The sequence below is a fragment of the Cinclus cinclus genome, chromosome 2 (genome assembly GCF_963662255.1).
Source record: "Cinclus cinclus chromosome 2, bCinCin1.1, whole genome shotgun sequence".
Lineage (NCBI taxonomy): Eukaryota > Metazoa > Chordata > Aves > Passeriformes > Cinclidae > Cinclus > Cinclus cinclus.
In genome coordinates, this window is record NC_085047.1 from 32877079 (window position 1) to 32988559 (window position 111481).

General features: G+C 41.1%; 4 protein-coding genes and 1 long non-coding RNA gene across 20 annotated transcripts; 3 read left to right on the forward strand and 2 right to left on the reverse strand.

Moving 5' to 3' along the window:
• Positions 1 to 2484: 2484 nt before the first annotated feature.
• AQP11 (aquaporin 11) lies at positions 2485 to 15869 on the forward strand. 3 transcript variants are annotated; one of them, XM_062487462.1, is made up of 3 exons: positions 2485 to 3514; positions 7533 to 7649; positions 14488 to 15869. In XM_062487462.1, exons 1-3 carry the CDS (start codon positions 2920 to 2922, stop codon positions 14538 to 14540), a joined length of 765 nt encoding a protein of 254 aa, XP_062343446.1. In that variant the 5' UTR covers positions 2485 to 2919; the 3' UTR covers positions 14541 to 15869. The 3 variants fall into 3 exon arrangements, with proteins under 3 accessions (XP_062343446.1, XP_062343445.1, XP_062343444.1); XM_062487461.1 differs by lacking the exon at positions 14488 to 15869 and having other exon boundaries at positions 2485 to 2764; positions 2870 to 3514; positions 7533 to 8908; XM_062487460.1 differs by lacking the exon at positions 14488 to 15869 and having other exon boundaries at positions 7533 to 8908.
• Positions 15870 to 17765: 1896 nt separating this feature from the next.
• LOC134041151 (uncharacterized) lies at positions 17766 to 21898 on the forward strand. Its single transcript, XR_009932950.1, has 2 exons — positions 17766 to 17942; positions 20486 to 21898. It is a non-coding gene; the product is annotated as an uncharacterized LOC134041151 (long non-coding RNA).
• On the reverse strand, positions 18808 to 30546 carry CLNS1A (chloride nucleotide-sensitive channel 1A). 3 transcript variants are annotated; one of them, XM_062487464.1, is made up of 7 exons: positions 30398 to 30546; positions 27671 to 27807; positions 25371 to 25478; positions 24525 to 24635; positions 23909 to 24082; positions 21423 to 21499; positions 18808 to 18869 (listed from the first exon to the last, which is right to left on the reverse strand). In XM_062487464.1, the coding sequence occupies exons 1-6, from the start codon at positions 30544 to 30546 to the stop codon at positions 21432 to 21434; spliced, it is 747 nt and encodes a 248-aa protein (XP_062343448.1). In that variant the 3' UTR covers positions 18808 to 18869; positions 21423 to 21431. The 3 variants fall into 3 exon arrangements, with proteins under 3 accessions (XP_062343448.1, XP_062343447.1, XP_062343449.1); XM_062487463.1 differs by having other exon boundaries at positions 18816 to 18869; positions 21415 to 21499; XM_062487465.1 differs by lacking the exons at positions 18808 to 18869; positions 23909 to 24082 and having other exon boundaries at positions 21432 to 21499; positions 30398 to 30516.
• An 8958-nt stretch (positions 30547 to 39504) lies between these two features.
• RSF1 (remodeling and spacing factor 1) lies at positions 39505 to 101265 on the reverse strand. 8 transcript variants are annotated; one of them, XM_062487469.1, is made up of 17 exons: positions 100967 to 101049; positions 76876 to 76953; positions 76354 to 76445; positions 71987 to 72079; positions 71140 to 71345; positions 69043 to 69200; positions 63485 to 65217; positions 60892 to 61089; positions 59582 to 59686; positions 58147 to 58226; positions 53421 to 53475; positions 51974 to 52080; positions 48530 to 48597; positions 47229 to 47436; positions 45304 to 45527; positions 43176 to 43367; positions 39505 to 42064 (listed from the first exon to the last, which is right to left on the reverse strand). In XM_062487469.1, exons 3-17 carry the CDS (start codon positions 76408 to 76410, stop codon positions 41490 to 41492), a joined length of 4059 nt encoding a protein of 1352 aa, XP_062343453.1. In that variant the 5' UTR covers positions 76411 to 76445; positions 76876 to 76953; positions 100967 to 101049; the 3' UTR covers positions 39505 to 41489. The 8 variants fall into 8 exon arrangements, with proteins under 8 accessions (XP_062343453.1, XP_062343452.1, XP_062343451.1 ...); XM_062487468.1 differs by lacking the exon at positions 76876 to 76953 and having other exon boundaries at positions 63476 to 65217; positions 100967 to 101265; XM_062487467.1 differs by lacking the exon at positions 76876 to 76953 and having other exon boundaries at positions 100967 to 101264.
• A 201-nt stretch (positions 101266 to 101466) lies between these two features.
• On the forward strand, positions 101467 to 110600 carry AAMDC (adipogenesis associated Mth938 domain containing). 5 transcript variants are annotated; one of them, XM_062487476.1, is made up of 6 exons: positions 101507 to 101525; positions 102674 to 102741; positions 103929 to 104090; positions 105021 to 105171; positions 109400 to 109495; positions 110241 to 110600. In XM_062487476.1, the coding sequence occupies exons 4-6, from the start codon at positions 105040 to 105042 to the stop codon at positions 110379 to 110381; spliced, it is 369 nt and encodes a 122-aa protein (XP_062343460.1). In that variant the 5' UTR covers positions 101507 to 101525; positions 102674 to 102741; positions 103929 to 104090; positions 105021 to 105039; the 3' UTR covers positions 110382 to 110600. The 5 variants fall into 5 exon arrangements, with proteins under 5 accessions (XP_062343461.1, XP_062343460.1, XP_062343462.1 ...); XM_062487478.1 differs by lacking the exon at positions 101507 to 101525 and adding an exon at positions 101627 to 101845; XM_062487477.1 differs by lacking the exon at positions 102674 to 102741 and having other exon boundaries at positions 101467 to 101525.
• Positions 110601 to 111481: the final 881 nt, after the last annotated feature.

Consider the following 111481-nt stretch of genomic DNA (forward strand, 5'->3'; position numbering starts at 1 on the left):
GAGACTTGTGTAATGGCTTAACACAGTCGTGTCTCCTGTGTTGCCTTACTCAGGCTTCTTGACATGTAAACTTATACAAACAGTAAAAGTAAAATACTAATTGCTCTGTCATTTTCTGCTTTCCCCTGTTTATATCATCACTGTTCAACTGCTGTTTTTCTCCTCTCCTGTTAGAAGCAAGCCTATTTCTCAAAGCCAAATGCACCTTCCAAATACTCTTTTATCCTCAGACTTCTTAAGCCCCTATGTCTCAATGGTCCTACATTTCTGGGAATGAGGAAGAGCTTGTCATGTCACTCCCTTCTAGGGAAACAATTCTGTATATTTCAACTTGGATCTTTATGGTAGGTAGGTTGACCTTCAACTAAAAGCTTGTTGTTGCCACTTGTAAGTAATATTTTATCTGTGTATTGCCTCCTTGCAAGAAACACTCTGTGTGGACCTTGATCGGGCAAAAGTAATTCCTGCGAGATCTGACAAACTGTCATTAATGCCACCTTGTGGCAAAACTGTTTGGATATTGGAATTCTGGAAAAACATTCAGCATTTGCCCCTCCTTGCAGGTGCATTGAGCTGCACCACAGTGGTTACTGCTGCTTCAGTAGCACTTCAGTTGTAGAGTTCATCAAATCAGTATCTGGACGCCCCTAAAAACACATCACCAGTCAGTGACAGAGAGGAGGAGAAGCACCACAAACCACATTTGTTCTTGTTTTATTAGGTTGAAAACTAAATCGGTATATCCAACGATACATGGAACAACCATTCATGTGGTAAGAGCTTGGGCATTTTTTTCTTTTCCCACCAGAAAAACAGTCTGGCAAGAGGAACAGCCCATTCCAAATACTGCGAAATAGCACTGCAGGGAGAGACTGAAGGAAACCTCAGTCCCAGCCAAACAGGACAGGAAGCATTTCCCAGCTACCTCACGCTGGGCTCACCCTTCTCAGTTACCTGACCCAAAGAATTATCCTAAAGGAGCCCATGCCTATTTTTTCAGGACAGTCCTGATGCCATTTGGGCCCTGCTATGAATGCCAACATTACCACATAAAGCAGAATGAGGTTAATGCCTATTTTTAGCATTGCTTCCACTGGAGAAGCCCAAGAATCACCACCTGCTTCCTCTGGGCGCTTTGTCAAACACCCTTCTCCCAGCAACCGAGTGGGAGGAACAGGCTGAATCAATCTGCACACCTGTGTTTTGCACCACCAGGTTCCCAAAAACACAGGAAATAAACCCCTCTTGTTATAAAATGTGGTAAATGTAAAAATTTTCTTAAGGAAGGATGTTCTCTAATGTTTGATCTTTGTATATTTCAAGCCTGATCAATGGCAAAGGAGGTTTTATCCATGAAACAGAGCAGCCAACAGGCTCTAAGTGATGTCACAAATTAATTTTCAGTAGAATTGCCTTGTAAAGGTTTTGAGTTCGACATGTTTCCATGACCTCAGACCTAGGGGGAACTTGGGAAGAAGGATGCACCGCAGACAGTGGACGCAACACAGAATTTACAGGCCACGAAGACATTGGGCAGAACTCACAAGATAAAGAAGAAACTAATAAAGACAACACAGCAATTGTGCTGAATCAGTTCCAGCTGGGTAAAAGGTAATTCTGACAGGGTGAGATCCTGACCACCAACTCATGCACCCCTGACCCAAGAAATTCAAAAAAGATAAACATTGAGCATGCAGACTAATCAGCCTGAGAAGTGAGAGAATCATTTACCAACAGAAGATAGCGTACTAACTAATAACACAACTATGTAACTTCTAGTCGGTAAACAAATCCTGTGAGAAGTTTCTGGAGGTGCCTGGTCTGGAGGAGGTGCAGGGGGGACCTTATCTCTCAACAGCTCCCTGGAAGGAGGCTGTAGCCAGGCAGGAATCGGTCTCTTCTTCCAGCTAACAAGTGAGAGGATGAGAGGGAATAGTCTTGAGCTGTATCAAGGGAGATTGTGTCAAAGATCTGTCCAGGGAGGTGGTGGAGTCACCGTTCCTGCAGGTGCTTAAGGAAAGGCTGGATGTGGCACTCAGCGTCATGGTCTATTGCCATGGTGCGTTCAGTCACAGGGTGGACTTCATGTCATGTTAGAGGTCTAATTGTTCCTGTGATTCTGTAATACCTGCTACAATGTTTAAACAGCAAAAAAGTTCAGATAGTTGGCGTGCTCCTTTTGCCGAACACCACCGAGCACGCAGGCTTGCGCAACTCTAAATAAATACCGGTGTGTCTCTCTCTCTCTCCCTCTCTGTCTCTCGAGCTGACTGCAGACCACGGGGCGAGGGCCGTGTCCGGCGGTGCCGGTGCCGGTGCCGGTGCCGGTGCCGGTGCCGGGGTCGGCCCGCTCACCGCCCGCGCCCTCACGCCCCGCCCGCATGCGCGGTGCCGCAGCGCCCGCCGGAGGGGGCGGCGCGGCCGAGCCCGTGCCCGGCTCCGCGCTGGGGCTGGAAGCGTTCCCGCAGTCGCGGACGCACCGCAACGCCGATCCCGCCGGGCAGATCGGCTCCCCTCCTGCACCCCCGCGGCCGGGAGCCGAGGCCCTCCCTCCCCTCCCTGTCCTCCGGCAGGTTGAGGGGACGAGGGAGCCCGGTCCGTGCCGCGGCGGAGGGGCTGAGGGGACAGCAGAGCCCCCTTGCCCCCGCTGCCCTCCCCGTGCTTTTCCACCGCGGGGAGAGAACTTCCCTGTCCTAACCCGTGCCCTGGCAGGAAGCGGGATCCCCCTGCCCTCGCCCCTGCCCTTTGCTCCGCCGGGCGGAGGGTGAGTCAGGCTCCTCGCCTGAGTTCGGGAACAGAGGCTGGTTCCTGCCGCCAAGGGGAAGCGGGGGCATTTTCCCTCCCTCTCCTGCTTTCTTTCTCCCCGCAGGTGGTGGGGCAGGACCCTCGGCGAGCCCTCGGGCCTGTGAAGCTCCGGGCATGGCTGTCGGTGGGGTCGGGAGCTCCCTGCTGCTGATGTCCGGCGTCGTGGTGACCGTGGGGCTGTGCCGGAGGCTGGCCCGGCGCCGGCTGCGCTCCCGCCCGCTCCTCTTCGCTTTCTTTGTGGAGATGTTCAGCACCTTCCAGATCTGCGCCTGCACGAACGAGCTCAGCCTGCTCGGCAACGTGGAGCCGAAGCCGCACACCGCCCTCACCCTCACCTACGGCTTCACCGTCCTGCACGGCCTGACCCTCGCCGGCAGCGCATGCAATCCCTGCGGGACCCTGCAGCCCATGTGGGGCGGCGGGACATCGCTCAGGATGGGGGGACTCAAGATCGCCGCTCAGTTCGTGGCTGCACTGCTCGCCAGAGCGTTCATGCACTTTATCTGGAGTCTGGAGATGGTAGAGCCACATCTCGGAGCGCTCTCACAGGGCTGCAGCAGCCCCATGCAGACTACAGAGATGCAGGCGTTCTGCATAGAACTGCTCTTTTCTGTCGTTTTCCAGCTGGCCGTCCTGCGAGCCGAAAGTGTTAATCCCAAATACAGAGTGCATTTGATTGCTCTTCTCATCACCATGCTGGTGTATGCAGGTTAGTCTTTTTTTAATTCTTCTGTTCCTGCAATGAAGTTGTAATGGAAGAGGTTTTTAACTGTTTTCTTATAAGTGTTAAGATGCAAAATACTTTTTCTTAAGCTACACTTTCCTTGATGATTTCTTTATGTATCGTCCTACGTATGCAAAGTTCATTTGGCGTTTATATAAAGTTTGCCTGGTTGCATTCCAGGCAGGTAGGGGGTTAAGAGTGAAATGAGTTACGCAGTTAAAGTGATGTCAGGTCTGCAAGTACATATGGCTAAGTGTTAAATATCTCAGTGAAGAATTGTTTCATAATCCAACTATTTATACAGCGTGAGAGATTTCATACTATGTGCTCTGATTACTAAATGACATTGGGAGATTCTGGCTGCATCAGGAGAAAGTGCTGATTGTGCAGCAGCAGGGTACAGACTAGTAATATGGAAGCTCTGCATTTAAATACTGCATAATTCATATCAGTGCAGTTTATTTAACTAGTTCCTTAAATCAGAAGCGGGAATAGTTATTTGTGGAATGCATACAGAAATAATACCTCATGAGACCAAATGTAAAAATGGGGGGAAAAAAATAGGTGCCTGTTTTACTAGAACCTCCCTCGTCTGTAATACCTTGAGTGTCTGTATCCCTGCCTTTCGCTACCTGATTGTCACCTGTGCATCCTCTCTGGACGAGTGGGAAGGGAGAGGTGAGGGGAGTCAGTCTGAACTTCTTTCTTCTGACTGTTGATGTTCCCTTTTTTCCCCACCGAAGTGGGGACAAAAGCCCTGCAGGGAGTCCTTCTCCTACTGGCAAGATTAGGTAGCTTGGAGAGGTGAAAAATATGATTACAGAACTCTTGCTGTTGCTACTGCTCCCACCACAGAAAAAGTAATCTAGGGAATTAGCAAATCCCTTTGAGAGAGGGAGATCTCTTACCTGCAAACATCCGGGATGTTGTCATTGATGCCTTGTCCTAAAGGTTTAGCTGTATTAATGCTATTTAACATAATAGCACCTAGAACAGTATACAGTCACATTTTCAGATGTAGCAGTGTAAAAATCTTTACTCAATAACTTTAGCTGAAATTAGCTAATACCTAAAAGATAAAAGTCAACGGAGAATTTTGAGAATCAATTTAGCAATCTGAACTACTTTCTAAAAGCAGAAGCAAGGTGTCAGTGCATTTGAGGACATGAAATATATTTCTGAGCTGCTTGGTGGAAGTGTAGCCAAATATCCTCCTCCCTCTTCTACAAGCACAGAAATCTGGATTCCTGATTCCTAACATTCTTCTCCTGCTTAGCAAACAGTCATATAAAATAATACGTGTCACATTGTCTTTCTTTTAGCTAATCCATACAAAGAAATCCCCCCCCCCCCCAGTGTCACTGGCCAGGTTCCTATCTTTTTCTAGCAGGAAAAGGCTGTGTGCCACATGAAGGCTGAGTGTACCAAGTGCCCTTCTGTGCCATAAAGTTTGGCTTGCTGGGACTCTCCAGTGCAATCAATCTGCACATACTTCTAGGGAAACTCAGGCCTCTTTTGTGTCGTGTGCACAACACTGTGTGCTGCCTGGACATTATTCTTTGCATTTCTTTTAAACTACAGTCTACTTGTTTACTATAAAAATATATAGGTATTCAGATCCTGTCATAGCTGAGGCAGTAACGAGGAGCCTGGTAAGTGGCCATGGACAGATGATGTCTGCTGCACATATCCCATATATCCTGTGGATCTCCTGGCATAGCCCTAACCGTGTCTGTCCCACCTCTGCTTCTTACAGGCAGTAGGGAGAGTCACTTGTAAGTCAGGTGTCACAAATAGTGGCCTCCAGCAGGGTGAGTTCTCATCTGCAGGATGTGATGACAGACAGATGCATAATTTAGCTGGCCTGGATCATTCTCAGGAAATCTTCTGCACCTCTTTGTTTACTGTTTATAGGTCTGCCATGCACCTTTCTCCAACAAATAACATCAGCTTATACAGTATTTTCAAAATTACAAGCTGTTACTTTCGTTTTTCTTATACTTTTTCATATTTAAAAATATTTGGATTGCTTTTTACATTTAGCCCTACACAAACCAATTTTTTATAGTAGTGCTGTACTGTACACAAAAGCTCCAATACTGCTTCACTCTTTTTTCTACTAAATAAAGACCAGAAAAACCCCAACACTATGTCTTTACATATTAACCTTAAAAATGATTCATTAGCTAAGTATGCAGACCATGTACGAGATGGTAAAGAATATTTTTGTATAATACCTTTGGGAAACTACTTATTTAGGGGTTAAAAATACACCTTCTCAGGGCTTTTTCATTTACAGACAAGTTAAGTCAGACTCATATGAAATTGGTTAGATTTTTCTGAGCCTAACAAGGTACAAAGGACATACATATTTTTAATTCTCAAGTTTCTTCCTAATTTTGGTTTTGCCTGTAATAAAGGCAAAAAGGTAAAATTTCTCATGCACTGTGTCACATTACTTCCCCTTTTAAAGTTTTGTGCACGCTCCATCAGAGATTACACTTCTTCTGCCATAAAATAATTTGTCTTTTCTGGTACACAGACTGAGGTGTTAAATAAATAATTTTAAGATTATAGTAGTGCCCCTGGTCTATGGTTGATATTCCAGTAGTTATTAGTAATGAATATTGAAGAAATACAGCAGTCAAAACTCTGTCTAATGCTTAATGTTCATCAACTGCATCCTGAGAGTGGAATTCTACTTTCAACTGTGTGCTTGTGGATATAAAAGCAGAAGCAGTGGAGTCATAAATAGATTAAAGCAAAATAAATTATTGTAGCTGGGCTTCCTGGCAACCGTGGACATTGCTAATATGTCAGTGTGCAGAAAAACAGACTGCACAGTAAATCTGACTTATTCTTGAGAACAAGTGTAAAACCACAGTAAACTGAGTAGGCAAACAAATATTAAAATTTTCTTAAACTGTAGTAACAGTAGAAGAAATAAGAAGGAGAATATAGGAAGAGAAATACAGAAGAAGAGAATGACAAAGACTTTACTAAAACTTTGGATAAATGATGGCACTGTCAAAGCAAATGAGGATTACAGCAGCAGGGTATTTGTACAAAGGGTGGGTTCAAAGCTCACACCAGCTTATTTGGGGAGAAGTCAAGAATAATCTGTAAGGAGTTCTACAGATGCAATTATAGAATATTTTATGGGAATGGGTTAATAGATGAAACAGGTATGGGGTAGTAAGCAACTGAAAGTACAGGAAGGAATATAGGTAATTTAGCTATGAGTAATGCTTTTTCTGCAGAATTGCAATGAGAGGAAAAACATATGTCAGAACTAAACACACTTAGCTCCAGGTTCATCTGCAGTGTAATTACAATTTTAGTCCCCAGTGTAATGTGTTTGAATCTTGTTATTTGGAAAATGTTTAGGCAACTTCATTTACATCTGAAATCAGAGGCAAGGAAAGATGTTTGGCTTCCTTCTACAAGGCAGTGGAGTGGCACTTGCTTTCATTATCTTTGAACAACATACAGAGTTTTCCCACAGTTCTTACACCATGTGAAAATCTTAGCATTCTGTACCTTGGTATAATAATATCAGTATTCTTATAAGAAAGTATAGAGGTCAGCTTGGCAAAACACTACTTGACAGTTTTTTTATCTTGCATATATATTTCACAAGGCTGTAATGTAATGACTTATGTAATTTCTGTCTCCTCTAAAATCATGATACTGAAATAGCTTCTAGCTTTATCAATAGAAACATTCAGCATTAGCCAGACCTATCTCTTTAAAGAATATTTGCTCGAAAGAGATAAAGGAAGTTGTAGCTCATCCTTCACACATTCTACAGCCTTTGAGAAAACAGTTAAACTGTTTACTGTGTCATCTGGTGAATAACTTCAGAAGAGTTTTACCTGTTCAAACTGTTTTTGCTAATACATTTTATTGCAGGGTGTAGATTTCTTGTAGTATGGTGCATTTGAATTTAAAGTGAATATTAAGAAATATAGTTTGATTTCATGCTGTTTACATCTTATTGCAGGTGGAAACCTCACAGGAGCAATATTTAACCCGGCACTGGCTTTTTCATTACATGCAGATTGTTTCTATGACAAATTTTTGAGTTACTCACTAGTATATTGGATAGCACCATGCTTAGGTAAGTTCTTGATACTTTATGTGTTTGAGAAAGTGTTATTTAGTACATGGTTCATAAATCAGGAAATAAATGTTCTTTATTTGAGAGTGCTTGATTTTTGGGTTCCGTAAATCCAGAAAATAGTAAATTATAATGTATGTGTTGAAGTAATTCAGAATTATGGTTTCATTTTGCAAATGCAGGCTGCGTATTTTAAACTTTTTTTGTAATGCTCTGTGTAGAGTCCCTGCAGCACTATTTAGTGAATTATAGAATCATTTGGATTGGGAAGGATCTTAAAAGATCATGTGGTCTTTACCTGAAATTAAATACCAGTCAGATTAACTTAAAAAAGAGAAGCATACTGGTTACCACACAGTGCCTGTCTTGTTTTGTGACAGTTTACAAAAACACAGGGATGAGAATTTTTTTTTTTTTAAACCTACCCACAGGTATTGGGACAAGTGCCTTAAATATGCTTTCTCAATTACCACTTTTATGATATCAAATCTTTTATCCCCATAGTGTCTAAACTTTGCAGTTCTCATTCTGTGTTTTCCCCCTAGTCACTGTTGGACATGGTCTGCTCTTAGTTTAAGAATAAGAAGTGTTAGCAACTAGTTTTTTTCCTAACTTAAATTATGGTGTTAATTTGGAAGGTATTGACTTTGACTGCTAGCTGTGTGCAGATAAAAATGCTCCATGTGATACTTGTGTTGTTTGTTTACAGTCAGACCCTACAAATCTTGAGCTTTCTGCTTAGGGTATATAAAGAAGCAGTCTGCTAATCCTGAGTTCTTTCATGACTGTTAATCCTGTTAGAAGATACAACCATGATGAAGGCACAACAGGATGTAAAATATACACAGGAAACACTGGAAAGGGCTCCTGTTATGACCAAAAACTTCCTTTTTTTGAGTTCATGTTTGTGCATGTTCTACTTGCCTTGGCTCTCAGTCAGCTGAAAACAAAGACAGCACTTTAACCCTAACTAAAATTCACTTTAATCTTGTTGAAATTAGATCTCTAAACAGGATGACTAAACAATAGAGTAAGCTTGATAACTGTTCAAAGAGTAGTTAGTAAAATGTTAATACAATGTAGGCAAAGCTGATCAGCATTGGTCAGGTTCTGACAGACCACATCATATTTCTTACAGTTCAGCTTTAGCTTTCATTAACTGATTTCAACCTCATAACCATTTAAAGACTTTCCAGGCTGTAAGTATGTGGGATTTAATCCTTTGGCAAATGACTGAAAGAAATGAGAGGCATTCTGAAGCCCCATGTTCTACTTATATGCCAAGATGTGTCCTGCAGAAGAGCTCTGCAGAAAACCTCCAGCTGATTTTTGATGTAAAAAAATCAACATTTTTAATTGAAACGGACCCATGACTTGAGGAACTTAGAATGTGATTAGGGAGCAGTGTTACATTTTTATGAAAATTCATAAACAGTGGTTTGTCATTAGTTAACATCTAGAATATACATACAGAATACACTGAATGCTGTCTCTTGATTTACGAGGGAAAGGAACTCCTCCAGACTGAGCAGTTGCAAAGGTGTGAATACTCAGGACACATCACTGTGTCACTACTGTAGCCAACATTTAGTGACAGATCTCAGCTCTGTGGATCACCTGTAGGACTGAGTAATCTATTGGTGATAAAAATATCTCATTACAGAACCAGGATCTTTCATGTATACATTTAAGAGACTTTATAAATTAAGAATTCTAAACAAATACAGTGTCTGAGGCTGAAGTATAGAGGAGATTGCTGTATTTGAAAACTGAATTGATGAATACACAAGTGCAGATCTACAAATCTTAACATGAAGTGATTTTTTTCTGACTCTTTTGAAAATAAGATAATAATAATAGGAATACAAATTTTTTCTTTCATGATTGGACAAAATTATGAGGCATCTAGGAAAATGACCTGTTATGATGATAAATTCTTGTGGAAAGAACCTCTAAGGAGAATCATGAAAGATGGTGAAGGCAGGGATATTTTAAATTCAATTGTAAAAATTACTTTCAGAATCCACATGTCAGCAGAAATGCTGTTTCAGACTTCCTAGAAACTGGCAGAGTCACAGTGATATGTTAATCTGATGTCTTACTTCTTCTAGCATCAGCCTCTAGATGGTTAAATTACTTTGTTCTTACTCTGGGAAACCCTTTCAGAAGGGTTTTCTTGTGTTTTGCTGTAATAACTACCTCACAGTTGAGCCATGGACCAACATATCATGAAACTTAAAATTGCCAGTACAAAGTGCAATATATTCTCATTTATGGCTGTAGCAAAAATCCATGAGGGCAAGGATATGGACAGTGTTCAGTATATAACTGAGTCCTGATCTGGCTGTACACACATTGTTCACAATGTTGTTAGAAAGGGTACTTGGAAGAAAAAGAAGATTGATTATCACCTTTACAAGACAAGGATGAAATGGAAGTTTTCTTTTAAGATCAGCAAATTTACTGGTGGTTTATGGTCTTTCAGAAATTTAATCTTGAAACTGTAGTTAATTACTCATTTGTCAAAATGGCTTCACCGATGTTCTGTGAAGGTTATTCTCCAGCAGCATTAAACTCTGGATTCCTGCAATAATCATAGATGCCAGCAAGTGTTTGTAACTTAGCACAGGCAGGCTTAAGTTCTGCACTGTGAACATAGACTCAGTAAGCACCAGTGGAACAAAGATGGTTTCTGTTTTACTGCCAAAGGAATTCATGTTAGTTGTCCAGGCATGATTATACCATCAGTAATGATGGGGACTGAGATAATGCTGCTCTTTCAGTTACCAGGGTGATGGCAGCTACAAATGGAAGAGTTGGTGACAAGATACTCATGAGGTCAATAGAATTAAATGCTCTTTCCTGGACAGGTGCTACCTCAGCATATCATAGAATTGTATTGCAGAGTGAAGGACATTAAAGACCATCCAGTTCCAACCCCCCTGCTAGGGGCAGGGACACATTCCAGTAGACCAAAATGCTTAAAGCCATCCACCCTGGCCTAGCCTCCTGCTACGTTTCTGACATCATAAAACTAGAATCGAGGCCCCTTCCTTTAGATCCATTTTACTAGAAAGACTAATACTATTCCTTAGAAAATAAGTGCCACAACAGCCACTTAGCAGTAGATGTAAATGGAGGAGGTAAGCAAGGGAGAAGGCAACAGGTGAGACTTTGACCTTTCTGCTCGGAGGAGAGGCTATTCTGAGGCTGTCAGCAAGTTCAGAACACTTAAGCAAAGAAACAAGAATTCCAAGTCCATGTGCAGTGAAGTGTTCAGTATCTCAGGGACTTCCAAGCAAAGGGGGTTTTCAACAAACAACTGGAAAACAAACCTCTCCTATTCCCAGACCCCAGTCCTCATAGGGGTTTTCAGCTCTACAGACATCACCTGACAGAGTGAAAACTCTTATGCAATGAGTGGGTGCAATCCATGAAGTTCCTAGTAACTGTCAGTAATTGTGTCTAATCCAAATACTAAAGGGCCAGTGAGGGGCGATGCTGAACAGGACCTGCCTACAGAGAAGAATGGGTCCTGAGAATGTGGCCACTTGGGTTGTAGTTCTCACAAGAGTTCAGGATGCAGAGGAAGACTGGGAAGGTAAATAGCAAAGCTGTCCAGACTTTGGACTCAAAACAAAATTCTGCTTATTTAAGGAACTGCTGTCAGTAGTAATTCCTTTGGAAGCTGCTATAAATGGGAAAAGGTGATTTTTAGAAAAAGCTCATGAGAGCTCAGTAATAGATTTAGATTTGCAGAAGGAATCTGTCATATAGTGTTAGACTGGGAATTTCGACAAAAAGGCCTTTCCTTGCTGGCTAGACAAAGAACTTCCCTACAACAAAGGAGAACGTGTAAGAAGTTGAAACTGGGACAGGCAGCAAAGGAGGAGTATAAGAGCTTTGTACAGGCACTTGGAAACAAAGTCAGGAAGGTTAGAGCTCAGCTGGAACTAAGAGCAGGGACATGCAGAGTTACAAATATACTAATTACAAAAATAGTCCAGAGAAAATGCAGGTCAGTCGATGGAGGGGGGATACAACCTAGTGATGGAAGGCATGGAAAAGCCTGAGGTACCACTCAGTCTTCCCAAGCAAAATTTGCTCCCAAACCTCTGTGTAAATCAGCAAGGTTTTGGAAAGGAAGCAATAAATAAGGAACAATAAATAGGAACAATATATGTGATTGTGAATCCATAGACTCTAGTGGGATTCACCTAGAAATGGAGTTGGCCAGTGTTGGAATCATCCTTCATTTATGAGAAGTTACAGCAACTGGAGGAGGTTCCTGCTGATGGGAAATGTGCTAATGCCATGCCTGCTTTTGAGAAGGAGAGAAGCCAGGGAACTATAAGCCAGTTGTTCTCACTTCAGTCAGTGGGAAGATGGTGCAGTCTTGGAATCCATTTCCAACCATGTAAACAACACAGAGATAAACACAGGAACAGTCAGCACAGGCTTGGTGAGGGTAATCCACGCTTGACCAGCTTGGTTGCCTTCTGCAATGAATGCATATGGGAATGAGGAAGGAGCAAGGATGTAGTGTACCATCACTTCAGTAAGGCTTTTGGTATCAGCTCCCACAGCATTCTTGCTTCAAAGTGGGGATGCACAAAAAGACTGTTAGATGGAATAAAGACTGGCTAAAGCATTGACCTCAAACTGTCACAATCAATGGGTTGACATCTGGCTGGTGGCCAATACCATGCAGAGTATGCTGGTGTCAGTACTGAGTTCATACTCCCCAGTATGTTTACCAGTGAATTGAAGTTTGTTCACAACAGTTTGGTCCCTCTGCTTGACAAAGCACATGATTCAGCAGTTTGGGATTCAGCAGCACATCTGCAGAGGAATTTCCACAGGCTGCAGAGGTGGGCTGAGACCAACAACATGAGGTTCAACAAAACTAAGTGTTGGGTCCTACGCTTTGGCCACAACAACCCCATGCAGGGCTGCAGGCTGGGGTCAGAGTGGTTTGAAAGTGGCCCTGCAGAAAAGGACCTAGGGGCACTGGTTGACAGCAGCTGAACTTAAGCCAGTTATGCCTAGGTGGCCAGGAAGGTCAGTGGCACCTGATCTGTATCAACAGTAGTGTGGCCAGCAGGACCAGGGCAGGGACTGTACTCAGCTGTACTCAGCACTGGTGAGGCCACACCTCAAATGCTGTGTCCAGTTCTGGACCCCTCAGTTCAGCAAGGACACTGAGGTGCTAGAGCACATCCAGAGAAGGCCAACAGAGCTGGTGAAGGGTCTGGACCACAAGTCCTGTGAGGAGTGGCTGAGGGAGCTGGGGTTGTTTAACCTGGAGAAGAGGCTCAAGGGAGGACTCTGTTACTCTCCACAAATGCCTGAAGAGAGGCTGCAGCTGGGGTAGAGGAGGTGTCAGTCTCTTCTCCCAGGCAGCCAGAGATGGGATGAGAAGACACAGGCATAAGCTGTGCCAGGGGAAGGTTAGGCTGGACATTAGGAAGAATTTTTTCATCGAAAGCATGATTAGATATTGGAAGGATCTGCCCAGGGAGATGGTGGAGTCACTGTTCCTGGAGGTGTTTAGGGAAAGACTCTATGTGGCACTCAGCGTCACAATCTATTGCCATGGTGGTGTTCGGTCACAGGTTGGACTCAGTGACCTCAGAGGTGTATTCCAAATAAATTGATTCTGTGATTATTGCCTCCTTCTACTCAATGCCTGTGAGGTGACATCTGGAACATGGGTGGTTTGGAGTCCCCCAGTTGAAGAGCAATGTGTCAAAAAAGAGGATCCAGGCAGTGGAGGACCACAAAGACAATGAAGGGTCCAGAGTACCTGATCTAAGAGGGCAAGCTGAGGGAACCAGACTTATTTAGGCTGCAAAAATAAGATGAAAGAGTGTTTTAAGCATGTTTAAGTGTTTCAAGCAGTATTTCAAGAGTAGTTACAAGAGATTGACCATTCTTTTTGGCAACAAGTAACAGCAAGGCCACAAACGGGGGCATGGGAAGTTCAGCTTAGGCTACTGGAAAACATTCAGGAGGAAGGGTGCAGCAATATTGAAATTAGTTTCCTGGAGAAATGCTAATCTCCAGCATGAGGGTTTTTGGGACTCAGCCAGGGATAGTCTCACTGACCCATCCAGCATAGGCAAAGTCCTGCACTGAGTGGCAGACTGGACTAAACAGAATCCCTTTCAATAAGCTTTTTTTTTTGTGATCTAAGAAGTTTCATAAATACAGTCTTACATGTGGGCAGCACCATCAAGCTGGATCCTCTTCATCTCTGAAAGAATAACCTTTTTTTCCTGCAGTAAAAAAGGTTGTAATAAGCTGTATTTGGATGTCCTTTGGATTTAGGGTCCCCTTTCAACTTGAGATAGAAGTTTATGAGAGTCATACACTATTTCTAACATTACCATAATAAACCCTATATGAGAATGATCTTCAAAAAAAGCCCACTGTCCTATACCCACTTGGCAGCACCTAAAAATCACGCGGTTATCAAAACAGATACAGTTTACAAACTCAGGTGAGGGATGGAAGTTAAGATGCTGGTTCAGTCATTTATACATTTAGCTACAAAGAAAGGAGCCCTGATCAGGAAGGTGCTGGTGTTGGATTCAGCTAGCCAAACTCTGCCTCTGGCTCAGCTTACATAGATCAAAGCATTAACCACACTAAGGAAAACAAGACTATTAACTCACAAGGAGCACTTGCATGGCCTGTTGAAGCTTCCTTTGCAAAATGTACTGCTGTATTGTGTTAGACACTCAGATATTTAAACATACTGTTTATTTTCCATAGCAGCACTGTGTCTTCTCAAACACATTTAAATAAAGGTCCTTTCTGTAACTTCTCATTTCAGGTACAATACTTGTGGCTTTTATATGGGACGAACTCTTTCCTCGGTTGTCTTGAGACATCAAATCCTGAAATTTGGAAGCACTACATTAAAAAATATTTTCAACATCTGCAGACATAAAGCTTTCAGAGAACTGCTGACAGACTTCCGTGCCACCTTTATGCTGTATTTTCAGATTTCACGTTTGAAATACTTGACTCACCACTTTGTATTAAGATAATTATTTTGTAAATGTATATTGGGGTTTTGGGAATATCTGCCACCATTTTCAGTTAAGCCATAGGAATGTGAAGGACTGTTAAAACACAAACTTTGTCACTTTAGCCGTAAGTGCCATTTGCTGACCTTTATTAGCATGCAAAACTAATTTCAGAGAAATACCCCATCCTTTCAAGGTTTGATTTTATTGGATTTCTTCCCACTGAAGGCACCTGCAAAAAGGGAGCTCAAGTTTTCTTATATTGACATCATCATATTCCTACTTGCCATATACCTACCTCTGAGAGGAAGAAAGGCTACACTTCACCCTAGAAGAGTCCCCACAGCTCTCTTCTAGAGGCATCCTACACCAAAATTAAAATGATTACAATGTATGACCAACAATTTTAATAATACCTGAGTGCAGGTAAGTAACCCCTCACTTCCTTCCAGGAAGGCTCTGTTCCATCCTGTCCCATTGGAGATTATTGAATGTTTACCTTGGTTGGAAAAAGCAGTAATAAAATACCATAAAATTCTGTAGACACACACACCAAATGGCATTTTAGGCAAAACCCTCTACTTTTTATCAGCAATTACTTCTGCCTCTTCACATAGACACAGTATATAGGGATGAATCATGCAGTACTCCAGTTTGTCCTTGATTTTATGTAGCTCTTCTTTAAAAAAAACAAATCAATCTGCAATGCAGGAGAATAAATAACAGAGATAAAACCTAGAGGAAAGCTACATACACAAGCATAACCTTTTATAGCCTCAGCTGAGGCAAATACCACTGATGGATACTACCCTCTGAAGCTCTGTTTCTAGCACAAGGTTTCTTCTAGCTGCAGCATAATTTTTAAACATGCCAAAATATACTTCTCAAATTTAAGAGTAAATTCAGTTTTTCTTTTTATCATTACTTGGTTTGAAAGGAGAGATGTTTAACAAATTCTACAAAGATCTCAGTATAATATTAATATCCCTTGCTTCATCATCCAAGTTACCTTACCAACCACATTTTGAGAGAAAGGGAATCAGATGGGGGGGGTTTTCACAGTAAACTGATGAAGTCTTTAACAACTACTATTGTCAACTATTTTCTGCAAGAGTTTGGGAAGCAAGTATTTCCATGTAATTTCTTCCTAGTTGCAATAAAATCTTTTCTCGTTTTATTTTCCCAAGGTACCTGTAAGATTATACTGCAAAATTAAATCAACTGTATGAATGTGATTTACATACAAGAGTCCTATCCATGACCCTGTTACTAATAATAAAAAAATTAGCCTGCTAATATGCTGAGGAGAACTAGAACTTCTGGGTTATCATTCAGCAGCTCTTCGACCGTAGGGTGAGTAGATCTACCCAAGGAAACTTGTCCTTGTTAAAACTCTCCATGGCAAGGACCACACACCAGCACACTGAGCCTGAAAAGATGTGATCCTCTGATAAAAATACGTATTTTTATACCTTGTTCTGCTTCTAAAACAGATCCTTTTGGGGGTTTCTACCTCCTTTTCTTGCTTTACTGCTTTCTATCTCTCTTACCTCCTTTTGAAGTGATCCATACCTAATAACTTTCCCCTCCACTTTTCCACCTCATTTCTTACAGAAACAAGTCTTTCAAAATCTGCATGATTTGATGTCTCCTCTGAAGCCATGGAGCCCACAGGATAAAGGTCTCAAAAACAAACCTCAAAGAGCATAAAAGTGGACAAAGAAAAGAGAAAACAGATATACAAACCTACAGGCAGCCAAGATTTGTTAGATTAGAGACCCTACTTCGACATCATTTTTCATGGCCTGCAAAAGAAAAGTCCATAAAGTGAAGAGGTCAGATCAGATCTGACTTCTCCATGTCTGCCTTGTTTATTTTGGCACAACATATAGTTTAAAAGAATTGGTACAAATCTAGATGACTAACAAGTAGCTGCTGTATTTTTAGGCACTAGAATATATATATTTTTAAATCACTAGGAATTAGACAAGCCTGAAATTGACTAAATTAATGGAAAAGAAAAGAAAAAAAAAACAGAAGTAGCAGAAATAATAAAAACTAAACATAAGCTAGGAACTGGAGAATTTAACTGGTTTTGGTAGTGCAGACAAAAAGGAGTATTTTACATTTGAGGTAACGAATGCTCATGAAGTCCAGAACACTTGTACACAGCCTAAATACAAAGTTTTACTGAAAATAAAACTTGTCAATCCACACAAGACACTTCTCAATGCTACCTTCAGCATTTGTTTCCACCTCACCTCAAGGAATCTTGCTGCATTGATTTTACTGGAAGCATTACTAGATAATTGCTGCTGGAGCTCCACATTAGTACAACACAAATTCTGGATCTAGTGAGAGTCCCAAGAGGAACTGTGAACAGTCCACCTGCCCTGGAGTTAACTGCCCATCTGCCAGGGTATGTTTAATGTGGAAAACAACAGAAACACCACATTCCAACCCAGATTTATACACACTAAGAAAACCCCACCAGTCTGCTTCAACAGTGAATAGTGACTTCGAATTCAATGAGCCTTTTGCCTCAGTTGTGGTGCCAGTAAGAGTTTTACCTGTTCCAAAATCTCACCACACCAAGATTTTCCAAACACCAGTGCAAAAAGCAACTCTGTATCTTTTGTAACTCTGAATCCCTAACAAAAACAGGCACACACTCACATGAATACATTAGTATGTATACAAAGGGGCTGGTGAAGGTATTCCTGTAGAATGTCTTGTTGCATAACATGCTGAATTACCTCATTTATTCAGCTACATCAATAGTTTACAGCACTGTTAAAACATCCCTAATTTGACTGGCATTCCTAACAAATATTCAACGAAGAGTGGTTATAATTATCACGTACCTTGGAACCAAATCACATCCTAACGTGTAAGCAGAGTGTAGGACCAGTAAACAGTTCATAAACCAACATCTCCCATCCTCCCTCTCCCCTTCCATATTTCCCCCCCCCCCCCCCCCCCCCCCCAAAAATCACATGTCAACTTCAAAGCAAAAGAAAATGGAGGAAGTTTGGTCCAGACTTTCATTTCAGTACTAGGGGAAGAGAACAACAACCTGAATTTGCTGATGTTTCCCAATAGTAAAATCACCACCCAGCAGAGAGATGAAAACAGAAAAGCTCCAGCAGGACCAACATCTTGGCAATCTAAAGCTGGGTTCCTAAGTCTGGGATGTGTCTGACTAAGTCTGTCACAGGCAGACTCTGCAAATGCTCTGCCCTTTTATCTTCACATCCAGGTAAATGATGAAAATGGCTTTGGTTTCACTAAAGATTTTTTTGTTAGAGAGTTCTGAAACTCAAGGGCTCAAGCTGCTTGCTGAAGTAAAGGAGGGAGAACTGCAACAGTGAGCTGGTTGTGAGATACAAAAATCTTAGTTTATTTAACAATGTTAACATTTAATACAAAGACACAAACCAGTTCTCTTTGACCGGGCCTTACAGACTTCATTCCATCTCCTCTGCCACCCAAGCTCAGCTCTCAGAGAAATGAAAGGGATAGCACTGAAATGATAAAGCCAGTTACATGAGGGGGTTTTAATTTAGCTTTTCTTTTAATCCTTGGCCAACCCTATTTCCTTTTAGTTGTAACATTTCTATTCCCATTTCTCCTTCCCATTTCTCTCTTCACCCAATGACAGGTAAAAAAATATGGAAAATTCTAGGACAATCTAAAATACTGTTCCACTCACAGTTTTATTTCTGAAGTCCTAGAATCCCTACAAAGGCTTCTTTAAAAGGCTAGAGAGTTAGGTCAGAGAGACTGTGGCTGCCCCATCCCTGGAAGTGTTCACAGCCAGGTTAGGATGGGGTCCTGAGCAACCTGATCTACTCAATGGCACCCATGCCCATGGCAGGTGGGGTTGGAACCAGATGATCTTTAAGGTCTGTTCCAACACAAATCATTCTGTGATTCTATGAAATGACCCCTGATTAGCCCCATTCAAGCGTTGGATGCAAGAGGTTTTGTTGTTTTTGTTTATTTTGTTGTTTTATTTAAATAACCCCATAGTGGTCACAAATGTCAAACCCTGTTTTAAACATCTCTACAAGCATTTATAGACCTAGATGTCTAAAGTCAGGTCATTAAAAGAAAGGTTAACTCCCGATAGTCACTGCAATGCCTTCGGTTTTACAGCTTAATCTGGAAGTGCCACAAGAGGAATCTGAAAGACACAAGACACCCAAGTTTACATAATTGGCATCAAAATAAGAGGTTATTAAGGGTCACAGAGTAGCAGCTATCTGTTGGTTGCAGTCAGAGGACAGCACTTTACTACAAGCCCATGAATGTTCAGAAGGGCTGAGCCTCTTTGCCTTTGGCAGCAGCTCTAACTCGGGTCAGCTAAGGACTGCATGTGCTCACAGCAGGCACCAGGATGCCCTGGCAGACCCTGCTGCACCCACACGCAGACATACCAGTTGCTTCAGAACAATTGCTGCAGCCTCGTGATGCCACAGACAAAACACCACTGATTACAGGAACACCGGAAATGTCCTGCACTTGCTGTCCTGCCAGCAAGTCTTCCAGGAGCTTCAGCAGGAGACTGTCACATCTCATTTGTGTGGCACACAACATGAGCATCACACAAGGGCATTGTTTGGGAGGCAGAACAGCACACTGTTCTCCAAGGGATCACCAATGAGATGTTCCTGTAGATCATTTTGCAGTTCAGGAGGTCCAAAGGGACAAGCTGCTCCATGGAATACCACAAGACCACAGAAGCTCCCTCTCCACCCCTACATACAGAGTGTAGAGCCAAGCCACCCTCTGAGCAAGGTGATCAGCACAGACCTCCAAGAGCTGTCCATGTCACTTTCTGCCTTCAAATCCTTGTCGCTGCCTTAGATCCTGGATTCCTAAACATCCTTAAATTACATCCACACACTCAGGCTGGCGGTTACTCTAAAAAGGGCCATCCCAAACTGGTACCTGGAGTGATGTCACTTCAGCACCTGACACTGCATATGCAGGTCACTTGATCTGCTCTGACACGGATTGCTGTGATCAGCACAAGCAGAAGCACAGGAAGAAATCCTCTCCAGTCACCTCTCATGACTTTCATCTCCCACAGCCACATGCTGTACCATGGAAGGCAGAGTAATAATTCCACTAACCAATGCTACTTCTTACTCGGTGTATTTTGCCCTTTTCTACAAGAATAGTCTACAACACTTCCACCAGCAATTTCAGACTTCTTAGAGATCTGCTATCAGCTACTAACTCTCCTTAATCCAGTTAAATTTTAACCAGGATAATAGATAAAGCAGTCAAATTTGAATATTTCAACAGCATGACTTTTTTTTAATAAACCATTGACCAAAGTAATCTTGGAGATGGAGTCATCAGAGCCTAAATTTACATTCACTCACTAAGAGGCAGCTGATCTACAGCTAAAGGCTTTTCTCTGATTTTTAAGTGTGTTCTTTACCAAACTGGAGGACCATCCAATGGCAGGACAACCAGTATCTAGATTTTGGATTTTTTAAGAACTCTTCTGTTCTGTGAAGTGTTTCCCAGGGTAGAAATGCAACTACAGAAGTCTGAGCTCTTACACCAGACAATAAATACCAATTCAGGAGCAGTGGCAGTGGTGGAGGTCAGTAAGAGAATACAAGACTACTCTGAGACTTTCAGAACTGCAGCAGCAAAGAAAAATAAGCAACAGAGGAGGAATGCAGCTGTGGAGCACCCTTCCACAACAGCCCTCCTCAGGGACTGCAGCCTCTTTCTTTGTGACACTCTAATCCCTAATCAACTACTTTCCCACTTTTCTTTCAGTGAGTCACACTCCTTTTTGTGTCCCTTTCCTCCTTCCTCCCCTGAGCTTTTGGCTGCCTGCTCCACAGCTGCTCTCTCTGGCATTTCAAGTGGGATAGCTGGACATTCACTTTAAGGTAAGAGCTGTCAGTCTCCCTTCTGAGATAGGCAGAAGAACTGGGACAACACAGCACCCCTTGAGCAGCACATACAAACTGAGCACTGCTGAAGCAAGGGTGGCATCACAACCCCACTGTGCCTGTGCATTTCTAAAAATAGTCCCAGAAAAAGCTGTTCTTCCTCTCCCTCCCAGCACCAGCGAGGAACCACTGGCACATCCTGTAATGCTACTAAGAGGAGAAAAGCAACAGGTGATGGAAGAAAAGGGATTGCTCTGGCACAACCTCCTGAGCAGGGTGTTCTCTCTAAGTTGTTCACTCCCGAGAGCAATCCCATCTGGACAGCTCAGAAACTTTACCAGGAACTGTTCCTGCTCTGCTTATAAAGAAGGAAGAGCCGGACTTGCAGTGCTGTGAAGTGTCCTGCCCCCCTGAACAGCCAGGGAAATCCTACACACAAAGGTCAAAACAACAGATACTAAAGACAGTAACTTCCCAGGGATGCCTCCAGTGTTCATGTGTCAGCATCTAAGAACCTCTGAGATCAGACAATTCATAAACCAACTAAAAGGCTGACCTATCTTCCAGACAGGCACATCCACGCTGATTGCCTCTGCAGGGTAATAGTTTATATCAACAGGCATTTTGGCACAGATCATTAAACATCTTTCTACATTTGTGGCAACTACAGCTCCCTTTTCCTTCTTCTATATCACCATCATCCTGATATCATGAGACACTTCCTGTAGAATCACACAAATACACAAATTACAGAGAGGGAAGGCTCTGCAGGACTGAAAAGCATTGATGTGAGAAGTCAGAAGAACTTACAGCAGTACCTGTCCTCCTCAGTGATCAACTTCGGCGTCTTCAAACTGCCCTGCAACTACTGGTGCTACATCCACCTCCATCCCATCTGAAAAAAACAGACAGTGCTCCATAAACAAGCGGATGAGGGATGACGTTTTCACGGGAAAGAGAGCAGATGCCCTCTGCTGACAAGAGGTGGCCAGGACAGAAAACCCCTTCACTGAACTTCGGAAAGCAGCCTAAGGAAACACTGGTGAGCTCACAAGTTTCTCGGTTTGCTCCAGCTCTGTCAGTCACTTAGAGATGTCACCAGTTCCTACAACCTCATCTCACCCTGCCTTATTAAAAGACTTCAACACTGGATTTTAACTATTTCATGTTTTAAATGAAGTTTTGGTGCAACAAATGGCATGATTCCTTTGAATAACTTTACTTGAGCAGAAAGAAGCTGTATCCTGTTCTGAAACAATCACTGAAAATAAAGAAAAATTGCCCTATGCCACAATATATATAAAAATATAAAAAATAAGTTAACTCAAAAAATAATTGAATCTGAGCACCCCTGGAGATATTTATAATTCCAGCAAACCAAGGAGCAGTACTGTAGCAAATAAGATTAGGAAAGTAAACGAAACTGATGAAGATGGCTCTGAGACACATGACATACTTGCTGTTCAATTTATATTCATTTCTGGAATTTTGGGATTCAGAAACCTAACTAAATTTTCAAACAAAGGGCACAGCTGAAACAGGAGCCCATCACCTATTGTTGTCTTTACATAAATTTATTCAAAATTGCAGAACAAAGACAGCCTGAAAACAACTGACAAAACAAGTAAGATTAAAAACCTCTCCCTGTGGATGAGAACAAATTAGTTATTTTCTAGAAATCCACAACTGCTGCATCATTTTCAATCTTTCAAAAGCGTAAGGGCATATAAAAATCACTGCAATTTATATATATAAAAAAGAAGCAATGCTACTAAACTACTTCCTTGTTCTTCTCTCAGATAATACATTGGTCTAATGAAAACAGTACACAGAAAAGACAGAGTCTGCGAAATTAGATGATTTTCCCTGAACAGAAAAGAAATTTTACTCCTTAAATACATATTTGAACAATCAACAGAATTAAGAGACAGCATCCTTCAGAAAAATAGATCTTTTATAATAAATCTGTTTCAGTGTGTTTAACTATTCAGAATTCACCCTGAACTCTGTTAAGATAATTGTTAATTTGTAACCTAGAGTATCAGGAAAAAAAACAAAATCAAAACCCAAATAAAAACTACAACTCATTTAAAGTAGAAACTGCTTCCTAACCCTGGTGTAGACTGGTAAATTTCATTTTTTTAAAATCCTAAGTCAACTTCACTTCACCACTGTTCCAGAAAATCATACCAGGAAGAATCAAGTGTTCTTAACACTGAAGTGCTCACTCTTTAACAGAGCACAGCAGCCAACACGGTGCCCATAGGGCCAAAGGCATGTGGGTGATCCCTGACCTTCTGCAGTGAGGTATCACCCACAGCATTGCACTCGCTCGGTCCTGGTTTATGGATTAGCCAAACTGGAGAACCACCACTTCCATATCACAGAACCATAGAATGGTTTGGGTTGGAAGGGCCCTTGCAGCCATGGACAGGGACACCTTCCACTAGAACACTTTGATCAAAGCCCCATCCAGCCTGGTCTTGAACACTTCCAGGGATGGGGCATCCACAGCTTCTCTGGACAAGTGGCTCACCATCCCCATGGTAAAAAATCTCTCCTTTTATCATGCGAGTCTCACCTCCTTTGATTTGAAACCATTCCCCCTTGTCCTACAGCAAGTGGCCTTACCAAAAAATCTGTCCCCATCTTTAAGTACTGAAAGGCCTCAGTTAAATCTCCCCAGAGCCTTGTTTTTTCTAGGCTGAACAACCCCAATTCTCTCAGCCTGTTTCCACAGCAGAGGTGCTCCAGACTCCTGATCATCTTCATGACCTACTCTGGACTCATTCCAGTAGGTCCATATCCCATTATGAGGACCCCAGAGCTGGATGCAGCACTCCAGGTGGGGCCTCACCAGAGTGGAGCAGAGGGGCAGATTCCTCTCCCTCACCATGCTGGCCACGCTCCTTTGGATACAGCCTAGGACATGGTTGGTGTTCTGGGCTGCGAGTGCACACTGGTGCACCCCAAGGTTATGTCCAACTTTTCATCCACCAGCACCCCCAGGTCCTTTTTGGCAGGGCTGCTCTTTAATCCCTTCCTCTCCCAGTCTGTGTTGATACTGGGAGTTGCCCCAACACAGGTGCAGCACCTTGCACTTGGCCTTGTTGAACCTCATGAAGTTCCCATGGACCCAACCCTCAAGTTTGTCCAGGACCCTCTGGATAGCATCCCCATCCTTCTGGAGTGTCAAGCACACCTCTCAGCTTGGTGTCTGCAAACTTGCTGAGGGTGCACTCAATCCCACTGGCTGTGTCATTGATGAAGACATATTGTTTAGTGAAACAAAAGCATGTCTTACCTTCAAACTCCCTTATAGAGTCCTCTGTTCTCACTCCAGCCATGTTGTACTGGGTACTGACAGACTGGGCTAACATGCCTTCTAACCTCTCCAGCGTGGCCTGGCCTTCTGCAGTTAAATGTGACAATCCCTCTTCATATGTGTAAAAGCTCGGGATGTCACCTTGTTCTAGCTCTGCAAAAACAAGTTTATGTTTATCAGACCTAAATTTAGGAGCCAGAAACATGCAGAGGTTGAGGAACAGGGGAGCAGCTGGACAAATTATGCTCAGATTAAGTAACTGAGATTAAAAAGTTGCTTGCATCAGGTACAGGATACACACAGCAATGTGAACTGACCACACAGCAGCACGGGCACTGAACCTGGGCTAGCACAGCCACTGGGAACGGGAAAGGCTGCCCTTTGTGTCTGTGAACTTTGGAGAACCAAAACAATGCTTTTGCTGAATGCCTGTCATTTGTGACAGCTAAACTACAGGTTTTTTGCAGATTTATGAATTTCTGTACTGAGCCTGTGACAAAAGGGATGCTTAGGCAAGATGAGTAATAAACAATTATGACAAATACCAGGTATCCAAGTGCTGGCAGGTATTTCAAAAGAAGCAACTGTTACCAACCACGGGCTTCAACATCGTACTCGTCCCCTTCGTAGTCGTTGTCTGAGTCCTCATCCTCCGGGTCTGGGTGCAGGGCCTGGCACTCACACATCGCTGAGAACATGGCTTCCACTGCAGGAACACAAGTGAACACAAACCTCCACCAACAGCCCAAAGCAATGGGCAAGAAACCTGACTCCAAGTGATCAGAGGGAGTCAGAATACTCCTTTAGCAGAACCACTAGTGAATTCATATTTGAAGACATCATCCAACAAGCCACAAGCCGTGTAAGAAACACACCAGGTTTCAGAGATCCAGCCTGGTACTTTAGCCTCTTAATAGCACTTTTGCATTATTTCATTGATGATACAGGTTTATCTCTGGTTATCTACTGTGGTTACCTACTGCACGAATCCTTGCAGCATCTCATCCATCAGATTCCTAAAACTTGAATCCAACTGTAAGCTCTACACTGCACAGGATATGACAGCTTTCCAGTGCAGTGTCAGGGAATTAGGATGTTTCTAATGAAATTGTCACTGACACAAGTATTGCTGAATTCCTAATTAAAAATACATTTCCCATATATATTCCCTTCAAACATATATAAGCGAGATTATCCACATTGTGTATTTATACTCAAAAGTATCTGGTTTAAAGCACTGGAACTTCCCTTGAGAAGCAGCTGCTTGAAAGAGTCATTCTTCAAGCCAGATAAAACAATTTGCTTTGTTCTTTCTAGCGCACAGGAATCAAGTCACTAGAGAAGGACACTGAAGGATCACAGTATTTCCATCTCTACATCCAAATGTCTTCCACATATAACGAGGACTTCAAAGTAAAACACAATTCCCATTCACACTTACAGGCTGATTTGTCGCTAGGTACGAATCTGAATTCCGCAATTGGTTCAACATCATCATCGCTGTCATCCTCCTCCCCCCCTTCAGTCATGGGAGCCTCTTTTGTCTCCTCTTTAAAGAAATCAAAGAAATTGAAACATTTAGAAGAAACATGCTTATTTTGCTTGAAAAAAATCACATTTCTTTATTCTTTCAGGAACACAGACATAATCAAATCAGGAACAACCTAAGAGAGGTACAAAACCTCCACTCTGGTCTCCCAAAAAAGCCCTATGAGACTCCAAGACCCAGATGGATGTATGAGGCCCTCTCATAGCACCTCAACAACACTCACAATACATGTGAAAACTTCTGCTTATAACTGCTTATAACTTAAGGAGTAAAGATTTCTGTACTGGTCACGCAATGTATTAAAGTATTCCAGGAAAATGGCCTGATTCTTATTAAAAACCACAGTGCTCTAAACCCCCCAATTCAGAATTGTTATCATTTTTTAAATCACATGGATTTTTCTATTACTGTCACACATTACTGTCACGAAATCAGCTAGCTTCCAGTGTGGCCCCTCAGAGGGGACTCTGCCATGTGCACAGGATCTCTGCTCCATTTCCAACATTCCTGGTCAGCCAGCAAGATGTCAGAAGCACAAACTGCATCCAGAGCCAGTGACAACTGCAGTGCTTCCTGACTTCTGTAGCCATGTACATGAATAAATAAGCATCAGTGTGGTGTTTTACTTTCTATGAATAAAACCCCACAAAAATGGCTGCAGTTCCTTGCTTCGGGGCTGGGGACACTGCACTGACAGCCTCAAAAGTGCACAATTACTTTCTACAGGAGAAGAGGCTGTGCCACTGAGAGTGGTTTTTAATCACACACAAAACTGGCACCACCAAGAATATGAAGATGCCAAGAAGCTGCCAGCCAGCTGCCCCAAAAATGAAGTGTGCAGGGAAGCTACCCAGTTCTTTTCCAACTGACACCCGCAGGCACTGCTTGTTACTGCTGAATCCAGCTCTTTGTTTTCAATGCAGTCAATCTCTGAGTGCTTTTTTCTGAAAAAGGGGTGAGGACAAGGCACGAATACGTAGAGAGCACACACAAAACTTTCAGAGGAAGAACACAATGTACCCTGCACAACTGAGAATGAAGACTCCTGAAGCCAACTAAGTGGAAAGGTTTAACACTATGCAGCAGTTAAAATTGTAGGCCAGGGCTAGACTTTGAGGAGTAAAACCTCCCTGCTGTGGAAGACTTACTGTAGGCAGAGTTAATATACTAAAAAAAAAAAATACCAACAAAAAATACCCATTAAAAAAATCAGTCTATTCAGGATTTCTAGATAAAGGTTTTCACAGGATATCTGTATTTTCAAATGCTATAACCAGAATTAATTTAAAAGCTACAAAGTATCTTTCTTCAGATGAGGGTCTTTTTTACTTCAAAATAACCACAGTTACAGGAAAATGAGGAAGAAGAACCAAGAGGTGTATGGAAATGTTCTCTTATTGTTTGTAGTGACAGACTGTCAGAGAATATTAGTAACATAAGAGAAAGAAATAATGAAGAACACTAATAGCTTAAAAGCATCTCCAGCTCCTCAGAGTCTTGTCATTACTTTCTGGATACATTAAAAAAAAAATTAAATGCCAGATTTCAACCTTTAGCTGTGATGACCAGTAGGCATGAAGAGGAAAAGGAGATCAGCTCAACACCTAACACTCATGCAATGCAGTTTTTGACACATTTCAAATATTAACAGGTCTGCCAGGAGAAAAAAAAAATAGATACATACAATCTTCATACAAACAAGGAAACAGGAATCTTGCTTTCTCTACATCAAAGCAAGAATGATCAAAAAGGTGGGTTTTAAAGCCTGGTAGCATGACCTATTGTCTTTTCTTGTTTGTATTTAACCAAGCTGTGGGAGAAAATGAATGAAAAGCTCCCTGGCTGTGAAACAACAGGAATTCATCGAGCCTGAAGAGGGCAGCAACATTAACATAAACTCAATAAAGAAAAAAAACTTACTCAGGATGGAATCACAGGGAGACTGGCAGAGGAACTAAATTGTTTAAAACAGTGTAAGAGGGCAGAGATGTGATTCTCAGCACCACAAGCTGGGAGCAGAACTGTAAAGAAGTGACTCTGAACAAATGCAAAGCTGTGTCTCTAAAACAACTATCCTTCAGGAAAATAAAAAAAGAATATACAAGCAATTACTTAAAATCAACCTTTCCTCCTTCTGAGGAGGAAATCCTGTCACTCAGGACCGCATGGCAGCAGCAAGCAACACTCCTCACCTTCGAACTTGGCGTTCACCATAATGTACAAGTGCTCCCTTGGGTAGGCACTCAGGTCCCTGGAGACGGCATGTAAACTTATGGTGGGGTAATCCAAGGAGAAGCCAACTCCAGAGTTTTCCAGCCAAGACAGGCGACTAACAAGGGAGGAACAAAAAGAAGAGACAAGTTAGAAACTAACAGAGGAATCCAAAGTGTCTGATTCACGCCAACCAACCCCAAAAGGTGAATAACTGTGGCCAAGGCACTTAGCCCACCCTGCGGGCATACACAGCCCTGGACCTGCCTGAACAGAACTTTGCAGCAGCATTAACTGATAGCTGAGGTAAAAGACACCTTTCCCTAAAGAATGTGAAGCTAAGAACCCTATGTATATCACAGCTTTATCACATCTGCACTAAATGCTGCATTTTCCTCTCCATTTTCTCCTCCCTGCAGATATCTATCATTCCAAAGACAACTACAGAGGTTCCAGAGTGTGATTTGTAACTTAAGCTATTAAATGTGGTTCTCCAAGACAAAGAGGACACTGAAAAGCAAGTCAGTGTCATAATTCCTAGAGGATTATAGACCTGATGTGGGTATAGCCTGTAAGCAGAAAAACAGACAGTAGAATTAAGTAGAAGAACAGCCAGTTCTGTGATCAGCAGAGCCAGGTTATAATTATTCCTCCACCCACAACTTATGTGCTACAGCCTCTGCTTTCCCCACTTTCACTGTCATCCCTAAGCACAGCAAAAGACAGCACAGGTTGTCATCACCAGGATGCTGCCTCCTTCATATCAGAACAATCAACATCTTTCTAGACACTGAGAAATCAAACTCCAGCTAGATTTGGGCGCCTATAATCAATGATGTCACAGAGTGAACAGAAATACTCAGGGCCAGAAAGTGAGACTTCCACCATTTGCAAAACTCAGCATTCACAAGCTTTTGTGGTGGGACAAAACCAATGGAAAGGTCACAGAAGACTCCTTGGTTTGGAAAATCTGGCTGAGAGCAAGACCTAGTGCAGTGGGAGCAAGAAATTAGTTTCCTAGCCTCAACTGTCCAGTCCTCAATGTTTACAGCTGCTAGTGGAGAGTCAGTACATGGATCAAGAGCCTCACTGTGCTCCTGGATGCCCCATTCTCCCACGACACTCCTGCAAACACTGGTGTTTTCTGTTCATCCCAACAAGTGACTCTGGTGAAAGCTCTGTGATGAAACACATGAAGAAGAAGAAGCTGGCAGACTGTAGGTGCCTCACACAAAAGTCTACTGAAAGCAACCTACAAAGAAAGTCAGCATTACATGTCCTCAGAGCAGGTACCCCACAAACAGAAGTCCTGGTAGCTGTAACCAAACTAAATAAAACAGTAAACAAAATTCCAGAGATTCCTCTCCAACACACCACTAACAAGCTCAGGTGGAGCAAAAGCTCCTCCAACAGTATTGGCCATTTCATAAAAGCTTCCTAGTCTGAGATTTTAAAAGACAATTCACTCTTCAGTGCACATTTTAAATTGTTTTCGTTCCAACAATGCTCTTCTGTTGCAGAATATATTATGAGTACCTTTCCATGGTTAAAGAAAATTACATTGTTTTAATCATCAAGCTGTCTCCCTGAGCTATACAATGCAGGGAAAACTGAAAGGAGACCATAAAGAGCTCAGATAACATCTTCCAGAATAACCAGACTGATTTCTGCCAAGTAAGAACAGTTTCCACGTGATTAATGCAACAGGAAAGACTTCACAGAACCAGAGTAGTTATTAACAGCAGAAACCCAACAGCCCTGCCTACTCCCCTGTCAAAAGAGGAGAGCTGCAGTGGTTTTAATTATAGAATGGTTTGGGTTGGAAAAGACTTGAAAGAGCTTCTAATTCCAATCCACCACCTTGGGCAGGACACCTTCCACTAGACTAGGATGCTCAGAGCCCCATCCAACCTGGCCTCAAACACTTCCAGGGATGGGAAATCCAGTGCTTCTCTAGGTAACCTGTGCCAGGGTCTCACCCAGCTCACAGCAAATAATTTCTCCTAGTAACTCAATTAACACTCTTTTTCAGTTTGAAGTCATTCCTCCTTGTCCCATCACTACTGCCACATCAGCTCCTGCCAAAGAGCCCCACTGTGGCCTCCCTTTCTAATACTGGGAGCGTGCCACGAGGTCTCCACACAACTTTCTCTTCTCCAGGCTGAACAACCTCAGCTTTCTCAGCCTGTCCTTAAAGCAGAGGTGGTCCAATCCCCTTATCAACTTCGTGGAGTCTGCTGGGCTTGCTCCAAAACTTCCAGATCCTTTTCCTGCTGGGGATTCCAGAGCTGGATGCAGCACTCCAGGTGGGGTCTCACAAGAGCATTGGGGCAGCATTTCCTCTCTTGCCCGGCTGGACAAGCCGCTTTTGTCGTGGTCCAGCTGCAAGCGCACATTTCTCCACCGCGCTGAGTTTTACAGAATGGTTTGGGTGGGAGGGAACCTTACAGCTATCTCGTTCCGAGGGACACCTCCCACTAGACCACGCTGCTGCTCCAAGTTCCATCCAGCCCAGTCCTGAACGTCCCAGCCAGCCGGGTCTCCGGCCGTGCCGCTCCCTCTTGCCCGGTGTAGAACAGCAGGAGCAGCGGGACGCCCCGCAGAGCCTCCCAGCCCCCGAGGGCTCCCCCTTCTCCCGAACCCCATCGCGGGCCCCTCAGGCCGTCAGGGCAGCCCCGAGGGGTCCCGGCCCCGCGTGTGCCCCGCACCTCTCGGCGATGTACAGGGTGCCGGTGCCCAGGCTGCGCCCCGCCAGCAGCGCCTCCGTGTCCGGCTGCTGGTGGCGGACGCCGTCGGCCGGCGGAGGGAAACGCTTGAGGAAGCTCATGGCGCCATCGCCGCCTCCCTGCTCCACCATCGCGGCCGCCGGAAGCGGAACGCGCCGCTCTGTGATGCGCTTCCGCCGGGAACGCGATGGCACTGCCCCGGGATGGGATGGCAGTGTCCAGGGACGGGATGGCAGTGTCCAGGGACGGGATGGCAGTGTCACAGGACGGGATGGCACTGCCCCGGGATGGGATGGCAGTGTCCAGGGACGGGATGGCACTGCCCCGGGATGGGATGGCAGTGTCCAGGGACGGGATGGCAGTGTCACAGGACGGGATGGCACTGCCCCGGGATGGGATGGCACTGCCCCGGGATGGGATGGCAGTGTCACAGGATGGGATGGCACTGTCACAGGACGGGATGGCACTGCGCCCCGGGATAGGATGGCACTGCCCGGGGATAGGATGGCAGTGTCCAGGGACGGGATGGCAGTGTCCAGGGACGGGATGGCACTGCCCCGGGATAGGATGGCACTGCCCCGGGGATGGGATGGCAGTGCCCCGGGATGGGATGGCAGTGCCCAGGGACGGGATGGCACTGTCCCGGGGATGGGATGGCACTGTCCCGGGATGGGATGGCAGCGCCGCGCTCCCGCTCCGCAGCGCTGGGTGCCGCGGGCGAGGTCCAAGTTAAGTCGCCCTTGTGTGGAAAAGAGGAACAAAGGGGAGCGCTGAGGTGATCGCTGAGGGCTGGAGCAGCTCTGCTGTGGGGACAGGCTGAGAGCTGTTCTCCGAAGAGAAGGCGCCAGGGAGGCCTCAGGGACTTTGGACAAGGACATGAAGGGGTAGGACAAGAGGAAAAGGCTTCAAATTGACAGAGGGTGGAGTGAGGTTAGATATTGGGAAGGGATTCTTCCCTATGAGGGTGGTGAGACACTGGTACAGGTTGCCCAGAGAAGTTGTGGCTGCCCCATGCCTGGAAGTGCAGGTTGGAAGGCCAGGTTGGATGTGGCTCTGAGCAATTGGGAACAAGATGGCTGGAACATGTCTTTAATGTCCCTTCCAACCCAAAAAGTTCAGATTCTATAAATGAGAGTACCGAGAGCAGGCACAGAACCATTGAAAATCCTGAATTGGAAGGGACCCACAATAATCATTGAGTCCATCTCCCAGCCCTGCACAGGACACGATAAGGATCACACCTTGTGCTAGACAGCGTTGCCCAAATGCTTCTTGATTTTTGCCATATCTATTTTAGCCTGTTAGTCTCATTGAACAGGTGACAGAGGGAAAGATAATAAATAACAATAAATAAATACAGCTTCTCAATTACCGTTGTTGGATGCCAGAAGGGGAATTTCTGGGTGGTGACCAGCACTCAGTGTCTGATCAATACACACAGAGAAGAAAAAGAAAATCACAAGTACCTGAATTGTTTAAAGGGTATCCAGTTGTTTTCCCCCAGCAGTGATGAAGTTGGGGTCAGGAGCCCGACACTACTGCAGTACCTGGCAAGCAGGGGGTGTCTCAGGACAGCACGGTGCAGGGATGGGAAGGCTGCCACCCCCTCACAAGCACTGGTCCTGCTTCTTCCCCCAGATTTACACCATTTCTCTTGCTACAGCAGTGAGAAATGGGGATTACTGATGCATCAGTGAAGTACATCTCTGTCAGGGAACGTTTCTGTTAATGCTATCAGTGAGACAACATCACTGCAAACATCCCTTCTCCCTGACTTGTCAGGATGGCAAATTCTCCTGCCATAGCAACATACCAAAAGCCCATACAAGTTGTTAGTTTGTCATGGATGTTAATATTCCCTTTTATCAGTTTAGATTTACTTTTTAGGAGTAATTTACTTACCTGTGTGCAAACATGGGTTCTCACAAATATGAACCAATTATTAACAAGATTAAGTCTCCATCTTTTCTTTCTCTGGACATTCCTAGCTATGGTCTTGGATAGCAAAGAGCAGAACATAATATGGTTCTCTTAGTCTGAGCTATTGACAATGCTCTGGAAAGCTGCCTGACCATGCCTACCCATTTTGGATTTTAATTACGCAAGTAATAACATAAATACTTGTTACTCATACAAATAATCATTTAGACCGAGATGAAAGCAAATTCTGCAATGAAGTGATATTTAAACACTGCTGGAATAGCTTCAATAAAACAACAGAGGCAATAGGAGATGAGGAAAGGGGAATTTCTCAACAATCTTCAAGTTTGCCATACCAAGACAAGTGGTCAACTGGAAAAAAAAATCTGTAATTCATCCAAGAACACAGATCAGACTATGGGAAGAGATGATCAGCTGGTGGGAAGAGATCCAAATACACGGAAATACCATTCACTACACTTAGTGGTTATAAAGCAGTGCTGTTCATGTCCACCCCCTCTTACCTAATGTGGCTGTCATATCAGCCACAGAGAGTTCTCACCATCTTTGTAGTTAACTCCAAATCACACAACAACTTTAGGTCATTATAAATTAAGATTTCTGAGTGGCTGGGGGTGAATTACTGCTGGTTGAAGCTGCTGCAGTGGAGTAGTACAGAATTCATTTATCTTCCTGCATGCAAATGTGAGTCTTTCTTTTGTGGCCTATCACTCTTCCAAAAGAAAATGGGAAAAAGGATAGTTTAAGCCCAGGCAGGAAGTGGCTTTTGAGGATGAGGCATTAAAGGAGGAGGAGAAATCCACATCTTCCTTATTTACACAATCAAGACACTCCACACCAGAGCACTGAGTGCTGCACCTAAGAGAAGCTTAGAGGGGGAAGATAGATGTTTCCTCTAAGTTTGAATGGAACAGAATGGCATTACCTGAAGACTTTTCTTCAGCTGTAAGAGCTTTAAGAAGTGAGTTAGGATCCACCCCCTGGATCCTGTGTTCACTGATGTCTGAACACTGGATGTCCAACAGTGATTTAGTCAACCACAGCCGTATTCGGAGGCAATGGAGAGCAGCAGGTACCTTCACAGGGTTGTCACCTTAGCCCAGAAGGCAGGAGTCACCATCCAAGGCACTTGTTTCTCTCCACAGCACTGCCTGCCATAAGGTGGCCAGTTCAGACTTAGATACCCAGAATCTGTTAAAAATGGAAGTGTAAAGTTTTGGCAGTGGATTTGGAGCAATAGGTTGTATTACACAGCAATTTTTCATCACTGCAGAAACACCCAGCAGCTTGACCGCAGCCTCAGACATTCAAAATAAAGATTGACAGGCTTCAGCAATTCACATAGAGAAGCCACTCTCTTCTTCGTTTCTTGCTCCCTGACATTCTCCTGCTGAAGTCCCAAAATATCATCCATGTCCATTGCCATATGTCAGAACAGCTGCTTCTTCAGTGTCTCTGCAGATTTCATTTTTTTTCCCCATTTTTTTCCAGGTTTTATACATCTCAGACTAAATAAATGAACCTGGCTCCTCTGTTGGGAGCACCATGTGGACACCTCATTGCTGTCTGCTGGCACAGCCTTCCTGGGCACAGTGCTGGCTGCAGGCACACTGGTTTTTGTCAAGTGACTGCAACATCACTATGAGGTGACATATAAAAAGTATATAAAAAATGGAACACACACAGAAAACCATCGTGGCTGCAAAAACAAATCCATCAGGTCTTCCCCACCATCACCCAGAGCTGCTTAAAGAAAGGAAGGTCAGTTGAGCTGCCATAACAAAACCAACATAAACCAGGAGTGTGCCCATTCCCATGGCAGGCAGGGGCACCATCACAGGCTGGAATAATACACAGCAGCCATTACTCAGTGCTTGTTCTAAAACTAGAAAAGTTATGTGCATGTGTAATGTCCATTAAAAAGCACTTGTATCTGCAATACACATTATACTTTGTACATCAAGTTATTTCAATTTTTTTTATTATGACAATTTACATGTCATATTTATATGAAAGAAATGACAGTAGATATTATAACAAAACCGTTATGAAAGAAAAGTTACACAATTAGGCCTACAAGCTATAAAATGGCTTCAGGCCCAGCTTATACACAAAGAGTTCTGACCAGACTGTAGTGAGAGACAACGCTGAACGATTCATTAACAAAAATATTGGCACCAGCCTTAACATTTTTTTCTTACTTCATTTACAAGGAATACAGTATTTAAACAGTTGTGTACTGCAAATCTAAAAACATTAGCTGTTAATAAACTGCAGTTAACCCTTTGAGCACTATGCCACCATGATTTCCATTTAAAAAAGTTTTAACGCAGCATGTTTTACATGCACGTGATATTACCAGTGGGAGGGAAAAGACAGTGAAAGCACCACCCAATTTATGTGCAACAAGAATAACACTTCCAGTTTTTTCAAGGTATCTCCCCCCCTTCCCACACACACAGTGTGTGTCCCCTGGGTCCTTTCCCTTTGATAGTGTAGCAAGTCATGATTGGAGACTGAAAAAAAACAAGGTTCAGGACTCAAAAAATGCAAGGATTAAACGCTACATAAAGAGCTCCGCTCGTGGAACTTTACCTTGTTAATTCTCTAGAGAAAGAAAACAAAAGATGAGGCCAGCTGTGGAGACCATTTTTAAGGAACTCAAGGTGTCTTTGCAAACATACAAACAGCACACAGGAGCAAGACAAAATTATAATTCATGTAAGTGTATCTTAAAATTTAAGAGATCTATCTGGCAGATTTGATCCAGTTCTCAAAAGAATACTGGAGGGCAAGCATCCACGTGGGACACTGAGAATCCCCGATGTTTGTCTCATGGACAGGATCCGTGCTGCGTGAGAACTGCCCCGCACCCAGGAACAGTGACATTTTGCATCTCATCAGTCCCATCCATCCCCTGGCTGCAGCAGGAGAGCTGTGAAACACAGGCAGGAACCAGCAATGGCATTGGCAACACAGCAGTTTAATGCCAGTTAGGGGGAGGAGCATCCTTTGGGTGAATATAGGATAGGAATAAGGTACTGTACAAGATTTTAGAGTCCATATAACGAGTACAAAATGGAAAACTAAACAAGGCTTACAGCTTTATGATTTGACTTCTTTTTCTACCACTACCTTGAGTGGCAGATTACTATCTATTAAGGACTTTTACCTGTTCTAACTAATAAACAGTGCACTGGTTACTAGGTCTATCACATGTCTTTGCAGAGGGACTTTATCCCTGTAGAACCACTTAAGTTCTGACAGATGGATCCAAGTTCAGTTGTGTGGGACACAGTAAGAGGAACAAACAAGAAAGCAAACTGTGTAGACTCTGACTATCATCCCTGGAGACAAACATAGTCATAATATTCTACGGACTGATCCTAAGTTTTTCTACATCCACATTGCACTGATGGAGGAACATTATTTATTCCCTCAAGGAAGGATACATTAAGTACATTTTCCAGTTACTTTGAAAATCAGGATGAGAAAAGAAAAAAAAAAAAAAAAGGATATCAGGATGATTCTCCTAAATGGAGACCTTCCTTTGGAAATCCAGCCTTTAAAGAGCAAGTCACAAGCAGTTTCTAGGCCTGTCCAAGACCTGTCTTGCAAACGGCATTAATTTGCATACACAGTAATCCACTCCACTTCCCTCCACCCATTCCCCATCTCCCCTTGTTACTGGAACAAACATCCAAACAGCAGGAGTGAGTGACTCTGTCTGCAGCTGGGGAACCAGTGAGACTGACTATACACAAAGTGCTGCAAAGTGCATGAAGTAAACCAGCTGAACAAACGGAGCCGTGCTGTTGCTTGGCTCTCCTCAGCAACCTTTGGGGTTGTATGGAGCAACAGCAGATCTACCGGCAGGCACGTGTGCACCTCTAACTGCAGTGCTGTCCCCTCTCCCGCTCCTCAGCTCAGGTATGGGGAGCCAACATTTACAACATGGTAGTCAAAAACCCAACTTGTAAGACTTGCTTTCAATTGCAGTTGAATCGGAATGCTTTACACCACAGATTCAACTATAAAACCTTATCTACTTTAGAGTGTTTTATTATTTCCCCCAGAAGCTCTACACAATCTTTTACTTATGTGGTATACTAAGCAATATACAAAGCAAGTTAAATTACTCTGAATTGTTGGGACTATCATTCCTACAATTTTGTTGTTTGGAGCTACCTCAGTTAGTTACATCTAATCTAAAAGAACTTGATAAGTGATGTGACTTTCCAAAGTGACAATACCCCAACTGCTGGGTCTCCAGAAATATTTTCAACTGATAAATATTTCTGAAGCCAGAGCTCTCTGTTAGGTCTCAGACTGGGTAAAGCATCAAAACTTAGTAATAGAATTTTTCTTATATCAGGGTATACCAGTAAAAAAAATCAACCAAACCAAAACAACAAAAATTTTAAAAGCCCCAAATGGATAATATCTGCTGGATTTTTTTACTTTCTGCCTTTCACTTCATGTGAGATACAGTCCCTATGCTAACTATTAAGGGAGGCAGAAGAGACTACCAGCAAATGTGATCTTGATCCTGTAAATCCTTACTTCAGACAGTATCCTAAATGCTTCTATGGAAGTTTTAAACACTTAAGGATTTGCAAAATTCTGCTGCCTTATTTCTAGAGATTCCCATACCATATTCAATGCAATTATTTTCCCAAAGTTACTGTTTTGTTTGAAGATACTTGATCTACATAAATTTATATATATTTAAGGATTTTATATAGCCACCAAATCAGAAGCATACATCAAATGCAAATACATACCTAGGGTACACGCTGCACATCAGAACCACATTACGAGTCTGTGAATAGTAGTCACTGCACATGCATCAAACCCCATTTTCAAGGCCTATACAAAGCTTTTTTGAATTAGGTGATACAAATCTCTTTGTCAGACCAGTTCTGGGGGCGAGCATTACTGCCATGGTTTATTTAAATCACCATGTACAAAGTGAATTTTAAAAAGCAGGTGCTGTAAAAATTCCTTGTTTACTTTTCATAAAAGAAGTTTGTAAAAATGTGATACAAAATCATTATTTCAAGATTTAGACTAGAGCCTCCTACTGAAGAAAACTGAAAACCGTATTATAAGCACCTGAAAACAGAGGTATAAAATGGACCCCCTGAAAATGAAGGATTAAAATTATTAAACAGTCGCAGCACCTGGATACCAGTGTACTTCAAATAATAGATGTGAAATCAGAACAAGTGTACCACTACCATGCAATTTTTCTTTTGTAAACATATATCTTTTGCCCCTTGAGCTTATCAATGTAAGGTCTCTTACCAAGAGTTCAGACACAGCAGTTAGAAAACAGAAGTGAACAGAAAACAAGTCCTTTAGTCATTAGCTCCCATGGAGAGTAACCAAGACACTTAATACAACTAAATCTGGAAGGTGACACTTCAAAAATGAGCTTTTCAGGAAAAAAAAGCATCTCTTGTTTCTCCTAAGTGCTGCTAGACCAGAACAATCTTCTCATTCGGGAAGATGATGTGGTTTCATAATATAATTCAGCATGTACAAAATGAAAGTATTAAAGAGTTGACTGTTCAGCACTGACCTTGCTAACTAGGGGTTGTTAAATGTGATGCCATTTTCCACCCTATATCAAGAATATGCTCGGTTTATCAGACTCAACAACCAGAAGACAGCAACTGGGGTGAAACCAAGCCAGCTGTTGATTCTATTGCTCTTCTGCTTAGATTAACACATCCCATTCATTACTGCAGAGCGGTCCCACTTGTGTGCCTTTTGTCACTGAGCCACAGAAGCCCCACACAGGGAAGCAAACAGCCAGCATATATCTTGGTGGCACAAAAAAAAATCCACTCCTCCACTTGATTTATATGTTTTTCCCAGCAGTGCTACTTAGACTACACACAGAAATCAGCTTTCCTCCCAGTCAGTTACATACAGAAGAGCTTGCAGGTAAAAAAAAAAGACAAAGCTTTTGGTGACAATCTGTGTGGAATAAACAGGAGTTTGCTGAATAAATGCTCTGCCTGTTCAGCCAGTAGCTGCTTGTTCTTGTTAAAAAGAATCCATGGCCTGTTTCCTGTTTCCTGTTTCCTATACGGTTTGAGCCCAAAGCTACGCCTGAAGATCACCATTCAAAGACAACTAACTTCTGATCTCACACTGAGCACAGAAGGGCACAAGACTGTAAGGACACCAGCAAGACATTCTCACTCTGGAATCACATATACGTACTGTAACAGCATGAATTGTGTGATAGCTGGCCTCTTGTCAGAAAATGTCATCTTCCCAAATAGGAGATGATACATTTTGCACCAAGCAGGAAGCCTTAAAAACAACAAAATTACCAAGTTCTAAAATGGTAATATTTTCCAGAGCATTTTTTGCAGTTCTTCCTTGCACACCATTCCCAGTGATCTAAGGAAGAACTCTAGACCCTGTGGGATGAAGTCATCTCAGGTACCAAGGGTGACTCCTTAGAAGACAGAAAAGTTGCTTTTAAGAAGAGACCTATAAAAAGCACAATTTGGTAACAACTGGCTGTTTTTAAAACACGACACTTCTGATGCAATCTTCAATGCTCCTACTGTGCTTCCTGGTCTTTCCTGCTCTTACATCACTCTAACTCAGTACTCAATATTTTTCACGATTGGTATATCCAGAATTGTAATTCTTTTGTATCTTCTTACATACACAAGTACCTCCCCATTAAGTATTTAGCATTTGGAGTTGATCCTACAAGCAAGATCTGTTTGTTCAGATACTAGAAGGCTTCATCAGGCAGCAAAGGAAAATATGGCACTGCCAAAACAAATGAGGAACCATCAATTCCAGAGAACTGATGGATGTGAATCAGTTTGCACTGCAAGTATTAAAAATGCTCAGCAGCTACTATAATGGACAAGTGAACCTTATGTTCTTACTTGTTCTAACACCTAAGTATATTAGAATTTAGAAGCACTATATTTATGCGTCACTTAAGCAAAGAAAAGCACTAGAGTAGCTTAAAATGCTACATGTGCTTTTAAATACTCATTCTACGCTTCTGTGGCTCTTCACTACCCCATTTTAATCACTTAACTGTTAATTGTTAACATCAGTAAGGTAGGAAAACAATCTTTGATGAAATTAAATTGTCATGTAGAGAGTAATTTCTCTTTGTTTTTAATCACAAGTTTGCTTATTTAGCACAGCAGATAATGAGCAAGTTCCATCTTCTTGCATCTTTCTGATCCTAGTTTTATAGCGTGGTATGTGCACTGCAAAAACGCAAACGAGTAAGAGTCACTGAGTGGTTCTGACAGACCTTGTGGAGAACAGAGGTGGGGAAACAAAACCAAGACTTTAAATGCCAGAAGGTAGTTAAATTTTGGATCTAGGTTTTCCAGAGAGGTATTTAATAAAGGCCTAATGCTGGTTTATTACAAGAAAACAGAAGTGCTCAATGACTGATTAGTAAATACAACATAATGGAAGGGAATCAGGTGGGGCAGGAAAGGAGAACTCACTCCTCAGTGGCAGCAGCAGTTTTGGTGCATCCATTGCCGGCAATGGACATAAACACCGGTCAAAAATCCAAATCTCAGAGCAAAAGGATTAATAGATGTGACCTTTTTGGATTTCAATGTTTGGCAGATCTGTTTGAGCTGTGTCCTATAACATGTAAAAATGCTACATCCTACATCTTAATCAGAGTAAAGAGAAAACTGAATGCTCTTGATGTGCCCCGTGTTGATTGGGTGGGGTTTTATTCTTCCATTGTCTTTTTTTCCCCTTGAATAAAAGTACGTATCACTTCATGCCTGCTCAAAAGTTGATGAGATATCTTGGAGTCAAGCGTTTTCTCTCAGAAACTCTGCCTTCTTGAAATCAGTTGGTCACATGACAGTTATTAAAATGTATTTTAAGAAAATTCTAACGGCCAAAGGCCAACAACTACATTCAAAACCTGCTAATACATCCAGGCAGATAAGTAAAACCAAAACAAAACACACACAAACCCCAAACAGGAAACCTCCAAAAGGAAAACTGTTCCATTTGTTTACTTCAATTTGAAGTAGATATTAAGGGCATGAATGGACCAGTCATGGTTTATTTGAAAATCCCTCCATCCTCTTATGCACTGTCATTCTGTGGTCAATGCCATTTGTACAAACACATTTTTGTTTGGAATACTCCAACCGGTGATGAAACTCACGTGGCCAGGCAGCGACCGCAGGGTTCTTTTGTCTGTAAAAGTTTGCAGTGCTTACAGACTCATTTGACATCCAGCTTACAGACTAACTTGACATCAGAATGTCCTCCCACTAGACACTGTGCATTGAAGGCCATCTGATGAACTGTGCATGAGATCACTTTAGAAATTCATGGCTAGAGTGTTTCGGCTGTCAAAAACTTCATTACAGTACACTTCACTGTACAAACACTTTAAAGGATGTTTATTAGGAAAGTCTGCAAGTCATAATGAATAGCAGAGTTCTTGCTTATGGTACCTTCTTGGCCTCTAATAATTCTGTTTGCCTCCGGTATTAAAATCAAACTGCTTCCATGAAGGTGATTACTAAAATGAGCTATGGTATGTTAACCTACAACTCACAAAATGCAACAGTACAGACATTAATTTTGCTTTTAACTGTCTGTTAAGTTGTAATCTAAGTTGTGAACATTTAAATATAATATATATCTCATATGAAAAAGCTAAAGCACAAGTGCTTCTGCACCACCCCCCTCCCGTCCCCCCCACCCCTTGAGCCAAACCCACCCAGTTCCGGTTTGGGCCCTGACTGATTTGGAATGCTTTCTTAGGCCACCCATTTCCACAAATCTGTATGCACTCAGGAAATATAAAGTCAAAAATATACAAATCTCTTGTTGTTATAAGGTTTTTGTGAGTGAAATTACCCAGGACCATGGACTTGGAAGGAGAAGGCAGGGTAAGAGAGGGAATTTACAGCAATTCATCTTCGAAGTTCAAAACTGGTCACTTCACAGAAAGACTGCAGGACTGGTGAAATTCTTGCTTCTAGAAAGTGATACTGTAGTGGAGAATTTTCTAGGAAAAATAAAACAGCTTTTAATAACTGGCCCGCTGGTATGAGCTACCGTGGAATAAATTAGCACAAAAATGGAAGTCTTATAACTGTTCACTGTTACAGACGTAATCAACAAGGTCAGTCACTCTCAAAAGTTCATCTTCATCTTCCTCCGGCCCTACCACTTCCTGCCCGCTCCCCGTCCCGTTGGGCGCCAGGCTGGCGCTGGCCGTGCTGTCCTTGGGGACCTGCGTCTTCTCGCTTGGTTTGCCAATCAAGTTCTCAATGGTTTTCCCTGGGCTTTGTCCATTGGTAGAAGGCAAGTCCACCAGGCTGTAGTCCAAAGGGCTCTCTACTTTCCCTACATTATCAAAGTCATCTTCGTCATCGCTCTCTATCCGGTAGCAGTGCTTCTTGGGGTTGTCTTGGGGGGCTTGTGCTGCTGGCAGCTTAACTGCAGGAGTGGGGGTTTCTGTGTCGTCGTTCGCGTTTTCGCAGGTATCTTCCTCATCGGTCTCGATTCGATTCAGGCGTTTGCGGACAGGCTTTCCTTCTTCCTCCTCATCCTCTCCTTCTTCCTCGGAATAGTCGTCTGTACTTCGCCGACGTTTTCGAATCAATCGCTTTGACTCCTTTGTGGATTCATCATCTTCGGAGTTCTTAGATGTGTAGCTCTCTGGAAGAGGCAGCAGACTTAGAGCCATTAGCAAATCTCAGTGAAACATTTATTTTTCATCTTTCACACTCATTGACAAGAGAGCTCTCTGAGCATACACATTTGTGTCTCCTTCCCCAGGTTCCCCAACCAAGCCAAGAGGCTTGCATTCCTTTTAATTTTTAAATAAGTTTCTAATGTAGCAAGTATCAACAATTTATGAATATTCTGTTTCCAATCTGGGGAGTACCAGAGGCTTTGGCAGTAAGTGTGTTCTCCGCCAAAACTGCTAACTCCATGCTGGGAATAATACAGAACTGCATTCTTCATCTCACAGTACGTGCTTTATTTGCACGACGACAGAAACTCAGAATGCAAATAACGGCTGCTCTATCATAAAACTCATGCATCTACACACACACACAAACCTGTACTATACCCCTGCCACCCCCAAATTATATATAACTTCTTACTGAGGCACTCAGGCTGTCAAGGATGGCTCATTTTCTGAGGAAGCCTCGTATCCATTGCAACCTGCACTGCTCAGCATTTGGAAAGCAAGACCCAAGGTCTGATAAGCCAGGCACCCACAGTCCAAAAGCCAAAGTCAGTGGCTGGCTTTGTAAAAGCTAATTAATTATCAATCACGAAGCAGACCAATCACTCATGGTGTGCCTGACATTACTGAGAGAGGCTTCGTCTGCACTTGGCACAGCTCCTTAAACAGGAGATGAAATGAGTCTGAACCACCAGCACATAGTCAGGGCACCAGAGACAATGCCCTTCCCCTTACATAGGACGATCTTTAGAGGCTCGTGGGATGCAGCTTTGTGACCTCTCAACAGAAAAATGGGGAAACAGTTGCATTAGTGCCAATTTTGGAATCCAAATACTCTATGTCAGGCATAGTAAATTCAGACCTGGAAGTCAGGATTAGGGGCAATGATAAATTTGAGAAGTGACTCAGTGCATCATAAAGTATCAGTGGGCTGCTTCAGAAGGAAAGAGTTTCTCAGAAACATCAAGGAACTCTAGAAAGACAATTCTCTGAAGTCTGAGAGTTATATAACTTTCCCTTCATGATAATGTTGACATACACCTGCTCCTGGAATTGCTGAACAGTTTATTTTACCTTCACTATCTGAAGTGGAGAGCCTGCGTTTATGAAGTCTTCTCAACTCCTTCCCATATCGGACACTTTTCTGTGAGCCATCACTTTCTGAATCTTCCTTATAATTAACTTGTCTCTTCTGATTCCGTCTTGATCTTCTCCTCCTAGTTTCCAGGTAATCATCATCACTGTAATCTGTGTAATCACCGCTCTCTGTATGAAACAAAACAGTGATGTGCATTATTCCTTCAAAGCAAAACTGCGTCACATAAAAAATTCAGGTAAGTTTTTTAATTCAGACAGTTTCCTTATGATGCTTCTGTTGCCTCATCTCTATTGGTGTCAAAGACATCTCTACAATTCCTGACAGTGGAAACAACCTTACTGAATTGGAGTTGACGGCACACGTTACCAGTGCCTCAGGAAAGTCTGTTCTGCTTTTAAAATTTAAATAAATTGTACTCTGCTAGAAGACTTTTAAGAACAGGTAGACAAAAAACAACTGACAAGATGAAACTCCAAGACCTGAGTTATATAAGTTAACAACAAAAATCAGTCTCACTCAATCATGGGTTTGCTTAAAACAGAAACCATACAGAAGAAACTTACCATCAATCACAGTTCTTCCTGCACCAGTCTACTGCAGCTAGTGTCTTCAAAAATTAAATTTATTTAGATCATTTGAAAATAGCCTCAAATCAACTTCAGCTGCTTTTCACTGAGCTATGCCAGAACAATTATCCCAAGATACATTTCTATAAAAGTCACACACTGTTCCTAAGTTAGTGATTGACATGAGTCACAGATCAAAGTGGCATCCTCTTTACTTCCTAAAATATTAGACAAAGAAACACAGCAAGTTGGCAAGAACAACCAGCTTCAGAACGAAATTCTGTCTCTGGAGACTGAAAATCAAGCCTCTTGCAGGGCACTTGATTTCCTTAGCTCAAAACAGGCTTTAAAGCAGGATCCTGATGGAATAATGAGGGTAAGGGAGAAACAGAAACACAGTTAAGATTATACTTTTAGATATATATGGAATGATACTGGAATCAGTTGATTTTATCACAGATGTGTGTCCACCAGGAAACAAACAGTTGCTCTTGTGCATTACAGAACAGATAAGCAATCTCTTTAAACTTCTGCCAGTATCTTCATTGATAAGAGCTTATGATCAGTGCAAAGATGCACTGAGGACAGGGAGACAACAATCACTCTAATCACTCATATCGCTGTCTTCATCTGTCCGTGCATGAACCTTCCTTTTGGAAATCAGCTTTCCAAAGCTACTTACTCCAACATGTTTCTCATCTACATTCTAGACAGACAGATGAAACACTGGAAAGATAACATACACTACAGTAAGTTAACACTCCAGTATAGTTAGAACCTTAAATTCACAGTAAGAGTGAGAAAAAATGAGTGCTCATGTACATGGCACTTTCTAGTCTGTGTCTCCAATGAAGCAGAAACAAGGACAGTCTTCAGAGAAAGATGCTGATCATTAAAAGGTTTATGAAGTGCACAGGTACTGTTCTCACACTTCAAACCATCCCAACAGAAAATTAGGTAGTTTAAGGACAAGTCGAATAAAGTGAATTATTACATTCTCCTGTGATGCAAGAGTGTTCAGTTACTAAAGATTTTAAGGATAATTTTATGAGAGAGAGATTCAAAGTATTATTCTTTGCTTACAAGCCTCCCAGAAAACACAGAGTACCCCACATCTGAAGTTTTCTTCCACAAAAGTGACGGAGAATGTTTCTTTCAGAATCTTTTTCATAGATCTTCTACTAGCTATAAAGATGCACACGTTTGTCTCCATCCTCTTTCCTATAATCATGTGCCAAACAGGAGCAGTATAGAGGTATAGAGCTGCAAATATCCACAGTGGTGGCCGCTAGAATTATAGTACAAGCATTAATTTAAATACATAATCACCTAGAAATGCCAAGAACCTAGTGCTCAACATCAGTTTCCTGAAAAATACTGACAGCAGAACAAGTAGCAAACTGCTTCACAGCAAAGATGACATCTGACTTGAACAAAGCAAGCAAACAAGTTAGTGTCATTCATGACAGAAAATCAGACTGCCATTCTCCCTCTCTCCAGAACAAAATATTTAAAATATCAGACTGCTTATACTGACCAGACTCTCTGCTCGAATCGTCCTCAGACTCTTCATCTTCATCATCTTCAGAGTATTTTTTTTTTACTGTTTTCCTTCGTAACCGCCTGCTTTGCCTCATGGGTCTGGAGAGGTGTCGCCTGGATATGCGGGCGCAGAACTCGGAGTCACTGTCCTCGTTTGACGGTGGGTCATCTTCACTTTCATCCACATTTTCCTCTGATACAACAAACTCATCCTGAGATCTACTCAAAGGAAAGCCCCAGACAACATAGATGAGTATCACAACCAAAGGACTGGCCTAGTACTTATATTTTACAACCAAGTGATAAGTATCATTTTACACAAAACAAAAGCACAGATCTTACAATGAGGAGCAAAGACTCAGAGAGAGCAAGCTGCCATCACTGACAAGAGGTTTCAGCTGTGTATTCAGCTCTACAGTGCATGACATTATACAGCAGATTTGAACAGCAGGTGGATATAAACAGTCTGTCAAACCAACACTGCAGGTGGCATTACCATAGGACAGATCCTAGAGTGCTCATATGGTTCACTGCAATGTAATGTCTGCACAGCAGTAACTGTGGAAGGAAAAGAAACGCCAACCATATTCTAGCAAAGGTGACCTTTCCTTCACAATCCCAGCACTGTCCTACACAATTTCTGATAATTAGAACATCATGTCTTAAAATAAAACCATGGGTCTAATGCAAAACATTCACCTCACAACCTTATAAACTTGTAACACTCCCATAATTTCAAAGGGAGCTGAGGCTTTTTTAAAAACCACTGAGCACTGAAGGTACACAGTCACTTGCATTTGGCTGCCAGCTGAATTTAAATTCCAGTCTAAGATCCAGAAGGTCCAAAGCAGAGGATGGAGTTGAAAAAGCATGAGCACACTTTTAACAGATCAATGCACTATTAATTCTGTGACATTTCCACAAGCTACACACATTGATTGGAAATTTTCAGCACATGTAGCTCAATTATTCAGGGTGCCACTGAAATGTCCTCAGTACAGTCACAGGTGAAAAACAAAGCTCAAAATTTGCATTTATCTTATATAGATTTTCCATACACTTAGTAAATTGACTCAGTGACTGGTACAAAGCTTTAAATGTTGCCAGTAAAGAGTCTACAGCCTCATGCTTGCTTTATTATGTTGCTTCATTGAGGCATAAAGTTAAACTAAAATTATCAAATTTTTTAACATCAGTAATTTCCCAGACTGAATTATGAGAAATTCTGTGGAAAGGGAGTTTCAGTCAGCCAGAGCAATGACATGCATTTGTTTTCTACAGTATAATCTGCTTCTTTGACTGTATTCAAACTCTACCGCCTACAGAGCGGCAATCAAGAACTAATTTCAGAATCTGCCTGTCAGGTTTTGTATGCTCTAAATAATGAAAATTTTCCTCTTCTAATTTCTAAATGACAATCAGACCAAAAAAAAATCCCACAAAATAGGTATTTTCAACTCTTATTATTGAAAGGAAACAACCAGCCTCATTTTAACTACATTTTTGTTAGAGATTTCTGCTCGACAGTCACATCAGGCAGAGACCTGAGCCCACCTCGCTCCTTCACTAACAGAAGCTTGTATGTAGTGAGGCCTCAAACATCACAGTAACATTTCCATATTGTATTAGGCTTAAAATATAGATTGGATGATGTCAGCACATGGATCCAGAGTCCAGTTTTTCCAGTACAATGATGTTCCCCTAGGCCAGAAGGACTCCATGGTAGGTGGTTTGGAACTGGATGATCTTTAAGGTCCCTTTCAACTCAAACCATTCTATCACTTTCTGACACTTACTGGCACTGTGCAGTGCCATTCCAGCACTGGGAACATGCTCCTTATGATCATTTCAGGGGCACTGCAGAGTTACAGAAGCCTGTACAGGTCAGTGACTTGTGGGGAGGTTAAATTGCTAACCTACCCATCGCTGATCTTGAATTCATCCTCACTCTCTTCTTCATCCATGTTACTGTCACTGTCCAAGTCATTTAGTCGCCGTCGTTTCTTGCGTCGTGCTGCAGCAGCCCTTTGTGGTCGCTTGTTTTCCTTCCTTTCTTCCTCTAGGATTGTGGAAATGTCTTTTCCACGGTGACCTGTGATATTTGACATGTCTTTGCCTCTACCAATGCCTGAATTCAGTGAAAGAAAAGGGAAACAATATCAAGTATATTTTTCTGTTTAACTTTCTACAGATCTTTCTTGCATGTGCCTAACTTCAGTTTATTTTTTGTCAAGCAGAATGTTTTCTTGCCAAGCAAGACTCTGTCCAGAGTCTTGCTCCTGACACACAGAGTCCAGCTGTGGTCACTTGGAAATATTGAGGCCCATGCAGAAGGCCATGGTTAAATGTCTGCATTCTGATGCTCAACCCCAACCCACATTATTACCACACCTGTGCCTTTTGAGAGGGCAATTACCAGAATATACACTACTGTAATGCTGAATATCCCTCTTGGGAGATGAAGGGTTTGAGTTGTGGTTTGGCCAAGAAGTAGAGTTTTTGAAAAGGTGCTTTAGTGTTGAGGTTTTGTTATGTTTACTATAATGGACTTTGTGCTACACATCCACAAACACACCATTTTCAGATTATCTGCGTACATCCATGAGCTTCTGAAACTGGTGTCTGGAGATGCCACAGGCCAAACAACTGAAGGACAATGTTTCATAGCTTGTTTTCTTCAGGCAAGTTAAGGTGATGCAAAAGCACAAATCCACCTCCATCCCTCAGATAGTACTGAAGATTGGTCCCATGTTGCCTTAACAGGCAACAAAGAACAGAATTTCAATTTATTCATGGTCAGCTGAGAAGTGCTAATAGAGCTGGATGAATATTTAGACAATCTGGTACACTCAGTCTTTAGATGGTCCAACTGCAGACCAGTTTGTGAGCCCTCTTTATATAGGGGACAAATGTCAATAGCACTGCTGCCAATTTCCCATCTCAAATCCAAAACTTACTCATTACATATATAAAAACCTGTACAGGCTGGATTTGACTATCAACTTTCACTAATTTTCTGACATCTTTTGGCAGCATGGGATGGCCATTCCTAAGGGAAATTATTTAGTTCACATCAAAAAATCCAGCAGTAAAAAAATCCCTGGCAAACTACAGAGTTTGAAGGGAGAGAATTATATGTATTGCTTCTCATATTAAAATAAATTTGCTCTCCATCTTCTTTTCACCATTGCAATGCAAAACAAGTAACATCAGAAACATACCTCCTCCATCAGCCTCCTTGATATCATCTTCAATTGCCTCATCAATTGCCTCATCAAATTCATCAAACCTAAAAATAACAGCTTCCATTTACCACTTTGAAGTGAACCTTAATTAAATTGTTACGAAAACATACCTCAGAATCTTCAGAAATTACACTGCACAGACAGTGGGCTGGATACATATTTAACTAAAATAACGGGGAAGAATTTTAAAAATTATTATTATTATTTATTATCAAAATTGTGTTCTTTATATCTCTTTGCTTGTGGATTATTTACCACTGCCTATCTTACTATTGAGTTACATGAACAGAAATCCCCTTCAATTTCACACAGCAGGCCTCTGAATTTAACAATATATAATCTGAAAGTTCTTTAAAGTTGTTTCAATAGCATTTTCACACAAAGTATTCATCATTTTTTCCACAACTTTTATGAGATGACATTAGCTCTACCAACCTTCAAAAAAGCCTGAGAATCATCTATCAAACTCAATGTCAAATTCTTTATTCTGTCCACATTTTCCTTCAGAACTGATTTCACATAGCTGCTTTCTACTCTTAAAGCTCACGATACTTTATGGATCTGCAACATTCTAAGCTGAACAGATAAAATAAAACACCAAGTACAAAGTTCCTTGAAAATCTACATAAGTAAGTTGTAATGCAATGTTACATAACTGAATAGGACAAACAAAAGCAAAGTCTTTGAGTGCGCTTATCCTGCAACAGCTTTAACAAAGCTGCATAAATTTCTGCACCCTGAGTTAACTCATTGAAAGACAACAGTAAACCGAAGAAAAGATACAATCCTTTCAACAGAGATTACCTCAGTTTGTTTCTTCAGTTATGAATTCAAATTCCATAAAAAAGGATTGTTGCCTTTCAAAAAAAATAGATGCCTTGAGCTTCAACATGCAGAAGTATAAATTTTATTAACTACATAGAAAAGATTTTTTATTTAGATGCTTCTACTTTTTTATAAAGTTAGTTTTTTGTACTTTTTTCAAATTCAGACAACTAACAACTGAACAATACATTCATTAAAAACTCCACTTCTCAGTCATGAAAGGAAGATTACACTTAATATTTACCTCAGTTTTCCATAGGAAACTCCAGCAGTACAAGAGAAAAATAAATCTAATACTTTACTCTGTATTCCAATAATAATACAAATTCCAATAATAAAACACTTTCTCCTTTAAAAATAAGGTAATGGACTTCTGCTATCCTTATATACCTTAGGAGCAACTGCATGCTACTCTTAAGGCAGCCTTACCTGATGCCTTGGGTTTTAGCTTTTATATTTTTCAGAATCTCTGCTGCTTAATGTGCAACTCTAAATCTTCATATTGGGTGTTAGTAAATTCTCTTCACAGGGTAGTTAGACAAAACAATTCCTTTCTAGCTAGAGAATCAAGGACAACTGCTACCCAAAAAGCATAAACAGTGGTGAGAGAATGAGGGCAAGCCAGGGGAATAAGACTTCATAGCCTGGGGCTGGGGTTGAATAATTGACCCCAATATGTAAATGAACCAAAACTTATAAAAGTGTAAAAACTCATGACTGGGCTCCATCTTGGATTTGATTTGTGTGTAGACCTGGCCAGGCTGTTGCACTGCCCAAGGTGTAGCCTTTCATTAAATACCTATTTTATTCCTTTTACTTTGTCTAGTCTCTGTTCCAGGTCAGCCTTTCCAGGCAACATAACCAGCAAAGAAATACCTCTGAAATTATTCCATCAGTAAGATTAGTTCCACATTACTCAAACACTGTTTTCCCTCCACAGAGCAAAAGAAACCCCTCTTTAAAATGTGAGAAATCACTTAATGCTTTCAAACCACTGCTAACAAATAACCTGAGCTCAGACACGAACTGACAGCTGCTTGTTCATCAGGTGTAATGGAACATAATTTCTTCTGCTGCTGCTTTATTCATGACACAGGTTTTTGCTAACTTGCTCACAAGAGGACTCAACAGATGGGTGATACAAAGGGATTACAGATCCTTTAGAGAACCAGGGTGCTCCACAATACAGATCTGTTTCCTAGTGGAATACGACTTTTAGCATTTACTTTCCCCAGCTGTCACAAGTCTCAGTGACACCAGTGGAACTTCACTGCAGACATAAAAATCTGACACACCAGTATGTGTAATGTTTTCACCAGCTCAAACTTATGTGTATGACGTACTTTGTAAGAAAGATTATCACTTTTTATCAGAAGGCTGATTTTTTCTGAAACATTACATTCAATAAAAATTTACTGTCATTGCACAACATGGGTCCTGCTGACGTCATGCCACACACACCCTACAGGCAAGGGTTTTTTTTCCCCTGGTCAGATGCTGACCGACCTGGCATTAACACAACAGCAGAACTATGTAGTCTTGCCTGTAGTACAACATTCCTTCCAGGAATGCTTAATTTCCCAAAGCAGCAATAGCATTTTCATTAGTGTGACTTCTGCTGCTCATTCAAAAAGTGACCAAAATCCAATAGGGAAGCAAAGTCACACTGAGTGTTCTGACCAGGCTGGAAAACCCAGCCTATACAAACACCATGCCTCTCCTCAGTAGCAAAACCACGATGAACATAAACTCAGTGATGATTACTACTGCAAAGTTTGCTATTCCAGTATTGGAATGTTATAATTTTTGATGATAAAAGTCTACATAGAGCAACTAACGGAAAGATAGAGGGGTTTTTTTAACATTCCTAATACATTCGGGACAAACCCCTACAATCTCTCAAGCAACCACATTCCCTTATAATCCCAAGGGCATTCTACTTGCCTGGTGGACTGAAGATGATACAGAGTGTCACAAGGTATTATTTAGAAAGCAGTTTATAAAAACAACTTGGTAATACACTGAGAACAAAAGTTGTTATTAAGATTGTGCTGAATTTTGAAAACCTTACTGACCTACTTTCAGAACGCAGAGTCTAAGTATCTCAGCACTTTCATTTACTAATGCAAGTTTGTCACAATTTCTCTAAAGAGCTGCATTTTTAGATGCACTAAGTGATAATTACATTGTAAGTTTCATTCCCTTTTCATGTAAGGTCTAAGGTGGGGAGGTGGAAGAGAGCAAGGAATCAAAGGCCTTTAGAAACAAGCAGAAGTCTCTCTTGCAAGAGAAAGGAGAGGTTTAATTCACCTGCTTTCACTCACTCCAGAAACTGCAATAGTAACAAAACCCTCTCCATTATTCCTGAACAAAAGAATATATACGTTTTCATTTTTTAATGCATCACCTCTTCACTATTCCACCTCATGCTCTCACAACCACCCACCATAACCAGTATTCAGAGGAAAGAACAAAGACACTTTTGTTGGGCTTCTCTGTTAACTGTAAAAGTTTACATGAGAAGTGGTAGGATGATTCAGAAAGGAAACATCAGTATGACTTTTGCTTTAGAAGCTATCTTAACAAGCTGCTGACCTGTAGCTTATGCACTTTCGGGTTCTGGTAGATCTCCTTTCAAGTTTCGATTTGGGCTTTTTGGAATCTTTCTTCTTTTCTTCCTGACCTTCAGGTATTTCTGGTTCCTGTTCAGATAAGACAGAAGTGTCAAAAAAAAGCTTTATCTCCACCCTCCCTTCACACTCATTATGACTGAATTCATAATATAGATTATTCATCCTGTCTAGAAAGCTCATATGCCGACACAGCTCATTGTAATATAGTACATATAGTGTAATGTAACTTGTAATACAGTGACGTATTGCAGCAGTTCAGGTGAATTTGCACATTTTGCCCTTACAGGCTACATAACTTTCCAAACACAAGAGTTTAAGGGTTCAGGCTATTGGATCATCGTGCTTATGCTGCAATGCTGAGATCATGCTTTGGGTGATAGTCCCAGGACTAGTAAATGTATCAGCTGAACAAACTGTGGCCACCACCTATACATACCAAGCATAGGGATACCTTTACACAATGCAATTTCAATTAAGTTTCATGCAGATTACTTTTATTATATTGTTTGCAAGGTTTTAATTCAAAAGTAAAATAAATGCCCCCAGACTGCATTTTACAAATATCTGCTGTCAGCCATAGAATCTTTTGCAAGTTTGTAAAATCTGTTATTGTTTTTCTGGTATTTAGAGACAGGGAAAAAAGCTTGCCTTGTTACAGCCAGCCAGAGTAGAAACTCTATGTTTAAAATGAATAAAAGTTTCATTTTAAACTGCAAAGAACAGATTATATAATTCCAGATGAAAGTGTTTGGCTAAGACTTCAAGAGACTTGCTTTAAAGTGTATTTAAGTGAGAAGAAGCTGCTCTTCATGTGAATAATAGCATTTTTCCTCTTTCCTCAAGAGAAACTGTACAAAAGCATCTGTTAATGAAACACTAAACATTTACAGTTTTTAATCCCGTGACCCTAACATCCTGAAGTTAAAGGCAAATGCTCATTGAAGGCAAATGCTATGCTGCCTAGAGATACTATATATTGCCTCTGAATCACAAGCCAGAAACATTTGTTTCCATCAGTTCCAAAGGACAGTCATGACAATTAGCTCGGATCTGGATAACTGCACAGCAAACACCAGAGTTAAATAACTGATTCCCACCTATATAAATTACTGAACATAGAGCACTCAACTGAAACCCCAACTGTAATGGGCAGGGAGGTAGTCCTGCAATCCCTCACTGGGAGAGGACTCTGTGTGGCATCAGGTGGCTCTAATAAACACCATAAAGCTCCCTTGGTTTCTCTGCTACATGCAGTCTAAAATGAAGGGTCTAGAATAATTTCTGATCTGCATATAGATTGATTTTTCTTTCCAAGATGCTAGTGGCACCTCTGACACAGCACTGAGAGACTTCTTCCCCGAGAAGTTTGGAAAATATAACAATAATACCACATAGACACACTAGCTTACCTGAGGTGGAATGATGTTCTCAATACTGATACCCACGTACACCAATCGCTCTTTTCTTGAGGAGAGAAAGGAAATGAAAATAAGCTTACAGAAAGTCTGCATATATCTAAAATAATGCTGTAATTAGCACCATTTGAAGCTCTTACTATATCACCGGGAAAAAACATCCCAAGAAGATGTTCCAAATGAAAAGTTATTGAAGTTGGGATTATGTGCCAATTCTCGTGTGATTACATATTCCTGCATGTATAATGTAAGAGATTCCCAAAGAGTTCTGACAATCAACAGTACTTGAAGACTGTGGGCAGGCACCACAGGCACCATTTATTGAATCTGGGGTATAAAAAGCAAGTAAAAACCAAGTGAAAAATATTAATGCTGTGATGAAGATTATGTTGTCAGATCTGTAACTACCACCAATCATAAAGATGACGAAAGACAAAATGAATCACCGAACAGAATCACACCGAACTGGAAAAAAATAGGTAAAGATAGGACACAATCCAAAATGGATAAATGTCAGGTATTATAACCAAGCAGGAAGAACCACTCTAGAAATACCAGGGGACAAATAACTGCCTACACAGCCTGAGCAAAGATCAGCAGAGTGAAACTGCTGCACAAAGAACTATGATGACAGATAGATGTGCGAATAGGATAAGAGCCGACAGGACACCTGAAGGACACCTGCCATGGCAGTTAGTCCTGTTGACACCTGGCTGGAGCACTTAGAACCATCTGGGCACCACACATTCTCCAAAAAACATGTGATCCAGCTGAAGAGTTCAGAGTTAGCCAGTGGGAGTTACTGAAGGGCAGCAGACATGCCCTGTAGAGAAGGGCTGAAAAAAGAGGATGGATCAGTGTAGAGAACACTTGAACGAAGATGGGAGAGAGAGAAGTATTCAAATACAGGACAGACTCTTGTAAGGAGAAGCAGGCTGTCCCCCTTGTCCACAGTGTATTACGGGATTAAATATACAGAAACAAAATTCAGTTTAGATTTAGCTTTCCTCAACGCAGACATTCTGCATCATATGAATTGCCTCAGGGACAACTCTGGCTCCTGAAGGACACAAGTCTCTCTAAGTCCTGTTGTATCTGTCAGTCTCAACTAGAGATGGATTTCCCGACGTTTCACAAACAGCAGTACATGCTTATCTTCATAGGGCTGAACGGAGCTTTCAAAAAAGCAGTCTCTGAGGAAGAATAGCCAGATACTAATGCAGACTACAGTGGGTAACCAAACTCCCATCACCATAGGTCTCCCTACCAGCCTTTTTCTAGGAAAATAAGGAGTAATTCAAAGAAATTAAGAGCCCAATGAAAGTTGGTGGGATTTACTGGTGTCTGGAAGGACCCAGGATTTTTGAATTGAAGTGTCTCAACCAACCAGAAACAGACTATTACAGTTACAGGGAGTGCTCGTATGAGCCTGTTGCACTGCACTTGAGTTGCAACAGGACACATCATGAACATAACTGCAAAACTACGTAAGATATACATTAATTTTTGATATGTTTGCTTCCCTGTGTTATGTTTTGTAACTAGAAGCATCTATGTGTAAAAATTTGGTTTCCAATACTTTAATTTCTAAAGTATCTAAGTAAATTTTGAAAGTCTTCTGAGTAGCCTTCTGCACTTTCGAGCATAATATTCTTAAATAAAATGAACAAGTTCAGTTTCTAAAGTAATACTTACAAAGAGTAAAAATGGGGTTTAGGTTGTTTTACAGCTTAAAAGATCATGGACTTCGACAACTTGGTATCATTATGCCTACTGAAATGACTGGCTGTCTATATAAGGAATTGTTTTTACATCCTAATGTAAATATTCCTAAGTGACAGATGAAAAGAAATCCTCATCCAACTGGACACCATTAGATTGGTTGGATGAGGAGGAAGGATGCTGTGCAAAATCACTACGCTCTTGGAAATTAATTAAAATAACATTTTAAGGCAAGGAATACAATTACTGAAATGAGAAAGGAACTAGAATGGCAAACATTTTAATATTCAGCAAGAGTCTTTGATGGCTTACCCAACTTCTCATTTCATGTAATGCAAAACATCAAGAGACAGGAGATGAGAAAAATTAATCTGCTTTTAAACATGATCAGCAAGGTTTTCCAGTTCTGCTGTTCTTCCCTGGCTTGAGTGTACACTGCTTAACAAATCAGCCAATGGAACAAGACAATCCTGCTGAGGTCAAGGTCTTGAAATAAAATACAAAATTATATCAAATTAATTCCTTATTCCTTTTGTGGCAGACAGGAGCTCAAGACTTTAACCAAGAGTTTAAACATTTGAACCAAGACATCTCCAAGGGCAGCAGCAGATAAGCACTGTCTGGTTATGTCTTCCTAGGCCAATTCAAGAAAAGATTTTGTCTCAACTATGTGGCTGTAAAAGCTGCTACAGGGAAGTCATGAAAATGCGTACAAAAGCAAGTACTCCACTTGGTTTGGCCTGGGAGAATTAGACAAGTAGCTCCTAGAGGGATTTTCCATCAAGAAGTCTCAGAGTATCTAATATGGATTAAAAGGGAGATCCTAAAAGGCTTTAATGTCTGCTCCCTCCAGCTGGTGGCAGGACATAATTACAGAAGTTAGTCTGTACATGAGAAACTTGAAATTCAGCCAGGCTGTTGTGGTAGCACCTTCAATTCATGAACAGAAAAAGGGGGAGAAAAAAGGTATGATTTCATCCATGTATTTGTAAGTCAATGGGAAACCTGACGGCATAATTTAAAATATCAGTGACATAAAAGTTTGGGGATGTGCAAGCACACGGCTGAGCAGCTCAATCAGCCTCAGATTCCTGAGAGCTGGAAAGGACACAACATCATCACTACTTCAAAAAACATGACAGCAACACTGGTTCAAAGAACCTATTAGGTAGACAGATCCATAATGACAGAGGTGGATTTCTTCACTTTGCCAAAAAGACAGACACCAACCACACACTGAGTTTTCAGAAACACTGCATTCAAGTATCTCTGTGCCCCAAGCAACGAACCTGCTTTCACTTACACAGTTAGCTGTAATAATGACTATCATTGCCTCTGGCATTATGATTCTTCAGCCTTTTTACCTCATTATTAAGTTGGAAGACTTCAATATTCAACTATTGCATTGTGAAGTCTATGAAAACTCAAGCTTATTTCTAAGAAAAAAACATTGGAAACTAACGAAACAAACTCAATTTTATGATATACAATATTAAGCATTAGGTTTATTTGGTATGAGGATCAAATTGCAAAACAGTTATTAAACATCTGCTTCAGACACTGAAAGCTGCTATTGTATCAACTGTATTCTCTCCTGTTGCTCTCAGAAGATTGTATTTTTATGCATCATTGGTGATTTCAAGAAAGCAAGACAGACTGGAAAAAGCTTGCATTTCATGTAATGTTTGCCAGCAGAATATTTACCAAAGTAGGTCTAAAAATACTGTTCACTAGTAATGAGCATTCCAACCATAAAGCAAAGCAGCAGAGTTCCTGTGTGTCCCATACTCCTGCACAGATGGAGACTGTGTATTTGCTGAGTTCACTCATAAAAATAGCTAATAGTTTCATTCCCACAGCTACAAATTCAGCAGAATTGGCAATGCGTAATTTCACCACACTATGATCTAGATACACTCTGAGCAGAAGTAGTGACATCAGGAACAGTTGGTACTTGATCTGTCACTATCATTGTTGCTGTTGCAACAGCAATAACAAACAGATTTGAAGAAAGCTGAAAGCAGACACAGATTGTGCTCCCATCTTCCCAGCACTGACTCACTACACTTCATGTAATATTACAGCCCCTTCAAAAAATATAAGCCTGTACAATTAATTTCTTTAAAAGAGTCTCACCTTCTGGTGAAATTTGCCTTTTAAGATAAAATTCATGCAAAGTTTTGTTAAACAATGCATATAAATGATATCAAATTCTGCAAAGTACTCAATATTTATGTCCTAAAAGGTATAAATTATGCAGACTGTGTTTCATGTCCCTCATTTCCAGGTCTGAAAACTGCTAACAGAATGTTCTAATTGTTAAGGCTGCTGTTCCTAAATGCAGTAAATACATTTGCATTTAGCCTCTGGTAATGGCAGGGGTGGACAGCTGGTCAGAGCAGGGTGATAATAATGCCAAGTTTGTGGGTTATGGGTTCAATCCGTGCACAGGTCATTCACCGAAGAGCTGACCTCAATGACCCTTGTGGGTTCCTTCCAACTCAGAATATTCTGTGATTCTCTGAAACTTCACTGACCCACTGCCCTACAGTAGTTGCTGCATAATCTTGTACATTAGGCAGAGTTTAACAGAATCTAAAGCAATGACTCACAAATCCCGCAATAATCTGGATGACTTTTGGAGCAAAGTCAAGACTTATACTTGCTTACAGCAGGAACTCTACATGTGACTGACATTCAGCTGAGCCAGTGCTGGAAACCCTTTAACTATTGGTATAAGAAAGTCAAACTTGTGTTCAGGCACTTTAACCAAAGTTTAGTACAAATGTATTTGCTTTTCCAGTTATTGTACTTTTTCTCCCTTCTTGCAAGATGTCCCAGTACTGAGCCAGCAGTAATCGGTGAGAAGTCAAAAGTGGTCTTACCAATTCCCAGTCTCATCACTGCTTTTCTCCCCAGGCCCTAGTTATTTTAATGCTTGCTCAATTATTACCACCCCCTGCACATCACTGCTGTGAGGGCATCCAAACAACAGTACCTGCGTTCTGCACGCTCCTTCTTTTTTAAGACGACATCAAGGTCTTGTAATTGTTCCTCTAATTTCTCACAGAGCAATTTCTAAAGGAAGGAAACACAGAATTAGTTTATTTCATAACCAGCTATTTTCACATTGAACTAACATTCAGACTCTTCATTCACTCAGTCTGTATCTGGAAGAAGCCCTGCTACACTGGAGGCTCCTCTTCAATGAACAAGGCTTTACAATAAAGTCTGTCTTTTCGAAGCATGAGCTCCACCATCAAGTCACGGTTGGATGAGACTTTGAGCTACCTGGTCTAGTGGAAGTTGTCCCTGCCCATGGCAAAGGAAGGTGGAACTAGATGAGTTCAGTGGACATTGCAGCAAAAAGCACAGATACCCTTTAGGATCATTTTCTTAGCAAATACTCAAGGAGCTGTAAGCAAAAATTTCTTTAAACTGAAAAATTGTGCCTTAGTCCATGTTAATGCCCTCATTATAGTATTTCTGAGGATGCTCTTCACCTTTTACACATGTCATTTTTCATACTGAAGACTACTTTAACAGCAACAGAACAAGGACATTCTATAACTACAAGTGTAAAGAAAACATTCTTACATATTCAAAATCATCACTACTGAAAAACACTCCTCAGAAGACAACTAAAAAGCAACACCAAATAGAGTCATCTCAAATCATGTCCAATGTTAATAGCTTACTGTCAGGCAACAGCCCTTTTGGCACAGAATTTCCATAAAACCAAAGAAGGGGGTTGGGATCAGGCAGATTATTCTGAAAATGTGTACAATGGTTTCCCATCAATTTAACAAGAGCAGCATCACACACTTTCTGCTTATCCTCTCAAGTACCACCCCTTGCTTCTAACCTTGGAATACAGATTCATATTTGTCTATTACTTGACTAGAACAACTCTGGCTTTCCCAGCAGAGACAAACCATACCCTGAGATTCATCAGTAACAGCAGCTTTCTCTAACCAGCTTCTGAGCAAATGTCTCTGAAGAAGGAATAGCACTTCAGAAACAACTGCTTGCTCTGGCCACTGATCCATGCCTTGCCATGCACTGCTTCTGCCTCCTGGATGGTAACTTAAATGTTTCTTTTGGGAAAAATTAAGACATTATATCTTTAATACTATACTATTCTAGTCTTGTGATTTAATCAGAGATAGGAGATAATCAGTGTGACTGGAGATTCCCATCCAAAAATAAGCAACACACAGTCACTCATCACTAGCAGAACAAAGAAAGAGAAAACCACATTACAAACTCAGTTTTACTAATGGACGGGACAGAAAATGAGCATCCTACCATCCATCCCAGTCTATTTGTTAACAGACAAATAAGATTATAGAAAGCACTTGTTAAAGCCCCAGCCAATCTCCAAAACCACAAGGAAAGCTGCAAATAAGAGTGAAGTCACACAGGAAGCATACATGCTGGCAAGGCGGGCAGAACCACTCTCCATCAGGGATGATCATCAGCGGAGGGCGAAGGCAGGCTGTGTGGTAGCCACTGTCACAAGAGTCACACAACAAAATCTGTGCAAAGAAAACATATCATGAGTATCTTTTGGCATTCACGTGTAACAAGCTCCAGAACTCTTTCCCCAGCCAACGCGGAATTGTTTGGACTGAGCCAAAACAAAAAAAAAAAATAAAAAGAGCCCTGTACCACTTATCTTGTACCACGCTTCCAGGGACAAGGGTGGTTTTCATGGGGAAGTTTATTTCTCATGGTTTTCCATGCTAACACCAAATTTTCCTCTTAGTATCTCCTCAGTACTTAGCACTACTGGACTATGTAGACTATGCGCCCTTAGTGTAGAATCTGGTAATGCTTTCCAGATCCTAGACTAAGTGGAAAACTCCATCTGAACAAGATGTGGTAATACCTGTTTTCCCTGTGCTCTCTTATGCAGGAAAAAGAAATGGTGACCTTTTTCCTCAGTCAGGATAATTTTATGACCTGGGACAAAGTCTTGCAGGCTTGCAGGACATCCACAACTAGGCAGCTATTACAAGTTCATACTTGGGTAAAATTTAAGATATCCCTTTCCATAACATTTGAGAACAATGCTGGCATAAGCTGTGTGTATATCTACTGAAATATTTATCTCTAACTTCCTAAAAAGTCAAACTTTCTCTCAGATATGCCAAGATATCTCTCAAACACCCAGGAGTGGGCCTGTTTTCTGGATTCGTATCAGGACTGCACATGTTAACTTCCCAAGTAAACAGAGGAATTCAAGGTGGTGTCTACCACAAGTAAATGAGAACCACTAGAAACAGCCAAATCTTCTTGTGCTCTGTCTGGGATTTCACTGTACTCAGTCCTCAGGGTGAGATACAGCTACATCCAATAAAGATGACTATGCAGCTAATGTGGATATGTCAAAGATGCCTTGGAAAGTAGACATCCCACTGCTGAGCTCCTTCTCAATGTTGCTTCCTCTGTATTCATTGCAACTGCAGGCACAACCTCAAAGCCTCACCCAGACTGATTCTCAATGGGCTAAGGTGTGTTAAACCTTGTAAAAGATGCTATTTTTGTTTTGGCAATCAGGAGAAATAACTTCCTTCTCTCCTTATTAAAGGTAACTCATCTACTCCTGAGTTTACCACCTAAAACCTAGAAGATACTCTCCGACATATGGCCACCCTGAAGGATGATGTGCCTTCAGACATCAAAGCCTATGCACCAAATCTGACACAACAAGCCACAGAAGCTTTCTGCAAAAACCTACCAGCTCAGGATGATTGGGAAGGCCACACTTCTTGCAGGGCTCATCATCATCAGCAGGTGGAGCTTCTTCCTCCTCCTCTTCCTCCTCTTCTTCTTCCTCCTCAGAGTTTTTTTCACTCTCAGACTCCTCAGTCTCTTCATTACTTGAGTATTTCCACCTGCCACGTGTCCGTGTACCCGTCCACCGAACTTTGCTTCTCTATGAGACACCATTTCAAAGAAAAAAACACAAAGGAAGCCCACAGAGTTTCTTCCCAGATCTTAAAAAAAATTGTCTCCAGAGTGAAGTGATTCATTTCAGTCAGAACAGCTGCAGTAAATTTACAGCAGAGCATTTCAATGAATATCTTGTCTTTCCAAGATCCTTAAAATGCAACCAGATAAAGGGAAAAAATTTGCATCTACATGCAGAAAGAAATTTTCAAATAAAATTAAAAAGTAGGAAGACAAATTTTTCCACTCAGCCCTTTTTTTTCTATTTTACAAGGCCAGCTTAGTAGTGAACATGGTAAATTCCACACTTAAACTTTCTGATGTTTTCGTGATAAAATATTCTGTTTTGGTTGAAGCAAGTTTTCTCCCCACTGCTCCTCAAAGAGTTAATGCATTTTATTTTACTTTAGAAAATGCATTTGTTTCTGAAATAAGATCACTCCACCTTTTAAGTGCGTAATTTCTATCTAGGTCTTCTTTCACATTCATACTATTTCATTATTTTTCTTAAGTGAACCATGGTTCAGTTGGTGCTTTTTTTTTTTTTTTTTGCTAATCAAAGGGGCATCTATACCCTTCTATCACATACCATATTATGAATGAAAATATTTTGAATATATATACTAACACATTTCAAATGAGAAACAGGTTTTAAATAAAATTCAAAAGACTATACTGAATTATTTAAACTACTTTGTGCAACTGAGATATTTTAAATTTAAAGAAATATATCAAACAGAAAAAAAATTTATCCCCATTGACCGACTTTTTTCTCACACCCATCATTCTCTCACAACTTATTGCCCCCTCCCCAGACATTGAAAATGGGAAATAACTTTTCCAGCCTTTTCAACTCAAAACATTTTCTGAATTTTGACTAAATGTTTCACAGACCTGAATAAGCTGAATAAACTAAAATACACAAAATATTCTATTTCTCCTGCAGGATGGACTCGTACCAAAGCAGCATCTGTAATATTGGTAAAATTTTGTTTTGGGTTCTTAACATCATCTTCTACCTGTTTAGAGATTTTACTGTTCCTTAAGCTTTAACAGCAAAGGTACTTCAAATCCATGATAGTCCAAGCTTAGGCTACAGATTCATCATACAGCATCACAACTTCAAATCGGGTTTCTATAAGATCCATCTTTTAAAAGAAAAGGAGCCCCAAGATATAAAGTAAGCTATTAAAGATCATGGTATTCTTCATCCTGTTTAAATGACGGAAGCTTAACAGCCTCACACTTCTTACTCTATCATAATTATTTTAAAATCTCTCTAGAAATGTACACATCATTAGATCTCTTGATCTTTCACAAATAGAGATCAATTTAAACAGTCAAAACACCTGTAACAACAGTATTCCAAAATTCTAATGACTTTCAGGACTTTCACTCTTTCACATGCTTTTTTAATTAAAATCTTTAAATGAAAAATTTGCTTTTCATTTCTCCATGCATGTGACAGAATTTTTAAGTATAGATGTTACCAATCACTGAAAAAAAATCAACTGTTTGTCATTTTATTAAGGTTAATCAACACAAAAGTATGTGAAAAACTTGCTAAATGAGTGAATGCTTTGGGAAAACTGTATCAGTCAAAAATATGTTGCGGTGAAAATTTAAAAAGATTTTACAAGTTGATATAAAAAAGTGAACTCAAAAATACAAACTCATTATTCCTCTTTTTTTTTTGTGCTGCATATCCAGAGAAAACAGAAGATAAATTAATAAAGGGTTATTTATAAATACACAGTCTCAGAAGCACATCATACAAATGCATTTTTAACCTTCTGTGATATATTTACCTCATGCACTCTTAAAGATCTATTCTGCATAAACAGAAGTTTATGTTAAAATACATTAAAATGTGTATCACATATGTGAGAAAAGCTAAATTATATAATTAATTCACCACTACAATATCTCTAGCTTCACTTAGAAACAGAAATCGTAATATTTTTATTCTTCCCCATCTGTTGGTTCCTTTTTAGCTTATGATCATTCTGACCAATCACACCAACAAGTATACACCTAGTAAATCCAAAGGGGTTACAAGTCTCTATTCAGTTACACAGCCAGAAGACTCAGATCTGACCATGGCATTTTTTTAGGAGAATTCAGGTTGATTTAGTCCACTTAGGTAAGTTTAAGTGACAGATTTTATCAACTGTCAAAGTTGATAAAAAGTCAACAGATATTAATACTCTCCTTAGGGGTATTTTTAAATTGGTTGAATCCACTAACTGGATTGCAAAGCTAGTTTCTTGTAAAAGATGACCAAAGGAACACAGTCCTCAGGACTTCTATGTAAGAGTATATTCTCCTTATAAATAAGACTGGGGGTTTTCTTTACTCCCAAGTTATAAAACTGTATTTACCTTGTTAACTTTAGAATTTGTCTCCTTCTCTTGTTTTTTTCTATCTTCTTTTCGTTCTGGTTTTTGTGCTGCTGCAGGTTTCTCCTCTTCCTCTTCAGCTCGCTTCTTCTCAGGCTTCTGATCCCGAGTCTCCACAACTTTGGGAGTAGGCTTGGATATTCTTGGTGACCGCCTCAATGTGCGGCCAATGCTGACCTCTTCTGGCGGTGTTTCTGTCTTTCTCTTCCGACTAGAGATCCTGATTGTTAATTTAATTCCTTCTTTTTGTCTTTCAGAAGTTATTTCTTTATTCTCTGTTGCACAGGTTTCTTCCTGAGAAACTAGCTTATATTTAAATTTGCTTTTAGGTTCAGGAGATTCCTTTTTAGCCTCTGAGGAGTCCTCTAGATTAGATGTATGGGCATCATCTAATTTATCTGGCTCTGTTTCGGCAGCTTCTGGCTCTTCCTCTTGTTTTTCACAGCTGGATTTTTCTTCTACTTCACTGTCCTCAGGTAGAGCCATTTTACTATCAGACTCCTCCTTTTCTAAAACAGGTTTCTCTACTGTAACAGGTGAAGTGGATGTAGGAAGAATCTCGGCAGCTTTTGGAGAGTTGTTTTTCTCCTCAGGCTCATCTTTACTTTTCAAAGTCTCTTCATCAGCCAGTGCAAGCTTAGGCAGTTCTGCAGGAGAAGATGCATTTGGGGACATCTCTAGCTTCTCTGAACATTCTTTGGGTGGTGGCAGGCTGTCGTTTTTGAGATCAGTGGCTTGTTTCTCTTCAGTTGTTTTGGCACACTCTTCAGAGTTTGAAGGCTCTTCTGCTACCATCTCAGTAGCTGTGCTGTCAAGGGACTCTTTTTCCACAGGACTAGATTCCTCCTTTGAAGGCACTTTCTGATTAGAAGCCTCAGAGACCACAGCCCCGATCTCTTTCAGCACAGTTACTGCATTTTTCTCAACCTCACATGTTTTTATAATTCTGCTAACAGAATTTAGGGAGTCTGTTACTTTTTCCCCAGTTTTTCCATTTTTCTCTTTTAACGAGGCGCTGTCTTCCACAGCACTAGCAGAGTGTTCTGACTTACTATTTTGTATGACACTTGGGGTTATTTTCTCACAGCTAACCTCTCCATTTACTAGTACTTTCCCATCAGGACATAGAGCAGTAATAGTAGGGACTCTCTTAAAAGCTTCTTCTTCTGGTTTCCCTTCTTCCTTCAAAACATCCTTTGTTGGAGTAACACATTTACACAGGGGCCCTTTTATTGGACTGTCATAGTCATCTGTCAGTTTGATCTCTCGCTTTTTAAGTGGTATTTTTGCCTGTTGGTCATTCTTAAGTTTTTCACTTTCTTCCACAGATTTCTCCACAATTTCTTGTGGAGTTTTGACATTAACACAAAATTCTAACCTCTCTGGCTCATGAACTGCTATTTTGTCCATACAGCTTTTTACTTCTTTTAGGTCTTTGGGTTCTGTTTTGTTTTCCTTCACCTCTACTTTAACAGGCTTGACATTTTCCTTAAAGGAGTCACTTTCCTCCTTGACAGCTTGCTTTTCTTCATTGTGTTCTGAAAGCTTCTCTAATTTTACTATTACTGGCAATTTTATAATTTCTTTTTCTTCCACCTTCTCAATTTTAAGCGCATTTTCATCCTCTTTGACCACAGGAGGAGGAGGAAGGCTTTCGGATTCTACTGGCTGTTCCTCTACCTCCTCTTTTTCTTCTTTGATTTTCGGTTGATTTTCTGTTGACAGAGAAAAACAGCTAAGAAACAACCAAGGGACCTATAGGATTGCAAAACACTTCACCAAAACAAAGGCATACCTAAAAAACTCAACAGCCCAAGTCTCACAAAAAGGACTCTTCTCTCACTGAATCAGCAGAATCTGGCTTCTCTAACACTGTCATTAAATAAGTGGGCTGACAATTTTTAGCTATAGAACCACTGCTCAGTCCAGTTATACATCAAGATAAACCTAAATTTCAGAAGCCAGTAGCAGAACTCTAGATTTATGCTTCTTTCAACACACATCTCAGTCCCTTCTTCAGTATTACCACAATACTTCCAGATGATACACAAAACCTAGGCAGAGGCATGAAAGCTCACTTGAGTCTCTGGACTATTTCAGAAAACAGAACATAGTGTAAGATTCCATGGCCTTCAAGAGAAATTCCTCAGAGAAATGGGTCTCCTGTTTGTACGTGTTTTTATTTCAAGATAACTTAACTGTGGTATTCCAACAGTTCAGAGAAAATACATTCAGCATTATGGCTTATGGCAAAATTCATCCATGTTCTCCAGGCAATGACTACATCTCCTACATGCAGACAATATTCTACACTCACTTCATCTGCTGTTTTTAAAACAAGCAATGAATAGTAGCATATCCCAGGAAACCTGCAGAGCTTAAAGAATCAGGTTATTCCACTTTGCTAACTCAGTTTTAGATCATTAGGGCTTGAAGTACAGTTCCAGCACTTCAAATAAACCATACAGCTATTTTGTCACTGTGTACTTCAGCTTGTTATTTATTTTTATCACAGCCTGTTGATACTTCAGGTTTTTGTATTTTACCAACCCTTTTGTGTGACCCAGAAATAGAACTAATTAGAAAAAGCAAATACAATAGCACTGTATATACCAGAACAGCAGCTCCTGCCATCTGGAAGATGCTTTTGCAAGTGTGCCACAACTGCAAACAAAATGATGACTTCTTTTTTTCTGTCTACCTCACCCCTCTCCAACTGAGCTAGTGCAGTTTTTTTACATGATGAGAGCTTCAAAGTGATAAAAAAAAAAAAAAAACAAAAAAACCCCAAACAATCAAACCCACACCCCCCCCCCCCCCCCCCCAAGAAAAAAAAAACAAACAGGGGAAAGGACATGACAGCTAACAATTACATAAAAAAAATTAAATGTTTTAGAAAAGAACATTGAGGAGGAATTCACAGATCTTGTATTTTCAAATACAAGGCATGTAGCCATATAAATGTCAGTATCAGTACAGTAAAGATGCATCCCTAAGGCTCCAGAAGTGGTAAGGTGCTTTAGAGGTGCACATTTTGAAGGCTCAAGGTTGGTTTTTCCCCTTTCATAGAAGGAATCCCCACTCAGAGCTCCTGCAAGTGCCTCTGCAAAGGTATCTGTCTGTAACAGTGAGAATGAGGTATTTCCTCTGTGTCCAAATTCTTCCACTTTCTCTTTATTTCTGTTTGACTAAACTTTGTTCAGCCACTTCTTCCCATCACCTACTGCTTTCTCCCAAACTTCATTAAGGATCACCAGAATGCCAAAACATCTCCATACCAAAAAATCAGCACATGTTCTATAGATTAAGTCCCTGAACTAACCCCAAAACATATCACGTATTCACAAAATGACTCAGTCAACGCACAAGCTCTACTAACGCTACCAGAGCCAATCAGTCAGGCCAGTAAACATGCAGCATTGGGTTAGGTTACATGTGTTTGCATGTACTAATTTAATGATATGTGGAAAATGGCCAAAGCCAACAAGTTTCAGGTCTTCCAGCACATTTCCCCTACATCTTAGTAGGGCTTTCAGTGCAATTCCTGGACTACAAGGAGGAAATACTACAGTTTCTCAACTGTAAGGCTCTAAGGAACGTTCTGTGAACACACTGACAGCACTGAAATCATTGCAAATGTAAAATAATTTCATTATCAATTACATACACAGGACCTGGACCTGTAGGATTGAGGCCATGAAGATGCTCAGAGGGCTGCGGAACCTCTGCTATGGAGACAGGATGACAGACAGGTTGTTCAGCCTGGAGAAGGATCTGGAAAGACCTTATAACATCTCTCAGTACATAAAGGGGTCTTACAAGACTTTTGACAAGGGCATGGAGTGACAGGAGAAGGGGCTTTAAACTAAGGGAAGGGAGATTTAGATTAGATATTAGGACAAAACTCTTCACCACGGGGGTGGTGAGGTACAGGTTGCCCAGCAAAGTTGTGGCTGCTCCATCCCTGGGAAGTGTTCAAGGTCAGGCTGGATGGGGCTCTGCACAAACTGATCCAGTAGAAGATGTCCCTACTCATAGCAGGGAGGTTGGACTAGACAGTCTTGACAGGTCTCTTCCAACCCAAATTATTCTATGATTCTGCAACTAGTGCAGAGAGGTGATTTTACACCAATACACAGCCAAATGCAAGTACTGAGCCATGTGAGTGTGCCACAGGATTTGGGGAATTATCTACAGTAGGGACATTTCAAATGTTTTCAAATGGCTGCTCCTGAATTCAACATAAAGCAAAATCATATCTGAAGAAGAGGTCTCAATCAGATGATTTAAGTTGGCTTGACTGAGACAAAAGCACAATTAGTACATGGAATTAATTCTGCAGTGTTGGTAACCATGCAGGTTGTGTTGGCACTTACATACAGAGTTAGATACTGGAAACGCCTTAGACTGAAAGATAATTCTGCTGGGTTTTGTCACAATTTACTGCCATTTCTACAATTATCTCTTAGTACTTCCACAACAACTCCAATTTTATCTAAATGTTTACTTATTTCTTCTGTTCTACACTGCTTTTTGCAAAGAAGGAAAATAGAACAGTAATTCCTTCTCTCTGATACTCAAAAACAAGACAAGTCGTGGCTAATTCCATTCATCCAATTAACTTCTACACATTTGCAGAAACACCTACTAACACACTGGAATATTAAATTTTGTTTTCTGATTGTAAAAAAAAAAAAATCCTGTATTTTAACAAAATAATAAGATCAGGCAGTAAAACTGGGGTAAAATTACTTGGGATAACAAGCTTTTGTTCTTCACAACCTAAAAGAAGACTAGATTCTAAAAAAGTCAAATACTCCAGGCTGACTGATATTTAGCAAAACCAATGCACAAACCAACAAGTCAGGCAAGTCACTGAATACATGCAATGACATGATAATAAGGAAGGAAGAAGGTTCTTGGCTTTGATATTGCAAATATTTTCCAATTTAAACAGTTCTGTGATTTTAATAACAACAATATAGTGGAGGCAGGTAAGTATAGCCTCACTTCTACAATATTTTAGCATTTTAAATTGTTTTAACTTGAGCTCATGTCTTCTTGAAATATCGTGTCAACTGTGAAACATTTGAGGAAATAACCTCTATTTTTCTAATTCTAACTCAAAAGCAAGAATCAGCACCACACCCAATACTGTCTTGATTTCAATCTTGGCATTGAACAAGCAGTTTTTTTTCTTTTTCAGATTTTAATGTTGCTAAAACAGGAGAAGTTTGGCAGTAGTTCAGTGTCCCACAAAAACATACAATAATGAGCATTTACAATATTATACAAAATGTACAGCAAAAAAAAAATCACTGAGGAAACATTTTTACACAGCTCTCTTCCTACAAATAAATGTTTAAGATTAAATATGCACTGAAAAACCTCCAAATATATTCAGAATTTCAAAGTATTCAATATTTACTTGATTCACATTTTTTAAAGCCCTAATCTAACACAGTAACTTTCTGTGAAGCTGAAAATTCTAACACTGCCATTGCAAAACACTTAAAGTTTGAGAAAAGAAGGCAGAAAACCTTGTGGAGCTGCTTCTTCACCCTTTTTGGTGTCCTCATCTTCTATGCTTGGACTTTCACGTGATGAATTCTCCTGCTGAGAATTGGTGTTTTTCAACAGAGCGGGATCAATTTGTGCTTTCAAGAGCTCAAGGGTCTCAGCAAGCTCATTGCGGTTTCTAGAAGAGAAAAAACACACTGTCTGATAAAGCCACTTACTTACCCTCAAGGAATTCATAAAGAATAAGCAAACATTATCTGCTTAAATTAATTACCCTGGAAACCTTATAGAGTTGTATAGTCAAAACACAAGCAGAGTGAAATGCTTGTCCCACCAGAGGCTGCACCTCTGCAGCCAGAAACCTTTCAATTAATCCATACAAAAATAAAATTATGCGTTTGGAAGGACCTTATCTACTTATCTATCTTAACTCTGTTCCTGTTGGGTCTGGATCTAAGCTGCTACTATTATTCTGTAATTTATTATCCTCTCATTAACCATAACTGATTAGTCTCTGCTATTTCTTTTTTCCTCTCAGCAGAGAACAAGCTACAGCTCTCTGTTCATGCATCAAAGAAGCAACCATATCACTTGAGTGAAATTTGCAAAAGCAAGCAGCAAATTAATTTAGATACTTTTTGCAAGTGCTTATCCTAAGCACACGCAACAAATACCAAGCTGTCTAGAAAACTCCATTGACTCAAGTTATGACAGCAAAAAACTTTGGTGCACATCTGTATGAGCATGAATCTCAGCACACTCTAACTCCTTCTTTAAACTGTACATCCAACTTCTAAAAAAACACCTCAATTTATAAAGGATTTGAGCCATAATTGAACAATCATTGCTTTCTTAATGGACTAGAATAATAAGACTCTCACATCTGTTTTTCCAAGTCAATATTCAGCAATTTGTGTTCCCTAGATTTACAGAAAGAAAGGAAGCCCGCAATGATCCCAGTATCTGGAGTCTCATGGGTTTTAAAACCATTTCCGTTTTCTTAACGCATTACTGTGGTTTTCTGATGTGAGTGTGGAGTGTTAGAACCTTCCCAGCAGAACCCTGGTTTCTTCTTTTGTCAGTGAGTTCTGGAGTCTATAGTGCATGGAAGAGATGGATGATGAATGGATCAGCTCTTGATCTGTTTGTTTGGATACATTTACTTAATTCCCCCACAACAGCTGTCTACATGTAATTCATAGTAATACTTAACATTTTATGGCCCACTGATAGTGGTTTAAACACTTCTGTATGACTCCCTCGGTTACTGAAGGCATGGCAGTGTAAATAACCTGCATATAGCTCAGGTTGGAAGGGACCATCAAAGACCATCCAGTTCCAACTTCCCTGCCAAGGACGACATCTACAAAACCAAGCTGTTTTTGAGCAACTATCAAATCTGGCCTTGAACACTATCTGGAATGGGGCAGCCAGTTTCTCTGAGCCACCTGTTGCCTCACCACTCTTGCAGAATTTCTCTGTAATACCAAATCTAAACCTGTCCTGTCAGTTTGAAGCCATTCCCCCTTGTCCTGTCACTACATGCCTCTGTAACAAATCCCTCTCCCCTTTTTCTGAGCTCCTTTAGGTACTAGAAAGATCTCTGAGTTCTCTCTGGATCCTTTTCTTCTCTTGGCTGGACAATCCCAAGTCTCTCAGCCTGTCGTCATAGGAGAGGTTCTCCAGCTCTCTGAGCATCTCCGTCTCCTCTGGATTCCTTCCAGCTGGAGTAATTGCAATATGATTTCCCCAACAACAAATCTGTCCACTTGTAGCTTTCCTAACAAAGCTCAAGTTAAAGAAGCAAGAGTGTTCTATTTTCCAAGGTATTTATCTGGCCAGTAAGCAATATGGAGCCACCATCCTCAAGACAGTCTTCTCTTGCTACTCTTTATTCATTGTAGCTTGAACTAGCAGGAGACAAAATATGTGATGGCTGCCACCAACAAATCTGCGAGTTATTTCTGTACATGATTTTTCTCTAGAACATAGATATCGATGCAGAAAACCACACTGTCATGAATCCTACTGTGTAAGCAATGAAGATTTATTGCAATACATTTCTGAGCCCGAGTCACAAACAGCTAAAAACCCCACAGAACAAAAAGAAGGAATACCTAACAATGCACTTCCATGTGGATCCATCCTGGTCATCCTGTTCTTCTATGTACATTCTGACATTATGCTCTTGATCCAGCTGATACCAGTACATGAGGCCGTCCTTGTCCCGACCAATGGGCTGCAGACGCATGGCATCAGCATCCTCCTCGTTAATGATATTCTTAAACTTTAGATTGTCATCAAACTGACATTCACAGAGATACTGAAAAAGTAGAAAGACTGGTAAGATATCAAAAATATGAACAAAAAGAAGAAAATCAGCTCATTTCATTTCAATGTGATTTGGAACTTGTTTTTAGGCCTCTTTCTGTTTGGATCTGTGTGTCAGCTGTAGCTATCAGGCTTTTCCAGACCACACTGTTTTTTAAATGAGATACAAGGATTTGTGTTGGTTTTGTTGTTTTGTTTTTTTTAACCTGGCTAGCTTAGAAAGTTTATTCTCAATTTTTATTACATAGTACAAATGATCTCATTCTACAATAGAACCCACAATAACTTGGAACCAACCCTGACGATTTTGTCAAGACCAGAAAAGATGAAGTCCCATTTTGCCTTTGGACTTCAGCAAGGTAACAAACACATTTTAAACTGTGTATTGCACAGGCAAAGAGCTCTAGACAAAGCAGTAAGCACGAGACTATTTTAATACAAAGTGTGAAAAATATGCAAACAAAGTGCTATGTGCAGTTTGGGTCCATCCCACTACAATGAATAATATTATGTCTGTTCCAAAATCAGCTCTATATTTAATACATGCACTTATGGTTCAGTGAAGTGAAATTTGCAAGACCTTAAAGTGAGTGAAGAAGCAGTAATTTAGAACCTCAGCTAATGAATGCATACCTTCAGAATCCCCAGTTTGCATTCAACGCTCATTTCTAGGTATCCTTTTTTTTCCATCTCCCAAGCCCAAGTGCTGTTGAATTCTTGACATATCTGTTACAAACAAAATAAGCAGATTTTTAAGGTTAGGAGAAAAAGGCAACTTTAAACTTTTTTATTAGTAGTACCTTACTACAGTAATTAATTATACATGATCTCTTTGGGATTGTAGTCAGAAAGTCTTGTTACAGAAAAACAGAAAGTAAAACTGAGGCATGTTAGCCAACACTACTGAATTTTTATGGAAGAGGAGATCATAGAGGTCCTGATACCACCACATTCTCTAAACATCCTAAATTAGGTTGCATGACTCTGGAATGGGAAGGTATTACTCTCTTTGCTGTGCACATATCTCACATTTTTCTATTTCTGTCTATTTAGAATATAAATTCTCTCAAGCAGACACAACTTCCTATTATATCTCCTTGCAGCACTTAGCAGACAAGTTGCCAGGTTCTCTTGGGACCCTCTAAGTTCTTCAACTGTATGGCAGATAACAAATGTAACTGCTACTTACTCCACACTGTGGAATTATTACTCTTTACAAAATATCTTGAACTTCAAGCTACTTGAAAAATATTTTATAATATTTTAAGTACAGACAATTTCAATCTATTTAAAGCAAATAGATTCAACCACACCCATATGGGGGGAAAATCCTATCACCAGAAAAAGCAGCAGTAGAGGAGAAATAGATGGAATCAGCATGAGCTCAAATAATACATGTGAAGAAATTCCCTTTCCTCCTAAACAACTCAGACATGCTTAAGACAACTCTCATGAAGAGACAAGCTGCTCATCAGTTGAGGACACATGGTGGGACCTCCAGTCAGAAAGGCTATTCCAGTGGAAATAACCATAAGGAGGCAAAAGCTGATCACAGTTACACCTCCAGTTGGACTTATTTTGAACTGCCATTGCTGAATCACAACTGTCAAATCAGTGCATGAGGCGCTGCTGCCCCTCAGTCTGCAAGACTGGACTCAATCATAACAGGGCAATCTGCCAACCAAGAAATTATTATTAAACATAAGACACAGTTACCAAGCTACTTAGAAACCTGTCAATCACAACTGAACGCAGCTTTCTCAGGAAACAGCAGCAAAAACAATCCTAAATTTCACCCACCAAAACTACAGATTAACTGATTCATAATGTAAAATTCCACCTGGGCTCCAACCAAGTCAAGGGGCTGCTACTCCTCCCCTGTCCCCACAGCCACACTACCAACCCTTCACTACCCTAACTACTGACACCATTTCTCAGGTGGCACAAGGATAAACCTGCAGTTAGGTCAGCTCAGCCTCACCATAAATCATACTTTGACTTTAAGCTGTGACCTACAGAGAACAGTGAAGAGCATTCTGGTCACAAGGGATCCTGCTGAAGAGTAGTTTTTCCTGCTCTGAGGTTAAGGAATATTACACAGGGACTTCTCTAATGCCAAGCCAAAGCTCACAGCAGGAGACAATGGCTGCTCACTCACTAAATAAGGCTACTCCACTTTCTCTCTCCTTTTCAATCATGTAATATGAAGAATACTGGGATCCTGTATATCAAAACCCTTGCTCAGGGTATATGCCAGTTGATGTTCATTACTTACTCATTAAGTATGAGAGCAATAATGAGAAGCTTCATGTTCTACGAAATGTGTGACTGTCAAAGCAAAAGCTTCGAGACATCTGAGCTGATGAAGCATCTGTTCAGACTGAAATTACTACATTTTGACAATTAACAACCAGATAATTGTGCTTTCTCCTGACAAATACTGTCACAACCCTGAACTACAGACCTCATTGATCCAGGCTCTGCTGAAATCTTAATGTCTGCCTTCCCAGAGAGGATGCTTCATACTGATAACAAAGCTGCTGCTTGCAGGAACTGCTGGCTTCTGCATGCTAAGAGTGGTCAGCACCTTCCCACCCTGCAAGAAATGCTGAAACATCTCTCTCAAATAATTCCAAAGCATCTATGATGGCATCCCACACTTATTACCATGTTACAAAAGTTCACTAGAAAAAAGGAAAATAGGAACACAAAAAAGAAATCTTCTCACTTGGGACTACAGACACCTGAATTCTAACAATCAGAAATGTGTTCAGAATGTGCTGATTTTGAGTTGAAGGTTTCAGATGGACCAGTACAGAGAAACGCAAGGTATGATTGACAATATTTAAGTAAAACACTTTGTCAGGAGACAATGCAATGCAACCTGACTACATGTTTCTCAAAATCAGCTAAGCTGGACACTTCCTCTTAGCTGTTGGAATTCTTAGGACCAGGCATTTCTTTACCCCAGACATTCCTTGTGCAGAGGAAGAAAGTCAGACTCAAAGAGACCTACAATTATTTTCTTCCACAGAAGATTAGTGCACATGCTGGTGGATCCAACTCAGGTAGTTCACCACCAGAAGAGGGATGGGAAAGAACTCTCAACTACCATGTTCACTTCCTATCCCAAAATATATCCATCTGTCAAAATACCAGCCACAGCTTAAAGGGAATTTTTATGGTACTCTTTATACGCACAACAATCAAGTAAAGCACATTTTATAATTAGCTGGTATATAAACAAAATATTATAATACATACATGCATAAATATTAAGAGCATGTAAGTCTGAATGTCCTCCACTAAAGTTTCTGCCTAAATAAGAACATGTAGAATATAGCAAGCCCTGTTTCATCAAAGCAACACATCAGTAATTTCTAACAAAGAAAAAACAGGTCATCTTTGCCTCTTGAGTGCCATCAATAATATGTAGAACAAATACTGCAGGTAGCAAGGAAAAATGCTCTCAGTGGTTCCACACCTTTTCAGTTTTTCCTGGCTTTTGTGACATTTCCCAATACTCTTCCTTGCTTTTCTAAATTAATCATACTCCTTTGAAATGGGGACAATATTAGCATACCTTTCTAATTAGTTATATTCAAATTCCTTTGTTCTTCAAGGTTCCTTTGAACCATTGGCCAGAATAAGCTTCAAGTTAGCTCTGGAGACTGTTAAATGAAGTAGAATTTATTAACACTTACTTGGTCTTAACAGGGGTGTGAGGGGTATCCTTACTGCTTTCCTGTAGAAGAATTTCCAAACAGTTTTGAAGACTTTTCCAAACTACCCCCTCAAATTTGTTTTATTGCCCTGCTTTCTGCTTACCATACAATTGGTAAGTGGCTCCAGTGGAGTACATAAGTTCACCAGTCAGAGTTGGGTTTTCTCTGTTTGCTGCAATGGTTTTTGGGTTTATTAAGGAATTTAACACAATTCAGTAACCACAGTACTGATAATACACAAAGTACACAAAAGTTACATAAATGATTACATTACTATTTTTAAAAATTATCATCAGTGCTTTACAATTGGTTAACAGGTCAGAATTAACAAAGGCCCTTTAGCAGGTTATTCCTTAACACATTCCCAGCCCTAAAAACATCATCATCTTAAAGGGTACACAAACCTCCAGACAAATTCATACCTCTGTAGAGCTTATAGACAGCATTTAAGGGGGAGACCTGCAGCTGGATTTGCCAAGTGCCATTATTTGTACGGCTGCTATTACCATGATGCTGTATTTCTAAGCAAGATGTGATCACGGCTGTACAGACAATAACAAGACAATAACAATTCTGTGGATTAAAAGACACATGGAACATACCCAAAGGGGAAATGGTAACCTATTAATTTTGACTATCCATATATTTCCATTTTTTGAAGCAGTGTAAATTATTTAAACAGGAAACTATTTGTACGTAAAGTACCAACAAAGACACAGTTGCAATTAAAATACAAGACAGAATTATGTAAAACAATGGGATGCTCTATTTTTACTGATGCATAATTACATTTTCATCTTAGCTGTGCTATTCTGAACATGCAGATATAAATCACTGCAATAATTTCTTTTGTGATTAACACATGTTACAAGACCTCTGCATGGTTCCTGTATGAATATCAGCCAAATCACAGTAATTAAAACATATTTGGACAAGTGATATACAAGTGAACTGTTACTGTATAAATCTCTGCTCAATTTAACCCATCTGCAGACTATTAAATATCCTTTCTTTAGGATCTTAATACTCAAGAAAGTATTTTCCTGCCAATTATGAGGGTGGATGCTTCTTCACATGCAGAATATGGTGCCTATCTTCAGAGACTGTTTTTCCACAAGCCTAAGCAGACTGCAAGTTAAGCTGGGATCTGATGCATGTGTGTCGATGCTGGCACAGCCCTAGGCTCCTGTAGCTCATACTAGGGCTTGCTCACACAAAACTGCTCATCACAACCACACTCCAGCACTGCAGAATAATACAACATGTATATTGTACCTTGATCAAGTATTTTTCCCATCTGTCTGCTGTGACAGACTTCCCAATCTTTCTCATCAGTTTCAAGTGAAGCTCCACCAATTCTTTTGGGACTGCAGTATTGAGAGAGAGAAAAAGAAAAATCAAAAAAGAAGTAATTAAGTCTGGTGCAAATATTCTTCAATGCTAAACACTGATAACAGTGAAACGCTGTGACAAATTAAGACATTTTAATAAAACGAAACTTCTTGCTTGCTGAAGAGCCATCCTGCAACTGGGACACGGAGGAAGATTAATTTAAACACGAGTCTTTTTGTTTAGATTAATACTTAGAATAATCATCTTCAGTTCAAGAATATAAAGCCCAGTGATAAACCTGTGGAAATCCTGGCAGTGTTAAAACCACAACTGTACAGGAACTACTCCAGTGAAACACCTACAAAAATAACACTGCAAGCAGCACACCCAGAGCTGCCTGTAGAAACCCCAAAGCCATATTCTGCACCATACCTGGAATATCACTGGATCCAAACTATTACTCACCAGGTGCATGGGGTATGGAAGAAATGCTCCTGAAATTCTGTTCTCACAGAGGTAGTTTTGCACTTACTCTCTCTTGTACTGGAGGGACAAAGAGGTATGCAAAACATGGGACTTAAGGAGTGGTTGCCAGAAGTGCTGCCAGAGTACAGCTGTACCAGTGCTGCCACAAAATCAAAGTTTTCCAACCAAATTTGTCTCTCTTAGTGTACACTCCTCAGGAACAACTTCAACAGCTTATCTCAGCTCACATCTGTGATTTATAAATCAATTTGGCACCACCAAGTGGCAAATTTGCAGAACATTGATTTTATAAGTTAATGAGTAGCATAACTTCCAAAAAATATCTAATTAATAATTAATAATGCAATTCTACGTGTCTAATAACATCAGCTTTCTCATCTGTAATTTACTGAGAAAAAACTTAAAAAATTATTCTCATGTACTTTTATTTCTCTACTCTTTGCATACAATTTCATGTTCTAAAAGCATTTTCAGTACTCCATGCACACACACACTGAAAGCTTTAAACCTAAGAATATTTATTCTCATAATTTATTATTATGATTTTTCTGCTAGTCCAGTAGCATTACTTGACACAGGATAAACAGTTGGAACACCAAATGTGTTTGTTCTAAACTAGATATCAATGAGATGTTTGTTCCTTTACTCATTTATACATTACCTGGGTGAATCTTTTCAAGATCTAACTTGAATTCACTCAACCATTTTTTGTCTTTCAATCAAATGCCTTGATTTTCAGATTAACATATTGAATTGCTAAAAGATCCCTTTAATGAAAATGCTTGTGTTGTTCCAGAAATAAAAAATTCACACACAGACTCCTTCAATAAATAAATATAAAAAGTACCAGCCTGGTACCCTCAAAGAGACCTCTTTTCAGTGTAAATAATTCATAAGCAACAAGTCCTGACTTGTTCTCTTTCATTCCATTTGCATATAATATATTTCCATTACATATTGAAAACACTTAGTACCTCTCCTTGCTTTTCCTGAAAAATCCTGCCTTTCATGATTTTGAACTAACACACATTTTAAAAGGAACAAGATCAAAGGTCTTAACCCCTACAAGTGCCAAGCAGCTGGCACTAACAAAACTAAGAACAAAGCACTTTATACACATAAGTAATTCTATCTATGTTAAGTCATACAATTAAACCTCTGCTTGTGTTTGTGTGACATGGAATTGAGCCAGAGCATTCAAAATCTTGCTGAATCAAAGCTTTTGGTCAGCATCCTTTTTTATTTGTTTGTTTTTAATTAGACCTCTTTTTATGGGTACATATTGACAGAAATCCTAGTTTAAAAAAAGCACAGGTGATTTGTTTAAAATAATCAAATCCCCAGTCACCACAAAAATCTCTGCTAGAGTTTTAGTGTTAGAAAAAAATGGAGAACATGAAAAATTTCAGAAGTTGGAGAAACATGCACACTCCTGGGTCAGCACTTCCTCTGAATTGTGTTAGTACCTACAGAAACCTTACTTTTCTCAGTTTCTGCATTTCAGCGCTTGTATTTCTAGGATCTTCATAATGTACCAATGTGATTACTTTTACGAACTTCACAAAACATTTCACATCCATTCTCTCTTTACTACCCTTTCAAGATGCTTTGCATTATTACGGAATATTAATGACTGGATTTCTAGGCTGCCTTTTCACCTCTTCCCTTTGCTGAGAGGAATCCTACAGTATCCTCCTGGTGTAATGAAGGAGGCAGGAGGTTTGGAGAAGAAAACTGATGTCTAGCTTGCCCTCTAGAGAGTGCACCCTGACCTGCCACATGCCCCAACAACCACAGGAGCAGAAGCCTACAGGACTGAGAAACAAACTCTGTATTAAGTCCAAAGTAACTGTAAATAATACAGGATGTGCACCTGACTTGTCCATAAACACCAGCTAAGGGAGATGGCCTAGGAAGGCTAAAGAGTCATGGCAAATCTCTCCTAGAGAACCTAGCTGGCAGGGAATAAAATTGTACTAGTAAACACAATTAGCATTTCAATCCTCTCAGAAGTGCATTGAACCTGCATAACTATAAATTAAATTAGTTTTGTTCATACTATAGAGAGAATTCCTGACAAGAGTTAATTGAATTGAGACATCAGTAAGGATCATTTTTACAATGCTGTTCTATCCTACATGTAAGAGAAAGAACATAACACTAAAGAGAATGAACATAACATAATTATTTTGGGTTGTGCTGCTGTCTGGTTTCAGCAAATAACAGTAGACTGTATCTCCTTTGCAAAATTTCGTCTCCATTCATGTGGGACCTGCATCACTCATTTCAGGAACTTGGAACAACACCCAGAATCCTTCTTGTATAATTGCCATTGTGAGTGAGGTTCTGTTCAAAAAAGCGTGATGGAATATACTTTAAAAACCCCTCTAAATTTGAATTATATTCTCAAACTTTTATGAAACTTTGATCTCTATGGAAAGCAATACAGGAGTTCTCTAAAACCTTCACAGCAGCGGAGAAAACCCCAGGACTGTGCACAGGACGAACAGCACTTGTACCGTGTTTTTGTAAAAGAAGAATTATTTCAAAGAATTGGCTATAATTAAAGTATGGTGCATTCTCCTAGATATTCAAAAACACATAGTTTTCATAGAAAGAAGTCATAAGCCAGGAAGAATGAGTCACTATATACAATTATAAGGCTTCTGGTGGAGTTCAGCCCATTTGTTAAGCCCTACACTTCCCTGGAGGGTAGGCTGTCATCTGGACCTCACACAGGAAGGAGCCTTTGAACACTATTCTGCCTACTCCAGCATTTCAGGGAGCATCCTATACATTTGTCACATGTCTAAAAAATTCAGGAACATCAGAATAATTCAAATGGAAGAGAAAACCTACAAACATGTGAAAAGCCCATCATCTGGCTAGAAAAGCTGTAACTTTCGAACACATACACAACCATAGATTAAAGACAGCTTTTCATATAACAGTATTTATTTTCCCTGCCAAAATGAAAAGGCTTACAACTCACCTAAATAAACCTGAAACAGCTGATGAAAATAGAAAATGTGACAAAGTCCTGAGTCCAGTATGACAATGGGGGAATCTGTTATTTTGAAAATTATTATAAACAAAAACAACTTGGCATCAGAGTAGACATGGATTGCTGGACACAGAGAGGAGGATCAGAACCATAATGTACACAGAGCACCTGGTACTGATGTGGATTGCCAAGTCTATGCCTATTGTCCTTCTTCGGGGACCCAGGAAGAGAACTTAGTGCTGGGGGGACCCTGGACTGAAGGAAACAAAAAATAAAACTGTGGGATGCAAAGGCCGCTGGCAGTTTTTATGCTTCATGAACACAAACAGGTCTTCCCAGTTACACTAGTAAACCATTTTCCATGCTAACTTGTTGTGGCAAGTGGAGAAAATAAAATTACTCATAAGACATACATGGCAAATATTTCCATTAACTGTATGTTCTTTTTCATCCTTCTGCCTTAACCAAAATTACCTCTGCACGCTATGACTGCACTGTCAAATAACACCACAGTGAGCAAGAGGACAGCTGAGATTGATGAGACCATTAATGGTCTCCCACCTCCTTTCTGCTGAGGGAAGGTAGCTCTCAGCAACCTGCACACAGCTGATGTGGATTAGCTACTGACGCCTTGCATGGAGTTTAATGGCAAATAGGAGACTGTTTCCACCCTGTTCAAATCGCTCTGCTGTGAGTGCCAGAGGGAACTGTCCTGGAGGCACAGGCAAAGGCAAGAGCACATCCTCAGACATCAGTAAAGAGTCAGTACATGGCCACTGTGGAACAGGCTGCACAGAGAAGCAGTGGATGCCCCACCCCTGCAAGCGTTCAAGGCTAGGCTGGATGGAGGAGTGTGGTCTAGTGGAAGGTGTCCCGGCCCACAGCAGGGTGGTTGGAATGATCTTTAGGGTCCCTTCCAACCCAAACCATGCTATGTCTATGTACCACTTAGCCCATCACACTAACCACACAGCTAATTCCCTTTACATACAGGTACTCTAGGCATAAATTTGCTTAAAACCAGTCAGCTGGTAACCATCCCTTACAAAAAGCACAAGAAATGTGACCACATTTCCAGCATCTTTAGTATTTTCCTTCATTTATGTGTGAAGTCTGAAGTCCCACAAGCTAAGGCAGCAAACATCTTGTCTTCTAGATTAGTTCCAATCAAAGAGAAGTCCCTCATCTGTTTCATTAAACAACTAGCAAACACTGAGCAAACACAAAAAAGAAAGGGAACAGTATCTCCCCTTTGGGACCAGCATTGGTTTATAATAACATAAATATTCTTCTTGAAGAACTATCTAACTTGTTTCTTATCTCAACTCAATAAACAGAAAATGTGAGATCCTTTGAGTTATTAATAGAAGTTTATAGATCAGAAAAAAATTACAACCTTGGTATGAACTTGGCACGATAAATAGATGGAAAGACAAAATCCCCTAGTCTGAAACCAGACAAGAAATTTCAGAAAACCTCCAATAAAAAATTGTAGTAATAAGGAGCCCCATCTTCATGCAGCAAGCTCAGCATAAAAATAATAAATTGGAATCCTATGACCTCATGAGAAAAAGAGCAGTTGCTCCTGTTTGAAAGGACAATCTAAATATCTTTATTTTTTGAGTCACTTGATGAGTACTACCCTACCAAACTGTGTGCCTACAAAAAAAGATGCACAGGAAAGGAGAAAAAAATGAAACTGCTCTGCCTCCTGAGTGAATGAAAAGAGCAATTAAATATGCTGTAATTAAACTACAGATCAAAACAGAACAAACAAGTCACCAAGTAGCAGTTTTATATCCTGTTCCTAGAAAGATTGTTGGCAGGCATTACAAACAAACAAACTACGCTTACATTTAAATGACATTGTTATCCTAGGAAAGCACTTTGAAATCTGGATGCTCACCAGCTAGATCATTTTCACACAAATATCCAAGTACATTTATCTCTCATCTGTAAAAATACATATCAGAAGACTCTCCTCTTACCTGGACTATTCAGAGCACAGGTCACTCTTAACATTAGCCAGCCAAGGTAAGATCTTTGTCCTGCTGATAAACCCCCTCCTACACATTCCCATGCAAGGAGCCCGGCACACCACCTCTTTCACTGCCGCTTGCAAATGAATTATGACCAACATGGAATTGAACTGTGCTTTTGAACAGTGCTTTGAACTGAGACCAAAATGCCTTTTCTACCCCCAGTTCTTCCAGTAAGTTGTATCACCAGCATAACAGACCTTGCTATCAGAATTGCATCCTGACCTCATTGCATCAGTCCAACCCAGCACTGCCAAGTCCCACCAGTAAACCATGTCCCCAAGTGCTGCATCTACACATCTTTTAAATACATCCATGAATGGTGACTCCACCACTTCCCTGGGCAGTGTGTCCCAGTGCTTGACAACACTTTCCAAGGAGAAATTTTCCTAATATCCAAACTAAATCTCCTCAGCACAACTTGAGGCCATTTATTTTTGTCCTATTGTTTGCTGCTTGGGAGAAGAGACCAGCCTCCACCTGGCTACCACCTCCTTCCAGGCGGCTGTAGAGTGATAAGGTCCCCCAAGCCTCTTTTTTTCCAGAATAAAAAAAATCCCAGTTCCCTCAGCTGCTCCTCACCAGACTTGTGCTAGAGACCCTTCATCAACTTTGTTGCCTTTCCCTGGACACACTCAACCTCAATATCTTTTTTTTTGTACAGAGGGGCCCAAAACTGAACACAGGATTCGAGGTGTGACTTCATCAGTGCCCAGTACAGGGGGGTCAGTCCTTGCCCCAGTACCACTGGCCATACTACTGCTGATACAGACCAGGATGCCATTGGCCTTCTTGAACACCTGGGAACACACTGGATCATGTGCAGTAGCTATCAACCAATACCCCCAGGTTCTTTACCAAGAAGCAGATGCCCAAATACTCTTCCCTAAACCCATAGCACCACCTTGAGCACCCTTTCCTCCTGTACCTTTTATTCTACAATTTTCCCTTGTCTACAACTCAGTCTGATTATGCTTTGCTTTCTAATGCTCACACTACCATCAGTTACCTTCTCACTGTATATGAAACTGAGATTAAAAAAATCACTTTCTTTGTCATCGGCATAACTCTTGAAGCTGGAATTAAAGGCCATACCAAAGTAAACAAAATCCCTGGAGAGCTGTTTTTCAGCAGCCCTTTAGCAGACAGAACATGGCTTAATCTTTCAGAAGCCCTCTATTTCATTCTCTGGCTATTAAGTGGCTAGGAATGTTGGGGACTTGTTAAGGTAATATATTATAAGGAACAGCAGAAAGGTTAACAAAAGCAGCACTGATGTTACAATAAAGCATAAAATTTAGCAAGGAAAGCATGCTATACTGTGCAATGAAAAAGAATAGGAGGTAGAAGAAAAAAGAAAATTACTTGAAAAACAATGCAGGGAAAAAATAGCACAAAATCTACTTTAGAAACTGGAAATAGTCCAGGAAAGACAGCAAATGAAAGCCCAGTTTACTGACTCAAAAAATGTATTGAATAAAAAATGGGCTCCAGTCCACAAACTTAGGACGTGCAAAGAACAGGTAAGAAAAATCAAGCTGTGGCAGCAATATGCAAACAAGCAGATTGCCCTTAAGAACAGGTACTGAAAACACTTGAAATTATCACTGACTGCCACTGTTGGCAGTTATCACATGCAGTGACAACACCACGCATTTCTACTGTCTAAAATCAAGTGTACTTGATTTGCTGATCCTTCATTTAGGTACATGCAAACCCTGACTGAAACTGCTGGGACCACACCCCATGAAAGCAAAGGCAAAAAAGCACAGGTACCTTTCATTCTATCTTCATTTTAGGTACAAACAGGAAACTAAAATTACTCCAGGATTCTCTTGCCTGCTGATAGATCCCAGCCTCCAATACAACCAAGACTTTTAGACCATGCACAGACAGTCCTCCTGATTTCCTTCCTTAGCCCTAGACTGTGTAATTACAATTCTCAAATAAAATGTAGGTATGCCAAAGGTGAAAAGCAATTGTAAAGATTACACTTTAGTAGTGGACTCTGGTGTGCTTCATAGCTCTTTACTGCAAGTATGCATCTATCTCCATGGCTTCTAATACACTGGGGTAAATTCATTTCAGAGCAACTTTGGTAGTTTGTTTTTTTTCCCCACTGGAAGAAGCAGGCAGAGATGAGCTGCAGTGTGTGGCATCAACATGCCCAGTTCAGGCACTGGGAGCCAGCCTTTGGAGCATGCTGCAGAATACACTTGCCCATTCTGCTTGTGCTAGGCACAAAAATGTCCTACAGGAAGCACAAGTGGAGTTAAGAGCTGCAACAAAGAAAACAAGTAGGTTGATCAGAGGGGTTGATCCAACTCTGCCATAAGAAATGCTGAAGAAGCACATACTCAGAAGCTCAACCCCTCTCTGGAAATATCAGTAGCAAAAGGAAGATTTGCATCCAGATGTCAGTCTGGACTGAAGCACACCCTGGCCACTACAATCATGGAAGATCACACTCACAGAATGGATCTAAGCAAAAGAAGTTGAGATGACAATGTTCACTGTGCTCACCTTTTGATCTAACACTAAGAAGTTGCACAGCCATTGAAGCAGTAAAATTTAATTCAGTGTCTTCGTTCACTCTTGGATCAAAGTTACAACTCCCTCCCCTAGGAGGGACAGAAGGCAAGCAACTAGAAAAGAAATGCAGAAATCAAGGGATCAAAGAAAGAGGAAAAAGTATGAGTCTAAGTCCTGTGAAAAGGAGCTTGAATTTTCATTATTGCACCAAACTCATGGAATTTTTCAGATTTTTTTTTGCCGTTAAAAAATAGGAAAGGGTAGCAGCATAGCAGTAGGATTCACCTCAGCAATGTAGATATTGACACCTGAGTTAATTCCATATAATCCATTTACAACCCACAGAGAGAAACACACTTTCAGGAAGAGTCAGCCCATCCTGAAGTAAAACATCTGAGCTCTGCTAAATACACTTGAAGAGATTAATTCTGTTATGGAGTGCCTGACAACTTTTTCCAGTGAAAACCACTTCTTTTGGTGGGGGAACGTCTTAAAGATACAGGAGTATTATCAGTTACTGGGGGTGAGTACTTCTCGTTCTTAAACCCTTCCCTAAGCTCTTACACTCCCCATTAGACAGAGAATTACCACTGCAGATCTGACGTTAACTCCTACACTATCTGTGCACAAACACTTCCAGCAGACAAAATCAAGTGTCTAAGCATGGCAGCATTTAACTTCAGATGAAAGCTTATATCCTGCTATGTTAAGGTAAAGCATCCTCAGTGCAGTGAAATAAGTGAAGTGTTTAGCACACATGAGCATAGAGTTGTATACATCAGTAGCTCAGAGGCTGTCAGCTTTATTTAGTCTTATTCACATAATGAACATAAGTTATCCTCTAAAAGAAAGTGTTAAAGGTAAGTTGAAGGAAAGTCCTTTTTCACTCCATTATATGAAAAGAAGTAAATGCATTTTAATCCCTTACTTTGTTTTGTTACTAGAAACATCCCTCTGGTGTCAATTCTGCCATATTTCTCAGGTACTGTCCAAGTGTGAATATTAACAGCATTAACAGAGAAAGGATGCTGATTAGACTACAAAATCACTTTCTCCCACATACCTTACTTGAATAAAAAGGCAATATTTAAAAACTCTGGCTGAATAAAAACCACTTTTCTAAAGCAAATTTCATTGCCAAGGTTATAATTCCTCAGTCTTCTCTTCAGATGGAAAAACCCAACCAACCCAAAAAAACCAACCCAAGCCCCACAACACCAAAGAATCACAAATATTTATCCTCTTCCATGCATCACATGAGATCTGCTACAAAGACATTTCTGTTATTTTTCAGATTTAATTTTAAAAATAGTACCTTTTTTCTCTAGTCACTGGTGATTCAACCTGTATTTCAAATACAACTCACTTAAACTCTGGGATTCACCATTTTATCTTTCATTTACCAACAATTTTGCTGAACCATAGCAACAGGTAAATGTTTATTTGTAGTTTCTCAGTAGCTGTCAAATATTGCAGATACATATTTTGTAAACCCAGTCTTGCAAACCATAATATTTTTCATAGTATTTTTTATTTACTGGACCCTAAAGAAGTACAAGAATAAAACTACAGTCCTAAGACACACATTTTAAGCTTTTCAAAACATCCGGCAGTGACAAACTGGTGCAGAAACATTTGAGTACTACTCAATAAGCATTTGGTATTTGACAAGCAGCAGCATTATGTGAGCATGAGGTTTTTTTAAGGCTCAGGATAAGCAAACACAAGTCATTCTGAAATGCAGAACACACTTCCCTATCAGCTGGAAATAAGTAACTGCATGCTTGTTCTGCTCTAAGGTAATATCAGTTCATTAATCTATCACCAGTGCAAGTGAAATTTTGAAATAGCTTATAAAAATATCAGATATCCAGAATGAGATGCACCATATCTTAGGGACTTGGGCAAAACAATCATAACAGAGCAACATTTCTAGTAGTTGACAAAGACTTCTGTGAAAGGTAGCAGTCAACACAGCTGGATGAAAGTCATTCTACAGATGAATTCATGATCCCAAACAAAGAATTCTATAACTTTAACCCAATTAGCACAGAATTTGAAGGTTCTTTAAAACTGCTTCAGCAAATAATTTAATAGCAACTTTTTGTCCGTTATGTCTTAAGAAAACCAGGAAGCATGCGAGAACAGCAATTTAAGAAGCAGAATTGTCCAAGAGAGTTGTCTGCCAAAGTGCTAGTAGTACATAAAAACACAGTGTGGTTTTTGACCAACTTCCTTAAGTCTAGATCTAAAATGAAGACTGCTTTAGACTTAAAGCAAACCACTTAGGTCCTCTTGAGAGCTGGTAACTGAATCATGCACAAAGTGAAGATTCACAGAAGTTTCATTCCTTGAAACGCCCAACTCTAAGGTATGAATTTCTATGAGCAAACTCATGTTTTGACCTGTCAACACTACTAAAATATCTACCCCTGTTAACATAATTCTTTTAATTGCAAGAAACGGTTGTAACAGTGGGGCAGTTGCAGCTTCCCAGAGGAGCCAAGACTGTTACCTTTGGGGTTGACATTATCTCCTGTCTGTCCAGGCAGCCTCAAAGCCTCGGACCCCTTTTGCCAGACTGGCAGTACTGTTGCCTCTCAGTAACTTGGGCTCAGCTGCTGTCAGCCACCTCCTACACATCTAATGTCGGCTAGAAAGTAAGACAAGGGTAACAGCCTGAAGGGACACTGAATTTGTAGCTACCATTTCCATAATGCCTGCCATCACTCAGTCCTCACGTCAGAGAACACAAACCCTCCAACCCACACAACCACAGGGAGATGCTATCAGGATACGGGAAGAACCTGGCAGCTTGGGTTGCAGACAGATGGCAAGTGCCACAAAGTAACCCAAACACACAACAGTATCTGAAAGCATAAAACTGCCATCAAATCCTTCCCTTCCCATGTAAGACAAAGCAGACAGAAAGGAAGCTGAACACACTGACCAGTAGAAAGGGCTGAGAGTGCGTGGCACTCGGAAAAGAAAACAATGAGCCACAGTGCACATCACTAGATGTGACAGTGACCATCAGCTGCTGTTTCAGAATGTGCATAAAGAAAACCCACAGCACATGTAACAAAACTACCTGCCCCAGGTTAGCTTTAAATCACCTTTTCATAGAGCCTGGATTAATATAAAAGCAAGAAACTTCATGTTCTTAGTTTAAATTTAAAATATTTTCACTACAACTCAATGTTCCATCAACTTCTAAATATTTCTGGCCTCTGGCCTCAACAATAATTTGCAGCAATCCGCTGCAATTACAGAAGATGTGAAAGGCATCTAAATCTCAGTTACATTGGAGTTTCACTCGACACACCATTTTTCTGGTTCTACAATATAAAAGGAATGCAAAACTCTAGGAGCCTTGCTTTGAATACTTTAAAAAATGTCCTCTGAAATCAATCATATAAGCCGCCACGCATTCCTCTTCCCTCTACGTTCCACGATATCTTTCAAGGTGGAGCTACCACCGCTGAGCACTAAAACCAAGGCAGCTGCAAACAAGCAAATGGCAAAACAAGAGATGGATACACATACTCAGTATATCCCCCAAGTTTTAATATGATTCTCAGCCCACTCCTCATTCTACGTCCATGTAAATAGGCATGCTTTCCTGACTTAGCACAATGCTACCTAGAGTGTTTTGTGAAGCTAACAGCTTAATTTTAAATATTCTGGGATATAAACATTTTCCTTTATAATACATACTTACAAGTCTCCTTCATTTGCAGTTTTGCTGCCCAATGACAATATTTTATCAACAGCAGCGTTTCCTCTTAGGCTGAATTAGCCATCTTACACCTTGATCTTTTTCAAAACAATTCATGTCCTGATTTCTTGGCAAATGAGATTAATTGCCCACACTATTAAAAAAAAAAAAAGGAAATTAGGGATTCTACTTTATTTATACTAAAGCGACCAATAAAAAAATATTTTTCTATCCATATTCCTGTTATTTAATCAGTTTAAGGTTTATGATGGTGCTTTCCCTCTGAACTGATGACTGCTCTGGACACTGACTCACATTCAGTGATTGACTCTGCTTGAGTGATGCATTCCCTCATGTTCTGCCAGCCTTCTGCCAGGCAGGGTTGTCATGCCTGGAGAGAAAACAAAGTCCCTCCTCAGCAAGCCCTAACCAAAAATTAACAGCAAGAACACAGACCACTGGTAACATCAGTTTGGATTAACATGCTGGGCTGTAGACTGCAAAGACTAAAAACACTCTCCATGCCTCACCTGATTCCTCCTGCCACAAAGAATAATGTCAAAGAAAGGGCTGGGCATAAGAGTTACTATCTGGGTCATGACATGTGAGGTTGCTCTGGAATGCCAAGTCAGCCACCTTAATCACTGACCTCCTTAAAAAGACTGCATCTCTATGTAAGCATATGTCAAACATGAGCCATCTATCTTTGCTTCAGAAGAACAATCCATGCTTTCAAAAGAAAACAGTAGAACATCTCTCTCTGGAGAACAACTACTATAACTATTAGAATTATGAAATTACAATTTCATGAAGTTTATCAAAACTAGATATGAAAGCTCCTTACTTTTGATTTCCTAAATTTTTGCTGAAGTGCTTAAAACATGATAGTCACTCCGGTTTTCATTTCTTTACTCAAATACACATTTGTATTTTTTTTTACCAGCTGTACTTTAAGCTTTTTCAGAAAGCTGAGCTAATACCTAATCCAGGCAACTCAGCATGCTTCCACATTATTAACCATGCTCTACACATCATTTCCTACTATGTCAGTTTTACAGTATTTTATCATTATCGCCAGAAAAGCAATAGAATTAAGATATCAGAAATTAGCCTAACAATGACACCTTAGGCAAAGGGGTTATTTAAGTTCTCAGTAATATACTCATTTCAATCATCGCATTATGGCTGATGATTTTAGTCATCCATGTCACCCAGATTTTTATTCTTTTTACATAAGACTTTTTCTGTCCACATGTTCAGTACATTCCCCTTGGACATTTTAGCTTCCTTCTTTCTACTGCTAGCTGTGAATACCTTCTCCTCCTGGACTTCAGCAGGGTTAGATTTCTACCCTCAAAAAAAGATTTCTCCTTGGCATACAAACCAACCCTTAGCCCTCAGGCTTATCCTCGCCATCCTAGTCCCATTTATTCAACAGGCATTCAGAGGTATCTACTAGCTCTGTGAACACGCTGTATCCTCTAGGACACGGTGCTTTTATTCCTTGACTTATGACTACTCCTTCTGGTCTCCCTTTATTAAGGTTAGGCATTCCAAGAGCTCCCTTGTTGCTGTGTGAATTTTTCTTACCTGCTACTAAACTTTCCTAACCCTTCATACACAGTGCTGACGTTATTTAGGAGGTCAGCTAATGCTGTCTGCTAAAGATTTTGTCTAAGCTTAAACACACATTTCAAGGGATAATTCCACCACTTCATGGAAGTGTCTTTTGCAAAGCAGGGAATTCACATGGTCACTTCATGCCAACTTAAACTGGTTCCCTCTCAACTACCACCTCCAGGCAATACTGGAAGGGGGGTTAAGTGTTCCTTTTTATTGTTGTTGCATCCCACCACACAGCTCTCCCCCATGGATGCTTTATTGCAATATATTGTTGATAACTACTAGAACACCACACTGCAGGCTCTGGGATCAAACTAAAATTTCCACACTTTATCATTTACTAATTAATACAGCTTTTGTGAATCATCCCAGTTTGTTCTCAGGAGGAAACTTTTATAATCCTGGTAGTCATTAATACTAAAAGGCAATAAATGTGCCCTGGCACTGCTGCTCCTAGATAGCTGTAGATGAGTTGGAAAATAGCCAGGACAGTACCAGTGGGACACTGAGTAGAGCAGGGAATAAAGTGTTTACTTACACATGAACCTAAACAACCAGCTTTATTCAGCATACTCTTGGCTCAGGAAAACTGTTATGATAGAAAAATGGTATAGCCTTAGACAACCAAAAAAAACAGGCAGAGCTTCATACTGATAAGCCAAATTTTACTGGAAAAGAGAATTTTAAAGATCTGGGTAGGTAAGGTACAATTTGCTTCCTACCCATTCTTCATATATCAACCAAGGCAATGAGTTCAAGGCTACAAGTAGCATTTTTCTCCAAAGTACTGAAAGACCTAAATTATCATAATGGAAAGAAATTAAATACTAAAACAGAGTTGGTGAAACATGGGAATCTTGAAAAATAGGCCTCCTCTCGCTCAGAGAAATTGTTTCCCCCACTAGCTATCAACAGGTTCAGAATTTCTACAGTAGTTCTGAGAAATTCTCTGTTGCTTGAGCTTTAAGAGCTTTGTTTAGCTTTTGGAGACTATATGAGAGACTGACAAATACTAGAGGCTACTAAGAAATACCTGTTAATGCTAAAATGTTTGTTGAGTTTTACAGATTAATTGAAGCAATGGAAAGTTCGTTGATTTGGATAGAGAATAGAAGAGGAAAAAATAATGAAATAGGGTAGAAAGATCAGCTTAGTATTACAGATAGCCACAGACCTTGCTATTCCACAACTGGAACACTATGCGCTTATTGCAAGGCTGGAGGAAATAAAAAGATATATACACACACCTTTTAGAAGTTTTATTATTTCTCAATGTTTTAAACATTTTATTGAACTCAAGAAACATCAACAGCCAACCATCAAACACTGCTCTGCCCCATCACCAGTGCTCAAGTAGGGAGTAATGAAGAGCCTGCAGCATGCTGGGAGGGTGCTCCACAGCTCTGCAGCCTAAATCAGGCAGCCTGGCAGTTCCCCCACCATGGGATGGGTGATGCCTGCAGTGCACACTGGCTGCATCAGAAGATACTCCTGGAATGCAAGTTCAGCTCTCTTGCCAGCCATACACCTGCTTTTCCTCCCAGAGGAGCACAACAGAGATAGTCCTGGGAGAATACCAGAAGACGCTTGTCCCAACTATGGCAGATAACACAAAGTCCAGAAGACCTCCATCAACTCCCAGATGTTATGAGCATGGAAGAACATAGTAAGTAGTATTGTATGGCCCAGAGACCTTGATATTAAAATGGGCACTTCCAAAGAACTGCAACACAACTGGCTTTGAGGCAGCAGTGAGCACACAGCCACGGCATTCTGCATCAGGTTATCTATTCATCATCTTCCCCTTCTTGACAGTTTGGCAGCTCCTGTCCTCTGCTTCACCCCACACAAAGGAATTCTTTCTGTCATTGTGATCAGGAGTAGTCAGCACAGATTCATTAAATCATGCTTGCTTGATCAACCCAATTGGCTTCTAAAATGAAACAACTACCCAGATGGATGAAGGGAAAGCAGTGGATATTGTGAACCTTAACTTTAGCAAGGACTTTGACACTGTCTCTCACAACATTCTCATAGACAAACCCTGAAAGCATGGACTGGATGAGTAGACAGCAAGGGGGAACAGCAGATCCCAATGGGTCATAATCAGCAGCACAGGACCTAATTGGAGGCCTGTCACTAGCAGTGTCCCCCAGGCTTCTATATTGAGCCCAGTTTTGTATAACTCATCCATCAGTGACTGGGATGAAGGGGCAGATGCCTCTGCAGCAAGTTCACTGGTGACACAAAGCTGGGAGGAGTGGCCAACACCCCAGAGGGCTGTGCAGCCCCTTCAGAAGCTCTTCGACATGCTGGAGAGATGGGCAGAGAGAACTTTTGAAATTCAACAAGGGCAAAGGCAGGGTGCTGCACCTGGGAAAGAATACTCACAGAGTAGCACAGGCTGGGGGCTGACCTGCTGGAAAGCAGCTCTGCTCCTTCCAGAGGAGAACCCGGGGGTCCTGATGGACAACCAGCTCTGCATGAGCCAGCAGTGCCCCTGTTGCTGAAAAGGCCAATGGTATCCGGGGATACCCTAGGGAAAGCATTGCCAGCAGGGTGAGGGAGGTGATCCTGCCCCTCCACTCAGCCCTGGTAAGGCCACATCTGGAGTGCTGTGTCCAGTTCTGGGCTTCTCAGTACGAGAGAGACATGGAGCTCCTGGAGCAGGTCCAGTGGAGGGTTATGAATATGATTAAGGAGAGTTATTAAGATGATTAAGAGCATCTTTTTTAGAAGGAAAGGCTGAGGCTTATTTAGCCTCAAGAAGAGCAGGCTGAGAGGGGATCTCATCCATTTATATTAGTATCTAAAAGGAGGGTGCCAAGAAGATGGACCCAGGTTCTCCTCAGTGGTGCCAAGCACTAGGACACAAGGCAATGGGCAGAAATGGATGCACAGCAAGTTCGATGTGATTATGGGAAAGAACTTCTTCACTGTATGCATGACTGTGCACTAGAACAGGTGGCCCAGAGAGGTTGTGGAGCCTCCCACTGGAGATACTCAAGAACTGTCTGGATGCAATCCTGTGCAACGTGCTCTAGGAAGACCCTGGTTGAGCACAGAAGTTGGACCAGATGACCCACTGTTTTCCCTTCCAATATGACCTGTTCTGTGATTCTGTAATCTAAATGTTAGCTTTGGGATGAGCTCAGAAGTGTATGTACCAAGCAGCAGGCACTAATAATTGCACGTGTCTATCAGCTAGCTGTTCTTACATTTGACAATACAGCTTTAAGTAATCCCAAACAACAGAAAAGAAGCTCATGGTAAGTGCTGAAAACTCAGAAAGACCCTGGGCTACAAAGATGGGTGCAGGGAAAATATTCTGAGAAACTCCTAGAGCTTCTGCAGACCTCCGAAGTTGGCCAAGGCAAAGTGCTGATGGACTGCTGAATAAAACATAACTTCCACCTTCCATGCAATAATGGGGTCACACAGAAATCACTTTGATGTTTATAAAGTTCTCCAACACAAATGTACCAGAGTACAGCACTGCCACAGAGCTTCTTTCACTAAACACCATCTCACACCAGCCACAAGAATTCCTGGTTCTTACACGCTTGTCTTGAAATAAGCATTAAGACTCTGACTTGGAAGTAATATCAGAAGCTTTTCCTCCAGTTCTGTACCATTCAAACTGTGTTGGAATTCAATAAAGCTACCTACTGAAAGCATACTGCTTTTCCTTAATGGAGCCACATGCTCCAACAGAATCTGCACAATTCCTAGGAAGGCTGAGCTTTGCGAGGGGTCCTCAGATGCTCTGTATCTCACCTGTGCCTGGAAGCAGTGTCCCAAGCTCCTGTTTTCCATTCCATATGGCATTCTGCCATCTCTTTCAGATAGGCCATGTTACTGGAAAGAGACTGAACTGCTTCTCTCACCAGAAGTACCCTGCTTTCCTGGCTTTTACACTGGACCATGAGATGTGGAGTCCACCTAAAACTGCATTAACAGCTTAACTATGAAAGCACAGTGGGATGAGCTGACATGCCAGTTCAACACACAAAGATATGAAGTCTTCACATGGAAAACTAATAAAACAGGAATAGTTATTAGATAATTATTTCCAAGGTAAACTTCACTCCTTAAATGAATAACTGAAAAGTACCTGTAGATGTGGCACATTGACCTTAACATCAGATTAATCTACACTGACTAAAGAGTAGACCAGATGAATTTATTCTGCATTAGAGACTTATTTGCCATTAAGTTGGTGCAAGAATGATCCCCTGCTACTTACTTTCTCCAGACTTAACCCTGTTACATTGTTTGAGGATAACAGCTCCAAGCCACTGGAGTCTTTCAACAAATTATTTAATTTGATGTCTAGAAATGTGAATGTAGAGCCTCCATCATAGTAAAAAATGAACAAGCACAGAAAACATACACCAAGTTCTAAAGTTCACTAGCTACACTTTTATTTTCCCATAGTTAGTTGCTAAGTTTAAAAATGCAGCATTTTACTAACAGGTGGTGGATTAATGGCTTTGACATAAATGTTTTGGTTCCATCCCTAGATGCAGCAGGAAGGCACTATAATATATTTACATTCCACAAATACAGTCAGGTCAGCCTGCATTAAGGTGATAACTACTTGACTGATTCAGAACAGCAGTTAAAATGTCTTATTCACAAGGAAAGGGTGTAAAAAGACATGAACACTCAGGCCTGCAGAGCAGATGAAAAGCATTACCTCCTGGTACAGTTTTAGGGCAGTAGAAAGCTCCTAATATCGATATAGCCACACACTTAGTATGTTAATGAAGAAGATGCAGCAGTATATAATGTGAGAAAAAACTCCACCCACCAAGCATTACAGACACTGCCAACATTATATGTCAGAAGTCGGCCACCTATATAAGAGGACACCACATGAATTAATACTTCTTCACTGACTCCAGGAATAAATCTTATGTACAATATCAATTATTAAATTTAAAGTGAAGCAATGTTTTACAGTACTTCCATATCACATCACCTACTTTTTATACTAACCAATCTACTGTGAATATTATGAATTACTGCAACATATCACAACTTTGCCTAAGAGTCACATCAAACCCTGTAAATTCTGATCAACAGTACATAAACATGCTTGATATTAAACATTAAATACAAGAAAAATCAATCACATTAACACAACACCACTTCACTACTGTTTTCATTGGGAACACAGCTAGTCTTGAGCTCGCAAGTCTGTCAAGCTCCTGGTCATTAGACAGAGTTGCCTTTGCTTGTTATACTAAATAGCTACAAAGTCTCAGGCATCTTTCTCCCATTCATACATTCAACAGCAGTTTAAAACAAGGTTAATTGTTAACTTCTTCAGAGAATGGTTAAGAACCCTTGAGGTTAACATTGTAGTGCTTTCCAGAGCTATTGGAATGACAACAAAAATAAAACATAGCCTACTGAAAACAAATTATTGCAATAGCCAAATTAATTTGAAAAAATGTTTCAGGTGCCTAGAAGATTCAGGGAAAATACAGCATCTTATAAAATATAACTTACTGCTCAGAAGCATGGTACCCCAAAGACTTATTTTTTTCACGTCTACAGTGTAGTAACAGGTATTCTCTACAAATGGTTTGCATGGATTTTCCATAAGCTGCCTGCCATTAACCTAAGCACTTACCACAAAGACAGAAACTGGGAGAAAAGATCCAGAAAAATGAACCTCCTACCAACAATTTGCACCTCGCCATGTCTTTCTTTAAATCATTTAAACCCCCGTTAACAAAGGCAGAGTGGTTTTATTATGACAATCCAAACAAACACAACACATTCATGCTGTAATTAAGCAACAATCTTCCAGGCTAGGTCAGTCTGTCAGGGCGACTGCCAAGAGTCAAAGATGATTAAGAAGTTTCGAGCTGCAGTGAGAGTATGGAAGAGTGCTTCAGACTGGAAATCCACAGAAAATTCACCTGCTATTTTCAAGACCACATTTAACATGGTTTTCACCAACAAGATTTTGATGCAATGTTACTGAAAGAACACACAAAGCACAGGTGTACTCGTGACCATTTCAACAAGGAGCAAATCAAACACCACACTGCTAAGAAAAGTGTGCAAAAAAAAAAAAAAAAAATCAATGAGCTAATGCAGCCCAGCACACTTTGGAAGATGCTATTCACCTCCGGGAGAGGTTCTCCCATTCACACACCAGGGAACCTGGCAAACAAGTGAGTGTTTTGCGTAGTCAAGTATAAAATTAGATTTCTGTTGTGCAAGCTAACATTCTACTAATATTTTCATTCACAAGAGACGAAGTGTTTAATTAACATTTATACCGACTCTCAAGCTGTTTACCGACACAAAGGAGGTAGTGACTTGATTAGCATGGTTCCTTAAACACAGCCCTAAATACAAATACAGTTTTTGCTCTCTTCTACCACATTTTTACTATTTAAATTTGCAACTTGTTTTTAAGAACAAGGAGAACAAGTATCACTTTCCTGTGATAACATGTTCCAGGTTGCCATTTTGCCTTTGGAAGCAAGCAGAGGCAAAGGAGATGCAGTACCACAGCATAATGCAGGATGGCCTGTATCATCACCTTAGTTTTGCACCTGAAGTATAGCAGTATGGTTGCAATGACAGCTCTCAGCCACCACAAGTTCCAGCTAAAACCATACAATGGGTTCCTGTGGTGGACTTGGAATTAATATTATTCTTCACAGTAGGTGCCTATGGGGCTTTGTTTGGGATTTATACTCAAAACAGTGTTGATCATCTTAGAGTGGTTTGGGTTGGAAGGGACCTTAAGGATCATCTAACTCCAACCTCCTGTCATCAGCAGGGACACGTCCCACTAGACCAGCTTGCTCAGAGCCCCATCCAACCTGACCTCGAACACTTGTAGGGAATGGAGCAGCCACAGCTTCTCTGGGCAACCTGTGCCTGTGAATATCAAGTTGCTTTTGTTAATGCTGACCAGTGCTCACACAGAGCCAATGGGGCTCCTCACCGACCCCACCAGCAAGGGGGCTGGAAGCGTGTAAGGAATTGGGAGGGGACACAGGCAGGACAGCTGACCCCACATGACCCAAGGGATATTAAGACCATACGGTGCCATGATCAGCATGTAAAGCCAGGGCAAGAGGAAAGAAGACTAGAACATTGGTAACCAAGGCATTTGTCTTCCCAAACCACTCTGACACGTGGTGGAACCCTACCATCCTGGAGATGAACACCTGTCCACCCATGGCAAGTGGTGAATGAATTCTTCATTTTACTTTCCCCAATAAACTGCCTGTCTCAGCCCACTGGTTTGTACACTTTTATCATTCTGCTTCTCTCCCCCATCCCACCAAGGGACAGTGAGTGAGTGGCAGCACGGGGCTGAGCTGCCAACTGGGGTTAAATCACAGCAGTTGACTTTTAATAAGCCCTATTAAAAACTACTTATTTTGGAGGCATATCAACTAGAAAATTTTGTGAGCTAACACTCTCACCATCTTGACAGACACTCAACTTTACTCCTTCCTAAAACATTCAAGATTATCAAAACTGCAACCCAAATCACAACACTGTACTTAAAGCAAGAATAAGCACCCATAAAGGCAAAATAATTATTCTTCATAAAACAAAATCTTCACGAGATAACTACAGGTCATATTTTGAATGGTTAAAACTTTCAAATGAGCCACCAGCCAAAAATATTAGGCTATTTTATCACAGAGCTTTTGTAAGTAGCAGACTATTTCCAGATCTACCAGTTTATTCCACTATTCAGTAGCAATGGGTAAAATCAACACTATAAACACTTATTTTCCCGATCAAGTACGTTTTACATTACCCACTAAATCCCAACCTGCATACAGTTCGTTAAAGCATCTAATGTGCTACTAATACAGGTTAATTTGATATGTCAATTAGTCAAGCTACCTTTGAAAACTACTCATACCTGAGCACTGCTGTCCTTACTATTTGCATTGAAATTCTCAGTTAAGGAGAGGTAATACAGCAAACTTCAAGGGCTGTCTATGTGATAATAAAAATCTAAAAACCTTCTACTAAATAACTGATAACTTCCTAGCTGTCAGCATCTGCTCAGCATCCCTTCCTGTATGGAAAGGTTATACCTTGCTTCTTTAATAATGAGCAAGTATTTTGTTCTAATTGTTAACAGGAAAGAAAATATGACTGTCATACAACATCCAAACTTAAGCTCCTTGTTCTCCTTGGGGCTCCTAATATAAAGGAAGTAACTTCTGCTGGTATCCCCCAAGAGTAACTCTTCAGACAAGACAATATAGGCCATGCTTACCAAAAAAAAAAAAAAAAAAAAATTTTTAAACTGCTGACCATCAAAACAGTTTTAAAGATAATTAAGGAAACTCTCACAGTACTGATTGCCTTCCTTGATTGCAAGATTAATATGAAGAGGAGTCACAAACAAAGGTGTTAATGTCACAGTTGAGATTTAAAACTTGCTCCAGTTTCTCAAATTTCAGGAGAAACACCCCAATACTTTGAGATTCTATAGCTATTTCCTGAGATTTTATTATGTCACTGCAAATAGACTGTCAAGCAATGCTGGTATCAAAAGTGAAACTAACTGTACATTACAAACTGAAATCAAAATTCTTTTGCATTCCAAGGAAAACTACATACAGTTATAAATTACAGATGTTCAGAAATAAAAGAACCCCTTCAGTTTTCCATCAGCGTTTAGCAACTTTATAACCTGTACCCTTAAAAATACTACCTGGAGGACTACTTAAAGTAAAAATCATGTAAAGAAATCTAATCACTGGAGCAATTTTCCCAGAAGTATAAAATACACCAGGTAACAATACAGGTAACATAGACCAAACCTGAGTCAGTTTTATCAAGGGAAAAGATATCCAAGATATTCACCAATTATCAGACAAAGCATCAAGAACTATCCAAGTTTGCTTTTCACACCTCCACACTTTCCTTCTTAGAGATGAGAATTATCTCTATATCAGCCACACCAGGCACAAGCATAGAACCCCAGTACTTCAGACACTGCATTTTCAGAAGCTGCACCTGCTCCCATTTGGGGGGAGGCTGTTCTAAAGCAGAGAGAATAACCTGTCCCTTGCCAAACAGGAAGGGTGATGCAAAGACAAGTGTAAAAAAATTGACAAGCATCAAATCAACCCGTAAAGCAAACTCCATAACACAAGTAATCTCAAATCTTTTTAGAAAGCATCAAGCAGTAAATACCACCCTGTTCACAATTCCCAGCATGCAATTAAAAGTTATCAGGAATTGCAGTGTTTGAGATTTTTTTTAACAAAATACACATTTTTAAAACACAGGCCACTATCTCCCCCTTTCAGTTTATTTTTTTTCTGCAGTTCACACAACTAAATTACTCTTACACATCCACTCACTTTGTGCCACACAAGAAAAGCATTAGTTTTCTTTGCAAACACTACTTTAAAATGACTGTTTTCACTAAAAAACCAAACTTTCAAGTGTGTTAGTGGCTTTTATTAATAAGTTTTGCAACAGTTTATCAAAACAACATTTCTCCTAAATGGTTTTTCAAAACAAAGACAGTCCTTTATATAATGTAAGAGGTACAGCAGTGGTGGGGAATTGAATCTAAATACATGTTTTCTACAGAGCTCACCCTGTTTTAAGAATTTTGTAGATTTCAGCTGTCTCTTTCATACTGACAGACAACATGAGAAGAAAACACATTAATCACGTTTCATTCTGTTTCAGCAGTGGCTGCTGTGAATTCACAGACAGGACACCTGCGCTTAGCAAAACGCAACTTCCTTTGCACGAGGAAACACCTACACGCCGATTTAATCGCACACACACTCCTCCCCCCCCTTCCCCGCCCCAGGCAGGGTGGGCTTGGTAGGGAAGGAGGCGAGACCGAGCGCGTTTTGGGGGAAAAAGCAGGGGCTGTCGGATCAAAAGCAGCCCTGAGCCGGGCTTCTCCAGCAGCAGGAAGTTTCCAAGGGGCCTTGCCGAGCATGCGCCATGAGCTGCACGGGCTCCCTATGTGGCAAGAGTGCAGAGGCAACAACCAAACGAGTAACAGAGACAAGAGATCAAGAGCAACAAGCTCCCTCCCCTCTGTATTCCTGCGGCGCCTGCACACAGTTCTCCTTCCCCGGGCTGCTCTCTTGGCCAGGGCCCTCCCGCATCCACCGCGGGCAGCTGGGATCAGAGAGTCTGGCAGCCAAACCTGCTACTGGAGAGGGAGGCGAGGAGAGCAGCTCGAAAGCAAAGAGCGGAGTGCATAACCTATCCCTCCACCTCGCACGTCTCAGGTGGCGGCGGGGGAGCAGCAGCGAGCAGCCACAGCTTGTCCCCCCCGCAATTGGAAGAGGGGATTGGGGGAGGAGGAAGGGGGAGAAAAGAGGGATGGAGGTGGCACACAATGGCTGTCTGTGTTTGTGGGGAGGAGACGGCCCACAGCAGCAGCCGTGTGGGGAGGGGGGGGATCCCCCTCAGGGCTTCTCCGTGATCCCCATTCCGTATCCCAGATACACCGAGCTGAAAGGGGGGGGGGGGGGGGGGGGGGGGGTCACTGGGGATCAGGACATTCCCGTGTGTTTGTATGTGTGTGCGTGTGTCCCCTTCTTGTTACGGAGGAAAAGATAAAAACGGACAGAGATATGGGGGGGGGAGGGGGGGGGCGGGAAATAGGCTGTGAAGCGCCCCCCAAGCTATAGGGAAAGGAGGCGGTGGAAGAGAGACCGGCTACCAGCGCCAAGCTGAACGAAAATTGTTATTTCGTCCTATCCCTGTTTTCTGCAGAAGTCCCACCCGTACAGAGCTGGGGAACGAACCCAGGGAAACGGGGAGGGGGGGGGAAGGGAGGGACGGAGCGGGGGGGGGGGGGGGGGGGTCACAGGCGGCACTGAGAGGGGAGGAGGAAGTCCCCCACCTCCTTCCCGTGCCCGCCGCGGGGGCAGGCAGCTCTTCCCCCAACATACACACACAAATAGCTGTTCCCCCCCAAAAAAAACAGGGAGAGAGGGCTCCCCTCCCCCCCGGGAATCCCAGGCCCCTCCTCTCCCTCGGCGCGCTCCACCCCCGGGGCCGGGAGGAGGCGGGGGGGGACAGCCCCGGACCCCCCTCCGCCCCCCGGGCCCCCCTCAGCCGGCCGCCCCGGAGCAGGCGAGCGGGAGAGGTATCGGAGTCGCTCACCCTGGTCTCCGGGCTCCTGCGGCGGTTGTAGGACGCGCTCCAGCTCGGGGAAGGGCAGCTCGGGCAGGTCCAACAAGGCCCCGTAGCGCTCGAGGAAGGAGCAGACAACGGCGAAGTTGGGCCAGGAGCCCGGGCAGCGCGGGCCCGCCGGGGCAGGGGGCGGCGGGGATGGGGCCGGAGGAGCCGCCGCCGCCGCCATCTTGGACCTGGGGATGGAGAAGGAGCTGGGGAGGGGGAGGGAGGAGGGGGCGCTGCCGGGCCGGGCCGCCACTATCCCACAATGCACCGGGGGTACGATGAAGGCAGGGGAGGGCAGGGGGCGGCGGCCAGAGCGGCGCGAGCCGGCTCCCCTCCGCCGCGCGCGGCGAGGGGGAATGAAAACAAGGCGGGGCAGAGGCGGGGATCGACCTACAGATCAACCAATCGGAACGGGCGGAGGGCGGGGCCTGCAGGGAGCGCTGCCCAATGGGAGAGTGGCAGCGCGGAGGCCCCGCCCCCACCCCGCGGGGTCGGGCGGAGGCGGAGCCTGGCGGGGCGGCGGGGTCGCGCGCGCGGGGCGGTGAGTGCGGGCGCGTGACGGACCCGCGGCGTGAGGGTAGCGGGGGGGGGGGGGGGGGGGGGCGGCCGGCGCCACTCCCGGTCCTTGTGCCCCGTCACGCCAGGCCGTGACTGGGGGGCTCTGAACTGCACCTTCCCAACTCCCTCCCTCCAGCCCCCGCCGTGCTTCTCAGGGTTTCTCTGCCCTTGTCTCCTTGCTTCTCTCTGCTGTGGTCACAAAGTGCTGTTGCCGCTCTCCTCTTACCCACCAGAGCCCCTGACCTCCCCGGATAACTGCCGTCACAAGGCCACCCAGCGAAATGGAATTGCCAAATTCCCAAAGTACGTCTTCCTCCTTCGTGAACTTGACACCTTTCCCCTCCCTACACAGTTGATCTAAACTCCTCCCGTCCTTTCTATTTGCCTTGCTGCTGTCACTTTTTAATCCTGGCCTTCCTCTGGCTGCTGTATCCCCTGGAATGGGAACCCGCCTGCCTCCGGACCCTGCTTCCAGGCAGCGCTGGAGAACGCATTGTGTTCTGGCACCTTGCAGGAATTTGTTCCGCCCAAAACTTCACGTACACCGATTTACCTCCCCTTAGATCCTCTTCAGTCTCAGGTTGCTCCTTGCATTTTACAAGATGTCCTTTCCTTCTGCAGCGTCTCAATAAAATATTGTCAGGTGCACTGCTGTCGTTCACCTCTTTTATTTCATTTGTTGCTGGTTACCTCCTCAGAAGAAAGGTGTGCTGGCAATCTTAAAGTCCACCTGCTTACCCAACTGCAATTCAATCTCAGCTTCCTATCGCTTCCTTCTCAGCTACTTTTGTCTTCTGCCAACCTTATCCACCACTTCATTTCTCTCTTTCAGTATGGTCTCCTGGCATAAATGTGCATTTTGACTCCTTTTAAGTTCTGCTTCCTTTATTTCTGATGTTTTTTAATTCTCATGACTTTGCTTGTAGAGTCCTGAGCCATTTCTGCTCCTTGTCTCTTTGTGTTTGGACTACAGCAGTTTGCAGAAATTGCTATTTTAGGCTGTGCTTGCAAGTCATTTAATTCAAGGTCTCTTTTGATCTTAAGTGTTACTGTATATTTTGATACTTTACATTTCTCACAGTGAATAATTAAAAAAATTATTTGTTCAAGAACTATTTTCTTGCTCCTCAGTAACTGGACCATGCAATACATCAAAGGATGCCCAAAGTTTCTTTCAATGAGTTCATTCTTACTCTAAGGTACTCTTATTTATTTAAGTGGCCTGACCTTACTGATAATCTCTGGCAGTATTATGGGAAATAGCTTTAGATAATATTTTTTTTATTTGTGCCTTATAAGTTTTGTTGCTTCATTTCTGCTATTTGCTTATTTTTATGCTGTTTGGAAAAGATAGTATGGAATCCTTGCTCTTCCATTTGCAGTCTGTGCCTGTTTGATTGCACAGTTCCAGCCTGTTTGGATTGGGGAAGGTGATATTCCTGATCATTTTATTGTTCATTCACCTCTATCTAACCTCCAGGTCTAATTCTACTATTTCATCTGAAAAGTAGCACATGCAAAAATTATTTTCATTCTTCAGAGCCAGGTTCTGAGTGCTTTATTCAGCCTTTATTCTTTAATTTCATTCTGTTGGGACTACTGCTGTTTATTTCTTCAGCTTGAATCTCCCTTCAAGCAGACCTTTAGAAAAATAATCTTTAAAATTTTTGCTTTAATCCATTGCATCGTGGATGTGCAATGAGAGTCTCTAGGATATATGAAAACATGCAAGTTTTAGTCCCCTCTAGCCGCTTGCCTCGCTTCCTGTTTGACAGGACACATGTGCCACTAACTTTCCAGAGGAATGAGAAGAAAAATAATTGCCCCACTATCCCATGTGAGAAGCGCCTCTAGTGAGCTCAGTCCTGTGCTGAATCCAAAGTAATGTGTTTTTTCCTTCCTGCAATGTTTTAGGCAGGATACTGTGATCTGCTTCTGCAAATCCAAGGAGAGCACGTCCTACCTGGCAGTGCTGCAGCTTTTGCAGCACGTGCAAGACAGGACGGGAGGCTTCCAGGACGACTGGAAGCGTGGTCATCCAAAGATTTATTATTTGCAAGAGTAGCGCCTTTAATCTGTGTTGCCAGGGTTCATATAATGAATTTAAACTATACAATAGCTGGTAATTGTAAACAGCTAAAAAATAAAGGATGGGAATCTGTGTATCTGGAAGGATCTGCCACAGATTTCTGAATAAGGCAGAGGTGGACGTCTTGTTACTGGAGACACATCCAGTTTTCTTCAAAATGTGGATTTCAGACCATGTGAATTGGAAGGGCAGAAAGGTGACTCTGCCCTGGAGACATGTCAGTGGACTGCCATGCTAGTCCAAAGCATTTCCAGGGTATCAGCGCCCTGTGATTCCTCTCTCTCCATTCACTGCCAGGATCACCAATCAGACTGCAGTACCTGAGGGACTGTGAGGAGGCGAAAGCTTCCGCAGGGAGCTGACACGGTGCCTTGTGAGGCAGAGTCCCTGCCCTGCTGCTGCCCAGCAGTGATTGTGGAAGCAGACCCCAACATCACCGCGGCACACACCAGAGAGCAGGTGGGCTACTGCGGCACTGATCTGGCTCTGTCAAGTTCTAGGCAGCAGACATCAAAGGAAGATGTGTACCACTGGTTGGCTGCCAAAGGAAAAAGGGAGAAAATAAACAGAGACTTAGAAAACATGACTGAAGGGATGTTGATTTAATCTAAATGAAGTAAAAAATACTGAGTGAAATCCTCAAGAAAACAAACAAACAGAACAAACAAAAGAAAACAAACAAAAAAAAAAGAACATGAGAAAGAGAAAGATTTAGCTGTTCTACTTGTCCCCAACAGAAAGGATTAGAAATAATTTAAGTTGAAACAATGAAGTTGAAGGTCAAACAATTAGACAAGTTCTTATTTAGATGTATAATTATCCTGGGAGATTGGTCGCTGTCAGCAGTGTCTGGGAAAAGGCTCAACCCCTTTACATCCCTGAAAGTCTTGTTTCCCTTAGCAGTGTGACAGTGATACTGCTTGGTTCATGGCTTTACTGCTGGGTTTGTTTGGTGTTTCCTTTTAACCTCATTCACCACTTTAATGGTAAAAGAAGAAAGTGGCCAAAGAAATAGTGCAGATTTCTGATATTTTAGGAAATTATTATCATTCTCATTGTTCATTTTAGGGAGGAGATTAAAACCCAGATGCAGGAGGATATTCTGGGACCTGATCCCTGTTGATAGTTTTAAAAGTTGAACATCCAATACTTGAACAGATTTAGCACATAAAATTATTTGCCCAAAATCTTACACAAAATCCCCAAGAGGAATGGTAATTCAACAGATCTGCTGATCCTCAGTTCAAGTCTGTTGTCACAAAACCACATGGATAACGTCTGTAATAGTATTTCCTTCCTAACTCCTTGGGGCGAGGACAGAATTTTCCATTTTTATTAACGTGCTGCATATGTTGGCCTGATGTAAAGTATTAAATATCCTTTTTCCAGACTTCGGTTCAACTTTGTGATGTCTTCCCCTGAAATTGCTTCCCTTTCTTGGGGTCAGATGAAGGTGAAAGGCTGCTCTACAACATATAAGGACTGCAAAGTATGGCCGGGAGGAAGCCGGACGTGGGATTGGCGAGAAACCGGGACTAATGTAAGTTTGCTGTAAGTTTACTACCCTGCATTTAAAACAGGACTCTGAGAATGGTCCAGAGAACAGTGTTAAAGGTCTAGCCTGAAATTCAGTGAGCTGCCTTTTTCTTTCATCTAACCATTAGATTTCCCTGGGAAGAACTGAGTGTATGTTTTGGAAGTGACTTTGTGGAGGGGTCAGAGGGCTGCAGTCCCACAGCGTCCTACATGCAACAGGATATAGCAATTGTTGCCATGAGTTCTGACAGCCACCCTGATCACACAACTCTCACACACCTTAGAGCTCTCAAACAGTATTCCTCATCTGTTTAAGAGTGCAATTGCCATGATGCCAGTAACAATCTCTCTTCAGACTGTCTAAACAAAAGTTGTCTTGAGTGAGATAGAAAATAAATTATATTAAAAGTAAAAAAAAAATAGACAGTAACTAACCTTGCATGTTTGGAAGACAACATTGCACGTGGTTTAGTTTATATCCTTTTCCTTGGGGTTCCTTATAGTTCATATTTCAGAGGAAAAATATGCTGATACAGTGTCTCATGTACTGTTTTCTCTGTGAAAAGCTCATGGTTCAGCTCATCACACAGTGACTTCTCTTGGTAGCCATATACCAAGTGCTTGCCTTTGTAATTTTAAAATTTATCTGTAAATGCAACCAGAATTGGATGAAAGTACATGGAGAAGTATTGATGTTTCAGATTTAGAAGCAGTATAGCATATATTGCATTAGGAATTTGATGTTGATAATTCTCCCCAGATTAGGATTTGCACGGGGATACATAATTGACTTGGAAAAAAAAAAGTTCCACAATTTCAAAGCAAAAGTTAAAGCACAAAATAACAATATACTGACTAGGCCAAGCACCTGCAGCTGTATCCACACAGAGGATGCAGCTCTCTTGGATTCATTTTGATACAATTGAAATGCAGATCCTTTTGGTTTGCAACTTCATCTGTGATCTTTGGGAGAACAGAACTTTTTTAACCTGTCAGAGTTCGGCTTATGCAGAATATATAACACCAAGAGAAGGGTGCTGCTGTCATGCAAAGATATCTGCACCTTGCAGAGAGAAAAAAGGTAGCTGTGTACGTAACCTTTTAAAATTAATTTCATTTATGACCTGGTTATAAAAGAAAAAAAGTTTTCACTGGCTGTGAAAAGGGCTGGGTTTTGTGCTGAGAGTTGCTTTCTGCTTATTGGACAATACCATTTTTGTGCTTTATATGCACATGGCTGAAGAAGCAGAACAGGTAATGATAGCTGAAAAGTTCCCAGCTAATTCCCAGCTCAATCACATTTTTATATTTATTCCAACCACTGGAAAATCTTGGTTTCAAATTATAGGTACTTACTACAGTTAGGAGGCTGTGCTTTCTTTTGAAAGTTTCTAACAAGGAATATCTTCTTGTCATAAGTAAAACATTTAAATCCATACGTCTTTAGAGGACTTGAAAAACAAGTCAAAGTTAAATTGAAATTGGAGGAGAAAAAGAATAGTTGGGTTCTCTGGAGGGGTAGGTTTTGGCATCCTTTTCATTTAATCAGGAAGTGAAAAATACATGTCTATAGAAAGGCCTTATGTTGCTTGTAAAGCTCCTGCTTTAGGTCAGTTCTGTCCTTGCAGCTGAGGAGTGAGGTGATTTTCTTTTAAAATAAACAGGAAATAACAAATATTAATAACAGAACTAGGCTTTTTCTAGACTGCATTCCCAATGTTGAGAAGAACTGTCAAAAATTTAATTTTTTCAGCACTGGAAACAGTAGGATTCAACAGCTGTATTTTCTGCCCATTTTTTAAATGATGGGCTACAGTTTGTCTACTTTTCTTGAACATGTTTTTCGTGGAGATAGCTGGAACTGCAGTGTGGAAAACAAGCAATGCTGGTCATGTTCCTACACTCTAGTTGGAAATAAATTGCTTCCTTTCCTCCTCTGCTGTCATACTGCTGTCTAGTGGAGCATTCTTTCATCAGGAAAATTGTATAACTGGCCCTGCAAGGTTCTGTAACTGAGCACTAACAGTTATTGTAGCCTTAACCCTTGGTGATGAATTGGCACCCTCTCTCCCTGGCTGGCTGCATTTCAGTGCCATCTGCTAATGGCAGAAGAAAAGAAGCAGATATTGCTGAAAGGCGGGCCATAGAACAGAACAGACAAGAAAATCTGCTGTCAAATCAACAATGATACAGCTATTTCATCATGTTACATGTTTCCTTTAGTAGCACTAGTTTCCTACTAGCATCAAAGCATCTTGTGTAACCAAAGAAAATCCTTTTGTTCCATGTTTTAATGACTCAGGAGTGCTTCTCACGTGACAACAAACCTTCCCCAGAATTCTAATTATTGTAATTGCAGTAAAACATACCCATTCTTGTTGTCTATGTTTTGAGTTTACTTTGAAAACCCCAAGGGAAAAGCATTGCCTGTTCTGTCATAAACAAGCACTTGGAGTGATTTGGTCTGAGACAGCTCTTACTATTCAAGTGTCTTCTGCATTCCGGGTGTGGATATGGAATGTAAATGGACTAAGGGGAACACAGCCTTTGGTCCTGGCAGCCCAAAGGGCCAGACATGTCCTGGAGTGTGTCAAGCACAGCACAGATGAGGGAAGTGCTTGTCCTACTCTGCTCTGCACTGGAGCAGCCCCATCTCGAGTTCTATGTGCAGTTTCGGGCACCTCAGCGTCAGGAGGACATCAGACTGTTAGACTGTGTTCCAAGGAGGGTGATGAAGATGCTGGAAGGCCTTGAGGGCAAGGCTTATGAGGAGCAGCTGAAGTAATTTGGATTGTTCATCTTGGAGAAGAGGAGGCTGAGGGGTGACCTCATCACAGTCTACACTTTCTAGAGGCGGGGCAGTGCAGGAAGGTGCTGATCTCCGTTCTGGTGACCAGCAGTAGGACCCATGGAAATGCAGTCAGGCTGGAAGGGGATGTTCAGATGGGGTGTTAGGAAAAGGCTTTTCACCCAGAGGGTGCTTGGGCTCTGGAACAAGCTGTCCAGGGAACTTGTCACAGCACAAAGCTTGTCAGAGTTCCAGGAGCATCATCCAGGATGATGTTCTTAAGTCGTGGTTTAGCTTAAGATAGTCCTGTGAACGGTTCTCATGGATCCCAGAATCACAGAGGTGAATCATCTCTGTTACTGAAATTTCAGACATCAGCCATTGTGAAGTAAGTTTAATTCACTCATTGGAAGTGGCGCTATACCATGGAAGGCTTTTTTCACCTTCAACTTTAGGAGCTCATGTGTTTGTTTCAATTTGAAAAGTCTTACTTGCTCCATTCTCCATGAGTCAACCATGGCATTACCTACTTCAAGTGAGAAACTCAGGCCTCTAGAAAGCTTCAGAATTTCAGAATTCTACTTAAATAAAGGGGGGGGGACAACAAATGATATTTATGTTTTAAAAATAAAAAGGCACGCCAAAGAGGGAACAAATTATAGCCACAGGATGTCCAGTGTCTTACTTTTGACCACATGGAGATACACAGAAACTGAATCCAGAATTAGTGTAACATAATGTTATATATTAACATTATAGATGTGTTTATGCATTCATATGTTTAAAGCATAATAGCAGTAAATGGGTGTACTTTTAAAAACCTCTGTTAATGTGGTGTGAAAATCCCTTCTTTCTTTGAGGAGTCTGGTTTCAAATATTCTTTTCTCAAAATAAAGAATAGTGCAGAAATGGAAGCTGTTAACTGAAATGAAGCTATCCAATACATTTCAGTCCTCTTTGGTGAGATTTACAAAGTAAACAAGAAAATTATTTAATAATTTTAATTATCTGAAGAGTTCTTTGCATTTAAAGTGAGCAAACTCTGGCTTGCAATAATCTTTCTTACAACTAGATTTTGTTATTTTGAAATCAAATAGCAGTATTGTTGCAATTTATTGATTTCACTTGAACTGCTAATATTTATAAAATGCCAGAAGTTAGACATACATTTTTTAGAAATGTGTAATGCATCTTTTTGGTTTTGACTGTTTAATAAGGAATTATAACATTACCATCAGTCAATTAATTATCATCCTTCCTCTGCATATTAAACACCTTTTTCAGTTTCTAATGTTATCTGCTCTGCGTACGTACAGAAGAGGGTTGTGTTACATTTTGGTTCTGCTAATTTACCCTGCTGCTCTGTGTTCAGGACACACAGACACAGCTTTTCTGGCTGATGCTGTCAGTCCACAGACTATTATTTTCCTTCCCTGACACTTAGCATTCTCCAGGAGTGCAGCCAGCTGACCTTGAAGAAGTCGTCAAGAAGGGTGTTAAAACTGTGGTGATTGGTCGTGGCATGAGTGAGGCTTTGCAGGTAGGTTTTTGTTCTGTGACCAGCGTAAAGAGACCTGTTTGTTTTCCTTCTCCCTCTGATTAGGAGGAAAAAAAAAATGAAATCGATGACAGCTTCACTGAGAGGGAAAAAAACTGAGGATCAGTGTGAATGGGCTCCTGTCAGGAGTCCCCCCAGGTCCTGAAGGAGACATCATTTGAGCTCCTCTGTATTAGTGTCAGTGTCAAGCAGTAAACAGGTTTATGTTCTGTTACAGGAGCAACTGAAACAAGGGGAGTTTTTTGGAATGTCATTAGTCCCCTCCTCTTGCAATAGCTCATAACTGGCTCTCCAGCCTGCTGTAAATACTTTGGTATTTAGGCATTCTTGTCACAACTGTTGCCAGGGTGTGTCATTTCAGCAGATAAACTAGCTACAGAAAGCTCAGATTAGAAGTGCTGGGCTTTACTTGGTGAGAGTCAAGTCCAGCTTTCTGGTGGGATGAATAACACCTTCTTTAGATTAAATTCCTTTAGTTCCAATTTATTTATTTTTGTAAGAGAGGACTGCATTTTAAAGTGTGCTAAGGAGATAGGGGAGGTGTGTGTATAAAGGTAGCTTTACTGAAGAGAAAATAAATCAATCCTAGAATTATCATTTTGACTACTGGCAGTTACTTAAGTCATGTTTAACAAATAACATCAGTACCTGCTTTTCTACAAGTCTTACAGTTTAAGGGGAAAAGAATCTGACACTTTGCTTTAGTGATTTCCTTTTCCCTTCCAAGGTTCCAGCATCCACTGTGGACTATCTGAAGAAGAATGGGATCGACGTGCTGGTGTTGCAAACGGAGAAGGCTGTGGCGGAGTACAATGCCCTGGCTGCTCAGGGTGTCAAAGTGGGCGGTGTCTTCCATTCCACCTGCTGAGGAGCAGCTCATTCCGCCCTCCCGGCCCGCAGCCAAATCACGGACACACCTCTGCTGAATCTAATTGCACTCTGCTGAGTGTGAGCTTACGTGCCAAAGCATCCGTGCACTGAAAATCTAAAATGCAAAGACAGTTTATTAGTTCAGGATTTAAACAAATCGAGGATTTAAAAAAAGCGGGGCAGTTAATGTAATTAAATTATTTAATTACAGAATAATTTCCGTGTATTGTTGAGATTGACCTAATTTTGTTCTGAAGGCTGTCTATAGTCTTGTTACTTAACTTTTCTTAACAACCTGTTGACTAAATCAGGAGATTATGTTTAGAATACTTTTAATTAGAAAAAGGCCCAAAATTACATTACTGGCTACTGGAATGCCCCCATAAAACAGCTGATGGGCACAATCAAATAGTAGATATGAAGAGGTGAAAGTGCTTCTTTACCACCACTGGGTACATAAGATAAAAATAACATCAATTTAAAAGCAAACCCAGAACATACAACTTTACCTCCTGCAGGTGACTTCAGCCAGGGTACTTGCCAATTTATGAACATCACATAATAGAGCATTTTAAATTTTAAAATTTTCATGGAGCCTGAAAAAAGGGAAAAAATGTCAACAGGGTATAAGCATAAAACCTGGGCCTTAAAGAATTTTCTTATTAATCGCCAGTTGTGAGGATTGAATTGTCTAATACATATCTATTCAGAAGTTCCTGCATGCTTGAATCATCAGAAAGGTGTGTTACAAAATTAGAGTTTGCAGCATAAAACATGGATCTCTAGGAAATCAGTCTGAATTGCTGCTAGCAAGGCACTGCTGGCAAGCTGGGGATGCATGTGAGAATTGTTACTGGTCATCATTATCTGATGATTTAAATGTTGTGCCAACAACATTAGATTTAGACTTTAGATTTAAACAGTTCTCTTGGTTGCAATTCTTGGTGGGCTTCTATCAATATTGCCAGTTACAAGTCACCTACTATAGATGTTTTTTCCCACCAGGCTCACCATTTCTTGTTCTGTGCATATTAATTCTGTGTGTACTAATGAAAGTACCAAGATGAAGCTGTAAAAGCCCTGAGGCACTTGGAGCTA

What these genes read in the sequence shown, in the direction of transcription:
- AQP11 (XM_062487460.1), top strand. Translation starts at nt 2,920, where the DNA reads ATGGCTGTCGGTGGGGTCGGGAGCTCCCTGCTGCTGATGTCCGGCGTC. An exon ending in CACCATGCTGGTGTATGCAG is followed by an intron (nt 3,515 to 7,532) that starts GTTAGTCTTTTT and finishes ATCTTATTGCAG; the next exon opens with GTGGAAACCTCACAGGAGCA.
- CLNS1A (XM_062487464.1), bottom strand. Translation starts at nt 30,546, where the DNA reads ATGGTGGAGCAGGGAGGCGGCGATGGCGCCATGAGCTTCCTCAAGCGT. An exon ending in ACCTAGCGACAAATCAGCCT is followed by an intron (nt 24,636 to 25,370) that starts GTAAGTGTGAAT and finishes GTGTTCCTGCAG; the next exon opens with TGGAAGCCATGTTCTCAGCG. An exon ending in GTACGATGTTGAAGCCCGTG is followed by an intron (nt 24,083 to 24,524) that starts GTTGGTAACAGT and finishes TTGTTTTTGCAG; the next exon opens with AGCTAGAACAAGGTGACATC.
- AAMDC (XM_062487477.1), top strand. Translation starts at nt 105,040, where the DNA reads ATGTCTTCCCCTGAAATTGCTTCCCTTTCTTGGGGTCAGATGAAGGTG. An exon ending in GGCGAGAAACCGGGACTAAT is followed by an intron (nt 105,172 to 109,399) that starts GTAAGTTTGCTG and finishes CCTGACACTTAG; the next exon opens with CATTCTCCAGGAGTGCAGCC. An exon ending in GCATGAGTGAGGCTTTGCAG is followed by an intron (nt 109,496 to 110,240) that starts GTAGGTTTTTGT and finishes TTCCCTTCCAAG; the next exon opens with GTTCCAGCATCCACTGTGGA.
- RSF1 (XM_062487468.1), bottom strand. Translation starts at nt 101,165, where the DNA reads ATGGCGGCGGCGGCGGCTCCTCCGGCCCCATCCCCGCCGCCCCCTGCC. An exon ending in AAGTTAACAAGGTAAATACA is followed by an intron (nt 61,090 to 63,475) that starts GTTTTATAACTT and finishes GGTGTCTCATAG; the next exon opens with AGAAGCAAAGTTCGGTGGAC. An exon ending in CTCCACTTCAGATAGTGAAG is followed by an intron (nt 42,065 to 43,175) that starts GTAAAATAAACT and finishes TGCCTCTTCCAG; the next exon opens with AGAGCTACACATCTAAGAAC.